Here is a 144,179-nt window from a genome sequence, read left to right on the forward strand (position 1 = left end):
CCTGTATTTCCAAATGTGACGGACCTGTGTTGGAAAGTCAGAGAGGTCGGTCTGAACAATATCTGAGCACTCTGTTATCGCCCCGGACTGCTTTCTTCCTGGTCACGTCAGCCAAATCACCAATACGACAGTATATCAAGGATTATAACAAGGTAGATGGCTAAATTTGAATGCTTTTAGTACCTTTAAAGAAGACTCCTTATTATGAATTTTTTAGTCAGTCGGAGCATTATATAGAAAAAAAAATTACTGAGAAGAATTATCTGAATATATTTCTTAGAGCAGTTATATGTATTTTTATATGTTCAAGTTTTTATATATATATATATATATATATATATATATATATATATATATATATATATATATATATATATATATATATATAATATATATATATATATATATTTATATATATATATATGTATATAAAATATATATTATATATTTATATATACATATATGTATATTTATATATATATATATATATATATATATATATAAATATATATATATATATATATATATATATATATATATATATATATATATATGCATGTATATAATTTATATTCTTATACGGACAACTCTCCTATAGAGGGACCGTGACTGTCGAGGTAATAGGACTGTGTTTGTTTCTTTGAAGGGAAATGACGAGGACGTCAGGGTCGTCACTTTTGCGCCCAGTTGCAATCACCTTCTGCCCGCCAGTAACCCGACAAAGGCTGTGGAATTGGTGACCATAAAAGGGGGAAGGAATAAGGAGGAAATACTACTTAGGAGAGACTGAGCAAATATGTACAGGTAAATATGTATAGATAAAAGCCACAAGTTAGCGTAAATGCAGAAAGATAGGAAAATAATTGGAAGGTGGAATTCAGGACTATTTGTGGACTGAGGGAAAAGAAAACGAGTTGATATTATTATTATTATTATTATTATTATTATTATTATTATTATTATTATTATTATTATTATTATTATTATTATTATTATTATTAAGCATGCTTCAAAGATGAATTTTGCAAACCTGAAATGAATATGCCCATATGTAAAAGGTAAAATAGAAATATAAGACATTAACAGAAAAGCTTCTAATAAAAAAAGGAGTAGATCTAGATATATGAAGAAATAACACACAAATTTTAATATCTAAGGAAATAAAAAGTAGAACATTTAATTATCTACATATATGAATAAAAATGGGTAAAATGGTAAAAAATAAAAACAAGAGAGCTGATATAAAAGATACAAAGAGTATCTCGCAAACTGGGTTTGAGAAATCTACATCACTGCCGAAGAAAACACAACTTATCATTACAGAAAATTAAAGAAAGCATTAAAAGAAAAGAAAATGAACGTTGCAGCAAGAAAATTGGAGTAGCAACAAGGAGAAAGGCACTATGAGGATACCATGGCTTGTCCATGTAAGGTGAAAGCACCTAACAAAACAGAAAGGAAGAGAGAGAGGAAACTAGACAAGAGGAAATTAAATACTAAATAAAATCTTGTTCTTTAAAGGAATGTAGTTACTTAAAACAGAAAAAACAAGGTTACATGATGGGAAGAAACATTCATGGGACTTCTGTATCCATTTATCTATTTATCTACCAATAAAGCGACTCAATATCTTTATCTCTCTGGTTCATAGTGAGTCTTTTGGGATAAGCTTTCTAGACTCTTAACCCTTCTCCCTAGTTATCACCTCCCTCAACCAACTAACTACCATGCCCCTGATTCACTGCTAATGACAAGAGAAGCTTAAAGAGTTTTAAACATATATTTCCTTAATTGATACTGTTGGGTCGAGAATGGAACTCGGTATTTTTCGCTGACGGGAGGGGCTTTATTTATACGAAACGCTGAAGGACATTGATATTTTTTATTGTAGGATTTTTTTCGGGTTAGACAGTTTGCTTGGAGACATTCTGGGCGAAGGTAAATGGAAACAGCACCTAGGTATTCAGCAAGTCAGTGCTGACGAAGGCCTAGCGTCAGTATGGCGTCCCAAGGAGACAAGGAGGCTTCGTAACCTGGGCAATGTGCTGGTTATGCTGCCTGAAGTCGTCAAGATCCGGCGAGTGCGTTCGTTCATGCGCCCTGATGGGCGTGCCATGTGCATTCGGGTCGCTTCAGCCGTAAGTCGTTTCGGCCGTAAGCACGTTTACGTGCAAAATGGGTGCCGTGTTTAGTACCAGCCCCTTGGGGATATATGTAAAACATAAAATAATAACGGTAAATACCATAAACAAAACGGTAAATACCATAAACATAACTTCTTACATTGTTTTGGATATTACGGCCCAAGTGACTTATGGCCGAAACGACCAGGACCGTGTCATGTGAAGTGTGAATATTCCATTTTGAAAACAGGCTAAACATTGAGGGCCTAGGTGGCTTTGTGTCAGGATCCGCCTGGTTGGAGGACTTTTGAGTACTGCCTGTGAGGTGAGCTGGAACTTCATTTCCAAGAAAGCCTGATTTATTTTACTGATTTACTTTTATCTGCTATGTCTTTGATTTTTATTGATGATTTTACCATGTTTAATTATGTGCATTTCCTTTCGGGTTGGTAACGTGGGAAAACATCCAACATTTATTTTTCTCTGTAACTATTTTTAAAAGTTGTATTTCCCTTTTGTTCTTCAGATGTATCGTGAATAGCGGCCAATATAAATGGAGGGGAATGCGACTTATCATGACTTTGGTCATACTGACTTATTTTAACTTAAATGATGAGACTTACTTAGTGGAAGTTAATAGTGCTATGATATCTTACTTGGTTATTTTGAGGGTACCATTTCTGGGACATTGATATTCCCATTTCATTTTTATTTCATTTCAAACCACTTGCCATGTTAGATTAATGAATACATTATATTTTTTGGTAGTCGTGTGTATGCTATTCTTCCTTAGTTCAGATATTGACCTGGATGACGAGAGACACAGAGAGAGAGAGAGAGAGAGAGAGAGAGAGAGAGAGAGAGAAAATGTGCTGACTCAGTACTGGCCGTTGCTACCGGAGAATCTTAGAGACATAAGATGATATGCCATTGTTCTTAAAATAGGTGTAGAAGGAGGTTATGACCCTATCTGACTTTGTTAATAGGGGATAATATATATAAACATACATGCATACATATATATATATATATATATATATATATATATATATATATATATATATATATATATATATATATATATATATATATACATATACATATATATGTGTGTGTTTTCTTCTGCAGTGATATAAATTTCTCAAACCCAGTTTACGAGATACTTTTTGTATCTTTTATATTAGTTGATTTTTTTATTTTTTACCATTTTACCCATTTTTATTTATATATGTAGGTAATTATTGGTCTATTTTTTATTTGTTTTCATATTAAAATATGTGTGTTATTTCTACATATATCCAGGTCTACTTTTTTTTTATTAGAAGCTTTTCTGTTCATGTCTTATATTTCTATTTTATCTTATACATATGGGCATAGTCGTTTCAGGTTTGCAAAATTCATCTTTGAAGCATGCTTAATAATAATAATAATAATAATAATAATAATAATAATAATAATAATAATAACTCTTTTTCTTTTCCATCAGTCCACAAACAGTCACGAATTCCACCTTCCAGTTATTCTCCTATCTTTCTGCGTTTACGCCATCTTGCCCCTTTTATCTAAACATATGTGCTTTTTTATCCATTCATTCTCTCCTAAGTAATATTTCTTCTTTATTCCATCCCCGTTTTATAGTCACCAATTCCACAACCTTTGTTGGGTTTCTGGCGGGCAGATTTTTGCCACTGGGAGCAAAAGTGACGACCCTGACGTCCTCGTTATTTCCCTTCAAAGAAACAAACAGCCCAATTACCTCGACAGTCGCGGTCCCTTTATAGGAGAGTTGTCCGTATAAGAATGCAAATTATGTTCATGTTATTTTCAGGTTATTGCTTTACCGTTGTGCCTAATACTGTAATACTGTAACGCCGGAATGTTTTCTCTCGTATTGACTTTATAGATTCTTGGAATATGCAGTATGTGCATTTTCTCAGAGAGAGAGAGAGAGAGAGAGAGAGAGAGAGAGAGAGAGAGAGAGAGAGTGAAAATAGAGTAATTGATTTTAAGAAATTTAATCTCTTTATCGGTACCTTCGTCACGTTAAACGATGGGTTTTGTTTACCTATCTAGATTAGACGCGAAATTTTAGTCGTATTTTTACAAGAAGTTGATTGCTATTAAGACTCAAAATTCATTGTCACTAAGTTAGAGTAATATAATAATGAGGAATCTTCAGAAGCTTTGTGCTTACTTAAAGAGCAGCAGTCGGAGGAATACAGATTTCTGCCTTATTGATATTTAATGAGACTGCCTTGCAAAACTTTCTCATTTTCAAAAACAGTTTCCCCTTTTTAAGCAGGATAAGCATGTATTGATTTTGATCAATATTATTCGATCATAATTTGATGACAGTAGGCCAAGTAATTTTTCAAGCTATCCTTCCATTTGCTGTACTGAATTCACTCTGTTTAACTATTTTACTAGATACCTAGAATTGAATATGTTGACATTATACTTCTGACAATTTCTTGTTGGGCATGTTGATGACATAATATGGGACACCGTTGAGTGATTGGTATGTGGGTTATTGGTGAAAATCCTGTAACTGAATGATACCTGAATTCCAGTTCTTTTGGTACATTTGCATTTTTATATTCCACGCAGTCTTATTTATTTTATCTTATGTATTTCATGTCGTCAAACAGGATCCTTTTGCGGAGCGTTATGAAAGACAGAAGTGTCATTCAATATAACCTCTCTTTATCAATATGGTTTTGTGTGGTCACTATCATTGTGTGTCATGTATGGTTTTATATTCATCGCTGTGCCAAATGTAATGATATTAATAATGCTTTCGTCTCCAGCTATCCAAGTATCCATGTTGTTAATTAACTGTTAAAAGTTTCTATTGTGTCTGAATGTAATTTTCCAATCATTCTATATTTATGTAATCCCCAACTTTTTATCTATTCATATTTCGTTATTTATCTTTCAGTTTTACCTGACCATTATTTTATCTTTACATCTTAACCCTTTTATGGTCATTCATTCACAGCCTTTATAGCATTACGGAAAAGCGGGTGCCATTACAATTGGAAGCGCTAAAGTTATGACCCCCCAGCGGCCTCGTTTTTCCCCTGAAAAGGGACAACACAACTCGATTGCTTCCCCGGTTATGGACCATTTTATAGGAGAGTGAAGGTTTTCCCAATCATTACATTCGGAGGCTCTGCTATGCGCCTGGCGCATCTTCTGAGAGAGAGAGAGAGAGAGAGAGAGAGAGAGAGAGAGAGAGAGAGAGAGAGGAGGGGGGAGGTTGGCGAATTGCAAAGTGAAAAGTTATATCAGTCCTTGAAAATTTTTTTGTTTCAAAAGTTATATCAAAATGAAGGTTAGTGTTGTTTATGAACGCTGATGATGGAGACTCAGCCTGAAATAAAAAGAAAGTTATACATACTACATTCTAAAGATATAATGGTTTGAGATCATTAGGTTATTTGCTTCAGATCCAGACATCGAACTGTAAAGCGGAATCTGCAGTAAGTAATTAAACATGTATACCTAAATTCCTTTCGAGAACCTGAAGGTTGGTTGTCCTCAATAACATTATTAAGCAAACCCCAAATAAATTTTGTTAGTAATACTTTAAGATCACTTGAGGGATTCTAGTTTATTATTTTAATTAAGATTTCTTGCTATTACCTTGTGCACACTTTGATTTTTTTTAATAGAGAATAGGGTCAGTTTATGCAGAAATATGCCACAATAAAAATTTCTAATAGAATAAAACATCGTCTGTACTGCTTCTACTTCAACATACACTGTATTTGAACTTCGAAATTTAGTGTGGATATTTTTTAACGGTTTCTTGGTTTGACTTAGTTAAAGTCCATATACGACATTAACCAATTTTATTCTAATGGTATAAGCCGCAGGCATTGTGTTTTAGATAATAAACATATTGATGATTCTTGTCCTTCCTGAGGACGTAATATCAGCGGTTAATATTTTTTGTACATAGATGCTTCGCCTCCACCCCAGAATATGTTCAAGTATCGACAGAGTAGCCATTTATATGGAGTTTATTAAGAGAAATGTTTTTGTACAATTTTGCTTACTATTTTCAAGCTTAATCAATGTGTCTAAATCATGAAATTTGCTTCTTGTTAGTGAGATATGATAATGATCATTGTAACCAAAGTCGTAAAAAAAAAGACATCCGGTATACTCTCATAATTATACAAAACACACACACACACACACATACATATATATATATATATATATATATATATATATATATATATATATATATATATATATATATATATATATATATATATATATATATATATATATATATGTATATGTATATATATATATATATATATATATATATATATATATATATATATATATATATATATATATTGCAACAGATGGAACCTTTTTCCAAGCAACCTCACCCGTTTTTACATCTGTAATGTAACTGAGAAAGAAATAAAATTAATTTCAATTGTTTTAATTTCTAGAACTGTGGGTTTCCAGTCGCCCCTTCATAAACTCTCTCCTTCATTCCCCAAAATGGTTAAGCCCTTTAACCCCTCTCTCTCTGTTCAAATGACTGCCTAAGGCCTTGTTTCCAGGTGACCTTCGTACCTTCTTGGCAGCGTCAGACAACGGGCAAAGAGGAGCCAAAAAAAGAGAAAGTTGACGCCATCCACCATAGCAAACCCTCCACGAGGTTTACTGGGTGCCATGTGGTCTATATAGAAAACATGATGAAGATTGATCTTTTGCGCCATCTACCTGGATGCCAGGGCGCAATCTCCGATTAATAGACGATGCAATAACAATTGACAGAGAGAAGCGCACAGAAAACCACCAAGGACAGATGTCCTTGCCTGACCCTCAAACTCTCCACGTGTTCGACCCCGAGGTTCAAACCAGTATACTTTTGTAGTGGTATTTCCCTTAATTCCCTCCTCCATCGTCAATGCCCTATTGAACGAAGACATTGTCATCTTGACGAAGGTAATGTACCAGAATAAGGTTTCTTAGTCAGTCATGATTCCTTTTATTTCTCTGTCTGATTTTAATTTCTTTTCCACCACGTGATCACCTTCAGTAATTTGTGTTGGAGCTTTCATTGTTAACGTAATTATGCATTTAGTGTTGAACTGAGTTATTTGGCACCATCTGTGCATCCCCTCAGTTCCCTTTGAGCAGCTTATTATTCTTGCAAGTAGTCGTCTTGCATTTATTGCAGATAGGCCTCAACTGTGGAATCACTCAGCTCTATCCCATGTGCAGTACCCCTTCTACCCACTCTGTGATGTTGCCTGTTATGAAACCATCATCGGCGTAGAATATTTACCCTGTGTAGGATTCGTTCATTTAGCAGGCCCTTATTATTACCTGCCCAGTAATTCGTCATTCTTCTGATTTGTGTTTGTTATGTAAATATAATTAGTTAAGAGAACCCTTGAGTTTACGTAATCTTCCCTCACATGAAGAGGGCCTTAAGCCACAGTATTTCCCTTGCTTTGTTTGTCTATGAAGCTTCCCTAATATTGAGTCAGATGTGTAATAAATACAGCAGATTTCTTGATAATGTAAAGAACTCCCTGTGTTCATCCGTTGCCGCCCAGAATCAAGTAAGTATCCAAGGACATTCGTAGAATAATATATATATATATATATATATATATATATATATATATATATATATATATATATATATATATATATATATATATATATATATATATATGTGTGTGTGTGTGTGTGTGTGTGTGTGTGTGTGTGCTTGTTTGTCAACGTTTTGTGTTCGTTAACATATGTAGGTGTGCGTGTTTTCTAGTGTGAGTGTGTTTATACAAAAATATATATATATATATATATATATATATATATATATATATATATATATATATATATATATATATATATATATATATATATATATATATATATATATATATATATATATATATATCAACAAGCAGGAATCCAAAGAAGACGACAGTCAACAAAACAGCTGCATATTTATTGTCAGAAGCGTTTCGTGTTACTTGAACACATCATCGGCTTGTAAAATTTAAAAATGCATATTAACTCTCTTAATTCAAAATAAAAGCTAAATTAAAAACAGTAGTTACATTCTTTTAAAATTACAAAAATAAAGCAAAGAATTTTTTAGGCCAACCTGATCACAAGAAAGGGAAAGACGAGTGAGACCACAAGCTCACGCATGCCCAGAGAACACTTAGGCCAAGTGCAAAGGAGAAGAAGACACGTTGGAGTCTAGAAGAGGTGCATGACGTTTAATAAACAAAGACTCAAGGGTCGTTAAGTAGATTGTTTTGTGGTTCCAGTTATGGAAAAATGTTTTTTATCAATATTAATCTTGCATTTAACGGCATGATTTCTAATACTAGAAAATTCGGGGTTAGTAATTCGTGAGCCAGTTCTGTAGCTCAAACCTAAGTGGCTGTAATAACAGACCTGCAACATTCTCTTTGATGAGCCAACATAGTTATGAAATTAAACGAAAAGATAAAAATACCGATTGCCTGTAATATATTGTTACTGATGTCACCTGAAATGCTTTAGAAATGTTATCAACTAACTTATGTCTTGGCTTATTGTTTTCGCTTAATTTTCATAACTATGCAAAGTAAGTTTTTTTTATTCATTTCCTATCGAATTTATCTCTTATTTGTTATCTAGGGCTCTCTCTCTCTCTCTCTCTCTCTCTCTCTCTCTCTCTCTCTCTCTCTCTCTCTCTCTCTCTCACTTTTTCCCTCTTTCTCCTACCTAATACCCCATCTACTCTGTCTCTGTTTTTTTTTTTTATAACTAACTCCTCCTTCCCCAAGCATGAAGTCTTAGTTTATACGCCGATATGCATGTTTTTCCCTCTAGGTAACACATACTTTGAAGTTTGAACAAAAAGATGCTTGTCTAGTCTCAAAAAAGATACTGTAAAATAAAACAGAAAAATAACATTTGAAAATATTTGGCATGGCCCTTGTTACCTCAGCCTCCGTAAATATTAAAGTCAGGAAGTTGCAACTATTTTTATTTCTGTGGAACCTTTTTCTGTTACTTCCGTAGTTAGATCATTTTCCCATGTTATTGTTTTTTAGAGCCAGTCTCTCTCTCTCTCTCTCTCTCTCTCTCTCTCTCTCTCTCTCTCTCTCTCTCTCTCTCGTGTTGTAAGTATTTACTATATTTTTTTGTCGACAAATTTGCCCTTTAAGTTGATACTCTATATTTAGCTTTAGAATCTATTTGTTTAATTAATAGTGAGGTACAAACATGGTCTTCGTTTGTTATACGGTCGATGAGGAGACTTGACTATCTATCAGTCCTGCTGGACGAAAGGGTTTAGATAGTTGCTGTTGGCTAGACCAGCAATGTGCTAACACGGGCTGCTGCTCTTAGAGGAGCCAGTAAATAAATTTATTGTCAAGTGCTGAAGGGCCTCTAGAAGATAAACAGCTTGAAGGTTTTGGGTTAGAGATCAGGGAGAGTCAAGTAAATGAGTGTCGGTTTGTTGATGAATTTTTCTGTCTCGGTCAGCCCCCGGAGAGAGAGACAATGAGTTTCCAGGGGAGTTTTTGAAGGTTGAACTGGTGCTGTTGACGATTCTGTTGCTGCGGACTGTGCTGGAAAATAAATTTTAACTTTCATTGTTGCTGCTTCTCGCATCTGCATCAATGTGCCTCGCTGTCGAACTTCTCATTGCTGGTATGCAAGCAGTTACCTTGCCCAGGTAATTCCTTGGGTGCAGTTGCTCTCAGGTTCCAGCTTCTTTTAGACTTGTGTGTCTTAGTGGGCAGCGCCCTTGCCTTTCAATTGAAAGACCTGGGTTCGATCCTGATGTGAGTCAGAAATTTATTTCTGTTCCACACGTGATTGTATGTTGTTGATTATATATATATATATATATATATATATATATATATATATATATATATATATATTGTATATATATATATATATATATTATATATATATATACATTAATTACAACCTTGTAAATAACCTATACCGTTGGGGTGTCGATAATCTAAATGGCATCTTCCCATTAACTTCAGAGAAATGTCTGGTGCTTAATCTTATAAATTCAGGATGTTTCCTTTATTCTCAGAAAATATTTCTCCTTAGTCATGGAATTTCTTGGGAATATCAGTAATACCTTTAAATCTTCTCTATTCCGTAATTTTAGTCATTTACTTTATGTTATCCTTATCTTCCTATTTCTTCCCACTTGCCATTTTATTTCTGATAGTCCTTTGATATTTATTCGATTTTTCCGATCTGATTGCGACATTTCATTTCATTCTGTCATCCATCTTCCCTTTTCTCTCCAAGCCTTCCTTATTCATCCCCCAAGATATTTGGATTAAAACGCTACCAACTGGTTGATGCTTAATGTATATAGACTCCGTCACATTGGAGTATTGGTATCCATAAAACTAATCTTTAAAGAAAGTTCTTTTCCTCTTTTAATATTTATGAAAGTTAGAATATAATTTTTCCGACCCGTTAGAAAATACATTAAAAGGTCTAGCTGTATCACTGTGTATCCAGATTTCAGCGATTTCTTTCCCTTCCCCTGCTCGCACGAAAAAAGAAACACACTGGGTATTTTGGTTCATGAAATCATTTTACGCAGTCAAATGCTAAAAAGAAACCAGACGATTGTCATTGCCGTAACTGAAGCGGAAATAATTCTTCACTATGAAAAAACCTGCAATAATGGCATTCTCAGAGCCTCCTCAATATGCAAACGTCTCCACTTTATACTGATATTTGAAATCTCCAGGTTTTTCAGGAATAAAAATTGATAAAATTTCAAGGCTTGTGCGGTAAAAGAATCAAGTAAACTGTCCTTGGATCCGCTTCTTTTTCTTGCTTCTTGCTGAAAATTTTCACTCATATTTGTATCTCTTGCAAGGGTAGAATCATTCTTCTTACTTTCAGGTGAGTGCTGTTTACGCGCATGTCACCCGAAAGTAGTTCACCTTATAAGGGCCATCCTTTCTTTGCTGTGAAGTAAGCTATATTTTTCTGTGTTGTACAGAATAATAGACGATTGCACAAAATCGTCTATTATTTTCAGATTTTATGCGAACATCGAAGTTCGCGATGTTTGTTTCTGTTTGAACGGTTGTGTGGCAATCAGTAATTAGTGATTGTGTTTTGGAACATACTTTATGCCACATGGGTTATTAACGCTAAACTCATATAATCGCTATCACTAAAACGGAGCCTAAACTATTTGCTAATGCAGTAAAACACACACACATACACACACACACACATATATATATATATATATATATATATATATATATATATATATATATATATATATATATATATATATGTGTGTGTGTGTGTGTGTGTGTGTGTGTGTGTGTGTGTGTATGTATATATATATATATATATATATATATATATATATATATATATATATATATATATATATATATATATATATATATATATATATATATATATATATATATATATATATGTATATATATATATATATATATATATATATATATATATATATATATATATATATATATATATACATCACTAATGAAGACATGCTAGTTTCAAGTTATTTTTATAGTTTTCCAATAATGATTTATATTTCTGTTAATTCATGGAAATACAAACAGTAAGACTAATACAACGCGAAAATGTGAAGTTGAAATTAACATCATATACCTAGTTAAGTTTAAATTTTATCTGCTATATTTTATAATACGTATGATGAATGTGACAACGAATTTCAAATTTTCGAAGATACTCTGGCTGGATAGACGGACTTCTGGGATGTTCTTGAAACAGGGAAATCTCATTACAAGTTCTTCCCCTGATGTTACCGCCGGTATCATCACAACAATTCCTGCTGCAGTTGGTTTTGCTTCTACAGCTAATATATTGAGCAAAGATCAAAGCAGTATCTTTCTTAGTAGATCCTACTTTTTCAAGGTTCATTTTTGTAATGAAATGCATGGGCAGTAGGAAGGAAAATGCTTACACTTACTTAAGTTTTCCTAGTTTAATAGTTTCTCATTTTCCTGTCTCTCTGCAATTTCCATTTTCCTTTGCCTAAAACAATATTTCAGTATATTTCCACGTTTTTTCATCATCTGATAATAATTAAGAAAGAAAGGTTATTCCGTTTGGACCAAATAGCTTCGCGATAACTATTCCAACCACAAAACTCTTTCGGTTACCTGAAGGGGAAACTTTATCAGTTGCTGTCTTATTTAAACGGGTTTCATGTCACTAACACCAAAACTGCTCCAAAATGGTCGCAAAACTGGATTATTATGGAATCCTGAAATTAAGTTACCAGCACTGTCACGGGGAAAAATGAAAAAGATTTCGCGTGAAGATTTTTGGACACCGAGAAAAGATAGGACAAAGAGGATAAAACCGATTGCTTATGGACTGGAAGTGGCTTTACCCTCTAACATTTGTCTCGTCTATTTCCTTTTGTGTTTGTGTTCATTCACTAAACTTATAGAGGGTCATTTTTGATAATCCACTTTTAGCAAATATTTTTATCTTTCGTTACATTTCCTGCTTTCATGATTATTTGTTAACCTCTCTCTCTCTCTCTCTCTCTCTCTCTCTCTCTCTCTCTCTCTCTCTCTCTCTCTCTCTCTCTCTCCGACACCCTAAAGATTGACTTTCTATATCCTGTTTTTGTTAGCCAGCTCACACCTCTGCAATTCTGTGATGCTTTTGATAACTGACTTTCCATTCTCCAAGTCTGAAGTTCTCACGGCAATATCCTTTGAGTTGAACTGTAGGTCACAGGCACTTGAAATTCTTTAGGGATGGGTTGCTAGTCTCACCTTAAAAAAAAAAAAGATTACTGGAAAACAAAGTTGAACGCTTTTGCAATATTGCTGGAACGGATCCGGTTATCACAGTCTTCTCCTTCACTTACGAAGTTCTTTTATTTGTTATTTTCCTGTGGCCTGTAATAAAGTATTATCTCTCTCTCTCTCTCTCTCTCTCTCTCTCTCTCTCTCTCTCTCTCTCTCTCTCTCTCTCTCTCTCTCTCTCGTTTATTTTATATTAACAAGTCATTTCAATGGATAGTATGCTCCTCTACTGTTAAATATGTTATTGGCACTAACCTTCAAAGATTTTTAGTAATGTTTTGTTCCAAATAGTTTTGCCTATGGCCGTAGTTTACAATTCCCACGTGCAGTAAAGTTTAATTTTTATATATATATATATATATATATATATATATATATATATATATATATATATATATATATATATATATACAGTATATATACTGTATATATTCATATACACATAAGACATATTTGTGTGTGCGTGTGTGTATGTGACGTTATAGACGTTTAAACATAGGATTTTTCTAATACTGCTTTCGTTGACAGAATGGGAAGGCATGGAAAAAAAACTTTTATATACATTTATATACATTCGATTAGTGCAAGTACCATGTTAGCCTTGAACAGAATTGTCTGGTTTAAATTGACCTAACCATTATACAGAATGTTTTAGGCACTTTCATACAAAACATGAAGAACGCAAACAGCAACTTGTAACATTTGTATTCTTTTCGGCGAGATGATAAACAATCGCAAATTCCTGGCGACGTAATTCACCTTCTAAAAAGGCGTAGGACCAAAGGAAAATCCTGCCAGCCATAAAAAGGATCTTTCAGTTTCCTTCTGACTTCACACTTACAAATTGCAAGATGTTGATCCGTTAATGTTCTGGCATTTAGTTGCATATTTCGACCGTAAAAAGACCATAGAGAGAGAGAGAGAGAGAGAGAGAGAGAGAGAGAGAGAGAGAGGGAGCTTATCGATGACATTCATACGCAGTATCATTTAATTCAAACTAAAGGTCATGATACTTTAGTATTAGCATTTACGACTTTGAATTATTATAATGCACATAAGGTAAAATGAGAAAGCGAAAGTTATCAGAACCACGGGAAAATGATCGGTTAGAGAATCTACGGTAGGAAAAAATGTGAAGTAGGGAATACTAAAGTAGAAAATGGGGTACTTAAGTTGAGGAAATCAGTCTTTATTTAATTAAAATCAAGCAATCGAATCTTGGACTACACAGTACAAAAAATTTACATAATTAAATTGGAAATTTTCAACTCGCTAATGAGAGAATAAACTCTATCGTTGATCCAGGCGTAAAGATTATTTAGTAAAAAAAACTTGAGGGCAGGACAGGTACTTTGAAATAGTGAAAAGGTTGTATCAGAAAGAAATAGATTCACGAAGTAAGAAAATAAATATAAAGTTTGAAATCCTCCCATCCTTGGATATTTCGGAGATTCTGACAGCTAGTTATTAAATGTAAATAAATACATTACTGGAATGGCCGTATAGTCAGAATATCAAAATGAGAAACAGTTTTGCAGTAGATAGAGAAACCAGTAAAGCAAGATTAAATGACAGTGAACAGAAGCAATGGCGAGCGTTTAGGAGGATAAGCATCGTTCTATTCTTATAGAAGGGACGTGAGTTAGGAAAAAATTAGTGGTCAGTAACAAGGATAGTTGTCTTTTATAAGAATAGATTATATGTAAGAAAAAGGTGAATATAAAAGGAATGTCTTGATTCAGCTATTAGTTGAATTCTATTAGCAAATAAAAAAAATTTCTTTCCTTTTATCAGACCAAAATCATCGGCCATCATCTGCGCAAAATTTTTTCAGTTTAGAGTATTGCCTAGGTATACCTAGGATGACCCAAGTTTTCTTCAATTTAACAATATATCCGAATATGTATCAATAAAGTAATTCTGAAGGCCATGGATGTAAAGTGAAACACCAAAAAGGCTCTCTAGATAAAAGTCTAAGCGATAGCTCCGTTTTATCGAATTATTTTCATATATGAAATTCTCTATAAATATGTATCATTTTCCTGTACTGGGGAGCCAAAACAGAAATGCCTACACTGAGGCAGAGATCATACCCCTTTTTGTGATGTCGCTCTGGAACGCCCCTCTGTGAGACTGATGGGATTCCACCTCTGAGAAGGTATAGGATCAAGTTTCCACGGCCAGCCTGGAGTCGATATACTCTTTTTTTTTTTTTTCCCCAAAATAGAGATAGTTCCTCTTTTTGAATCTACGAAGGTAGTTTCAGACGGAGAGGATAAATACGATTACCACCTTACGTATTACATCTTCGCTGTCTCTCCATAACTGGTTTGTACAGCAGTTACTGATATTGGAGTTGTTACAGTAACAGTGTTGCTAGGAAAGGAAACCTCTTGTAAAGATACAGGGAAAGCTCATCATTGTTTTCAACTGGTGGATCTGAATCATTCTCTGGAGATGAGTTGTAACTCAATAGTGATTGCTTAAAATGAAAAGTTAAGAAAAATGTAATTAAAAATATACGCACATTTACTGAACTTCTCCTTTTAGAAAATGTAAAAATAAGAGTTTGAATCTAAAAGCATGGTGCTAACAATTACTTTTCAAAGTTTATAACTATGGTATTTTACATCTCAAAAATTAGACTGAAAATGAAAATAATTCATATGGGAAATCCCACTCTGATTTCTTTGTATAAATCTACATTACTATCTCCAAAAAATTACTAATATAATGTGCGACAGACTCCAAACTATTAAAGTGACACAGGTAATTACACCATAACGTTAATTTAGGTCCCATTCGTAACTATTATTGAGAATTTCACAAAACATACCTGGGATTCGATATGGTATTTTGGAGAATTGTTTATTTGTGCTTGTGAATGATAAATCCACCACATGTCTTGTAATTGCTTTAATACTAGTCGAGATGAAAAACCAGAACATAAGCTCATAGTCTCATATAAAATGCAAAATTAACCTTGACTTTACGATAAACAGTGATTAATGAGTGAGGGGTTCATAGAAAGGATTATAATAATAATAATTATAATAATAATAATAATAATAATAATAATAATAATAATAATAATAATGTCCTGGTACTTGATGAATTATCATCCAGTTGGAAAAAATAATTTATTTTTCTATTGTGTTGTGTGTGGTTAATAATGTGAAATATTAAATGTAACCCGAAGTTTTATTTAAGGGTTTAAGGGTCTCTTCCTAATATCACCAAAACTTTATCGGATACATATTTTCCAGCAAAAAATCTGTTTAAAGCAGCCCGGTGAATGTGAGAGAAGGCTGAAAATATCTATCAAAGAGATTACATGAAAGGCTGTTAATTGGTATCAAAGAGACTGGTATACGGTCAACGAAATGGTTATCATAGAGATTACAAAATAGGTCATGCAGTGATAATCAAAGAAATTAAAAAAATATGGTACATAGAATGATCACCTATTTGAACTAGGTTGAGTTTAAGGGTTTCAAGACTTTTAAAAATCTAAGGAGAAAATAAATGAAAATTATAATATGGCACAGGTGGACCGACTTTGCACTTTCTGTTGTTTTTTTATACTCACAGATGAAAACTGGGCACTACCAGATTCTTCGAAAACATAAACTGTGAGACCAAAACATGAATTAACTTTCAACAAACTATTGAGTGATGCATGCTAACAAGACATATTAAAGAAAATCTATCATAATATCAAAACATGATCAGAAGACACAATAAGAGCACCAACCCAAACCATGAATACTTCAAAACATGGTAGGGTACTTAATTACTCTAACTAGGGAACTAAACCAAAAAGAAAGGATTCAACCTTCTATCGAATGCTGCAGTAGCAAAGCTAAATTTTTGAGGGAATAGAAAATTCTCAAAGGAAGAAAAATTTGCCTCACCACACACACGCCTTAAGAAAAGAGTATAGATTTGGAAGATAGCGATGATGACTGCGCGCCATGGTTAAGAGTTACAGTTCTGGCTAACGTTTTTTAGAAAACCGGCGTGGAGTGAGCATTCTCATTTCTAAGGAACTGTTTAGAAACCAGAGGGCTATGTCCTTCCGTCGTCCTATCTTATCAATAGGAAAAAGACATGTACACATACGCATATATATAAATACACACACACACATATACATATATATATACATACAGTATAATAATATATATATATATATATATGTATATATATAAACTTAAAATCACGATGACACATAATGAACACATGCAAATGTACCACAGGGAATTTAGTTCTTCATTGGATGGGTCGATATCATACTCGCCAAGCACTCTCCTGGGCCCACGTTCGATTCTCCGGCCGGTCACTGAGGAATCAGAGGAATTTATTTCTGGTGTTAGAAATTCATTTCTCGGTATAATGTGGTTCGGATTCCTCAATAAGCTGTAGGTCTCGTTGCTAGGTAACCAATTGGTCCTTAGCCAAGTAAAATAAATCTAATCCTTTGGGCCAGCCCTAGGAGAGCTGTTAATCAGCTCAGTGGTCTGGTTAAACTAGGGTATACTCAACTTAACCACAGGGTAATGGAACACTTGTTATGAATCCTGACCGGTTGAGGACTCAACCGATCTTTATTCATAAAGAGTGTTTCATTTCCCTGTGGTACCTTTGCGTGTATACATCACGTGTCACCGTTGGAAAAGTAAGATAAAATGGTAGTCTTTTTTTCGTTTTTCGTAGCTCCCAACACTTAACTTTTCTATATATATGTTTTTATTGCTGATGTTTTTCTTCGCAGGTCTGCATCAGACATAGTGACGGTCACTGGGTAGTTACTATTTAATACTGTCCAAACTTATTACGATCCATCTATTTTCTGGCGATTTATATTGAAGACATTTACACATACACACCTATATATATAAACACGCGCGCGCCCACGCATAAACACGTACGCACACGCACACACATACATATATATTTTATAAATATGTATATATATGTGTGTGTGTCTGTGTGAGAGTGTGTGTATGGTGAATGTCTTCAATATAAATCACCAGAAGATAGGTGGATCGTAACAAGTTTGGTCAGTATTAAATAGTAAATACCTAGTGGCCGTCACTATGTATGATGGAGACTGCGAAGAAAAATGTCTGCAATAAAAATGTGAAAAACGTTAGTGAGGGGAGCCATAAAAAAATTAAAAAACCCTTCCGTTCATCTTACTTTTCACACGAACATAACGTATCAAACATTTTCCGTTTCAAATTCTGAAGTCGAAAACAGTGTGAATAAAAGTAAAAATTCTTTTCAAACAATGACATTTTTTAGCACAATATGGCTTCTATTTCTAAACCTGAAGTTACCAATAAAAGTGATCGTTATTTTTTCCTGCCACTGATCTTTTTGTTTGATTTTTACTAACGTAAAAATATTGGTAAGTAGCATTTTCCGAAGTCGCGTTTTTGTATTTGATAATAACTAATTTATACAATTTTAGGGGGAGGAGAGAGAGAGAGAGAGAGAGAGAGAGAGAGAGAGAACGGCTTAGAATTATGAGACAACAAGGAAATAATTTCAGTTTATCTTCTCTTTAAAATATACACATAACTCCATCTGTCTTTCAGTTATACCCAGAGAGAAAATTCCATCGGTTCCCTACACCAGTTTCACTACTTTTCAGTTAGAATCTTATAAATCCGAGTCCTTTTTGAGATATATTATAATCTCTCCTTTTCTATATGAGACAATCATTAGTTAATAGTTTGAATTATTATACAAAAGCTGTGCATGTTGCCGTTTTGTCTGATTGTTTCCCAATCGACGCAAGGCTGTCAAAAAATGAAGATTTTTTTTTGCATTTTCCTAGAACACCAACAGCGTAACTTTCAAGTATATACTATATATTGCTATGTTTAGTTATTTTCAAATATAGTTACTCCCCGAGAGCTCGTCTATGCAGTGAGATCTTACAAGTTTCATTATAAAGAGAATGAATACCTTCTATGAATTGTTTTTCTTCCCGTTTGTCATTCAACGGGTGGCATTCAATAAATGTCGAATATTTTAATCTTATCCGTTGTAAAAGGTCGATTTGCCACTGAAGTATATACAAATGTTACTTTACTGCTGGTGATACAGTTAATATTACAGGTTTTTATAGAGCGCAATAAATATTGACCTCTTTGTTTCAAAAACATTGGACCGCCGTTTCTTATTCATTTTTATATATTAGTTTCCTATTCAGTCCAAATGTCATAAGAGGGGAATTTGATATTATAATGCAAAATATTTTCTGTTTGGGTAATAAATGGCATTTTGGTGTGAAAACATCCATTATGAAGTTCAGTCTCTGGAAATCACATTTAACGTTTTAACAATATAATTTATTGATGAAAGCTATTGAGGAGCGAATCAAAAGTGTTTTTTGATAATGAATGTCATTGGAATGTGGCTTCCGAATTTGTTCATAAAATAATTATTCAACAACACTGCTCACGGCGTTTTGACCTTAAACGGCTATGTGAATAGGTGTGCATAAACAGGAAGTGATATGAATTCATTAAAAAAAAGAAACTCTTCAGCAAAACTAAATTATTCGTGAACGTAAGGGTCAGAGAACATAGAGATCGTTGTCGTATTTTCATCTCTATGCAAAAGCTCATTAAAGCCTGAATTAATGATAATAATATTATGAAAAATTTTATTATTATTATTATTATTATTATTATTATTATTATTATTATTATTATTATTATCATTATTATTATTATTATTATTCTTTTACCAAGTCAGTCATGTTCCCACATAGCAGAAGACCCACCCTTATAAAACGTAAGAAATAATTTTCTGTAACCATGGGGTGTATCTATGCATGTAAATGGCCAGTGGAATGGAAATTTTTTGTTGCAAACATTATTTTATTATTATTAATATCGTGACTAAATATCCTAACGCAAGCCACGAACGCTATATATATATATATATATATATATATATATATATATATATATATATATATATATATATATATATATATATATATATATATATATATATGTGTGTGTGTGTGTGTGTGTGTGTGTGTGTGTATATATATATATATATATATATATATATATATATATATATATATATATATATGTATGATATATATATTAATATATAATTAATATATATATGTATATGTATTAATAAAAATAAAGTACGTGTTTAATATATCACTAGTTATTCATAAATTACCAAATCCTACAAAAAAAAAAAATCACAGTATTCCACACCGAATTGAAATGTTCCCTAGAAAGTACGAAAACCTCTGAAAAATTCAATTAGCATATAATCTATTTTTTAATTTACTATGCTTTTTTACTGGCCTGGAACATCTTCCTTTATATATATATTTATATATATATACTGCATATAGGACACGTAGGGCTCACCGAATCTAACAGCCGAATTATTCTCAACTCTTAACAATACGTGTTCGTACACGAACACTAGATCACCCACATTTTAATCTACTAATATTCAAGAAATGTAAGAAAAGCATGCAAACATAAAGAAAATAAACAGACTGCCCCAACCCACCAAAAAAATAACATAGATAACACAGAGGGCTAGAGAGATAGATAGATATTATAAGTAGGCATCAGTTCCGTTTTTTTCTTTATATTCTTAAATAGAAAAAATATATATTGGGTATCATTAATTAAACATAACTTCACAGAAATTTAATTTCATGATTTTTGGCCAAGGCATAATGGTTACATGACTTTCTTATCACGGAGAGATGGGTATTTTCTGGATTTTTTTCATATATAATTACGGTTCTTTGGATTTCTATTGGACACGCTTTTTGGCATCTGATTCTTTAATCACTTACATGACTTATGCTTTCCTCAAAGCTCGACAAGTCATTTTTCTTTAGATCAGTCATCAGTTTTTCGTTGTCGGGGATGTTTTTAGCATTCGTCGCCCAGAGCAGTCATCTCAGAGTGCAACCGTTCACCATCACCACTGTTCATTTGTCTTGTTATTAATCTAAATTATTGCCATTTATTGTGCCCGGCAGCAAATTCCTGAGATATATGCTAGTATTGCACCAGCCCCGGTTTTTTTTGCCATGCCCCTAAGGGTAGGTTGGCCTAGGATGGGTTGGGTTAGATTACGTTAGATCGGGGCTTCGAGGATATTATGGTTGTGGGAAGCATAATGAGATTATTTTCAAAAAATTCTATGGTTAGTTGTTAAGATATGTCGTCCCGCTTTTGTCAGGGATAGGTCTCGGTACTTGGTTACCTCTTGGGAAAATGCCACCCGGCAATGAGGGTGGAACTTTCCTGTTCCCTGTATGTGTTAGCATAACATCTGACTAATGAAGGGTTAATTAGAAACGTAGAAAACTGTGACATGTATTTTTCGGTACTGGAATATTTTTGAAATTTCACTTCATACTTGGGACCATCACCAATAAAAAGGTTAAGTATATCTTAGTTTAACCAGACCACTGAGCTGATTAACAGTTCTCCTGGGGCTGGCCCGAAGGATTAGATTTATTTTACGTGGCTTAGAACCAATTGGTTACCTAGCAACGGGACCTCCAGCTTATTGTGGAATCCGAACCACATTATGACGAGAAATTAATTTCTATCACCAGAAATAAATTTCTCTAATTCTTCAATGGCCGCGAGGAGAGTCGAACGCTGGGCCAACAGGTTACCTCTTGGGAAAATGCCACCCGGCAATGAGGGTGGAACTTTCCTGTTCCCTTTATGTGTTAGCAAAACATCTGACTAATGAAGGGTTAATTAGGAGCGTAGAAAACTGTGACACGTATTTCTCGGTACTGGAATATTTTTTGAAATTTCACTTCATACTTGGGACCAACACCAATAAAAAGGTTAAGTATATCTTAGTTTAACCAGACCACTGAGCTGATTAACAGCTCTCCTAAGGCTGGCCCGAAGGATTAGATTTATTTTACGTGGCTAAGAACCAATTGGTTACCTAGCAACGGGACCTACAGCTTATTGTGGAATCTGAACCACATTACAGCGAGTAATGAATTTCTATCACCAGAAATAAATTCCTCTTATTCTTCATTGGTCGGTCGGAGATTCGAACACGTGGCCAGTAGAGTACTAGCTGAGAACGGAACCCACTCACCCAACGAGGAACTAACAAACATGTCCATCATTCAGTTATGAAATTACAGTAACACCATTATGAATACCAATAGGTTTGACACATCATCTAACACCTTCAGCACGGTATATATGTGTTGTTCAATACTGGACATGGGACCCAGTGTAGTAAGACTGACGATTCAAGAACTCAAGAACAAGCTTTTCCCCTCATACACATAATTCTCTTATTGAGAGAGGGAGAGACTCGCATGCCCCTTGATTATCGAAAGCTTTATCTGCGTGGCCACCTGAGGAGACTTTTTCTTATTATTAGTGTTGCTATTGTTATATATTCTGTTATTGGTGTTCTTATTGTTGTCATTTACTTGTTTTTGTGTTTACACTTTTTTATTTTTTACTCCCGAAAAGAATCATGAAAACTTTCAACAAAGTCTGGCGATGAAAACACCAGTGGTTTTAAAAGAGATTTTTGAACAAGCTGAGTTTCCTGTCGCTCCTGACAACATTTCACAAACTCTAGTAAAAGTTTTAAGCCTTAAACCTGAGGTTTTTACGAGTCCAGTGATTCTGGAATAAAAAAAATATTACCTCGAATTAAGCAAACTTCTTTATGCACACACGTATTCGTGGGAGCAGCAAGGGGGAAATTAAGAGGTGTTAAATATTACAAAAAAATGGTTTCGTAATGGAAACTAAACTAAATTTTAGGATTTATTTATACATTTTCTATGAGCTGATACTTTGAACAAAAACACATACGATTATATTCATTATCTTAGTTTTCGTAGAATATTTGAAATGTGTATATTGCAACAGCTATGACGCCTGACTAAACCGACACAATCTCGGATGTATCTGTGTTACTGCACAAGCTAGTTCCTCATTGGACTGGTTGGTATCGTTCTCGGATAGCACTCTGCTGAGTCCGCGTTCGATTCGCCGACCGGCCAATGAAGAATTAGAGAAATTTATTTCTGGTGATAGAAATTCATTTCTCGTTATAATGTGGTTCGGATTCCACAATAAGCTGTAGGTCTCGTTGCTAGGTAACCAACTGGTTCTTAGCCACGTAAAATAAATCTAATCCTTCGAACCACCCCTAGGAGAGCTGTTAATCAGCTCAGTGGTCTGGTTAAACTAAGATATACTTAACTGCACAAGCTGTTGTTCATATGATTAACAAGTAAAAAATGCGCCGAAGTTTCTTCGTCGCAATCGAGTTTTCTGTACATCGTATAATCAAGACCACCAAAATTAATCTATCTTTCGTTGGTCATGGTATAATGCTGTATGAGCCGCGGCCCATGAAAATTTAACCACGGCCCGGTGGTGGCCTGGCCTATATCGTTGCCAGGTGCACGATTTGGCTAACTTTAACCTTAAATAAAATAAAAACTACTGAGGCTAGAGAGCTGCAATTTGGTATGTTTGATGATTGGAGGGTGGGTGATCAACATACCAATTTGCAGTCCTCTAGCCTCAGTAGTTTTTAAGATCTGAGGGAGGGCGGACAGAAAAAAGTACGGACGGACAGACAAACCTCGCACAATAGTTTTCTTTCCAGAAAACTAAAAATGGAAGATTTCTTGTTCTTATGTCAAAAATAGAATATTCGGACTCTAAACTGGCAAATTTTCCTTTATCTAAAACCAGCGTAAGATTTCTAAAAACCTCTGCAGGCAATTTTAATAGGCATCTACAGATAAGAGGTTTTCTGTTTTGTTCTATAAGTGAGGTTAGTTGTTAAACTGAATGGCGATAATCTAGGAAATAAAAGAAAGGTATATTCTGTTTTCAAAGATCTTTAGACTTTCTTTTTTGCCCGGAAATATCTTTCTCCAGCCGTCTACTGTACCCGGCACACTCCTGCGGACTCCTTTGGTGAAAAGAATAGAGAGCTATAATAAACAAGTAAAAAATGTCCCATCTTCGCGGCAACCGAGTTTTCTGTACAGCGCACATTGCTGTATGAAACTCTCAGCCACGGCCCGGTGGTGGCCTGTGTTGTTGGCACCTATAGCCGTGCCAGACGCAGGGTCATGGCTAACTTTAACCGTAAATAGAATAAAAACTACTGAGGCTAGAGGGCTTTAATTTGGTATGTTTGATGATTGGAGGATGGATGATCAACACACCAATTTGCAACCCTCTAGCCTCAGTAGTTTTTAAGATCTGAGGGCAGACAGAAAAAGTTCGGACCAGACTTATAGTCACCTCAATAGTTTTTCTTTTTTTACAGAAAACTAAAATCCGTACTTTTTCGTTGAATCAGAGTGTTCAGTGACATCCTGTAATTACTTTCTTGCATTGTTCTTATTTGTTGTTTATTTGATTTTGGATATTTGCGACTGCAGTAAATTGTTAGGTTCACATAAAATGTACAATGTATCATGTAGACATTATAGTATCCCACTACGAAAAAATTGACATTGTATAATGTAAATGTGGAGAAATTGATATACCGCAAGACAGACAAATTGGCAAAGACAAAGATATTTTTAAGAAATATCCACCATCATGTATAAAACTGAATGACTACTTGAACAAAGAGCTTAACAGTGGTTCCCTTTTTTAACGTTAATTTGCAAAACATTAGCCTCAATATTTGTAGTATTTTACCGCATAAGCTGATTAATTAATTTCATACTTAATTCAGTTGTTTGATGTATGAAATGCAATTGCATTCGTACACCAGTATTTAAGCATATTTATCCTTTTAAGCTATTGTAACAATCGTAATTCTATATTAAAAACAATAATAAATAAAGCAACAACATCAAAAATTGCCTTTCGTCAGTCAGCACAAGCATATTATACATCCTTATACTGTAGTGTCGTCTCAATTTTAAAATTCGAATTTTAAAGAACATTATATAGAACTAATTACATTCAACTTTAGGAAGCTTTACTACAGAATTTAATTGAATCGATAATTAAATTGAAACTCTTTGAAAATGTTTGTTTATATCTCCAGCACTTTTTTCATATAGGAAATATCACTACAGAACAGTTATTATATCGCTTTAAAATTTAGATAATGGGATTAATGTTTTTTATAATAAGTTTGGCTTTATCCCTCGGCGAGATTTGAAATGTTAACACAAGCATCCTAGTGGAATACGATTCTTTCCCCCTCAACTCTCTCTCTCTCTCTCTCTCTCTCTCTCTCTCTCTCTCTCTCTCTCTCTCTCTCTCTCTCTCTCCTCGTAAAAGAAATTCCATTATGAGACAAAATTCTCCTCCGAATTAGAACATAAAGTCACGAGATAATTTATGTAAGAAAAGTATTTTCATTATGTATAGTCCTTAAAACAACATGCATCAACAAGCAACAAGCCCACTTCTTTTCTTGTGCATTTTTACATATTTGCAGTTGAAAATGCGCTGCAAATACGCAAAATGGCTTCTTAGAGTTCGTATCCCCATTTCCATTTCTTCCTCTGCGTACGATAATTTACGATTTTTTTTTATTTTAATCATGTATATATACGTATGTATGTATCTATATTTTTGCTTCATGAATACTGGAAAAGCTGTCGAATATTATGACCCTTATTGTATAGGCTGAAAGAAAATCATAAAAAAGTATATGAAGAGCATCCTAATACAAAATTATTGAAACTCGTATGGAAGATTGAAACCTATATAAAATAAAATTTAAATACAATTATAAGGTTGCATCGAATTCGGATTTTTGTGTCCATCTGTGCCTGTTCTCGTGTCTGCATTAGAGATGATTGTTTCATTGTACGGTAACAATTTACATGAAACATACTATGTAGATGAAGGATTCTACTTAAACTTACTGACCCGAAATAAAATTATTTAAAATCATCAGTTTCAGCTCAGCGCCAGATAGGAGACGAATTTGGTGTCATTTGAGTGTTCCATTTTAATTATAAAGTTAGCAAAACCTTCTTAAAATAATGAATGTTTTAAGTTTAGTTCAGTTTTATTTTGTTATTCGAAGATGCTGAATTGAACTAAGTAAATATTCTAACATTTTAACTTATCAAGATACTCGTGTTGCAGCAAGTGATTCAGTGATCTGCTATCGTAACCGTGTCACAAGGGGTGAGAGAGAGAGAGAGAGAGAGAGAGAGAGAGAGAGAGAGAGAGAGAGAGAGAGCTGAAATAACATAGCTTAACGGTCGCACGCAGAGTTTCAGCTTTCAATAGTAATGTGAAAGTTCCAAAATTCCTGGAAGTGGTTTTTAAGGAACTGTAATACATATGACGTCAACTGTTACCAAATCATTATATAAACCCGTATCTGAACTCATGGCCAAGACTAAAGCCCGCAAAGTCACCGTCAGTACTCGTAGATGTGCTGTTGCATTTATATCTGTCATAGACCACTGGAAAAAAGCCTCCTTCAATAGAAAGGTTATCCTTTAAATCAACAAAAATGTCAAGATTTAGGACACGTAACTCATGGTCAGATGTTTCTAGTCATAGCTGCATCAGAATACCTCAAAACTACGGGCCCAGTAAGACCAACCTGTTTTATCCTGAACCATGGACAAGGTATTATTGCAGTAATTAATAACTAAAATATATAAGTCAGTAACATCTCTCATTTCGACCTATAAATAAACACAATCATAGCTCTCATTATGAGCCAACGCCAATTTGATGTTAATAAACAATGATTATATCTCACTAGTATACTCGTACATCAAAGCAGAAGTATTTCAGAACTAATACGGAAATCGATGTAAAACCGTGCGAGGTTGCTGGGTAGTTTTTATGTTGAACGATTTGCTTTTCTGAAAACATCGTTATGGTCTTTATACTTTAAGGTATTTAATAAATTACGAACATCTTATACATGTAATAAATATGAAAATTTTGTTTACACTGACTTCGGCTTCTTTGGTGTGCTCCAGTCAAAATATTAATCTCATCTATGACCATGAATATTTTATACGCTAAAAATTAAAAATTTCAAAGCATATGTATCATCCTCTAAGGAAGAAAACAATATATACATGATTTTTTGATTCGTATTCCTAGGCCTTGGGTCATTAGACTTATCATATTCATTAAATCGGTTGTTAGGGTTTGTATGCAAAATTGTCTCTACTTAATTCCTTGCTCATTTCCATTTCTTCCTCTACTGTACGCACGATAATTTACGAAATTTATTTTTTATTTCAATTATATGTGTATATACAGTATACACACACACACACACACACACACACACACACACATATATATATATATATATATATATATATATATATATATATATATATATATATATATATATATATATATATATATATATATATATATATATAAAGTCTTGTTGACTTGGGTCAGCAGTGGAGAACTATGTGCCGCCTTCTTCTTCTTCTTCTTCTTCTTCTTCTTCTTCTTCTTCTTCTTCTTCTTCTTCTTCTTCTTCTTCTTCCATTATTTTGGCAGCGCATCAGGCGCCATATATCATAACATGGCACTCGCAATTCTGTAATTACCATAGTTCTGCAGTTATGGAAAGTATAACGTCCCGAGGCACCGAGAGAACTTTGTGTATAAACCTGACATGAAGTCAGTTTTATACTCTTTGCTGCGAAGTTTACGGAGCCGTAAGTCATGTCTGGCGAGAACCGAGAGAGCGTCGCTTTATCACGAGATTATCTCCAGCAAGGGTTTACTGGTATCGTCCTTTCCTGTTCCTCAGAATGGGCAACAAAAGTGACAGCTTGCCGTTGGAGATTCATCGTTGCCTTGGTTGCAGTGCTAAATGTTGCTTCGTAACTTCTGCCAAAAATTGTTTTGAAGATTCATACGGATATATTTCGCCGCGTAACATTGAATTCCTGATTATTTTGAGATGTTGATTCATTTCCTGGTGAAATATTTATTTTACTTCGATTTTATTTTTTTTTTTTCTTTATTTTCAAATAGTAGCACTTTGTTCGTGGATGTAATTGTTTGTAGTGATCATATAAAAATATTGCGTACTTCAAGCTAGTGGTCTATTCACTCTGTTCGGTACCATTATCTTTTAACATGATCAACCAAGAATATCGATAAGCAGCTTACCTTATAATTGAAGTATTGCTATAGCAAAAATGCAAAAGAATTACAGGGTGCTGGCCATTGTTGCAGTAAATATAACGTTGATTGAAATAGTTTCCTAATACTCTAAAAAAAAAAAAAGAATATTTGTATTATCCCCAGGGTACGTACATTAACAAAAGATACCTCAGAAAGTTACCACTATTTGTAGAACATAAGGCATTAAATCGAACGTTGTATAAAAAAATTCAGCCCATACATAAGAAATGCTATAGACACTACAGTCATCAGTAAAACAAATTCTGTCAGTTACTCCATCCTTGAAAATACCAGACAATCGAGTTTGGCTTCATGATATATATATATATATATATATATATATATATATATATATATATATATATATATATATATATATATATATATATATCATATTGAATTTATTAAGAGCTAGAATTCAGATGAATGATTATGTAGTACCGTAGTGAAACCAATGAGCCAAAATAAGCTGACTTGTGTGATGCCCTCGCCCTCAGTACCGCCAGATGAAATTATTATTATTATTATTATTATTATTATTATTATTATTATTATTATTATTATTATTATTATCTTCTTTTTTGGGTCTATCACAGTCATCCTATTCGACTGGGTGGTTTTTATAGTGTGGGGTTCCGGGATGCATCCTGCCTCCTTAGAAGTCCATCACTTTTCTCACTATGTGCGCTGTTTCTAGTAGAACACTTTTCTGCATGAGTCCTGGAGCTAATTCGGCATCTAATTTTTCCAGATTCCTTCTCAGGGATCTTGGGATCGTGCCTAGTGTTCCTGTGATTATGAGTACAATTTCCACTGGAATATTCCATATCCTTCTTATTTCGATTTTCAGGTCTTGATACTTATCACTTTGTTCTCTTTCTTTCTCATCTACTCTGGTGTCCCATGGTATTGCGATATCAATGAGTGATACTTTCTTCTTGATTTTGTCAATCAGCGTCACGTCTGGTCTATTGGCACGTATCACCCTGTCTGTTCTCATACCATAGTCCCAGAGGATCTTTGCCTGATCGTTTTCTATCACTCCCTCAGGTCGGCGTTCGTACCACCTATTACTGCAAGCTAGCTGGTGTTTCTTGCACAGGCTCCAGTGGAGGGCTTTTGCTATTGAATCATGCCTCTTTTTGCACTGGTTCTGTGCAAGCGCCGGACATTCCCTTGCTATGTGGTTTGTGGTCTCGTCTTTCATATTGCACTTCCTGCAGTTATTATTATTATTATTATTATTATTATTATTATTATTATTATTATTATTATTATTATTCAGAACATGAACCCTATTCATATGGAACAAGCCCACAGGGGCCGCTGACTTAAAATTCAAGCTTCCAAAGAATGTGGCGTTCAGTTCGAAAAAAGTAGCAGAAGGTAATGGTAAATACAGAAAGAGGCGGACAGTTATTGGAAGAAAAGATAATTTTACAAATTAATAAATAAATTAATAAAAATTATCAAAATACAAGGAGAACTGTGTTAGGGCAGTAACCTAATGCATTGCATCTTCGCTTGAACCTCTGAAGTTCCAGTTGCGCGACATAATCTAGGAGGCTGTTCCACAGTCCATCGGTGTGAGCAATAAAGGACCTCTGGAACTGAGAAGTTCGACAGCGAGGCACATTTATTGCATACTGCTGCCGCTTTTCAGCGAATCTGGTTGCTATCGCCAGGAAAAGGGGATCAGGGATCAATTGTGAATGTGAAAGATCTCTGTTAAAGAGATGTCTGTTAACAGAGAAGAGTTTCGACTACAGACCACAAGGTAGCAAGGTAAACTTTCTAAATCCATAGAATTTTAAATAATGTGCCATGTTAATGCAAGGGGAATCCATAATTTTTTTTTCTTAACAACTTGGCAATGAAAATATGACCGAATAAGATAGACAAGTTATGCTGATGAATACTGGTTGAACAGAATTTACACGAGTTGTTGCTTGGTTTTAAGATGAAGGCTCTTAGTTAACAAAGGAGAGCAGAATGGTCTGGCTTCCTCTTACTTCCTTTGCTGTGTATCATTTTTCCTCTTCTACTTTCATGTATTCTTTTCTCACACATCCCACAGACAGCTAATATACGTGACCATACTTTAGGAAGTTAAAAAGGACAGTAATAACCGGTGACATAACGTTGTCAGTGTAATGTTTATGCTCCCGTGCTCTATTTAAGCCTAGGAGAGCCTTCCTCCAAACCCTTAAGACGAGGAAATCAAAGCTGTAAGACGGATGTTTCAGTTCTTGCTTTCATTATTATTTTCATAGTTTCTTTTCATTGTTTAAGCGATATTTATGTCGTGTTTCACAGTGATAATAGAACCATTTGACTCTCAGATAAAATCAGATGTTTGCTCTTAAATTTTACGTTATTCGTGGATAGATTTAATAGTAGATAATGGCAGCTATTAGGGCGGTGATTCACCAAGAATTCGTACATATCTACACTTGTCAATATACTTACATATCAAAACCTCATCTGAATGCGCTGCGTAATAGCGTATGAGTTTGTTTGTGTTTTCCTGTCAGGGAACAGTAGTCGAGTGTACTTGTCGCTTAATTTGCAAAAGTGGTTCCATTACATACGACTCTAAATGTAGGATTTGAAATACCATTATACATTCCATGAAACGAGTCAGTCTCATTTATCGGTCTTGATCAAGAATTCGTTATATATACATAGAGTGCCCGAGTGACATGTAAATGTTGTATCCTTTTTGTCACAGTTCCTCCTTCAGCAATTAATATTTTATTTGTAACTACTATAAGATTTAAATCAGTAGTTAGTCAGTTAATGTAGGAAATATTACACAAATATATATATATATATATATATATATATATATATATATATATATATATATATATATATATATATATATATATATATATTGCAAAGGGGATACCCTTCCCAAGTCAACTCACCTTTCAAGAAACTTGCTTTTAAAAGAACTTAAAGTAAAATCATTTTATCTCACTGCTGACACTAACAGTCGGTTGTGGAGAAATTGCTTCTTCTCTAAATCTCTAGTTGTTATTCCCTTGGTGGCCATTTTTCTTCCTTCCCTGAACTTGTGACTGGTTAAGCCCTTTTCCAGGTTACTAAGCCACCCTTGGAGATAATCCCTGCTTGTCCGATGGCAGAAGTGAAAGTTGGACGGACCGTATAGCGCACAAGCAACCCACAAGGTCAAAGCCATTACCATATGGTCAACAGAGCTACCCACGAGATCAAAGATAGCGTGCCAAAAGCCATATGTCTCACAATAGAAAATAGGCGACACCTTGGAGAATGGGAAAATTAATCCAGCAGAAGGCATAAAAGGGGCTGCCGCTACACCATTTGCACTCAAGAGAGACACACCCAAACGCAGATCCGACACACACACTGCCTTTTGACCTCTGCTCCTTCAGAGCCTGTTCCCCCAATGTGGCTGCCTATCCAGTCCAGTATCTTTCCAGTGCCAATTTCCCAAATTCCCTTTGTTGGTACATCTACGAGGACTCATCTCTCTGCAATAAGGTAAAGTGGCAGAAATCTGTAATTTATCAGTCATGTAGTCCTTCTCCCTTGTGCTAATTTTCCGTTTTCCAAACGCAATTCTCCTATAGACCTGACTTTGTTATTGTGTTCTTAAGTGATTTTAATGGTGTTTTATAGCCGAGGAATCTTGGCCCATTAACGCACCCTCGAACCTGTATTTACGCTGATTCCGCCAAGTGATCATATGCATTCTCCATTGCAGACAGAGTTTTCTTGCTGCAGATCCTTTGCTTTTATTGTGCTTTATTGCCGTGGTCAACCCACTGCCATTTAACACTCGGTGCCATTGAATTGGAATTCCTGGCACCTTCAGTTATCACCTTTCCATCATAATTTTTGCTCTGGCACGACCCCTTTTACCTGCCTTAATTATCCCCATCTTTTGATTTTGTTATTGTAAATATATGTGATTTTAATTAACCTAGGAGTTTATCTCAATTTCCCCTTTCTAGTAAAGCCCTCTGCTCATTACCTTTCTTCTTGTGTTCTACTTGTCCAGGTTTTTAGTTAGATCAGCGTCATCCCTTGTAGTAAGTTACTTCCTCCTAGATTAGAACATATATATACATTACATAAATATATATATATATATATATATATATATATATATATATATATATATATATATATATATATATATATATATATATATATATATATATATATATATATATATGATATGTATGTATGTATGTGTGTGTGTTAACGAACATACACAACCGTTAGAGGCTCCATATACCCACTCTGGCTACGTCATTTGGCTAAAAATCACAATAGACTCTCAGGGGACATTGTCTCGATGAAAGTTAAAGGGTAAATACCTAATGGATCACTTTTACTTATTTAGAGAAGATTGGTTTGATACGCACTTTATAAATAAAAAAGCCCCAAATTAAAGCGGCGAATAATGCTAACTCCACTCACCTGACACCACCTGTCCTGTCTTTATCAAATAAGTAAATCCTAAAAATATCCCACTGATTGCCTTCCCGAGGACGTTAAATAAAGTTGAGCAAATAAGAATATCAAATAATTCCTCATCTCTAATAATACCCGGGCATGAGATACAAGGCTTTGGCATAGGGGTTGAGCCCCATCCTCCTCCCGAGTCAGGTTTGCTTTGAGCTACTTTCCAACCGGAGGAAAACATTTTTTTCTTTTCATATTTGCATCGCAAAAACCAATCTTTAGATAACATTCTTGATATTAGTAAGGTTTACTGACTGACTTTAGTCATCCACATTCCTTATTGGGCAGTGTTTGTCTTAGGTTATTTTACAAGTAATAATTTCGTCCATTTTTGTTGGCAGCCGGTAGAAAGAGACCCGTTTCACAATAAATTATTTTTTTCATCACTAATATGTAACACTTCTTGAGACACCACACACACAGGTGATTTCTGATGGCCAGGTAAGGTATGGTCTCGCAGTTAATGTGTGGATGTTTAGGGACGCTTCAATATCCATTCTTGATTGTCTTTATTAACAGAGGTCTTCGGGTAATAATACACGGCTGTTTGCATCGTGTCTCGTTCGTTGTTGCCTGTAAAAATCTGTAGGAGGAAGTCTGGTCTATATTTTGGAGACTAACTTGGATCCAGATAGTCCTTTTTTTTTGTGATGGTTAAATGGTTCTTCTAAATTTTTAGATTTTTATTTTAGAGTAAATTACATATGTTTACTTCATTCTGTATAACAACAAACTGACACCATTTACCTTATTGTCTTTTTAAAGAATTGCGGTGGTTTTAGGATGATACTGAATATCATATTGGATTCCCCCTGTCTCCCTTTGTGTCTTACTGCATGCAATTGATGCACTGCATCAGAGGTAAATGTTTGTGATCATAAATAGAGTGATTTATGGTAAAAAAAAAAAAACTTCAACTTTTCTATTTCTGGTGTATGAATAAATCAGAAAAGTTTTATAAATTTTAGTTAAATAACAGGCCTGTTCTCGGTTAGTCTTTTGTGGTAAGGTTGCTGATCCCATTCCCACCTCCATCCGTATCCTGACTCCCATAAATATTTTTATATATATTGACAGCCTCCGAAGATATGTACTGGCCAAACCCATTCTTGCTTAATTTTGCTAATCATGTGTCTGTATTCATATATGCGTTATAACACTACTTTGTTTCACTTCATTGTTTTATGTAAAGAGTTTATGAGTTGACTTACTGACTTCGTGGATTTTAAACCTGACAACGTTTTCCTTTTCAGTAACTTATCTGCTTTGCTTGCGTTACCAAAAGTCCCAGCAGAAATCCTGAGAGATTACTCAGTTTTAAAAAATAAATATTTAGACATATTTCACATGATTATTGTTTAATAAAATGATGAAAATAAAATTTTTCGTTGTTGTTTTTAACTTTCATCACAATGTCCAGCTGACAAGACAGAGCAGACGAATCTTTTGTGAGGAAACAGGCCTAAAATAAAGATATGTCAGTGAGATGTAAAAGTTAAAAGTTACAGAAATAAATTTTTGTATGTTTCAGTTTGAATATATCTTAGCGCGAATGATTTTCGGCGTAAATGATCCAATATCGAAAGCATTCAAGTTTTGCAGTTTCGAAAAGTTGCCGATCATAACTTATATATATATATATATATATATATATATATATATATATATATATATATATATATATATATATATATATATATATATATATATATAATTTCACACATCATTCTTCAAACCATAGACTAATACGTTAAGTATTTTTTTAAGTTGTCAGTCACTATGCTTATCAGTGTTATACGTAAAGCTCGTAAGTTTAGTTTGACTCTCATTTGTGCTTGTGGAATTGATTTAGTAAATATTTCGAAGTGTTCGTGTCCACTTAATCCAAGTTTGCTTCATGTTCTATGTGACTGTTTCATGTTTATGTGTATATTTTAGTTCCTTTCCCATTTTGAACGATGTCCTGCATCTTGTTTACAAAACAACTTAACAAAAGTTCCTCAAAATATTTAATATTTTTCAGTAAAATTACTTTTTTTCTGTGTTTGATGTTAATGAATGATTATTGTGATATAACTCAAGGTCTCTCCATTGTCTGTTTAACGATATTTATGAAATTACGCCCTGTTTTAATTTTTAGCCTAGTGTCAACTTAACAGTTCCTTTGTTTCTTTTACCAGACATTCATGGTAAAATACATTTTAAGATTTTTCATTTTCGAGTGAAATGCGTTATTACTGTGCATGTTACTCTAAATAATAATTTATAATAAAAATTCTTAATATATTTTCTTTACAGTACTAACAAAAAATAGTGTTGTATCCAAAGATTTCAAAGGTTACCAATAGATGCTTTAGCAAAACCCGAGTTGGAATAGCTATATTATTAACGTTCTTATTTTGATTTATTTCAGTAACATTTGCGATAAAAATTAACGTCCTTTGAAATTATAGAAAAAGGGAAAATATTTCTAAACTATATTGTTATATAGGCCTATCACTTTGATAAAATTTAACTTGTTTTACGTACATTCGAAAGTTAAACCCCTCGCTTAAAGCAACGTAGCTGTTAGTTACTATCTTTTTTTAGACCGTTAAATATTATTGATACCTTGTGTATTCTTTGAATAGAGGTTTATAATATAATATAGCTGAAACAGAACGTTATAGGTATAATAATTCTAGTCCTGCTTTCCTGTAACGATTTCACAATGTTTTGGTGCTTTCCTTTTTAGTATCGTTTCCCACTTAGAATTTCGTCAGTGTCTCCAACATAAACAAAAATTGTCGAAGACGACTTTAAATGCTAAGAAAAATCTAACTTTTTTTGCGGAATAATTGTTTTATTCAATCCAGGTCTCTGCATAGTTTATATAATTTTTTTTTGTTGTATTGTGATGATGAGCAGCTATTTACAGCGAACGAGATTTCAGTTAAAGTTTCGTTCTATGGAAGCATGCATCTGATTAAAACTAAAACCTAGAAATGACAAATATGATGACTACGGTATCTAAATCTACAAAATACATAACGAGAAATGATCGGTAATAGTGTTCAAATCTCTCATAACATTATTGGAACCAGAGTCACGTGATGTGATTGAAGTTTTTTCGCCCCGTCGCCAGCCATACTGTGTAATTGTGGAATTGATAATTGTGCTTCGTTATACCATTACCGAGTGTAAGTCTCGTCCAGGTGCATTGGAAGTTCATGGATACATATTCTAAAGCGGTATGTAAACGTAACCGGGAAATAGGTGTTGCGATTACAAAAGTGTAGCAGAGTTTTACAAAACTTCCAACTGGTTATGTTAACCTGCAGCATACCTTAAGTGTTAATTGTGGCCGTCGCGAAAAAAACGAAAACTGTGTTGTTCAGGAGTCTTACTGAAATTAGGCATATTTAAGTAACTGTCCATTGAAATTCCAGATTAGCCTAGGGTAGCCTACAGTAGGTTCATAGCCTACAGTAGATTCACAGGCATAGGCATAAATCTACAGTGCTCCATTCTAAGGTTAGGCTACCCTACCAGTGCTAGGTAGTTTTTACACGGTAATATAAAGTAGGAAGGGTGTCTTGAGGAATATACTGTACTTTGAAAGGAACCTCGGTCAGTATTTTCAGTGTTATGAGTTCAGCAGGACCGAAGTAACTATGGAAACACGGAGGGCCAGGGTAGACTGACTGTGGCATTGGTGAAAGAGGAAGGGTGTGATGAGTGGCAAAATGTTGCGAAAACGTGGTCTGTGATGCTAGCTGGAACCATAGTAGTTTTAGCAGTACTAGTACATATTTAATCTGATCCTCAGCTGTGGCATGATATGAAATATATGACATGATACTTGATTTAATGCGACATTTAAGTGTAGCATAGACATAAATCGACCATAGTACAGTTGTCAACTTAATACTAGGAGGCTGTCATTTTATTATGGAAGTGTATCATATAGGTGAGAAATTCATGATGAACGATATGTCCACGTCAGTCAGGGTCAGTGTAACATAATAAAAGTTATCATAAATGTTTTAAGAGTTTCTCAAAAGATGGCTAATTAAGTACTGATATTGCATTTCATGTTTTTAAAGGAAACAATGAATTTGAATTAGTGCATTAATCAGTGACGTAGCTGGAATTCCATCGTTGTTGGGGGGGGGGGGGGTTGCTAGTTGGGGCCAAGATATTTTTGGGGTCAAAGAAAACTACACAAAACTAATGTACTAATTCTGTAATTAGCAAAATATACTATTCTCGAATGTATATATCCATGTGAATGGAGGAAAATAGTATTAGTAATTAGTAAACCTGTGTTGGAAATGATAGAGCTCAATTTTCAATTAATTTTCAACTCTTACTATAATGTCATGTAAATTTCATCACATTATATTTGACACTAGCATAATTTATATTATCAAGTTTTAATTTTCAGCTATAGTATAATATCCTTGTCATGTGAAATATATCAAAATAGTGCATATCATCAGTAACACAAAAGACTTATGACCCTTAAAAATCTCCTCAAAATTTCAACCTATCCCATTCCATCTTCTTCTCCTCTCCCTGGAAATAAACTCTTAAGCAGCAGTAGCAAATTGCATTGCACTTATTCAAAACTGTAACTACAGGTTTAATCAATTCATACATAAGTTGATAACATTAAGTTGGATCAAAATATCGTGAACGAACATGTCATTTGTGTTAAAAACCTATAACTATATCCGTTCATTTCTCAGCTCTATATCAGTTGTAAAGGTAACAAGAACCAAAATAATGTCATTATATATATAGCCCAACTGTAAATAAGCTAAAAATATTTCAAATACTTTCTCAGCTAAAACATTCCAGTGACATGTAAATGGATCAAGAGAGAATATTAACACCATTAGAATGGATCAAATCCAATCAAAATAATATCATCAGCAGCACGTGCAAATTATGTTAAAAAAGGTTAACTTCTCATCTGTATACAAGTACAAGCCATACATGTAACAGGGACCAGCCTAAGGTGAATGATTAAGAATGTGCCAAAACTGTAAATTAACTATTAGTATTTTTCCTTATTTTAAACGTTGTGGTTAAAAGTTGCTATCGACAGTCGTAGGACATGATTGCTAGGGCAAGAAAAGCTGCTTTTGACCACCAAAGGGTTAAAGTTCAGCTACAAAGGGAATTTGAAAGGGGGGGGGTTGCCGGGCGCATATTGCCGAAGTCTGGAAGAAAATAAGCCTCTCGGATATTAGAACCAATGAGAGTGATTTGGAGCGGTGATGTTGTGAGATTCCGCCCTCCTAGTGTGTTGATTTAAAAATTTATTATGAAATATCAGCAAAGGAAAACTTGTTGGTATCCGAGGCTGCAATGGTAATATGTAAAAAATAAGCAATGCAAAAGTTTTGCATAGTTTAGGATATCTGCACAACAAAACGTGTGCATAGCAAAAGTTGCAATAGATATGTGTGCTAAAAGGTAAATTTTATGTTTTCTGGTATATTTTTCTTTGATTAGAATGAATTTGCTACTCATTTCTGTTGGATATTATTAACAGATATGACTTTTTTTTTTTTTTTTTTTTTTTTTTTTTTTTTTTTTACATAGGATTTCCCTAGCCTAACCAAACCCAACCACCTAACCTAAAATAAAGATCTATATTTCCTGTCTCACGCCATGTGTACTTCCGAACATGACTCTTACCATCTGTATTATAGCCTAACCTGACTTTAAACAGGTAAATTTCAAAAGCATTGAGTGAAAACTTCAAACAAGCATAGAAAATATATATGTATATAAGCAGTAAAGAAGAAATCAACTTGCAGTGGAAATATATATGATCAACAAAGCAAAATTTGTGCATGCTGCAGGGTGCAATGATTCCAATGAAAATTCAATTAAAGTAACAAAAATTATCCAAAGGAATATTAACATTTTCCCTGTTCGTTGAATTATATATGTAAGATTTTATGATGAGAGAAAGAGGAAAGTACTAGAAAAGCTGGTTAGGCTGTCAGAAGTGATGTATAAGGGAACATGGACAACAGTAAAATAGATAGCCCGTGGCAAAACAGAAATGTTTTAAGTTAGAGCCGGTTTACATCAAGGATCGGCATTTTGCCCATTTCTGCTTGTAATGGTTATAGGTGTCCTGAATACAGGAATCAGTGCTATATGTACAGTAAGTTATCTGGTGAATATAGCAGAGATTACCAGATAATGGCAGAGACTGAAGAAGAAGTGCAAAGAAGGATAAGAGAACGGCAGGAATCTCTTGAATAGGATAGCATGAATATAATTTGGGTAAAACAGAGGTCATCATGTCCGGTATGCAGGGAAGGGATAGGTTATTTACACTTGATAGAAGAGGCCTTGGTTAGAAACAGGCAGAGAATTTCAAATGGTTAGGATCTACTTAAGATAGGAGGGAGGGTATGAAGCTGAGGTTGAAGGTAGGATAAAAGTAGCTTAGGGGAAATGGATGTAGTTAGTAATGGTAATGTGTGACAGAAGAATACTAAATACACAGAAGGCAAAGATCTATTCTACCGTAGTCAGGCTAGTGATGATGAATGGTTCAGAGACATTAAGGAGAGAGAAACGGAAGCTGGAGTGAACAAAGCTGAGATCTCACTTCATGAGAGGCTGGAAAATGAATAAATTATGCTACGGGGGTTGGGGGGGAAGGTGTTAAAGATTACTGGTATGATGAGAGTCGGGACTGAGATGGTATTAGCATGTGGTAGGGATGAATACCGAGGAATGAGTGAAGAGGATTTGAGTGGAACCTGTTAAGGGTAAAAGGTCAATTTGTAGGCAGAGGATTAGATTGCTGGATAAAGTAAAGATGGATTTGGAAAAGAAACTTTTAGCAGGGGAAGATACTTTCATTCAAGGTAGTTGGAGAGGGGACATGAAGGAACCAACCCTTTAGCTTAGGGGTAGTGGTGTGAAAGACAACAACGGTAAAGACTTTTAGAAATTTTCATTAGCCCATGCATATATAACCTAAGTAATTGTATAACCTAGTTACTATGTGCACCTGACTATTTTTCTGATAAATAATGTAAATTCTTTTTCTTTCAGGCAAGGCCTTTGCTTCAGGGGCTACGGTCATGTCAGTACATCCATAAAGACAATTCAGTACAACTCAGAAGTTATTTAAAAATGTAAGACAGTTCTTTATTTATCTCAATAACACCAAAGAAACCTCCGAAATCTTAGCAGTAGTTATACACCACCTCATGTTACAAAGTATACTTACCATTCCATGACGCTAAACCCAAATATAGTATTTCAGCTAATAAATCCAACCTTCTAACTTAGAAATAAGAATTGCCCTTCCACAAAGCAACACAATTGTGGGGGCCAGTTGCAAGTGATTTGTTTTGAATTCATGGCAAAGTGGTGGTTTTGACTCCCCAAAATAAGATAAACATTTTCGTCAGAGAAGTTCTTAGAAACCACGTTGCTTAATGTGCTCTTGTATACTATGCTTTTACCATAAATTAAAATCACAAATCAATGAGTTAGTTATAGGATTATATCTGTAGATTAACAAAATCAATAAACTAGGTTAAGCACTTGGTGGTATATTAGACACACAAAATCAGTAAGCTAACTTTATCATAATGGTAAAATTGCCAACTGAGCAACTTTTGGAATGAGAAAGATATCAGGATCAAGCACACTTCAGACTAGTCTGGCAATGCAGTGGTTTTCATAAAAAGAAAAAGCTGTAAGACATTTTAAGAAATCAGAATTTAGTGTTTAAATTATTTTTTGTCAAGGAGACTTGGGTTCTATTGAATCAAATTTATAGATGTAGGGAGATGTATCTAAATGACTGTACTGAAACTACTGGACCTCAGCCTCAAAACTGGAAAATGGATGTACAATACAGCAGGAATCAACTCATATATATTGAAATATATAAGTTTGTGAATCTTGAACATTAATTTTTGAAATTAATTTTACCTCTCTATTATGATGGCTGCATTCCTACATCAGGAGGGAGGACGATAGAGTGAAAAGTAAATGAAAAATAATAGGATCGTGTAGTTTGAGCCGTCTGTTCACCTATCCCTTTTGGGTGGTTTGAATATCTATAGTTTTCCATTCAGTTTTTTCTCCGTCGTCGACCTGCGGGGACACAGAGAGTGTTTACATGATTTTGTTTATTAGATCATTATCTGAATTTGGGTTGGGTTCTCGTGTGTTTTATATTTTTCATTATATAGGATATCATCCAAAGAGGAGAAGACAAGTCGTTTCCAGTCTGTAAGGTAAGAGGGTGCATACACAGCTTTACTCTTCAGTTTACGACAGTCAGATGTGTTAAATGTAGGAACAACGATCGCTAGATCAGTGTATTGGTTGGTCAGATGAAATAACGAATATTTATTTAAAGAATAAACAAATATGAGAAGCAGATAAGAGTAGGAAATGACAGAAAAAGATTCTTCTAAGTCTAAGACAGGAGGTGAGGTTAGGAATAAGTTTCTCATTTTTCACAATCTTTCAAATAGAAGCTATTGCTGCACTCCCTGTTTTCCTAGTAATGTTTCTCCTTCAAAATTTTCTCCTCTCAAAGCTCCCCATATTGTTCAGGATATGAGATGTGGCAATTAGAAGCGATGTAGCTATACAGTAATTATAGTCTTAGGGTTATTTGCTGCTTTACCGGCCCAATTCAACTTTTTTTGGGTTTCACCCTTGCATCAGAAGAAGTGCCAATGCCCTCCCTCCCTGTTAGCCATAACCTAGCCACACCCTGTGAAGCTCCTTCTACTGTTGGAGGTACAGGGAAGCAGGGTATGTCTGGTAGTGGAAGGGGTTTGTTCCCGTTGTCTTCTTCCTCTGGCCAACCTGGTGCGCACCACGTACAGGTTGGCACTCAGTCACCGAAAGTTAAAGCACGACAAGAGCAAGCAAATTTTGGTAAAATTAGTTTAGTAACATTCTTGTTGTAGAAAAAGGTATGTTCAAGGATTAAAATAAACAAGACTGATGAAATATTAAATAAAATAATGCTAAAGATGATTAAATTACAAATAAGGGAATTCATTGTCAGTTTCTGAACAGTGTAGTATGCCTGCAACTGTGTTTGTGGAATAAGTGCTTAAGAACCAGGCAGGAGATAGATACGCTAGGTAAGGTTAAGTGCACTCACTCAATATCCGATTTTGTACCCGTAGGCTTTGCTGGAGGCTGCATACTCCTAGTGATCCCTATCTCTGTTCTTCCTGTAGTCTTCCCTTGCAAGATGATTCATTATTCACTCAGAGGTGTTCGCCTGACATCATACACTCGCTTGACAGCAGGCACTCGCCTGGCAGCAGGTATTCACCTGAAGTAGGTGCTCATCTGGAAGCAGGTGCTAGCCTTGCATTGGAAGCTCTCTTGCCAGTAGGCGCTCACCTGCCATCGGACACGAGCTTGACAGCAGGCAATTGCCTGACGCCAAACACTTCCCTACCATTAGACTTCACCTGGCACCAGGCGCATTTTTCTCAGTCTCCCAGGCAGTCTGGCTATGCTGGTTTGTCTTCACGTTTTTTATCAGACGTGAGGGATTTTCATGCAAGTAACTGCGATTGGGTGTGTGAGTGTGAACGCATTTGTTTTCCACATTCTCCTTCCTTTCTCAGGTGTTCTCAACAACTTTTGATGCCTTCTCCATAAGACAGTGCTAGTTTCTCCAGCTTTCCAGAGAAATAAGAGCTACTATTGTAGTTCCTGCTCTTCTCAGATGTCATGCTTCCAGTCTCAGTTCCCTTCTTTCTTGACTTGGGCTACACCTGAGCATTCTAGATGTTTTCTTCAACCACGTTGTACATCGTGGACGCCTCGGGATGCTTGCCAGTCTCGGCACAGGATTCGAAGTATTCTTGAGCCTCTTTTAGGCATTTTCAAGTATCTTGTAGTCGTTCTCGAGTCTCTTTTGAGGCATTCCCGGTTGCTTTTTCAGCGCTGAGGTTCAGCATTTTCTTTGATTGCTACTGTCTCGGTAGCAGAGCAGTCTGGAGGATCTTCCCCACAGCCAAGTTTTTTGAGGTTGGCTCCTTTGGGATTTTCAGTTTTGCCTACTGCTACCTCGATGTCAGTGCAGGATGGTGTGAATAGTCAGGAAGGCTTTGTTTACTGTGCAGATGGTATGAAACAGGTTATTTTTGCTTCCATTTAATTCCTTTTTAGAGTAGTTGAAACTCCCTTCATCTCTGGAAACAGGGGGTTCTGCTACCACCACCCCTGCTTCCCAAGGATTTCCCTTTATGAGCATGCAGTTTGCAAATTTGACTGATGCTGATGAAGAGCAGGTAGTATCTTCAGCTGTTCAAAGGTTGATTAAGGTTTGTGCTAGCAAATTTTCTGACTTCTTTGAGGAACCAATAGTTCAGGATTCGAGGTCCCTCAGGATTGCTAGGCTGGAACCCAAGGCATATCCCCAACTGTCTCCAAAATGGGCTAAGTTGGCGCTGAACAGATTTGACTTAGTGGCTAAGTTGCTCCATCAGAAAGTTTCTTCTAAAAGTTCTTCCCCTCTTTATGAGAAAGAGGAGAGTGATGTCTTATAATATTAGGCAGTTACCCTCTATCGGAAATGGCTATAGCAGCAATAGATGAATAGCAAGCGAGATTGTTTCCACTCTTCCGCAAATTTTTTGGCTACTTAGATAGAGCAGTTCCTTGCATGCCTTTACTAAGGTGGTTGTCAAGTGTAGGGTACAATTGTGTTCTTTTTGGCTAACTCTGTATCTTCGACAAAGAAAGTTGGCATCACACATCACCCCTTACATTCTTTGCTGGAAGCCTAGGCAGCAGCTGCTACTTTAACCAGTTTCCCTCTGGAGTTTCTCATCTTCACAACAAGAAGTTCCAGATCTTGCAAGAGGAAGTAGCCTCTCTTGAGCTTAAAGGAGCTGTGAAAATAGTCTCGGATTGAATGGTATCAGTGGACATGATGGATGCTTACTTCCATGTACCTATTCACCCAGTTTCAACGAAATATTTGCAGTTTGTTTTTCAGGGCAGGATGTACCAGTTTTGGGTGACATACTTTCATCTGAGCTCAGCTCCTCAAGTTTTAGAAGAGTCCTATCGCAGTTGGGCAAGTGGGCTCACATGTTAGGTATTCAGATGCTTCTTTACCTGGACAATTGGCTGATTCTAGCGTCCGGTTTAGAGGAGAGCCTCAGGGCAAGAGATATTCTTTTAAATTGACAAGTATGTTGGGAACACTGATAATTGTTTAAAATTCCAATCTTATACCAACTCAGAACCATTGTTACCTGGGGATGCTTCTGGACACCAAGAATTTCTTGGTTTCTCTGAAGGAGAAATGCATAGACACCTTTCTCTTAATTCTAGAAGAATTTCTATACTTCACAACCTTGCCGGCCAAGAAATGGTTGTCCCTGTTAGGGCACATAGCATCACTAGAGAAGTTGGTTCCGGTTGCCAGGCTGAAAATGAGGCCAATATTTTCCTTTCTCAAGAGGCACTGGAACTAGGAAGTGCAGCCGGAATCCATTCAAATTCAGGTTTCGAGGGAGGTAGAGGACCTTCTGAGATGGTGAAACCATCAACCTCGACTTTTGCTAGGATTGTTTTTCCAGTTGAAGAGCCCAGACCTCATGTTATATTCTTATGCATCATCAGAAAGTTGAGGAGCGGTTGCAGCAAACTGGCATTTAGCAGGGGTTTGGTCCGCAGAGGAACAAGGACTCCATACCATTCACTTAGAGATGTTAGCAGTGTGGAAGGCCCTGCTCGCATTTGAGGATCTACTACTAGGTAAAAATGTAGCGCATTTCAGACAATTCAACAGCACTGGCATAGCTGACCAATCAATGAGACACAGAGTCAGAAGCTTTGTTCTGCCTTACAAGTTGCATTCTCACTTGGTCAGAGGAAAGGAAGATCCTTCTGTTACCCAAGTTTGTGCCAGGAAAAATGAACATTGTGGCAGACCAGCTGAGCAGAAAGGACCAGATTCTGTCTTCCAAATGTACCTTGCATCTACTGCTAGGCAAAAAATGTATTACTTTTCAGGCAATTCAACAGCACTGGCACAGCTGAGCAATCAATGAGGCACAGAGTCAGAAGCTTTGTTCCTCCTGACAAGTCACATTCTCACTCGATCAGAGGAACGGAAGATCCTTCTGTTACCCAAGTTTGTGTCAGGGAAAATGAACTTTGTGGCAGACCAACTGAGCAGGAAGTACCAGATTCTCTCTTCCGAATAGACCTTGCACCCACAAGTCTACAAGGACCTGTTGAAGGTATGGGGCACTCCTCTAATGGACCTGTTCACTACCAAGTCCAACAATTGCCTGCAAGTGTACCGCTCTCCAGTTCAGGATCCTTGGGCATAGGCAATTGACACAGTCCTTATATACTGGTCTTATCTAGACCTCTATGCTTTTCTCCCCTTTACTATGATAGAAAGAGTACTAGCAAAATTATGTATAGCTGTGAATTCACGCATGACTTAGTGACCCCTTGGTGGCCACCCAGAGAATGGTTTCCAGACCCTCTACCTGTTAGTAGATAGCCCAAGGCAGTTTCCACCAAGGAAAGGCCTTCTCAAACAGCCAGGAGATATAAGGTTTCATCACAACCTCCTCATGCTTCAGCTGACCACATTACTTACACTACAATAGACATTTTTCAGTCCCAGCCATTAAAGGGTATCTATCCAGGTTAGCTGTTGTATTGAGGCATACTGGCCTAGATATTTCATCTAACATGGATATTAAGGAGGCCATCCACTCTTTCCAGTTGATGTTCATAAGTCTCCAAACTAACCCCTGGGCTGGAATTTAGATGTGGTGCTTAAATATTTATGCATGGCCCCTATTTGAGCCCTTGAGCACATCCTCCCTTAAGGATTTGACAGTGAAGACTGTTTTTGTTAGCCTTGGCTTTACTACCAGTGGAGCAGTCTTTTCTTTTCTACTCCTTTTCAGGGCCAAGAATGTTTTTAAGTTCATCCTCTGCCTTGCTCTTTCTTGATCCCCATTCTGTCCTCTTTGATACCAGATGGGGAAGAAACTTCCTTCTGTCCAGTCAGAGCTCTTTTTATATTTGCAAAGGACTAGGAGGCAAAATGTCAACCATATTTTTTGCAGCCCTTGGAAACCTGACTTACCCTTGTCTGTTCAAGGCTCTGGTCAGAAGAGCTCATGCAAATCTAGACTTGACTCTTTTACCTTCAGCTTAAAGTAAGATTCCACGATGTGCGAGCAGTAGCGACCACTTTCTTTCTCTGGAGAAAGTTGTCAGTGTGGTGCAGTGGAGGCGTAACTTTGTATTTACTTTGCACTATCTGCAAGATGTAGAAATCCAATATGAATTGTGCACTCTTTCGCCCCTCATTACAGCAGGGGAACTCATATCCTGAACAGTCAGGGTAGTTGTACTCTAACCTTTCCTATTTAGTTAGGAAATTGAATTTTGGAGAGTAAGAAGGTACTTATGTTTTATTAGGTGAGAGCCTTCATTCTTTCACCGTCGTTGCTCTGCTGGCCTAGGCACAAGGCCTTATGTCCCACTTGCATCAGAGTGTGAGTGGCATTGCTAGCAAGGAACCACCAGCATTGTTCAGAGGTCTTGCTACCTAATGAATTAGTCCTCGCTTGGCTACAGTAGCAGAAGGTGGCTGCTAATCAATATTTGGTAAGAAGTGTCTTATTCCTGGTGGGATTTTATGGTTTTCTTGGGGGTTATTAAATTTGTCCTCGCACCTTTCCCACCTCCTTTGCTCTAAGTGGGAATTAGCTATCATAATAAGAGAGGTAAGATCCACTTCAAAAATTGAATTTTTTATAATAAAATTTATTTTTTAAATATTTACTTCTCTATTATGTATCACACCCCATCCCCACCTCCCCACTCATGTGGACAGAAGAAAAAAACTGAATGGAAAACTATAGATGCTTAAACACCCGAAAGGGGTGGGAGAATAGACTGTCAAACTAAACTATCCTATCAATTTTTTGTTTACTTTTCTCACTACCGTCCTCCTGCCTGACCAGGGAAATACAGCTATCATAATAGAGAGGTAAGTATTTAAAAATAAATTTAACACATACAACTTACCTGTTAGTTACATATAGCTTTAGTCTTTGACGTCACGGCAAAATTTCAAAAACGTTTGCGGCAGCGCCAGTCCGAAAATATCGGGTGATCGCCCTTACCTGCCCTCTGTCGGGTACTAGGAACTATTCAACATGCTTCAGAATAATTTTGCCGTCACGCCGGCGACATTGTTGTCGGTACTCGAGCGAAATTTCTTTGTATCTGCCTACATCGAGCTGTTTTCACTTGGTGAAGTACTCTTTGTTGGTTTGCGGCTTTGCCAGTTATTTTTGTCACCTATTTAGTCAGGTTTTCTGATAATTATGTCAGATTCTGGGTCTTATACCTTTAGGGTATGCAGCAAAGGCTGTAAGACGAGGTTGGTCAAGGCTAGTCTTGATCCTCATTCAATTTTGTGTGGCTTGTAGAGGTCAGGAATGTTCATATGAGAGGAAGTGTGATGAATGTGTCAGTATGACTGAAAAGATTGGAAGGCTCTATCTAAATATGTAAAGAAGCTTGAGAAAGATAGAGCCAGGAAAGCTTTAGCTAGAAGTTCTTCTTCTCTCTCTCAGAAACCGGAATCTCCCTTAGCTATGCAGGAAACTTCTATTAATATCCCCGTGGCTACTAATATTCCTATTCCTGACTCTGATATCCCTGAACCCGTTACCGTGTCTGAGTATCAAGTCCAGATGGACGCCAGATTTAACCTTATTGTGGGCGCCATGGAGGATATTGGCGTTAATGTGAAATCCCTTCATGAGCGTATGGATTCTTTCCAAGATATTGTGAATAATTTAAGTGCAGTGCAAAGTGTTAGTGTGGTGGAGGAGGTGGTTGCTCGGCCTACTCGTTCTCCTAGACCTAAGCCTCTGTCAAGCTCCCCTGCTCCTGGGAGAAGACATGCTGAAAGTCAAGGGAGGCGAGTGGGGTCTGCTCACGACCAGCCGCCCCCTCGAACAGTCCTGTTGTTTCCCAGGCTGTTTCAGAGCGCCGTTGGAAAAGGCGACTCAAGGAAGTGTCTTTCTTCAAGCTCCAGTGATTCGCCTCGCAGAGGCTGGAGATTTCCGACGAGTCTAGACCATTGAAGAGGTCCAGGAATCTTTCGCCTTCAGCGGTTCAGAAGAAGAAGCCATTTCGCTTATCACAGCCTTCCTGTAGTTTTGGGAGAGTCCGGAGAGATTTTCGTCGTCAGAAGAGTCTTCTCCCAGGCGCAAGGCTCATGTGCGCAAGAGGTATAAGACTTCCCATTCGGTGTTGCCCAGCGTTCCGGTGTTTCTCCTTTGGTTTCACGTAAGCCTATTGTGGCTTCTGCGCCTCTTCCTCATCACGATCCTGGCTCTACTGATCATCGTTCCCCAGTTGGATCCTCGTCTACTCATGACTTTCTTTGAGCGATGCACAAGAAAAAATTGGAAGCATTCTTGGCGGGCTCGGAAGGCCTGGTTCTTCTCCAGCTAAGCCTTCTGAAGTGTATTTGATGCCTCCTCCTTCGTCTCGAGCTCTCGGGCGCCCAGTACGAAAGCTCCTCCTCGATCTGTGTCTCTTGATCCTCCTTTGGTTCAGGATCAGGATCAGGCAAATTCGCCTAGTCAGGCTCAGGCGCTCCTCAAGATTTAGCGCTCTCTCAGGCTCAAGCGCCTCAGGTAGCGCCAGGTGAGGCGCCATCCCAGGCTCCTTTTGTGGCGCCAGTTCAGGCTCCTCTTGTGGCGCCAGTTCAGGCTCCTCTTGTGGCGCCAGTTCAGGCTCCTCTTGTGGCGCCAGTTCAGGCTCCTCTTGTGGCGCCTACTCAGGCTCAGGCTCCTCCTCAAGCTCTTATTCAGGCTCCTACTCCTCCTTCACAAGATGTGTATGTGCAAGCGGAAGGTTTTTCTCCTATTTCGTCTGAGGAAGAAGTTGTGGAAGAGTTTCCTGTAGACAACCAGACTCCTCTCTCTCGGATTATAAGAAGCTTCTTCGCTTCTTTATTGATAATTTTCCTGAGGATTTTGCACCTGCGGCTCCGGCTTCCCCTCTCTCTCAGTACGCAAGAGACTCGAAGCCTCCTACCTCTTCCTTTATGAAGTTAGTGCTTTCTATTTCAGCCAAAAAGGCATTAAAGAAAATGAACTCCTGGTTGGAAGACAAACGTGATCAGGGGAAAACCACTTTCTGCTTCCCTCCTTCCAAGCTTTCTACTAAGACGAAGGCTTGCTACGACACTGGGGAAGTTTTCTCTCTGGGAGCTTCTGCCTCCTCTCAGGAGACTTCTCCAGTCTCGTTGACTCTACTCGTCGTTCTGCGATGAACTCGGCTCGGATTTTCTTCTCTCCTTCAGAGTTGGACCACCTTTTGAAGAACGTTTTTCAGTTTTGGAAGTCATCAGTTTTATGGACTGGACTATTGGCGCTTTGGGTAGGAAGGTAAAGTCTTTTGGTCTTTCCGAAGCGCATTTCGATGATTTCTCTTCTGTTATGTCCTGCTTAGATAAAGGGATTCGTGACGGTGCGTCTGAGTTAGCCTCCATCTTCACGTTAGGAGTTCTTAGAAGCGACAACTTTGGTGCTCTTTTGTCGCTCGTGGAGTTTCTAGGACTCAAAGATCGGCTCTTCTTTTCGCACCTCTGGATAAAAGTACCTTTTCCCTCAAGAACTTGTGGCCGAAGTGTCGAAATCCCTTACTCAGAAGTCCACACAGGACCTTTTGGCGCAATCCACTCGGAAACCAAAAGCTCCTCAACCTTCTCTGCCAGCGCAAACTCGTCCTCTAGTTAATCAAGATAGGCCCTTTCGTGGCAGGCCCCTCACCCGCACAGTATCTCGTTTCGGGGCAAAGCAAGATTTGTCTCCAAGACTATCAAACCCTCAAGTAAAAGTGATCTGCATGTCCTCCATGCACTAGTAGGAGCCAGACTTCAGCAGTTCTGGCAAATTTGGGAGGAGATCGGAGCGGACCAGTGGACCACGTCCGTGCTAAAGGAAGGATATTCTATCCCCTTCCTCAAGAGGCCCCCTCTTGCAACAGAACCTTTAGCTTTGACAGCATATTCCAGCAACTTAGAAAAATGCTCGGTTCTGAGTGCGGAAGTAGACTCCATGCTTTTAAAAGGAGCGATAGAGATCGTGGAAGAAGTCAACTCTCCAGGCTTTTACAACCGCCTTTTTCTTGTTCCAAAGGCCTCAGGCGGCTGGAGACCAGTCCTGGACGTGAGTTCTCTCAACCTTTTCGTGGAAAACCAGTTTCTCGATGGAGCACGACGCAATCCGTCCTCAATTCTCTTCGTCCGGGGATTGGATGGTCTCAATAGATCTGCAGGACGCTTACTTTCACATTCGATCCATCCCGCGTCCAGGAAGTTTCTTCGCCGTTTTCCAGGAGAAGACTTATCAGTTCAGGACTCTGTGCTTCGGTCTGTCCACAGCCCTCAAGTATTCACAAGAGTTATGTCCACTGTTGCCAAAGCTCTTCATCTCAGAGGAATAAAGATCTCTCTCTATCTCGACGATTGGCTCCTTCGTTCCCAGTCTCAGCCTCAGTGCTTGGAGGATTTGCAAGTAACTCTCGACTTGACACAGAAGCTAGGACTTCTAATCAATTGGAAGAAGTCTCACCTATCTCCCTCACAATCCAGGATCTATTTAGGAATGAGACTGGAAACAGTTCCTTTTCTGGCTTTTCCGTCAGATCAAAGAATCTCGGACTGTCTCGCAAAAAGTCCAGAACTTTCTGGATATGGATACCTGTTCGCAAAGGCTTGGATGAGCCTCCTGGGAACTCTGGCGTCAATAGAAAAGTTTGTCTCCTGGGGAGACTTCACATGAGCCCCTTCAATTCTACCTCAGGGAGCAATGGAACAGGAAAACGCTTCCAGACTCCTTTTCCTTTCCAATCTCGGACCTTATCAAAGAGGATCTAAGGTGGTGGTTAGATCGAAGAAAATTAGAGAAAGGTCTCTCTCTATTTCCGTCGAACCCGAACCACGAACTGTTTGCAGACTCGTCAGAAGTAGGATGGGGAGCGACGTTGGGTGTAAAAGAAATTTCAGGTTTGTGGAATGCGACACAAAAGAATGGCACGTCAACAAGAAGGAGTTGAAAGCAATCCACCTGAGTCTCGTACACTTCCTACCATTCGTACAGGGACAAACAGTTCTGGTTCATTCAGACAGCACCACAGCGTTGTCTTACATAAAAAAACAGGGGGGCACTCATTCTTACTCCTCAGCGAGGTAGCAAGAGACCTCCTTTTGTGGGCAGAGAAGCACAAGATTCTGCTCCTAACAAGATTCATTCAGGGAGCCCTCAACGTGAGAGCGGACTCCTTGAGCAGGAAGCACCAGGTTCTGTCCACAGAGTGGATTTTGCAGAACGAAGAAGTGTGCAAGTCGCTGTGGAGACTTTGGGGTCAACCTCTGGTAGACCTGTTCGCGACGAACAAATCGAACAGGCTCCCAATCTTCTGCTCTCCTGTCCCAGACCAAGCAGCCTTCCAGACGGACGCAATGCTACTGAATTGGTCGGGTCTGGACCTTTACGCCTTCCATCCGCCGTTCAAGATGTTAGGTGCGGTGTTGAGGAAATTTCAGCACCACTCCAACACCAGGATGACTTTGATAGCCCCCTTCTGGCCTTCCAGGGATTGGTTCCCAGTTCTCATGGATCTCTTGATCGACTTCCCGAGGAGCCTTCCAAACAGAGTAGATTTACTCAGACAGCCCCACTTCAGGAGATTTCACGAAAACCTGTCAAGTCTGCGGCTAACTGCGTTCAGACTATCGAACGTCTACTCAGAAGCAAAGGATTTTCGAAGCGGCTCAATCCATCGCTAGAGCCAGAAGACCATCTTCGATCAAGGTCTATGAGTCCAAGTGGAATATGTTTCGTTCATGGTGCAAAGATCATGACATTTCCTCTTCCAGAACCTCGGTGACGCAGATTGCGGATTTTCTTTTGTTCCTCAGGAATAAGAACCTTTCTGTATCCACAATTAAAGGTTATCGTAGCATGCTGGCTACTGTTTTTTCGTCACAGAGGTTTGGATATCTCTAATAACCAAGATATAACGGACCTTATTAAATCCTTCGGTACCTCTAAGAGGTCAGATGCTAAAAAGTTGTTTCGTGGAATCTTGATGTAGTCCTGAAGTGGCTTATGTCTGAGAAATTTGAACCTATGGATTCTGCTTCTTTAAGAGATCTTACGAGGAAAACCCTCTTTTTAGTTTTGTTAGCTACAGCTAAGAGAATCAGTGAGATCCACGCCTTGGATAAGAGAGTAGGTTTCTCTGCTTCAAAAGCAATTTGTTCTTTCAAACTGTTTTTATGGCCAAGAACGAGACCCCTTCGCACCCGTGGCCTCGCTCTTTTGAGATTCGAGTCTGTCGGAATTGGTAGGTAAGGAGCAGGAGAGGTTCCTCTGCCCAGTCAGAGCCTTGAAATATTATTTGCGAAGGACTAAAGATATTAGGGTCCTTCAGATTCCTTATGGTGTTCGGTCAGGAACCCTCTTAGACCGATGTCCAAGAATGCCATGTCCTTTTTATTAGAGATCTGATTTCTGAAGCTCACTCCAATATTTCAGAGAATGATTTGAAAATGTGTAAAGTGAAGGCTCACGAAGTGAGGCTATCTCTACTTCTCTCGCTTATAAAAGGAACCTCTCCCTTCAAGATATTGTGCAAGCAACCTACTGGAGATGTAAGTCTGTATTTGCTTTGCATTATCTCTCAAGTGCAGACAGTGTTTGATGAGTGCAGCACGTTAGGGCCCTTTTTGTTGTATCTGGCACGGTAATGGGTAAAGGGGTAAAGGAGGATTAACCTACCTTTACTTACTTGTTTTTGGAGTGTGAAGGTTTTTACGGTTGTCTGTGAGGGTAAGTGTTGGATAGTTTTACCCCACAGTTGGTTTTGGTTTTTATGGTTATGCTTTTTCTTTGGTGTTGGGTGACCCCCTTTTGTAATTCATGATGTTTGTGCTGCGCCCTGAGCAGGGGCATACTTGTGGTATTGTCACGGCCATGTCCTAGGTGACTGATACCCAGCTTAAGCAATCTGCGACCAGGTCATTATACCAGCGGTTGCTCTAAGGATAGCAGGTTACTGAGGCAGTAACTGTGGAATCAGCTACCTTAGCAGGTGAGGAACTAAGAAATTTTCTACATTAATAACCTTAATGTTTCCAACAACTCTTTTAGCTGTCATTGCCCCACCTCCTAAAGGTGTCAATCAGCTATATGTAACTAACAGGTAAGTTGTATGTGTTAAAATGACATTTTTATTCTAAAATAATGTTTAACACATACTTACCTATTAGTTACATATCGAAAGCCCACCCTCCTCCCCACACGGGGACAGGTAGGCAAATTATTCTGAAGCATGTTGGAATAGTTCCTAGTCCCCGACAGAGGGCAGGTAAGGGCGATCACCGATATTCGGACTGGCGCTGCCATAACGTTTTGAAATTTTGCCGTGACGTCAAAGACTAAAGCTATATGTAACTAACAGGTAAGTATGTGTTAAACATTATTTTTAGAATAAAATGTCATTTTAACACATACTTACCTATTAGTTACATATCGAAACCCACCCTCCCCCACGGGGACAGGTAGGCAAATTATTCTGAAGCATGTTGGAATAGTTCTAGTACCCGACAGAGGGCAGGTAAGGCGATCACCCGATATTCGGACTGGCGCTGCAATGCGTTTTGAAATTTTGCCGTGGCGTCAAAGACTAAAGCTATATGTAACTAACAGGTAAGTATGTGTTAAACATTATTTTAGAATAAAAATGTCATTTTATAACAAAAATTTCTATTTTTGATCTACTTTGATAACTTGAAGAAAACACATTATCATGTCACTTGTTGTGGTGTTTTGTGAAGCAAAAACATCAGGCCCACCAAAAGTGCTTAGATTTATCAGACATGAGTAAAAGCTGTCCTTTTAATTGTAAAGGCTGTTTAATACATAATGCTGATTATTACTTCATAATATTAGATATGTTTGTTTATTAGTAGTATACAGTACACCTATTATATCAGTATTAATTTCTTCCTATTGTAATATCTTTAAGGTCGGGAGTTGCTTAGTTTTACAAACGAGAAAACTTTAGAAAGTGGGGATATCTGATCAGACAATGAGGACCGAAATCACTAAGTAACATCATAAATTTACATGAACTCTATTTCAGTAATTTGCTCACCATAGATCTGCAGTTTCTTTTAGGGGTGTAGTGCCGTCAGTGCACCTCATGCGGTGCACTGTAGTTATTACTTAAGGTTCTTTGCAGTATCCCTTTGGCCCCTAGCTGTAAGCCCTTTCATTCCTTTTACTGTACATCCGCTCACATTCTCTTTCTTCCATATTACTTTCCACCTTCTCCTGTTAATTGCTTCATAGTGCAACTGCAACGTTTTCCTCCTGTTATGCCTTTCAGACCTTTTTACTGTCAATTTCCGTTTCAGTGCTGAATAACTTCATAGGTCCCAGTGCTTGTCCTTTGGCCTAAACTCTATATTTGCTCTATTAGATCTGCAATTTCCCAGATAAGTTTTAGAAATGTTGTAACATTAAATGGACAATGTCATGCTCTCTGAGATCATGAGATATCCAAATGAATTTTTGTAAAAGGAAGTATTGGCTGAATGAGATTACAGGTTGCACTGAAAAAGCCATGCCTTGTATGTTGTGCTGATTTATTTATAAATGGACTTCTTTCAAAGGCCAAAATTCACAGACTAACAGTGCCATCTCTGACATTTAAAAGTAAAATTTTGACTTCCGGCAATGTGCAGGAAGGGTTGTAGTTTAATTTCTACCCAAGGACAAACTGTGTCCAGTTTGTCATAATTTTTCATTGTGGATAAATCAGCTACAGTAAAGGGTGTTGTGGTATGTTAGTGTTATTTATGGTATCTAGAAAGGAACATCCTTTTGAATTAGTGGAGGTCTGTCTCTCGTATATTTTTTCATCTTGAACTGTTAGTCCACATATAATAACTGCGATATTAAACTTGGTTGAGTAAAGATTTCTTGAGCCATTTTGCACTATAGTTTGCACGCATGTGTACCATTGTACTTGTGAGCATCTGAAGGATGAAACTCCTTATTGCTATTTCGAGGTCAATTAGTTCCTAACAAGCAAGATTTAAAGTGAAATGAGATATGACTTGAAAATTTTAAACCCATGAATTCAAATTTAAAACCTAAATTTTAATTAAAATTCAAAATTTCTCATTTATATTCAAGAAAAGTTTGTTTTGCATAATAGATAGGCCAACTGATAAGTGGGCGCAAGAAATTTTTTTAGTGAGATTCTAATTTCCGGGCGAGTTATTTGTCTTTCGACTGAGTTCCATAAATTCACTGAATGTGGAGAACAGTAAAAATGATCCCTGATCAATCTTATGCTTAAGTTGTTCCAGTTCAGCTTCCTCCTAGTCCTTTTTATCCAGTTGCCCAGATAAATGGAGCAGTACTTGTGGCTGTCAGCAGAAGGTTCTACAATGTTAAACTCATATGCTGATGGCTTAAGGTCGCCATCTGGCATCTTGAGGCAGGATGAGAGCTCGGTTTGTTTCTTTTAGGAAGAAGGCGCACCTTAACAGAGTTATTTATCCTCAAATAATTCTCAAAACTGTGCGTCCCACTCTGAAGGCTCTTTTGACTCTCTTGACCTAATAAGGATGTCTGACCAACAAAGGAGTTGCTTCTACAGAAATTGAAATTTAACATCGTCTTTCTAGTCAAGTTGGCTAACTAGCCAAGAATATGCTTGCACAAATAATTACATTTAATAATATTGTTCTTCGTGGTCGGTCAGTAACCAGCTTGTGTCCTCAACACCAGTGGTTACATTAACATCGTCCCAGTCAGTCCACCTGTGACCAATATGGCCAATTTCATCGCCTCTACCTGTCCTTTCAACTTGATTGTTTCTCATCAATACCATAGGTTCCCTCTGATGATGTGTACCTACCACATTTCTGTTCATAACTAAGTTAACATGGAGAGCACTGAATAACCCACAGATTGTTGAGGAAAATGCCTATTAATAGGTTGATACCCATTTTGATTGAAGTTGGGATATTACCAACCCAACGAAATAAGCTGCTTTTTGCAGCATAAAATCTCAGACACTGAGAAGGCTTGTAATTGCACTGACCCTTCTTGAAATGGTGTGAAAGAGGAATGGTCTTTCCTTTAGAGCTTGTATCCACACATGAGGGCACTGAAGATTCTGAAATATCTTGGGTCTGGTATCATTCCAGTTTAAATTTTTAGCTAACTGTAGCTTCAAGCAAATTATGTATGCTGACTGATGTATAATTTGTGAGCAGGTTTTGCTAACAATTTTGTTTGCAGTGTCTTTAGAGAGGTTTTCGTATGGTATTTGCTGGTAGGTCAAGATAAATTTCAGGTTCCTGGTTATACTTGTTACTGGTAATGGTAAGGAAAATGATCTTGGTTGGCCCTGTTCCTAAGTGAATGGTAGGTCCCTTCTTCTGTATTTAACCCGTTTTTCTAAAGATCTAAAACAGACACTTAGGCGAGAATATTCAAAAGTACTGTATTACTATACTTGAAGGTTCAGCCTGCAGTGAACTCTGCCCTGTCAAGACTTTGTAATGTCACAAGAGACAGTTATTTCCTGCCTTTCAAGGTAAAAGCTCAGGAAGCTTTTTATTTCATGTTCTGAAGTTTGATGACTTACTTTGGCTGATGTGTTGTGGCAATAAGACATTGGTTCAAACAGGATTTACTTTGTTTCTTATCCATTACTGGGCTGTTTTGGTTTTAAAGTTGACATGGAAAGTCAGTGGATCCTTAGTTCTCTTTAATATTCACAGTGTTGATATATGATACATTTTGCACTGGGAAGACACTTATAAGAGAAGAAGAAGCCTGATGAAGCTTTGTAGAGAAGATTGTGTTTAAAAGACTAAGAATTTTAGTTCTGTGGTATCTTGAAAATAGGTAGGTTACATGTCCTGTAGTCGTCTTAGGTATCTGATTATTTTCAGTTTAGATGTAATGAGAGGCTGGCACCTTATGTGAATAAGGGTACAGTATTCATAATGAACATTATAGTCAAAATTTAAAGCCAAATTATATCTATGGAATGTAAGTGTTGTTAAGGTTTGGTTAGATATTTGGAAAAATAACTGAAAGGATTGTATGTTTATGAAACTTGGAGGATTTATTTCAACTTATTAGTTCAAGATCATTATAGTGTATTTATATGTGATTTACAGTGTGAAATAACGACTCTGTTAATAAGGGTATGTATATCAACGTCAGTGTGGGTATTATTAGGTGAACTTCATCAGCCTTAATGGCATATGATTTAGATTAAAATAATCATGATCAGATGTTTCAGATTGATTTTTTATACAAATGATGAAAAATAGTATGGTAGTATATGTGGTTAGGAGTAAAGAGTTTTCCACATACTTAGTATAGCATCCAAATCTTATAAAAATTTGGAAAAAATATGGAAATATTGAAGGATAGCCTCTTTATTTCAGACTAAAAACTGAATTGGTGATGAAATATGTTCCCTTCCCTTATCTGAAAGTGAAGGTAAGGCTACTCAGAAATTCAAATTTTATATACTGTAACTAACTTACCAAGTAATTACATAGCTATTAGTTCACTTTACACAGCAGCTTGAATTCAAAATTTTGCAGGTAACACTTCGCATGTCTGCGTAGGTGACCAGTTCGCCCACTAGTGGGAATATTAGGAACAACTTTAGCAGATAACCTCAATCTGTTCCTGCCGTGCTTGGGTGAACAACGAGCACGGCGGCAGCTGTATTAATTATTTTTCTGATATATATCTGGATTTTGGTGGTGTACCCATCCACTGGAACACGTATTAGTAACCTTCATGAAATCTCAGGATGAGTTTTTTCTTTGTTTTTGCTATTGATTTATTATTAAAACTTTTGTCTAAAAGTCTTTTGTTTACATCTAAGTTTTTGAGCCACCGATAATAAGTAATCCTCGTATGTGTTACACCATTCCTTTAGGCTAAATCTTTTGTATTCTGTTTTGTTTACTGGGTCTAGATTACTTGCAAGCTTTTGGTATAATTTTGCCTAAAATTAATTTTCGAACGGTGTTTTCCCAGCTTAGACAATCGCAAGCTGCCGATATAATTGCATTAAAAGTAATTCTTTAATGGTTCATCGTTCTTTTAGGATAAGCCAGGCAAAACTTTTCTTGCCTTGGCTACTTGCGTGCTGCTGATGTACTTTTGCCCTCAAATGTAATTCTTGCATCTTACGCAGATTACTTGCAAGCCTTCAGTATAATTTTGCCTTAATATTAATTTTCAAATGGTGTTTTCCGGGTATAGGCACTCACTAGCCGCCGATTATTTGCCTTAACGTAATTCTTGAATGTTTCGCCGTTCTGTTAGGCTAACCCAAGCAAACTTTTTTCTTTTGCCTAAGTTATTTGCGAGCAACCAATAAATTTGCCCTAAAAGTAATTCTTGCATCTTACGCCATTCCTTTAGTCCAAATTTTTACATCAGTGGGGTTACAGGCCGTAGACTGTTCGCAAGCCGTCGTTGTATAATTGCCTTAAAATTAATTGTTGGGTGTTTTGTCATTCCTTTAGGCCAAAGATTTGTATTTTATGTGTGTTTACCGAACCTAGTAGACTTGCTAGCCGTCAGTAAATAATCTTAACCCCCACATTTTCCCTTGCAGAGAATTGAAAGTGTAAGGGCAGAAAATAGTAAGGAGAGAAGGGTGCTTATTTTGCAGCTCATAGATTTTATAGCAAGCTTCCTCTTGAGCTGAGGCAGTTTGAGGATTTTGAAGTCTTTCAAACAAACTTTAAATTTTTTTGTTTATCAGTGTGTGATATGGAATATCACACAGTAAATGTGGAACATGTAGTGTGATGATGCATGCTCAGGGTAATACATCTGATGAATAAACTTTTTATTTTGATATTGGAGGCCCTGCAAACACTTCGGAAGTGCTGCGAGACCTACTGTAGATAAGTGTTGACAATTAACAAGTTATAACACTTTTCATTGGCCAAGAATCAGGCCCAGTATTTGTGTAAAGTACTCGCTTCCTCAGTACATTTATGAAATTGTACCTTTTTTTCTGAGAAGTTTCTCGTTTCTCCTGTGCAAGGATAACATGCATCTAGGTTGATGCGCAGACTGTGCACGTTCCACACTTCCAGTAACCAGCACCAGCCACTGGCGCCCATTTCAGCCTGACGCCAGGCCCACCGTCTAGTGCCAGCTCATGCTCTGAGCAGCCAAAGGCTCCCAAAAGCACCCGAGTGCCCACGGATGACTCCTATCATCTGGCGCCAACTACTGCTTTGTGCAGCCAAGGAGCCCATAAGTGCCCAAATTCCCAAGTGTGCCCACGGGGGCCAACTGTAGTAGTCAGCCAGGCATGTACAAAGCTGACATACCCTTTTTCTCTCCTTCTACAAGCATTAACTGTTTATCCACTGGCTTCTGCACCTGGCTCCTTAGCTTCCTTTCCCATACCATCGCCAGTCTTGTGTCTGGGTTAACAGAAAATTAACCTTGCAAGTGAGTGTTTTGCAGTGGAGGTGATTATCCAGCCCACTAGTTCTCCTAGACCTAAGTCACTGTCATATTCCCCTAGACCTGGGAGGAGTCGTACTGAAAGTCCACTGGAGGCTGGTGGGAAGTCCCCGGGCAGTTGCCCCCTCTGTCGAACCTGTTGCACAGTCCCAGGTATCGACAGACAGCCACTGAAAAGGCGTCGTGGTGGGAGTGTAGTAGAGGAGGTGGTTGCTCGTCCTGCTGACTCTCCTAGACGAAGGTCCGTGTCAGAATCCCCTAAACCTGGGAGGAGGCATACTGGAAGTCCAAGGGACCTGTCGTACATTCCCACGTATCAGCAAACAGCCACTGGAAAGGCATCTTGAAGGATGTGTAGTGTTAGATAGCCACAGGAAAGGTGTCTTGATAGATGTCTAGTGTTATCATCTCTCATGGAATTGATGTCTTTCTGAGCACTTGGCACTCCTACTAGTGTCTGGGGCCAGTTCCTGTTCTCTGAGTGCCTATTCCTGGATGCCTGACACCAGTTCCCAGGTGCTCAGTGCTCTTTTTAGTACCTGGCGCCAACCTTCAGAGCTCCTATCATCTGCTCTCATGCGCACGGCGCCAGCCTTCTAGTTTGTGTGTCAATTCCTCTTTAGTACCTGGCGCCCGTCTTTGCTAAGAACACTGTTGTTCTTTCTTGAGCTCCAGTCTCCGATTGAATGGCTGGTTCCGGCTTTTAAAGTGGCCGGCATCAGTCTCTGATCAAGGCACCAACTCTTCAGTATCAGACTCCCGACTCTAAGCACCATACAGGCCGCTCAACAACATTTTGGCTCCCTTCAGTCGGTCCCACCTTTGCCTAGCGTTCAAGACGAGTCGACATTGCTCCCTTTTTATTGACAGTTAGTGTCTCAGAGTCCTGTCCTTTGCAGACGGACTTTCGTGTCCCAAATTTTGAGCTTATTGAAGGAATCTCCCTCCTTTGGCATTTTTTCTTCGTCCTCCAAGAAGTCTCTCAGGGAGTTGGGAATTTCACTTTTGTTGAAAAGGGAGCAAGACAAGTGTCTTTGGACTTAGCTCCCTCTGGTGCTTCGACAGAACAAGACGACCTTGTCGGAGATCTTGTCAAGATTTTGAAGTAAAAGGTTTTTTCTTGACTAGCAGCAGGAGCACAGGCTAAGAAGATAGAAGACTCCCAAGTGTTTACTGAGAGACATCGCCTCGGATTGTCTTAGTCATGTCCTGTACGGACAAGGACAGTTGAGAGGGGTTTTAGAGCTTTCCACTCTTTTTCTGGAATTTCAAGAAAAGAGAACTCTGGTGCTCCTTTTCTACTGTGAGAGTGACACAGTCGCAATCAGCCCTGTTATTTTTGCCTACAGACCTGTATCACCTCTTTCTTAGAACACAGTCTCCATTGCAAGTCAGTTTCTTGGATGTCAGTCTCAACTCTCAGAATTTTCAGGATTTCCGTCTGCCTCGAGAATCTCTGCTTGTTTCAGATGGTCCGCAAATATTGCCCCTTTTTTTGTCTTTCTTGGAACATTAGTGGTTGAGTGTACTGTTCTGAGAATCTCTGTTGTCTCAAGATGTTGTCAAGTTAGACAAACTTCATATGAGTCAGACCTGCAATGGTGGCTGTTCATGGAACATTAGTGGTTGAACTCCCTTCTTCCTCCAAGCCCAGACCTAGTCTTTTGCTTTTCACCTCGGATCTTGGTTAGGAACCCACAAGTTAGACAAACTTTCTGAGTTCAGACCCGGATGATGGATCCTTCTCACATATGTTAGAGAACTGTAAGCATTTCTCCCTTCAGTGTTTCTTGACCTTAGTTTACACCTGGACCTAGTTCTCTTGCGAGATTTCGTTTCTAAGCGTATGTATGTAGAGGAGAAAACCCTCATTTTCTCTCCAAGCAAGAGAACTTTCTACTGTTAACAGATCAAGATTGGAAGTTTCATTCAACTGTTAACAGATCGGATTAAATTTCATTCAAGTCGTCTAAAGTTCTTGTAGACGAACTGAGAGCAGGTACTTCCTTACATCCCCTGGTCTGGCAGGAACTGTGGAGTCTATTGGGCAGACCATCTATGTCCCTATTTGCCACCTCAAGGAACCTTCAAAGCTTCAGAAATCACCAGTACAAGGCTTTTCTGCTTGTCTTATTGCTTAAACTAGTGTGGTTGCTTAGGTCATTCTTCTAGCCCATCTGCCATTCTAAGTGGCCAGTGTCTACCCCCTCTTCTGGGGGACACCTATGGCCCATTTTCGGATACCCCTTCTGTACCTGAAGAGATCTACATCTTTTGTACTCCATCAGTAAGGGTACTGATCTATGCTTAACTAAGTGCTTAAACACGGGCCTAGCTTTTGACGACCTTATTTGGTCCTTGATGAGTCCTAGCGAGGAAGGAATCCGGTTTTCTGGAGCCTGGATGTATTCTGAATGATGACGAGTCCCTTGTTTGATCCCCTGCATTCCTCTTCTTGGCAACCTTACACAGAAGACACCCTTCCGAGTGACCTCTGTCTTCGAGTAGGATGCACTAGTGAGATCCAAGTCATCATTTAGAGAAGGTATTTTCACAGGGAGATGCTTTTTTCCTCTTTTACCCTGGGATTTTTAGCCATAAGAAGGATCTTTTCAAGCTCTAGATCTGTCTCTTCTCCTTTAGGAAGTTAACTGACATCATTGACTGAAGAAGAGTTTTTACTTGAACAGAATCAGACTAAGATCACATCCTGAAAGGGCTTATTTTTTGAATGCTTAAGGAAACATTGTGCCTTTTCAGTGAAAGTCAAGGACATTAGAACAGCCTCTTCCTCCTTAGCTTTCAGGCTCATTTGTCCTTTGCTTCTATTCTACTTAGTCCTACTGGAATTATATTTGTCCTCCGCGTCTCTACTTCCATTCCACATAGCCCTACTGGAAGTATAGTTGTCCTCCGCTTCTCTCTCTCTTTTCAGGTGATCCCGATCATCTAGCTCCCCTGTCATCTAGTTTGCTGGGTGACAGCTACAGTCTGGCGTCAGCTTCTGTCTTGCGCCAGCTATGGAGCTTCCAGGGCCACAAGCTTCTGGCTCGTCTGGCTCCCAGCTCGCCTGGCGCCAGCTCCCACAAACTAGCCCGCGAGCACCTGCTAGCTCTCATGGGCGCCCGCTAGCTCCCATGACTGCCTGCTAGCTACCACGGGCGCCCGCTAGCTCCCACGGATGCCCACTAGCTCCCACGGATGCGCCTGCTAGCTCCCACGAGTGCCTGCTAGCTCCCACAAGTGCCCACCAGTCCCAAGCTGTTATCTGAACTGGCGCTCAGCGCTTCTGGCAATAGCTATAGCCTGACACCAGATCATTCTCCGAGCATTCAAGCCCTCTCCAGGTCTGTGGGAGAACAGGGAGGTCTCTGTCCTTTTGGAGTTTTTCAGAGGACCATCCTCTATGTATGGTGATATGGCAAGATCCGTTTCATTCACCGACTAGAACATAGAACATGGACTTCTAACTTGGGACACACTCAAAATTAAGAGAGCAGTGTGCCTTCTTTTAAGAAAAGCTAAAGACGTCATGGTAGCCTCTACCTCTTTAGCTTGCATACATTTTATGCCTCGTACATCCATTCTGCCTTCGAACTACTGGGAGTGTAATCATTCTTCATGTCTCACTATTTTTAAAGAAAGTTAAACATTGTTGAATCTTTTAGTGCCTTGAGACCATTTCTAGTGACTGGCACGGTATCACAGAAGGAAGCATAGGATTGTTTTTTCCTAATGTCTCTTCACCTTGTAATAAGGTGTCGAGCTTTTTGTGGAGCCAGGGGGTACATTGTACCTGAAGCACCCAACACCCTCAGTGGATGGGTTGTGGTTTTATCCAAGTGTAGGTGACAATGTTGTCTGGTTTTTATTTTGGTGCTATGCCCAGGGCAAGAGCGAGCACCTATCATGCTTTGTTAGCAACGGAGTACCTCCTTCACAACAAAGTTCCCACTAAGTAGGAGGCGACCCTTGGCTACACTGCCACACCACTATGAGTTAAGATGAGTACCTACCAGAGACAGTATCCCAGTAGCTCTCTTAACCGATAGGTAATGACAAGCATTGGTTTTCAATGCTAGCAGTTTTTTCTATTTGTCAAATTCATTAGATAGTGTTTTTGGAGTAGAATATGCCCATGTATCCTACCTCTTATCAATGTGGGGATCAGCTATGCAATTAATTGGTTAGTTACTTGTATAAAAATGACATTTTTATAATAAAATAGAGGTTTATATAGACTTACCAAGTAATTACATGATCGGAGCCCACCCTCCTCCCCGCTGAAGGACATAAGGCATGCATGAACAGATTGAGGTTATATGGTAAAGTTGTTCCTAATATTCCCGCTAGTGGGTAGAACTGGTCACCTACACAGACGTGCGAAGTGTTACCTGCGAAATTTTGAATTCAAGCTGCCATGTAAAGTGAACTAATAGCTATGTAATGACTTGGTAAGTATATATAAAACTTTATTTTATTATAAAAATGTCATGTTTTGATTTTTAAAAAATAGTAGTGTATCTGAGGAGTTTAACTATACATAACAGTATAATTTTTTACTTCATGAACTGTAAACCAATAATGTCTGTAGAATTGCTTTTGAGGCTGATTACAAACTCGCAAGATTTCTTAGAGCTTTCAAGTGTAATGCCTCAAATAGCCATTCTTAAAATGTAATAAGACAGTTTATTTCAGTCATATCTTCAAAATTGTAGTACGTACTTGAAATGCTCTGCTCCTAACCTCTAGATTGGTAGACACTTGTGTTTAGTGTACAGTACTTCAGAGAGAGACTACTTCAATCTTAAACTTGTATCACTGGGATTTATGAATTTGGTCAAAATTAGCCAGGACATCCTAACACTTTCCACCCCATTCTCCCCATACTTTCATAAAATGATTGTCAAATATGATTATGGTACATCTAACTTGAAGGGTGACGGAATTCAAGCAGTACAAGAGCTGCTCATCCTAATTTGAACAGCAGATTTGGAACAGACAACAGCCCTAATTTCGAGAGAAGAATCCCATCCATAGCTTTAGAGTAAAAGCTACTAATGAGTTTAGGTACTTTGTGTGGTATGCTTTCGGAATTCTAAAACATGTCACCGGAGCCATTTTAAATCTGTCTTAAATTACTGGTTGAACTATAATAATCCTGTAGTTCTTAGTTCTAATATTTTAAATGAATCTTACCTCTCAATTATGATAGCTGTATTTCCAGCATCAGGCGGGAGGATGATAGTGTAAAAAGTAAAAAAATTAATTGGATAGTTTAGTTTGAGCCGTCTATTGACCAATTCCTTTTGGGTGGTATGAGCATCTATAGTTTTTCATTCAGTTTTTTCTCTGTTGTCAGTCTGCGTGGATGGACTGGAGAGTTTACATGATTTCGTTGATTTGATCATTATCCGAATTTGGTTTGGCGTTTCTTTTTTTATTTTTGTCATTATGTAGGACGTCATCCAAAGAGGAGAAAGGCAAGTCATTTCGAGTCTGTAAGGTAAGAGGGTGTAATACCCGGCTTTACTCTTCAGTTTACAATGGTTACAACCAGTGTGTTAAATTTAGGAACAAGGATTGCTCTTTCAACGATTGCTGTGTTCGGTGTATTGTTGGGTCAGGTGAAATAATGAATATTTATTTACAGTAAAAGCAGATGTGAGAAGCATAGAAGAATATGAAAAGACAAAAAGAAAAGATTCTTCTAACTCTAGGACAGGAAGTGAGGTTTGGAGTAAGTTTCTCATTTTACACAACCTTCCAAATAGCAGCTGTTCCTGTTCTCCCTGTTTTTCTAGTAATGCTTGTCCTTCAAATGTTTCTTCTCTTCTCAAAGCTTCCCATATTATTCAGGATATGAGGTTTGGCAGATTAGAAGCTGATCTAGCTAGTCGTGAGGCTGCGTTTGAAAAGTTTATGGAGGTGACCTCCTCAACACTTGCTGCTTTACGGGCCCAATTTAGTTGTCCTTTTTCAGGATTGCGCCTTGCGACAGAGGAAGTGCAAACGCCCTCCCTCCATGTTAGCCATACCCTAGCCATGCCTGTGATGCTCCTCCTACTGTTGGAGGTACAGGGAAGCGGGGTATGTCTGGAAGTGGAAGTGGTATTTGCCTCGTGTCTTCTTCCTCTGGCAAACCTGGCACATTTCACATACAGGTTGGCACTCGGTCACCAAAAGAAAAGCATGGCAAGATCAAGTGAATTTCGGTAAAAATTAGTAACATCTCTAAATTTTGGGGCTTCTTATTGCAGAAAAGGGTAATGTTCAAGGATTAAAATAAACAGACTGATGACATATTAAATAAAGTAATGCCAAAGATGATTAAAATTGTTTTCGTGGTGTAGGGAATGACCCACTGGGCAGTTTATATAATGTAACAAAGTATGAGCAGAAAACCTTCTGAGGAGTAAAATTATTTCAAGTTAAATAGCTCTGCACCTAACACAAACAATCCCTGTACAGGGTAGTGCTGTCAGTGCACCTTACGCAATGCACTGTAGGCATTACAGGCAGTCCCCGGTTACCAGCGGACTTGGTTAACGACATTTTGGTTTTCCTCGCTATGTCAAATGTATTCATAAAAAATATGGTCTTTTTACGGTGTGATGTTCCAGTTGCTGACACCTAAGCTGGATCCATAATATATGTTGCAGCCCTATACTGGGGATAACAGCACAATGTTCTGGTTAATTGTACATATACAGGGTATATAACAAAATGTATTTTTACGAATAGAACTTACCTGGCAGTTATATATAAGAGCTTAATCCCTGTCGAAGTTGGCAGATTTTTCAAAAGAAAGGCAACAGCTAATGGTAGGTGTCCGATAGGTGGTTAACAAAGTTTATAGGGTGGTAGCTGGAATCATTCCGTTTTCAGTTCCTCAGATCATTGTCTGCCGGTTGGACCGACAACATCGTTGTTGGTTCTCCGTCGGGTTTTTTCGCTCGCTTCCCTAGGTCGCTGTGTTGGACCATTTTATTGGTGACATATTTTGACCTTTGGATTGGCAATCGCTTTTGTGGCTTGTTTGGATTTATTCTTTTGACTGTTCTTGGATAAGATGTCTGATCCTAAGTTTTTTGGAGTATGTGTGAATGAAGAATGTAAGGTTAGGTTGATGGAAAGCTTGGTGGACCCTCACACTGTTTGTTTAGGGTGCAGGGGTTTTGAGTGTGCCTTGGATAAAAGATGTAAAGAATGCGAGGATTTGGATGAAAAGAAATGGATGGAAATGCGCTTGTGTGCGTAAATTAGAGATAGATAAGTTAAGGAGGGGTTCTAAATCTAAATCTAGGTCTGTGAAGTGATGTTAGCCTAGACATTTCTTTTAACCCTTCTATTCCTAAATCACCCTTATCAGTAGATCCTTCTCAAGAGGTGGTAACCAGTGCTCCTTCTACAGGAACTGTATCTGCTGTTATGGACCCTCAGTTGCCAGTGAAAAGGATGGAAGGCTGAGATGAAAGAATTAAAGGATCAACTTGAAGCCTTGAAAAAGGTAAGAGTACAAGTGAAGTTTGTGATAATGATTGTGCTAGTGCAGTGGAGGTGGCGACTGATCGACCCTGTCATGCCCCTAGATCTAGACCTCTACCAAGCTCCCAGGACCAAGGGAGAAGGTAGGTATGTCGACGATCGTAATGGGGGTGAGAATGGGACGTATCCTCGGTCAGCCGTCGCCTCAAGCAGTCCTGTTGCTTTTTCCCAGGCTGCTTATGACCGCCACAGGAAAGGCCGTGTCGGAAGAGCTTGCGTCTTCTCCTAGCCCCTCTCCTAGACGTAGATGGCAGTTTGAGGATTTGAGACCGACCAAAAGAAGATGGTTGCAGCAAGAGGATCAACCCCAGGACTCGCTCTCCCCTTTGGTGCGTGGAGCTCCCTGGCATTTTTGCTTCTGACGACGACCGAAACGCTTTCTCCAGCAAAAAGGTCAAGACCTTTTGCAGGAATGCTCTCCTCTCGCTGTTCGGAGGAGGGAGAGTTCTCTTCTTTCTGCTTCCGGAGAATTCTCGAGGAATCCTTCTCCTGCTCCCAGCTTGTCTCGACAACCTTCTCCTCGGATCCTCAGTAATGATGCAGCTGCTGAATATGGGCTTTAAATCATTTATGACCCGTCATGCAAGGCCAATTGGCTTCTCTCGTTCAGGCCTTTAGTCGTCCTCCCCGCAGTCGGTCAGACGAAGATAGGACTCCAAGTTACCAGTGAAGAGATCTAGAGGGGAGTCCCCTGCTGAAGTTTCTCCTAGGGATAAGAGAGAACTGGATCCCTCTCCCGTTCGAGTCAACAGTAGGGGCGCTCTTCTGGCCTGGAACATAAGAATCTTTTCGTTTCCCCAAGCAAAAACCTCAGGGTTCTTCTCTTGAGGCTCGACTCTGCTCCTCTCAACGCCTTAAACGACAGGAATTTTCTTCCTCTCGGAGGGAACATTCTTCCTTTGTTCAGCAAGATTACGACTTGGTTCTCCAGGAGGAAAGAACGCAGTGGATTTCCTCGACGCCAGGTTTCGCAATCGCCTCTCGACGCCAGGGTTCCAATTCTCGGCGCCAGGGCGTATCCAATGCTCGACGCCAGGACGTACTGTTTCCAGATATTTGATACCAGGACGCATCCAGCTCTCGACATCGGGATTCTTCAGGGCTGTTTGTCAGGACGCAACCAGCTCTCGCCGCCAGGATTGTAACCAACTCTCGCCGCCAGGATTTTTTTTGGCGATGTTTCCACGTCCTCCCCGGTACAATACAGCGGGAAGAGAAAGAGACAGAGTTGGAAGGAATGCATGATTTGGAAGACGTTTCAGAAGACGAAGATAAACCTTCTAATGCGGCTGATGACTATAAGGTTCTTTCTCGCTCTCTTTTGGAGCTGTATGGTGAGGAGTTTAAGCCTGCTGCTCCTCGTTCTCCTCAGTCCCAGTTTAACAGGAAGAAATCGAGGAAGCAGTCAGCCTTTATTAAAATGAAGCTTTCCATTTCTGAATTTAAGAAGGCTCTGACCAGGATTGATAACTGGCTTCAAGGAGCGTTAGGCAAGCAGTAAAGTCCTCCTTCTCGTTTCCTCCAACTAGGCTTGCTTCGAAGGCGGGTATGTGGTATGACACTGGAGAAGCTCTTGGCCTGGGAGTACCTGCCTCCTCCCAGGGGGACTTCTCTGGTTTAGTAGACTCTTCTAGAAGACATGCCCTTAACTCAGCTAAGGTGATGTGGTCTATGAAGAACTAGACCATCTCATTAAAGGAATTTTTAGGTCTTTTGAAGTGTTCAGTTTTTAGACTGGTCTGTTGGAATTCTATCCAAGAAGATGGAAACCATGCAGGCTACAGGAATTGAAGACCTTTCCAGTATTATGGCCTGTATGGATAAGGCTCTGAGGGATGGAGCAAATGAGATGACTTCTCTTTTCACTGCAGGGATTTTGAAGAAGAGGGCTTTGTTATGTTCCTTCACGTCAAAATCTACTACAGTCGACAGAAGGCGGAGCTCTTACGGAAGATCTCTGAGCATTTGTTTCCGGAGTCCTTGGTCAGGATATTTCTCTGACTCTGGCACAAAAGCTACGTAAGATTTACTTTCTCGCTCGGCTAGGAGGTTTCCTTCGGTAATTCCTCCAGCTGCCAAAAAGGAGAGAAAAGAGAGTTCAACAGCCCTTTGGGGCAGAGTTCCTTCTAGAGCTGATTTCAGAGGAAAAAGACAAGAAACAGGGGTAGAACTAACAGAAGGACGTTTAGAACACGCTCTAGAAATTGAGAAACAAGTCCTCCAGACAACAGTAGGAGCAAGGCTGTCTCTATTTTGGCAGGCTTTGGGAAGTTTTATTTGGACAACTGGTCTCTCTCAGTCATCAGGAAGGGTACAAGATCCCCTTCTCGAGGAAACCGCCACTTTCAACAAAGCCACTAGCCCTAGTGGCTCAGTACTCTGAACGCATTGAAACGAAGGGCACTCCTGAATCTAGTAGACCAGATGTTGGAGAAAGAGCGATAGAACCAGTTTTGGAACTAGGATCCCCAGGGTTCTACAATCGTCTGTTTTTAGTGCCCAAGAGTTCGGGGGATGGAGACCGGTCCTGGATGTCAGCGCATTGAAACGGTTTGTGAGAAGACCAAGTTTACCATGGAGACGTCTCAGTCTGTGCTGGCAGCAGTCCGTCCAGGGGACTGGATGGTATCCTGGACCTGCAGGACGCTTACTTTCATATTCCCATCCACCCGACTTCAAGGAAGTTTTGAGGTTTGTGATCCAGGACAAATGCTTCCAGTTCAAAGCTCTTTTTTGTTTCGGCCTCAGCACAGCTCCTCAAGTGTTCACCAGAGTAATGTCAAATGTGGCAGGATGGCTTCATCAAGAAGGGATAAGAGTATCCCTGTACCTCAGACGACTGGCTGATAAGGTCCCAGTCGAAGAACAGGTGTCTGGAGGACTTACACAAGACGTTTATGATTGCTCAGGATCTGGGTCTCATTATCAACAAAGAGAAGTCTCAGATCGAATTGAGTCAGACGATTCTTTATTTGGGGATAGTTCTGGACTCAGCTCGTTTTCAGGCTTCTCCCTCACAAGAAAGACAAATCAAGTGCCTCGAGAAGGTTCAGTATTTCCTGGGGAGGCAGAAGTGCTCGGCGAGGAGTGGATGAGTTTGTTGGGCACCCTCTCCTCCCTCGAGAAATTTGTCTCTCTGGGAAGTTGCACCTCAGACCTCTTCAACACTTCCTTTCAAGAATCTGGGACAGGAAGAATCAGGAGGACTCATTTTCCTTCCACATTCCAGCAGAGATCAAGAAACATCTGAGTTGGTGGCTGGACCCTTTCGATCTTAGGGGAAGGAATCTCCCTTGCAGAAAGAACCCAGACCTAGTGTTGTTCTCAGATGCTTTGGAGTCGGGAAGAGGGAGCAACACTGGGGAACAAGGAAGTTTCAGGCTCTTGGGAAGAGGGACAAATCGGATGGCACATCAACAGGAAAGAGTTGATGGCCATCTGGTTAGGTTTAAAAGCCTTCAAGGAATCTGTCGCGGGGAAAGTAATAGAAGTGAATTGACAACACCAGTGGCTCTTGCGTATATCAGCAAACAAGGAGGGACTCATTCTTTACCTCTTTACGAAACAGCAAGAGAGCTCCTTCTGTGGACAAAAGACCACAGGGTGGAGCTTTTGACGAGATTCGTGCAGGGGCAGAAGAATGTAAGAGCAGACATGCTCAGCAGAAGAGGCAAGTTCTGCCCAATTTTGAATGGACTCTCAATCTTCAAGTTTGCCAGAAACTGTGGAGTTTATGGGGAGGCCTTCAACAGACCTCTTCGCCTCCAGCCAGAACAAGAGAATTGAACTACTGCTCTCTAGTCCCGGACAGAGAAGCAATAGGCAGTCAGACGCCTTCTTGATGGACTGGACGGGGATGGACACTTATCACGTTCCCTCCGTTCAAAATAATCAATCTAGTAGTCAAGAAATTCGCCCTCCTAGATTTCAGGAGAATGGTCCTGGTAGCCCCCTTTTGGCCAGTAAAGAGAGTGGTTCTTCAGAGGTGGTGGAGATGTTAGTGGACTTTCCTGAGAAGTCTTCCCCAAGTCCAAGGCTTCTCAGACAGCCCCACTTGAGAGGTATCATCAAAACCAATCGCTCTTCAACTGACTGCATTCAGACTATCGAGAAGCTTGTCAGAGCAGAGGATTTTCAATCATAGCTGCAAGAGCTATCGCCAGAGCAGGAGGGTCTCTTCACAGAGAGTTTACCAATCAAAGTGGGAAACCTTTAGATCTTGGTGTGGCAGCATGGGGAAGGTTTCCTCAACCACTACCTCTGTGAGCCAAATAGCTGATTTTCTCTTGTCCCTCAGGCAAGATTCTAAGCTGGGGAGTATCCACCATAAAGGATACAGAAGCTTGTTGGTAGGTCTTTAGGCACAAGGTTTTGATTTTGTCTCAAGATAGAGATTTTCTGGTTTTAAAGTCTTTGCAACAATGAAGCAGACTTTGAGACCCCAGTCCTGGAATTTGGATGTGAAAGCAAAAGTTCTTGTGCAGCAGGAAGTTTGAACCCATCTCTCAAGCAACCCTGAGAGACGTAACAAAGAAAACTCTTTTCCTTCTCGCTCTTGCTACAGCGAAAAGGGTTAGCGAGATTCAGGCTTTCAGAAACAAGTAGGCTTCAATCATTAATGGAGCAATATGCGCATTTACTTTTTTTGACTTTTTGCTAAGAATGAGAACCCTTCCAAAGGGGACGAAAGGTTCCTAACCTCACTGATTTAGTGGGCCAAGAGGAGGAGAGACTACTCTTCCAGTTAGAGCCCTCAAGGCTTATATTTCCAGGACAAAGGACAAGAGGTTCTTCCAGTTCCTTGACTGGTGTTCAGTGAAGGATCCTCAAAAGCCCTCTGAAGAATGCGTTATCATTCTTTTTGAGGAGACAATAAGAGAAGCTCACCTTTTATGTGAAGACAAAAGAACTTTGGTTTGTTGAAGGTGAAGGCTCGGTTAATAGAAATAAGAGCCATTGCAACTTCTCTGGCTTATAGAAAGAATATGTCAGTTAAACAAATTATGGAGGCCACTTTTTGGAGAAGTGACTCTGTTTTTCTTCTCATCTCACCTCAGAGGTAAGAGTAGATTATGAGAAATGTTACGCCTTGGGCCCATATGTAGCTACAGCTTCAAAAAATTGGTTTTAAAGGAGTGACTGCCTCCCCTCAACACTTAACTTTTGTTTGGGATACCTGTAATTGGGTTGGTGTATTTTCATATATTGTCTGAGGAAGCTTCCTGACAGGAACAAAAAACCCCAGTCTAACTAGATAGGTGTATATCTAGTCTGCAAGGTTAGGTGGTTAGATTGAGTAAGGTTACAGGTAATAGAAGGGGAATTGGAAGTACAGAAGTCTAGTACGTTGTTGGTCTCACCCAGAGTTTGACAGACTCGATTGAGTTGTTTCAGTATAACAGGTCTTCACCTGACTGGCGCACCTAAAGGAAAGCATGGCTCAAGAGGCAGGAATTTTTGAAGTCAGCTACCTTAGCAGGTAAGGAATCAAGGTGTTTACCTATGACTTTTAGTTGTTTCCCAACAATGTTGGCTGTCTTTCACCCTCCTCCAAATGTGTGAATCAGCATATTATATATATATAACTGCCAGGTAAGTTCTATTCGTGAAAAAATGAAGTTTTTATGATAAAACAAAGTTTTATGAATAAAACCTGGCAGTTATTATTTATTATTTTAAATCCCACCCTCCACAAACCTCAGGAGACAGGTCGGGCAAGAGATGATCTGAGGAACTGAAAACAGGAATGATTCCAGCTACGACAACCTATAAGGGTTGTTAACCATATCGGACATTTTGGTTTACCATTCGGTCAAATGTTTCATAAAAATAGTTTTTAAAAAATCTGCCATGGTTCGACAGGGATTAAGCTATCCATATATATAACTGCCAGGTAAAAGTATTCATAAAAGTTTTGTTTTATCATAAAACTTCATTTTACTGTAGTACAGTATTTATTGTGCTGTACTTTAATACAGTATACTGTACAGTCAACCCCTGAGGTTCACGGGGGATAGGGACCACAACCCCTGCGAATACTTGACACCCTTCTAAAAATTATTATAACTGCCTATTTTGATAGTTTCAACACCAAAAACTCCCTCTAAAAATGCTTATATCTGCCTATTTTAATAGTTTTATCATGAAAAATGTATTTAGTCACAAAAATATTATGAAAATGAAGTAATTGGTGAATAATTATCTACAAGAAATTCTGCTAATTGGCGAATTTTCTGTGAATAATGTGGATATACGTTCCACAGAAAAATCCACGAATAGCTGAAGCCGTGAATCTAGAATTGTGAATAGGCGGGGATTGACTGTACATTGCTGTCCTGTACAGTACTCATTTTAATATTTTCATTACAGACTAATGTAGTATATTCCTACTATACAGAATTCATTAGTAACTACAGTAAGTAATACCCTGCACATAGAGAACAAGCTCTCCGTTGGGTGAGCCGGTAGAGCTGCGGACTGTCACTTGATGGGCCAGAGTTCAATTCCGTAGGAAAGCCGGTTTGATGAAGAGTTAGAGGAATTTATTTCTGGTGATAGAAATTCATTTCTTGCTATAATGTGGTAAAGGATTCCACAATAGCTGTAGGTCCCGTTGCTAAGTAACCAATTGGTTCTTAGCCACGTAAAATAAGTCTAATCCTTCGGGCCAGCCCTAGGAGAGCTGTTAATCAGCTCGGTGGTCTGATAAAACTAAGGTATACTTAACTTTTAACATAGAGAACAGTTGGATTACAGTACAGTAACACAACATGGAATGTAGGTATGTACTGTACAAGACACCCAAATGATTAAAGGTAAGGCTTTCATCACTTTATCTTATTCACAGTACAGTACTGTGCCATACAGTACTACAGTACACCAAATCCTACATACAATATACTGTAGTTTTAGTTACTGTGCATAATGGAATTACAGAGCTGTTAACCGGTCTAAGGCGTCATTATCAACACTATGGTGCAGTAACAAGGATTGTGGCAGCCGTAGACTTCGATGTTTGCTTTATAGTGATTTTTGGTTACGGCATGATGACGCCAGGAACAGAACCCCACCGGTAACCGGGGACTGCCTGTAATTAAGATTCTTTGCAGCATCCCTTCAGCCCTAGCTGCAACCCCTTTCATTCCTTTTATTGTGCCTCCATTCATATTCTTTCTTCCATCTTACTATCCACCCACTTCTAACAATGTTTCTTAGTACAGTTGCGAGGTTTTCTTCCTTATATGTACACCTTTTAAACCTATTATACTCGGTATTCCTTTCAGCGCTGAATGACTTCACAGGTCCCATCACTTGGCCTTCAGCCTAAATTGTATACTTTAATCTATCTACAAGGAACAGTGTAGTGTATCCAGCAACTGTGTTTGTAGAGTGAGTGCTTAGGAACCAGGAAGGAGGTAGATATGCTAGGTAAGGATAAGTGCACTCTCTCAGTATCCGATTCTGTATCCCCTAGGCCTTGCTAGAGGCTGCTTACTCCTAGCGATCCCTATGTAGGATCTTTCTGTAGTCTTCCTTTGCAAGAGGATTCAGTATTCTCTTGGAGGCACTCTCCTGGCAACAAAAGCTCATGTGCCAGTAAGCGCCTGCCTGCCATTGGACACATGCTTGACCGCAGGTGCTTGCCTGATGCCGAACACTTCTCTAGTGCTAGACTTTCACCTGGCACCAGATGCTCGCTTTCTTCTCGGTCTCCCAGGCTATCTGACTAGGCCATTTCATCTTCACATTCTTTGTCTGATGTAAGGGAGTTTCGTGTGAGTAGTGGTGATCGGGTGTGTGAATGTATTTGCTCTCCACATTCTCCTTCCTTTCTCAGGCATAGTTATCAATTTTTGACGCTAGTTTTCCTGCTTGCCAGAGAATTAGGAGCGTCTATTGGCGAGGCATAAGTTGCAGACACCTTATTGTAGTTCCTGCTCTTCTCAGAGATCGCTCTTCCAGTCTTGGTTCCCTTCTTTGTCGACTTGGGCTACTTCCGAGCATGAGTGTGTCACCTCACCGACTTATGGCAGGGGATCTGTTTCAGCACTGTGCCAGAAGTTGGATTTTCTCCTTTAACAGCGCTTATGGCACTGTAACTTGATGTTTGGTGCCATAACTTGATGCTGCATCAAGTTACAGCGCCATTAACTTGATGCCTATTCTTGCTGTTTTGATGGCACTGTAAAATGCCGGTAACAGTGCTGAAAAAGTGCTGTAAGATCGAATCTGCCATAAGTCACTGTCACTTAAGTCGGTGATGCACTGCTTATGCATTTTCTTCAACCACTGTTTATGCATTTTCTTCAACTGCTTTCAACTTAGTGGATGCCTCAGGCTGCTTTCCAGTCTGAGGCAGGTTTCGAAGTACCATACTCTTGGGCCTCTTTTAGACGTTCTCGGTCACCTTTTCAGCACCAAGGGTCAGCTTATTCACCTGTTAGTCAAGCAGATCAGTTCTTCTTTGATTGCTACCATCTCAGTAGCAGAGCAGACTGGAGTATCTTCTCCTTGGCCAAGTTTATTGAGGTAGGCTCCTTTGGAAAATTCAGTTTTGCCTCCAGCTACCTCAATGTCAGTGCAGGATGGTGTGAATAGTCAGGAAGGTTTTGTTTTTGGTGCAGATGATTCTTTGGAACAGGTCTTTGCTTCCATTTAAGATCTTTTTAAGGTCTGTACAATTTCCTGATTTCTTTGAAGAACCAGTTGTTCAGGATTCGAGGTCCCTTAGGACTGTTAGGCTGGAACCTAAGGCAGATCCACCTTTTGTCTCCAAAATGGGCTAAGTTGGCACTGAACAAGTTTGAGTGGCTAAGTTGCTCCATAGAAGTTTCTTCAAAAAGTTCTTCCCCTTTTCTTCCCCTGTTTGGTGATTTTTTTTTTTGGAGGGGGGGCTGCTTAGATAGAGCAGTTTCAGACTTCCTTGGGGAGTCTGTGCACGCCTTGACTAATGCAGTTGTCAGGCGTAGGGAACAGTTGTTTTCTTTTTGACTTCCTCTCTCTCTTCGACCCAGAAGGTTGACGTTATCACACATCACCCCTTATATTCTCTGCTTGATACCTCAGCATTAGGTATGATAATGCAAGAGGATGTGGAATTGGAACCAGATCTTTGTTGTGTCGCTTTCAAACATTTAGGCATACACAACCATGGCAGGAGCCACTTCTGCAGTTAACGCAAAGTTTCAAGGTTCCCCACAGGCAAACGGGTAAGTCATCAGGGCCCTTCCAGCCCTTTTGGGCTTTCAGGTAGGACACTAAGCATCCTAGAAAATCCAGCTCCTGATAAGTAATGATGCATGAAGCCCTCAGTCCCCAAAAGGAGGGAGGTTGAGCCTCTTTCATTCAGCTTGGCAGGATCTGGAGGCAGATCCCTGGGTGGTGGAGGTATTGAAAGAGGGATACAGCATCCCCTTTCTTTCCCAGCCTCCTGTAGCCAGCTCACCTCTGGAGTTTCCCTCTTATCTCCACAATGAGAAATTCCAGATCTTGTGGGTGAAAGTAGACTTTCTTGGGCTAAAAGCAGCTGTGGAAATAGTCCTTGACCCATTACCTGTTTCTGGTACCAAAGGCTTCGGGAGGATGGAGACCGGTACTGGATGTCTCCCAGTTGAACCATTTCATTCGCCTGACTGTTCACCAGGGAGTCTGCCAGTTCAGTTTTAGCAGCAATTCAGCAAGGAGACTGGATGGTATCAGTGGTCATGATGGGGGCTTGGTTCCATGTACCGTTCATCCAAATTCAAGGAGATATTTGCCATTTGTTTTTCAGAGCAAGGTGAACCAGTTTCCAGCAATGTACTTTGCTCTAAGCTTGGCTCCTCAAGTTTTAACAAGTCCAATCACAGTTGGGCAAGTGGGCTCACCTGTTAGGCATTTGGATGCTTCTCTACCTGGATGATTGGCAGATTCTAGCATCCAGTTTTAGAAGGGAGGCTCAGGGCAAGAGATACCCTTTTTAAAGGTGACAAGTATGTTGGGAATACTGATAAATGTTTTAAATTCCAATCCAACACCAGCTTGAACCTTTCTTATGTGGGAATACTGCTGGATACCAAGAATTTCCTGGTTTCTCCAAAGGAGAAATTCGTAGACAACTTTCTTTTAATTCTAGAAGAGGTTCTATCCTTCACGACCTTGCCAGCCAAGAAATGATTGTCCCTGGTAGGGCACATGGCATCACCAGAGAATTTGGTTCCAGGGCCCAGGCTGAAAATGAGGCCAATTCAATTATTTCTCAAGAGGCACTGGAACTGGAAGTTAAGCTGGAATCCATTCAAATTCATGTCTCAAGGGAGTTAGAGGACCCTTTGAGATGGTGGAACCATTGACTTTGGTTTTTGCAGGGAGTGTCTCTCAAGTTGAAGAGCCCAACTTCACGTTATATTCCAACACATTGTCAGAAGGTAGAGGAGCAGTTGCAGCAGACAGGCATGTAGCAGGGGTTTGGTCCGCAGAGGAATGAGAACTCCATATCATTTAGTTAGAGAATTTGGCAGTGTAGAAGGCCCTCTAGCATTAGAGGATCTAGTACTGGGCAAAAAGGTAGCACACTTTTCAGACAATTCAACAGTGCTGGCATATCTGAACAATCAAGGGGGCAAAAAGTCAGAAGCTTTGTTATGCCTTTCAAGTTGCTTTCTCACTTGTCAGAGGAAAGGAAGATCCTTCTGTTACCCTATTTTGTGCCAGGAAAAATGAGCATTGGTGGTAGACCAACTGAGCAGGAAGGACCAGATTTTGTCATGTAAATGCAAGGACCTGTGGAAGCTGTGGGGCACTTCTTTCATGAACCTGTTTTCAACCAAGTTCAACAGTCGCCTGCCAGTATACTGCTCTCCAGTTCAGGATCCTCAGGCATAGGCAGTCGATGCAATGCATTTAGACTGGTCTTATCTAGACCTCTTTGATTTTTCCCTGTTGGCTATGGTACAAAGGTTACTAGCAAAATTCCATACAGCTGTGAATTCATGCACGACTTTAGTGACCCCCTTGGTAGCCACGAAGAGAATGGTTCCTAGACCCCTACTACTGTTAGTAGATCGCCCAAGGCGTCTTCCACCTTGGAAAGGTCTTCTCAAACAGCCAGGAGGTATGAAGTTTCACCAAAACCTCCACATGCTTCAGCTGACCACTTGGAGAGACTGTCTCTTACCAGCATAGTGTTTTTCAAAGAAATGCAGGTCTATCCTTAATTCCAGAAGTGCGTCAACTAATGCACTGCATCAAAGAAAGTGGGCAGTATATATGGCTTGGTGCTCTGCTAGAAGGCTTTCCTGCACCTGTACCTCTGTGAATAGCATTATTAAATTCTTAATTTACTTACGCTACAGCAGACATTTTTCAGTCCCTGCCATTAAAGGGTATCAATCCATGTTAGCTGCTGTATTGAAGCATGCTGGCTTTGATATTTTGTCTAGCATGGATTAAAAAGGCCATCTACTCCCTCTGAATTGATATTCCTAAGTCTCCAAATAAACCCCTGAGCTGGAATCTGGATGTGGTACTTATTCAATGGCCCCATTATGAGCCCTTGAGTACAACCTCCCTTAAGGGTTTGACAGTGCAGACTGTTTTTGTTAGCCTTGGCCTCAGCAAAGAGTATTGAGATTCAGGCTTTCTCATACCATGTAGGGTTTACTACCCAAGGAGCAGTCCTTTCTTTTCTACCCCTTTTCAGGGACAAGAGTGACTTTAAGTCGCTTCTTCTGCCTTGGTCTTTGGTGATCCCCAGTCTGCCCTCTTTGATACCAGATAGGGAAGGACCTTCCCTATGTCCTGTCAGAGTGCTCTCTATATTTTGCAAAGGACTAGGGAATTTAGACAAAATGTCAACAACCTTTTTGTAGCCTAAGGAAATCTCACTTGCCCTTGTCAAAGAATGGCAAGTCTTGTCTGTTCAAGGCTCTGGTCAGAGAAGGACAAGCAAATTCAGACTACTTTTTTTACCTCTGCTTGAAGCAAGATTTCACGATGTGCGAGCAGTAGCGACAGCTTTCAGTTTTCATAATCTTTTTGTGGGAGAAAGTTGTCAATGCGCTTCATATTTGCCTTGTACCATCTGCGAAATGTGGAAATCCAATATGAATTGTGTAGAGCTCCATCACCTCTCATTATGGCAGGGGAACTCATATTCTGAACAATTAGGGTAGCTGTACTCTTTCCTATTTAGTTAGGAAATTGTAGTTTTGGGGAGTATGAAGGTACCTATGTTGTAGTAGGTAAGGACTTCAGTCTTTTATCGTTGTTGCTCTGCTGGCCTAGACACCAGGCCTTGTGTCCCATACATCAGAGTGTGAGTGGTATCCCTAGCAAGGAACCTCCAGCATAGTTCAGAGGTCTTGCTACCTAATGAATTAGTCCTTGCTTGGCGGCAGTACAGGAGATGGATGCTAATCATTAGGTAAGTAGTGACTTATTTTGATGGAATTTTATGGTTGTCTTGGTTATTAAATTTGTCCTCACACCCTTCCCACCTCCTTTGCTCAGTGCGGGAATCAGCTATAGTAATAGAAAGGTAAAATTCATTTAAAAAACGGAAATATTTATAAAATTTTTTCAAATACCTCTATTATGTATCACCTCCCACCACCCCCCTCATGCAGATAGAAGAAAAAACTGAATGGAAAAACTATGGATGCTCAAACCACCTGACAGGGATGGGTCAATATACAGTTCAAAGTAAACTATGCTATTAATTTTTTTACTTTTCACACTATCATCCTCCTGCCAGGCACAGGAAATACAGCTATCATAACAGATAAGTATTTAAAAAATAAATTTTATAAAAATTTCTATAATATGGTCACTTTATATCACGAAATATATGTGAAATTTCTCCATGGTGTATATAAGAGTTAGTTATTTTCATGTTCTTGAAGTTTAGAGGCAAACTTTTAAAAGAAAGTTCAAATGTAAGTCTACATGAAGTTAGCATATCCTAGATCTTGGATGATTACATGAAGTTAGCATATCCTAGATCTTGGATGATTTAGAACTGTCTTGATCCAGATTAGTAATCATGGGCAAAATTCACCTGCAGGGATGCCCATTGTTCAATCTGGATGGGTTGAGAGTTAGTGGAAAGTTTATGGAAGAGTGAGAAAAATTGAATAATAACGAAGTAATGATGGTAATGATCCGAGAAGGCAAACTGATCGACATTAACTAAGGCCATTATCCATTTAAATGCTATTTGTTGAAATTGTTTTGGTATGGCTGGTCTATTCAGGTTGAGGGTTCGCAAAACTGATTGCTCAAAAATTTTTTAGGCAACACAAAGTATTAAAAGAGGGTGGAAGTCATCATATCTTGATTTTCATTAAAATTTTAAGGACCGTTCAGTTGTGTGTGGAGGACTGAATTTGAAAGTGAACATTTATATAAACTTGAAGTGATTTGATATCTTATTCTGCTGCTCAAACTGAAGCTTATTGTCCATTTTTAATATATATTAGAGGTTTTCTTACAATTGTAAATTGCACTGGTATCGGAACTGCCTATATGTATAGACCCCAGATACGTACAGGAGGGCTGGACAAATTTTGAGACAGTATCACATCACCAATACTAATTCAAAACTAGCAAGGCAGGTATTTAATGAGCATTCAATTGGATTCCTTTGAGAATCGTAGAACTACAAATAAATGTTTTTGTTGGCTGTACCGTGTTCGCTTTATTTTGCTTGTTAGCGGAGAAAATTTATATGAAATATTAAGAATGGACATAATGACTTCGAATGAAAAAAAATGTTACTGCAAATACTTTTATTTAATAGTTTATTTTCAAAGAAGGGATGTAATGACTTCAAGTGAAAAAAATGTTACTGCAGATGCTTTTATGTAACAGCTTATTTTCATAATTTTCTCTCTCTCTCTCTTTCAGGGTATTTATTAAACAGTCCCTACATTTATAAATCATTCCAGCATGAAGGAAATACTTTTTAGGAGGGAAACAGAATTGCAGAACTATGCAGTATAATCTGATGGAAGCCCAAAAACTTCTATTTAAGAATTTATACGTGAACTGGATTTATTGATAACGAGACTGAAGAAAGGTGTTTACAACTATAGTTTGTGAACCTATCACTTCTTGCGTCTCTGTACAGAAAAATCAGTTCACTAATGTAACCAGTTCAGATTTTTTGACAGTGGACGAAAAAAGCCTTTTGTTTAGCATAACCGACAGAAAAAAATTAATTGAATTTGAAACCTTGACATTTTCTCTTATTTGAATTTTACCAGATTTTGAGAAGTCTTTGCACGTTTATATCCAGGCCTATGTAATACTTTAATCCTACTCCTTTTTCTTTTGGAGAGGTTGGGTGAAGAGGGTGTTAAAGTAACTCCTGGCTTCTCACCAATTCTTGATGGGATGAAGTTGCAAGTCCCATATCATTTCTAGCAGTTTTTTTACCCTCCACAGTCAATTTATTGTAAGGTACCTGTTGTTATTTCATAAAAAATAACTTACTATTACTGAGACTTGTGTAGAATTTCAGAAAGATATCAGGATAAGACACTACAGATTTCTACAATGGCAAAGACCTCCTCATTGCCCCAGGATACCTCAAGCTTGATGAAAGTTACTGTATATGCTTGATTTTACAACCAAAAGACCTCAGTTTTTAACGATTTAATTAACCTGTTTCTCATCCTTTCAGGTGATCAACAGCTTACAAGTTCTTGGAAGAAGTGATGATGGATTTTAAAGTATACAGGCTAGTCCAGAGAGGTTTTGTAGCACTTTAACAAAAGAAGGTATTTATGAACATGAAACAAGAGTATGGGGATATGTGTTATTTGGTGGGACAATTTTTTTCAGATAGGGCCAAAACTTTTAGAGGTTTTAGTTGTTAAAAAAATTGAGAAAATGCTATTCAAAGTTTTGGACCAGGGTTTGAGGAATAAAAATAGCAAAATTGAACCATATGGATTATTTTATTGCCAGTAGCTCATAGCATATTTGTAAAATAAAAGCTACTTGGATTAAATGATAGTCACTCCAATAAGAAATGAGCAATGGAGATAGATCATTTCAATATTCATAACTTAGGAAAAAATCTAGGTACTGTATTTTGAAGTTTTCATGTTTTTTTTAGATTTGTACATTTGTTCTCCTCCATTTCCCCAGCAATTGTGGGCCAGTTCTAGTTCATTAAATAAAATGTATTAGTATATGAAGTGACTGACAAGAAAATTTTCTTAAGTTACTGAAAGCAGTTAATGACTGAGTCAACTGGCAGAGTACTTGGAGGCTCAAGATAAATCAAAAGATGGGGACCTCTGGTGCTAATTATTTCACCAAATTAGTAAACAAAAATAAAGATAAGACTATTTACAAGCAGTAAAAATAAAGATGACAATATTTAATTTACAGGTACTTGTAGTGTAGGTTTGGCTCTTTTACCACCTGAGTGTTCAGTCCAAAGTTAAGGAAGCCGTCATCTTTGGGCATCAGCCTATACCCAGTAAGGTGGTTGTATTCTTCAAACTTCCTTTGTTAGGCCTCACAAGCTTCTTTAGTATGATGTTTTCACTCCATTAGTCTTCCACCAGCAGATGTCTAAGGGCAGTGGCATTCCTGATGGACGGAAGGTTATGAATGCTTAGACAAGATTCTGTACATACTAAATGCCATAAAAACTGCAATTATGAACAATACTGTAATGATATTAAAGCAAGAAACAGCTTTTTTTTTTAAACTAGATTTGCATTAAATTCAGTGATTACATATACTGTAGCTGTTGCTCAGTAGTTCATTATTTTTAATATATGTACTGTAGCTGTTGCTCAATAGTTCAGTATTGTATTGTAACATGTAAATAGGTCAATAACTTGTCCTTGATAAACGACTAAAGGTGTTCAAAACTAATCTTAAAAAATCTGTGTATCATGTGTGTCCTTCTTAGTAAAAGATGCCTAGGTATAGGATGCTAAGGGCCTAGATATAACTAAGTTTTATTGTAGTACAATGCAAGCCAAAAAATCTCTATTTGACATGGTCTAACTTCTTCCTCGTCTCCTCAGGTCAACATCTACATCAACAGCTTTGAAGTATTACAGTAATGGGACAAGTCGAGTAGACTTGGGATCCTACAAAAGAATCTTCCACAAAAGAGGACAACACAACATTTTTATCAGATATGCATTATGAGCCAAAAATGAAGTATGAAAACTATCCTATTACCATCAGTGTTGGAAAGTCATACTTTGTTAGAGGATTTATAATTGCACCTCCTTTGATAAAATTAGGATCACAGCAGATGTCACAGTTGCACTACTAGGAGCAGATTTCCTGAAAGCCCACGACATGCTGGTAGACGTAGCAAGACAGCAGCTGATTCAGAGAGAAGGATCACTCCAAGAACAGCAGCAAACCCCACATCAGGACCAGAGATCCGTAGCCTCCTTCAGGAATTTCCTGAAGTGTTCAGGACCTAATAAGCCCTGCAAAACACCACATCGTCACTGGGGTCACCCCAGTCCACACCCACTTCAGATGTTTGGCCCCAGACAAACTAGCCTACACCAAACAAGTATTCCATGACATGGAACAGGCAGGAATCTACCAGAAAGCCTCCAGCCTGTGGGCAACCCCACTCCACATGGTACCTAAAGCAGACAGTATATGGCACCCCTGTGGCAACTACCGACAGCTCAATGTCAAAACAATACCAGACAGCTATCCCCTGCCTAACATTTGCTGACAACAAACCAGCTAGATGGCGCCAAAATATTCACAAAAACTGACCTGCTGGAGGTGTACTACCAACGTCCCAGTAGCAAAGGAGGATATAGAAAAAACAGCTATAATAAACCCGTTCAGGACATGAAGAACTACAGCTGTTTCGGCCTTCGAGATGCTGGTGCAACCTTCTAATGCCTCATGGATGAGATACTGGGAGAATTGCCCTGCTGTGTTGTTTACAGTCTTGTCAGGTTGGGTGGGTGGCGCCTATGTATTTTTCCGAATATGCGAACCTCCCTCTGAAGATGCTGATATTACTGGAAGAATGAGTAGGCACTGCCAGGCGACATCTGGCAACCCACTCCTCTCTCCATGAGATGGGCAGAAGCTCCCAGTAGCTGCCGGTTAATTATAGTGGATTATTTACCAGATTTTTTCGTCCGCATGGCCTCTTGAGTTGGCTGTTATCTAGCCCCTATTTAGTGCTTTTTTTCTTATAATGAGCCACAATAAGTTCTTTTCAAGTGAGAAAATAAATCGGATAATCATTCTGCATAAGGTGGAAACTGCAACTAAGGATATTGCTGATGATGTCGGCGTTAGTGAGCCATCTTTGAACGTTTTTACCCACCGCTGCACAGTTCACTCACTAAACGCCAACAACATCAGCAATATCCCTAGTTGCAGTTTCCACCATACGCAGAGTGATTATCTGACTTATTTTCTCACCTGACAAGAGCTTATTGCAGCTCATTATAAGAAAAAAAGCACTAAATAGGGGCTAAATAACAGCAAACTCACAAGTCCATGCGGACGAAAAAATTTGGTAAATAATTCACTATAATTAACTGGCAGCTACTGGGAACTTACTACTCTCAGGGAGAGAGGAGTGGGTTGCCAGATGTCGCCTGGCAGTGCCTACTCATTCTTCCAGTAATATCATCATCTTCAGAGGGAGGTTCGCATATTCAGAAAAATACATAGGCGCCACCCACTCAACTTGCCGAGACTGTATGTTGATATCCTGATATTCAGCCCCAACTATAAACAGCATATAAAGGACATAAGGCAAGTCCTTGAGAAAATGGGCTAGTATTGTGGGAAGATAAATGTGAATGGGTGAAAAGTACAGTAAAATTTCTTGACCATCAAATAAGCCCTGAAGGCGTCAAAACCCCTCACAGCAAAGGTCCAAGCTATCACCAATTTCCCAAGGCCAAACACCATCAAAGTGATCCAAGAATTTGATGGCATGATTAACTATTACCACCGATTCATACTCAACCTAGCTGAAATCATGTACCCTTTATATGAATGCCCAAAGGGAAAACCAAAATCTTCATGATAGTTTGAGAAACAAGAGAAAGCTTTTCAATTAGCCAAAGAAGCCATGAGTTTCTTCTATCCCATAGGTCCCTAACCCCGATAACACAGCGATGGGCGCAGTACTTGAGAATACAGACAAAAGTCATCAGCCGTTGGCATTCTTTAGCAAAAAGCTATCTCCAGTGGAGCAGAAATACTCCTCATTTAAAAGAGAGTTACTGGCAGTCCACCACGCTATTCAATATTTCCAACACATGCTCGAGGGATGGCAGTTTGAGGTTCAAACGAATCGTCAACCCTTGGTCCACGCCTTCACCAAGAACGGAGACTGTTGGTCGGCATTGCAGCAGTGTCACCTGTCTCCAATATCTGAGTTCTCCTGCACCATCAGGTACCTGAATGGCTCCTCCAACAACGTCGCATACACCCTTTCCAGAAATACCATCAAAGCCATCCAGATTGGGATATCATATCCTGAGATGGCAGCAGCCCAGAAGGATGACGTGGACCTACAGCAACTTCGGCAGACAATGGAGAGCCAACCATCGCCTGCAAAATGGGTACCAGACACCCTCTCCTCTACTTACTGTTGGCCTTAAGGAGGAAGGCTTTCAGTCTCGTCCATGACCTGCCACACCCGTCCAGCTGTTCCACCGCCCACATCCTGTCAGAATGATACGTCTTGTGGGCCATGAAGTTGGACATCAAGAAATGGGCTTGAGAACGTCACCCCTGCCAAAATATCCAAGGTCACAAAGCAAACAGAGTCATCAAATCATGCAGCGTAGAGACAAGTGCTACCTGTTGTCAGTGGATGGAAGAACTGTTCACATGGGTCTTGACAGACAGGCTGAAACCGGCATACATCCCAGACGATGGTACATCTCCTAGAGTGTCTCTTGTTGCTGAGGGAGGGGGGGGGGAGTACTGTAGGATCCCACTTGGGGCCCCCCGCCGTCCAAAACAACAAACTTGACCTACCACAAAATATTGTTTACCAGGAAAACACAAATCACAGATGGACAGCTGAAGCAGTGATTTTCATGTATTTGCAGGAACTACAATATCTCATTTGTAAATGTAAACACATCAAGCTTTCAAACCATATGTAATGGAGAACTTTCCTATTTTGTACAAAGAATTGTTAATTAAGTGCTTTCCAGGTGTGAGAAGATGCACCTGACCATAAAATTATGCCTGTCTTGTTCTGATGTTAGATGCTACCTTTCTTTTCATGGAAGTCCATATCTTGCCAGAAATTTGTGACTAAATAAATTAGAAAGTATCCATACGCTGCCTCTTACTCACCTCGTCTCCACAGTTGAAAGGGCTTTAGTGTAAAGACAGGGCTGCAGGAGCGTGTGGTCTTGTAGGGATGATGATGCTAAAACATCCTGAAGTACACCACCAGAACTCCAACACCAATAAAGGGTTCTGACTAGACAAAATATCTGCTTTAAGTATATATATTTGCCTAGACATACACTGTGTAGTGTCAAAAAGTAGGAAAGCTAATGGTCACACAACACTCCTGAAGATACACCTTGAAGAGACTCAGTAACCACTAAGTGAAGTAACTCAAGGTGGGCCCGCGTCTTGAGGAGTGTTAGTCGTCAAGTTGCTGATCTTTGGCATGATGAATTTGAAGTACTGTTTGAGATAAGGCAGTTAGTCTGGTCACCCTACTTGAACATATGAAATTTGGGCCATAGGGTTCAGTGCTGGAGGAGGGGAGGCCATTCACACTTTGGTAGAAGGCCCAAAGTTCTAAAATAGTCTAGTTCTTGTACAAGACTCAAATACCTCCTAAGAGAAGGAAGACCACTGGCAAGTGGGGCTGAGTAGTACTGTATAGTCCTTGGCCAAAAATATGGAGACCTGCATTTCACTCACTAACTTGTGACAGGCAATTGCCAGTCAAGACCACCTCTACAAACAGACCAATCTGTGTGAAAATCTCATCTCTTGCTTTTCCTAAAGGTAAAAGCAGAGATGACACTCATCCTAGAAGAATGCCTGCTATCATAACAGGAGAAGATGAATCCTCCTTGGTAACAAAACATAATTATGAGTCATCAAGGCACTGCCACTGTTGCGATTTAAGAATGAAAATATAGGGCTTTACACCACCTTAAGGACTGTCCAGGACAAAGCTGAGAGGATGAAATAAAACATGAAAAGTGCAGTGGCAAGACTCCACCCAACTGGTCGTGTGGTTCTCAATCTGAGTAGTACAGAATCTATGAAGTTAGAAGAAAGTCCTACAAATTAGCCCAGCAATCTCAAGACCAATGGAAACCCCAAAAACGGTGATTGGGTTCTATGAAAATTACTCCATTCTCCCCAAATCTTCTCTTCACTAATTAAACACTGAAATTAATTTTATATTTTGATTCCTCTGTTGTTGCATTTATTGTCTCCTGACAATTTTTATTGCCTTACAATGGTAAGTTTTGGCAAAAGGCATGTTCTACACAATACAAAACAGAGGAAAGGTATGAAAAATAAGTTTAACATTTAGATATAAAGCTTCAAAAAACAATGGTATTGGAGCACAGTACAGTACTTGAAATAAATTTTGAGGGCACTCTTCAACTTGGTAGGAATGAAAACCATGATACAATGAAGGCTACTTCACAATTTAACTTACAGTAAATGAAAGACATGTGGAATCCAACAGGTTGACATACTGACACTGGAACAGGCTATGGACCTTGATGTTCTTCAAAATAAAAAAGTGGCACTAAGAGCGACAATGGAAATTCATTACTTTAGTAAAGCTTATTCAAAATGGCCAAACAGGGAAATTTTTCCCCCACACAGATATATACTGCTAAAGCACTTTGGCTGGAAAATAAAGATTACTAATTTTAGTCACAAGATCTAAAAGACAAAGGTCCTTAAAGGATTGCTTTCCTGATATGTAAACACAATTCCAAACATCAAACAAATTATCTATATCAGGACATTATGCAGCATTAGAAACCATTACCTAGCTTCTTAGCAAAAACAACTACTTTATTGCTATACTCAGAAAGGGAGAACAAGAAGTAACCAGTAAAAACAACAGTAGGAACACAAGATACTACTAAAAATGGACACAAACACAGGGGACAGCTGAAATGAAACCTGGCAATACATAGCAACACTGGTCATAAGCAACCTGTAACTGATGAAGACAGGCAATTATGGAGTCTCTAATCATCCAAGATGATACCAAATATTAGGTGTTTTGGCTAAACTGAATAACAGAATCAACACCATTAAAACTGTTTAAGTTCCTCAGTCTTGGCTGTTCTCAATGTATGGCAAAAAGCACACCAAGAGAGTCTAGTTGGCTTAATGTAGATCTTCACAAACTGGGGTGTAACACTGCCACAACTGTCCAAATATATTAAGGTTCAAGGGATGATGTGGTGCTTGCTGATCACGTTCAGTTCAGCCCTGGACAGCAGGAAACTAGCAACATTCTAGTCCATGGGCAGAAGGACCACATTTCTCACATAAAATTATACAGCTTTTCACTGATGCTTTCATACTGGCCTATGCAGAAAACCTGGGTATTGTAATTACTGGTCAAAAGCCTAACACGCATAATGATACATGACCCTACTAACCTGACAAATGTTCTCACTTTACCATCTCAAAAGATAACAAGCAATAGCATGGAGAATGGGTCACCTAGAGTGCAGACCATCCACAGGATGGTAGCGTTGTGACAGTATTACAGAGACTAAAGTGGGAGCTGGATCACTGATAAAACTTAAAACCTTTGATTCAACTCAACTTTGAAAAACAGTTTCTGCCCTTATATATAACTCGACATGTCTGTAGGAGATGCTTGGTTTTCTACAGGCAAATATAGACAGGGCTACGACATGATTCTTCTAAGACAGCGACTATCTACTTATAATATTACCAAAATCGATAGAAATGAGTTTCAATTACCAAAACAAACCATCATAGGGTGGATATTAGTCCTGAAATATTCAAAACAAATATTTGAATATAATACTTCTCTGAAGTGCATGGCACTTCAAAGCAGTATTACATTCTCTCTTGAACTTATGAGACTCGGCATCAATATTAGTTAGGAAGACCATTCTGCAATATTAGCAAAAGGAATGAAAACTTCTTGGTTAGGCACAGTCAGATTAGACAAAACATGCTGGTGGTCTTCAAAGGAGCAGCACCCATTACTGTTGACAAAACACAACATATGGAACATATATAAGGGATAAAAAATGTTCAAACCATTTCACAGTTTCATTCAGTACAGTATTAAACTGATGAAATTCTAGGCAAAAAGGAATCCTATTCAAGACCACACACGGAAGTGAAAGAGTGAGTGTGCGTGTAACACTCCCCCTTCTGGATGATTAAAACATAGAAATGTTTTAAATGCAGTCTGTTTTCTACTACATTTATACCATACTTTCTCTCCATTGTATTATTTGAATGTGAAAAAATCAAATAACTTTAAGGTTTGATTACATTTGATGCCAGGGATACAAACTTTGAAAGCCAAGCTCTAAAAAATGCAAATTGTTGAAATATTTCAGCTTTTGTGCATGAAAATGTCTTTTATGATATTGTAGCCCCCCATGGGGTAGGCCTACCTGACAAATCAACTTACTCCTCACAAGAACAACCATGTGGTCGCCATGCGGCTGAGAGAAACAGATTCTTGTGATCATGTTTTATGTAAATATCTTCCAGCACTGTTGTTGCCACCCTTCATGTATTGTTATCATTCTGTACATTATTATGCCAGCTATTCAACCATGTTTATCTGTTTTATATTCAGATGTTTTACATCTATGCATCTGTCATTTTGCATCTGTGAAGAAACACAATGCCCAGAGCTGATCCCCTTCCTCGATCTGTCAAGAAGTCGGGACTACTTTGTGGCTTGCACAAGCTGTTGATCTTTGTGAATTCTGAATGAATAAATTAGTAAGCTTCTGACCTGCACTTTCGTTTGTACCACGCTCCCACCGGTGACACTGGAGAGATGACCGGTTACGCCAACACAAACAACCCCCACACCATCAGTGAAAGCCTCGCAGCTGCCTCCATCCAATTGCTGCCCTTCACACCCCACCACCCAGAAGCATGGTATTTTAGGGCAGAAAAGATTTTCTGCACAAAGATCACCTTGGCAACGAAGAAAGCAGACGCTGTCCTCGAATTCCTGCCGGACAATGTCTGAGCGGATAGCAGGATGGCTCAAGGAACTAGAGGCCCCTGCCACCTACAACATCCTGAAGGACCAGCTGAAGTCATCCTTCGGTATGTCACCCTCCCAGAGAGTGAAGATGATCCTCAATCATGTGGGGACCCAGATAGGCAACGAATGGCCGCCGCACGTATACTGTACAAACAGCTACGGCGACTCATCACCCTGCCAGCCAAGGGTGGCCAAGCCGAGTTGTCCTTGGACCTCGTGAGGGAGGCACTCCTCACCAAACTTCTCCACCAGACAGTAACAGCCACGCCCACAAGAGTTCCTGGTCATGGTTGACGAGGTACACACAGCACAAGGAGCAGCAGACCTACCACAGCCAGCATCAGCAACATGTTGCACCAAACAGTTGTTGGAAAGTAAAGAGGACAGTGATGCAGACGAACCAACCGCCTCCATTTGCAAGAGACGTTTCCCCAGACAAGATGCCAGAGGGAAGCCCCCACAGAAGAGACAAGAACCTCCAGAGGGCATATGCTTCTTTCACTGGAGGTTCGAGAACAAGGCGAGAAAGTGCGACAAAGACTGCCTATTCTCAAACAACATGTAGTAGGGTTGTACAGGCGACCCACCCTTACTAACGTCAGTGGGGAGCAGACAGGTTGCCCCATAAGAGAAATCGCACCTGCTCACCACCGACTTTCTTCCATGTATGAAAGAAGAACGGAAACTTGCCTCTTCCTAAAAGATGAAAGGTCTAATGTGGAGTTCCCAGTGGGTGCTGGAGCCTGCAGATCTTTAATCCCAGCCAGACCGGGTGAGCAAATTAACCCAGCCAACACCCCCAAACCTACAACTATCGACAGCCAGCAGAGTGCCACTGACAGTGTATGGAAGGCAGGAGATGAAAGTTACCTTCGACAGGAAAGACTACAACTGGTCTTTCATAGCAGCAGACGTGACAATGGTATTGTTAGTGGCGGATTTCCTAACAGAGCAAAATCTACTGGTCGACATCGCAGAAAAACAACTGGTTACCAGAGCAACACAGAATTCATCTTCCGCAGAAGCTAAGTAGACGTACAACAGCAAAAGCAGCATCAAGCAAAAAGAAACCCACCACCTGAAATGACAGAATTGCCACGAGAAAACAGAAGGTTCCCCAATCCATTCAAGATTCAGACATCTGGCTCCGGAAAAACTAACCTATGCAAAAATGGTATTCAAAGAAATGGAAGAAGCTGGAATGTGCCAGAAAGCTTCCAGCCCACTGGCATCACCCCTACACATGGTACCAAAAGCAAACAGAACATGGCACTCCTGCAGAGATTACCAACAGCTGAATGTGAAAATGAAACCAGATAGATACCCATTACCAAATATAGCAGATATAACAAAATAAATGAGTGGAGCAAAAATATTCACTAAGACTGATTTGCTAAAAGGGTATTTTCAAGTGCCAGCAGCAAAAGAAGACATCGAGAAGAAGGCAATCATCACCCCATTCGGCACCTACACATTCAACTACAGCTATTTCAGCCTCCATAACTTGGGCAACAATCCAAAGGTTAATGGACGAAATATTCGGGGACCTCCCATTCTGTGTAATATATATGGACGACATATTAATCTTCAGCCCAAACCTCAAACAGCATCTCAAAGACGTGAGAACAGTGTTTAAGAAACTGAAAGAGAACGGTCTAATAGAGCGTAAAGAAAAGTGCGAATGGGCCAAGAACATGACCGAGTTTCTGGGACACGAAGTTAACCCAGACGGCATCAAACCTCTGCCGGAAAAAGTGAAAGCAAGGACAAATTTCCCAAAACCAACAACAGTGAAATCAGTGCAAGAATTCTCTGGACTAATAAACTATTACCACAGGTTCATTCCAAACATGGCAAAAAAACAGAGCTCTATAAATCAGTGTCTCAAAGGAAATACATAACAATTGCACTGGGCAGAACAACAAAATAATGCATTTAAATTAGCAAAAGAAGCAATAAAGTCTGCAACCACACTAATATTTCTTTTATCCCACAGATCCCTCACACTAACAACCAACACAAGCAACATGGCAATGGGCTCATCGGAGACCATGGCAGAACCCTGTCAAGAAACTGTGTCAACAACATCCAGCTTGGGATATCCTATCCCACGATCGCAAAGGCACAGAAGAACGATGAGGGACTGCAGCGACTGTGGCGGATAAACCCCACCCTAAAATGGAGCGACCTGTCAGTTGATGGTGGAATGGTAACCATCACCTGTGAGACGAGTACCGGACAACCACGCCCTTACTTGCCAGAGGGACTGAGAAGGAAAGCTTTTGGCCTCGCCCACAACCCATCTCACCAATCAGGCCGATCAACAGCCCGAACAGCAGTAGAGAGGTAAATCTGGTGGGGCACGAGGAAGGACATCAAGACGTGGGCAAGAGAGTGCATCCCGTGCCAGACATCAAAAGTCACAAAGCACACACAGAGCGGGATAGAAGAGTTCAGAACAACAATTTGCTGACTCGCCCACATACAAGTCAACATAGTGGGACCCCTACCCTGCCTCAGAGGGTACAAGTACCTGTTTACAATCATAGACAGGAACACAACATGGCCACAAGCAATAACGATTTAGCAACAGACGGCAGAGATCTGTGTCAAATCCCTTGTTGATTGGGTCAGTGCATGGAATTCCCCAGATAATCACCGGTGACAGGGGTGCCAACTTTACTTCTGCCCTATGGTACTCCCTAGCCAACAGTCTAAGGATGAAAATCATACACACAACGGCCTACAACCCTCAAGCAAAGGGATAATTGAGAGATTGCACAGATTGCTGAAAGCCTCTCTCACTGCCAGATGCCAAGGCAGAAGTTGGAGAAGAGAATTGCCATGGGTCCTGCTGGGACTCAGAACAACACCGCACAAAGTATTCAACTCATCTCCAGCATAAGTCCTGTACCGCCAAGCATTAACGTTGCCAGCAAACGTTTTTCAAGAAAATACAAGCCCAACAACAATATCCAACACCAGAAAGGCAACAGAGAAAATTGTTACCAGCCAAAACGACCTACCAGGCAAACAAAAAAATGTATGTCCCAGAAGACTTAGAGCGTAAAATAAGCATTCATCTGGGTCGATGCTCACAGAACCCCCCCTCTCCCCAGCATACTCTGGCCCACACAGAATACTCCAAAGACAACCAAAAGCCTTCCAGATGATGGTCAATGGGAGGACATGGGTCTCAACTGACCTGGTTGAAACCAGCATACAAACCAGCCACCAGCCCACAGACGTCGGCCTCTCCTGTCGGGGGGGGGGGTTGTACTGTTGCCCCCACATGGTAGGCCTACCTGACAAATCAACTTTCTCTGCATGAGAACAAGCACGTACCTCACTCACAATATCACCATTTTAGACTTTCTAAAAAGAAAAATATGTAGCTTATACAGAAAACAGTACCTCAGCCACAATACAGAACAAACCACAAACAAATCCTGACGACATTTCTATCTACTACATTTGATAATGAAATGACTTCTACAAAGTTTTTCTATAAAGAAACACTGTTCCTCCACTATACTGTACCATAACCATAAACAATTTCTCCAAGAGCTACAAATGCCACCTATGCAAATACTTATCAGTTTTCATATTGTGAAGTAGGTCATTCACAACGTGGCTCCGGTCTATACATGCATAAACAATAAACACAAGCCATTTGCAGTTGAAAAAAGGTCAATATGGAGCAGGAACTTTCATGTAGCATTAGAAACTGTTCCCAGTTTTATGCATACTTAATCCCTTTTACCATTTTGTGAAGGGGCTGCCAGTACTTCAGCAGCATGACACAGAAATATGACATTTTTATGATAAAGTTTTTATATACGTGCCAAGTAATTACACAGCTATTGGTTCCCTAATCTACAACAGCTTAAAAATTCTAAATTCACCTGGCGGAGCTACTATCGTTAGTGTGTAGGTGACAAGGCCTCACCCACTATCCGGGACTCAAGGAGACAGTTTAGCACAGAGCTCAGTTCATTTCATGCTCTAATGTCCATGCAAAGGGAGGAGGGTGGGCTCTGATCATGTAATTACTTGGTAAGTATATATAAAACTTTATTTTATCGTAAAAAGTCATTTTTATACAAGTAACTTACCAAGTAATTACATAGCTGATTTCACATTGTTAGGAGGTGCGAAAGAGCATGGACATATTCTACTCCCAAGCATTAAGTAATGAATTTGAAATAGAAAGGTTGCTAACACTGAATAAATGTTTGCTGTTTCCTTACCTGTTAAGAGAGCTGCTGCAGGTAGGTACTGCCTCTGGTCGGTTCTCCTCTCAACTTGCAGTGGACATGGCAGTGTAGCCAAGGGTCGCCCCTACATTAGTGGGAACTTTGCAGTGGAGGAAGTTCACCGTATGCTGACAAAGTTTTAAAAGATGCCCTTGCCCTGGGCGAAGACCAGAATGCAAAATAACAACACTATCACCTACACCACAGAATTAAAACCATAACCCAACCATTACATATAAACGAACCTCGTGGGTACTCCAGATACAATGTACCCCCAGGCTTCCCATTGACTCAAATCCTTAAGTCAAGGCGAGTCAATAGCAAAGGAACAGAGAGTTTCCCTATGCTTCCTCTCCCAGCACTATGCCAGCCACCGATAAAGGTCCTAAAGTGTTACAATTTTCAAACACGATCTCTATGTCCTTGAGGTAGTGTGAGGTGAATATGGACTTGCATCTCCAGAACGTCGACTGTAAGATTGTAGAAAGAGACAAGTTGAATATGGACTTGCATCTCCAGAACGTTGACTGTAAGTTTGTAAAAAGAGAAAAGTTATGTCTAAAAGCAAGGGAAGTTGCGACTGCCCTACTTTCGTGAGCCTTAACCTTAAAGTAACAGAAGGCTTCTTCCTGGATCTGAGAGTGGCTTCTAATATTAACTCTCTCAGCAAAAAGGATATGGCATCTTTGGAGAGCAGGTAAACTGGGTTTCTTAGAGCACCAGAGGTTGCTCGAAGGTCCTCTAATCTTTTCTGTCCTATGAAGGTAGTACCTCAGACACCTCATTGGACAGAGAGTCTTTCTTCTTCCTTAGGTCCTGAGGTATCCATAAGGCTCTTGATGACGAAGGATCTAAACAAGGGTTTAGAAGGGTCCTCGTTCCTTGCGAGGAAACCAAGAGAAAGACAGCAGACTGCATCCCTTGTGCAAAACCTATTCTCTTGTCTGTTGCCTGTAACTCGCTAATACGTTTGGCAGTAGCGAGAGCCACTAAAAAAGTCTTTTTTGTGAGAGTCCTGAGGGAAGCAGAACGGAGAGGTTCAAATTGAGGACCTGAAAGCCATTTCAGTACGTCTAAGTTCCAAGAGACGGAAGAACTTTCTTTCTTGGACGTATCGAAGGATTTGATCAAGTCATTGATATCTTGATCAGAAGACAGATCCATTCCTTTGTGCTTAAAGACTGAGCTGAGCATCGACCTATACCCTTTGATGGTAGAGGTCGATAGCTTCCTAGCGGACTTTAGGAATATCAAAAAGTCGGCTTTTTGACTTATAGATGTCTCAGAAGAAGAGAAGTTATAGCGGCTGCACCACCTTCTGAAGACTGCCCATTTTGATTGATAGAGCTTTGTACAAGCAGCCTGTCTCAAAAAACCTTTTGTTCTGACGAGGCGCTTGACAGTCTCAAGCCTGTCAGGGCGTGAGTCGTGGGAGCTGGCTGCTCGGAAGAAATCTGGCGCTTAGAACACTTATAGTGCTCAAGACTGTCTCTCAATGAATGAAGACGATGAGCAGGAGAATAAGGCTGGACTTGAAAACTACAGGAAGGTTGTGGGCTAGCCTCCCTGTACCTCTTGACAGCCAGGGAAGAGGTGTCGCCAAGATCCACATCTCTTGAGCAGGTGCGAAGAAACAGAGTAGCGATATGGGAGCTTCTTGCGCTGACTGAAAGTTTCCAAATCTGAAGAAAGCTGATGCACTAGAACGCCTTTCCAATGGCGTTTAGTCGAAGCCTGGGAGCGAATGACAGGCTCGACAGAGGGCGGGCGACTGCCCATGGGCAAACCCCACTAGCCTCCCTTGGACCTCCAGTATGTCTTCTCCCTGGTGAGGGGGAGCAGGACAGTGACCTTCGTCTAGGAGCACTGGTGGGACGGACAGCCACCCCTCAACATTCACAGAACTCTCACTTCTCACTGCACTGTTATTACTCACATTTTTCTCCATTAGAGATCTAATAGCTGATCCCATTTCCATAATTGCATTAGATAATACACTAAACTTCTGATAGAACCTTGATTCGAGGCTGGCAATGGCACTATGAGTGGAATCATAGGAACCTGGAACAGGAGTAGATGGTAAAGTAGGAGGACTTAGGATAGTAGGAGGAGGAGGAATTGGAAAAAGTAAGTATACCTTAGTTTTACCAGACCACTGAGCTGATTAACAGCTCTCCTAGGGCTGGCCCGAGGAATGGTAGTTCTATCATCCCCTACATACAAAGGAATGGAATCTGTACTGGCCCTATTCTCAGCCCTAATGGCTGCTTTCCTCTTCCTATCTCTTTCTAATTTTCCTAGACGAGATTTCATGGTTTTCCATTTCTTATTCTCCCAATCCTGACACTAAGCAAGTATTATCCTTACTGCATTCTTGCCCCCAACATTTAGTGCATTTTGTATGATTCTGAAGTCAGACCTTAATTTAGGCCATCCAGGTTAAAAGTGTCAGGTTGTAACAGCAAGGTGACAGAGACTCCTTTGTTATTATTTAGTAGTTTCACCCTACCACGGAGGTAACTTATTTAGGTCTCGAAGTGCTGTCCTGAAGTATATGTCCTTACAATAAAGTTTATATTTTATTCATCGAACTGACTTCATACCTTGGAGAGGTAAGAGCAACTTGCAGCACACTGACTCCTACTAACTAGTCTGTGACTAGCTAACTGTGACAGCATTAAGTGAAAGATGGAGCCTCAACTGTCTAACCAAAGTTTGAAACATCCAAGCTACATACACTTTTAGAGATAGCACAAAGACCTACATTGTGACAAACTAACTCATTTGCTCTTGATCATTCCCTGCCTGCTTTCTTGGTCTCAACTTGAAAAAGTAGTGGATCTTCCCTCAATGCCAAATATTTGTTCTCTTAAGGAATTGTGAACTCAACTCCACTAAGTGCAGATGCATGGATATGCTACCTTCTGTCTACACAGACAGTGGGAGAATAAGAATGGTTGAGAGGATGCTATCTATTTTCTGTTTAATATAATGCATTGCACTTTACTAAGTAAAATAAGTAAATAATAAATCACGCAAAGAAAGGACCTCCTACAAGGAACAACTACCGAGATATATGAATGCTGGAACACAAGAGAGATTCAACAATCCCCACAACAGCCTTGAAGTTTTGTACAACATGCCAGAAATATGTTATGAAAATGATCTCGTTTTCAGGTGCTGACAAAGCACTGCAAGAAAATATATATAAAAAATGAATTCCTTAAATGCATAAAATACACACATTTTTAACCATTAATGTCAAATTTTGGTGCCTTTATTTTGATCAGTAAAAAGAAAAAGCACAAGTAAAAAGCAGTAGGTTTGCACCCATATGAACATGTGGAAAATAAGAAAAGATGGGGGTAGAAAGAGAAAACTAAAAAAAAGTGTCAAAAATGCAACATATTCTAATAAAAGAAAATCAAATTTCATACAAAAAAACTTATTATGTGGGTTATTTTACAAAGGCCTTTATTGTGGAGCACAAGGTGCAGGGAGAATCCAAATAAGGCAAGGGAAGGATTGTCATTGCTAAATGAAACACCAGTGAGGTGGCCACAAGTGGAGGCATCTGCAATGCATGAGTCTTTCCAGAGACAGCAGATGACCAGGCATAATTTGTACATGCCAATTCTTTTTACATTCTTAAGCAGGGACAGAACTTCTGCTGATGACACTTCCTACTCAGGGTACTGCAGTGTTGACCCAAAAGGATTCCTTTATTTTGTATTTTCGGTGTTATGTTTACAAAAAATTTTATATTTTACACCTACACAATGTATATATGTAAAGACTTCTGTGCTACAACTTACATCTCTTGATTATGTATAAATCAATTTTCTTCCAAATATTTGGATTTATGGATCAGCATTTATAGACACTGCTCTAGTTCTCACTTTCTCCTCACTACCTAAGTAACCTAAGTAAGAAGTGTCTCTGCTCAAATATTTTAGTAAGATGACACCTGCAACCTTGATCATGTCAATAACCTTAACTGTAAAATTCACTTAAGAATTTGGTGATGTACACAAATAACTTTACATCCAAAGATTTAATACAATTTTATATTTTGACAGCCTAAAACTAAAATATCTGTGGTCATGGACAAATACAACAGATACAAATATCAAGAGTGAAAATTAGAATGACACTACTGTATTAACATTGGAGTACTCAGTCTCTCTGCAGGAATAATACATCAAAAGCACCTATATAGTGTAATGTGTGAAGGGGCTCTGGTATATCACGCAATGTACACAAGACTCCCAGCAAAGTGTGTCAAATTGTGTATGGATACTTTTAAGCATGTATTATGTATAGGAAGGCTCCAGAAATGTATAGAAAGTGAAATGACGTTTCGGAGAAGCAAGACACAGCATGTACAGGGGTGCATCAGCAATGGAAGATAAAGGTGCCGAAGCACCTTTATCTTCCATTGCTGATGCACCCCTGTACATGCTGTGGTCTCCATTATATTCTTGGTGCCAAAAGTGTAATTATCAGAACTGCTTTTGCCAATTAGATGGTGAGTAAAACTACTACTATAGTGCATCAAGCATACACTTTGCACCTTCCAAGCTGCATAGTAAATTAGCAAGTGTTTGTATGTTAAAGCTTGTACAAGAGATAAGACATGTCCCTGAATTAGTAGGCTGTCTAAAAGTTCAAAAATAGGGAAGTTTGGTGAGAATGTAAAGGTAAGTGTGAGATACAGAAACAACTTCTAACCTAGTCAGACTGATTCGTAAAAATCCACAACCCTTGTTACAATTGCTAAAAAACAGCAATTATCACTACTTCAGATTATTGTAGACTTTAGCCAAAGAATACACTACAACTCCTTGTTACCTAATTCAAAAATTCCCACAGATTGTAATGGCTATAATAGTATAGCTAAAGGGCAACTAGATGTCAAAATTTTCAGAATTATTTTTGTGCCATTAGAGTTTTCATTAACATTTTTCTTACTTTATTGTGGCATGAGCTAATAAAAATAGACCATAGTTATCTTCCGTAGCTAAATAAAGTTAAGGAACTTGATAAGACGTGAGCACAAAGCTGAAATACAGAGGCCTTCATGTACAATGAAATCTATGTACGTTTGGTAATACGTTTTGCCCTCATTCAAATTTTCTAAATTCACTTCTAACAGAACTACAGCTTACAGAAATTCGATAAAAATTGCATGACGTTAACTTGAAATAAGTATGACTTCTACCTTAAACTACTAAATAAAATCTCCATGTCATGACACAGCAGAATCAAGTTGCAAAATTTACAAAACCTAAAAATTTGAGCTAATGAAAAGGAATTTCTCGAACCAATTACTTTTATAAAGCCAAATCAATTAAATGAATTTGTTCCCAAGTCAAAACAGACTCTTCCATTAAAATCGTATCCGAGATAACTACAGCGATCAAAATGATTCTTATAACGTGACTTACACTGTACATGGCTAATTATATGCTTCCATACTGAGTCATTCATAGAGTAAGCATACCTTTAACAAAAATCCTTGCCTATAATACTTGGCCTTTACTTTGAGTCAATTCTCTTTATCACTTCCCACATTGCTGTTCAACTGCTTTAGCCCTCATTACAATTCACATCTTTCAAGATGTGAAAATCAATCCCTTGCCCACAACCTTACTAAGAGCAGTTAAGTAAATAGCTCTATCCTAACAGCCAGGAAGTCCAGTACAATATGAATTTCCCTTTCATAGCAAAAGTCTGGAAAATATTTTGTGCTCTAAAGAAAAGCATCAGCTAGTTTCAAAGTGGCTTGAAACCTTTAAGAAACATTACAGTATGCCTATCAATGTAGCAACAAGATAAATAACAAGACTAACTTCCTTTAAAGAGACATTTCGAACTTAAAGTTTACTTATTGATCCATTTAACTAAAAGACCACTATTAACAAACTTAAATTATCACTGAAGTCATACATTTGAGTACAGTATACTGAATAATCCCCTCACCAAAAAATGCCATCACCAGTAGTACCAAAGACCCAGTAAAGAGACATTTGGCATTTCAGTATACTTATAGATTCATTTACCTAGGTACAATTGCCAATAGCAAAAAACTCCCCCTTGAAAGTAACAATTTGAATTTCAATTTAATTAATAAATCATAATCTTGAACTATGCAGAGATGCCATGACAATAATGTTCCTCACAAGATAATCAGCAGCACTTATGATATTGACTTTTAATCAACTTACGTTCAGTGTTTACCATACAGTAATACACTATCGTCATGATGATCTGCCTACGAATTTAAGTTTAATTACGAAAAGTTCTCCATCAGTTTTCAAATTTGAGATGCAAAAATAATACTCTAAATTCTGAAATATTCCCCAACCTGGAATGTAAATATGTACATATTTCGAGCTGTGATATCTTCATGGTATTGAACAAAACCTATACGTAACTTAAGTTTTAAGTAAAGGTACCAATTGCTTACTTAATATAACAACAGTGCAATACCTACAAGCTATTAGGAATTCAATTCTAAAGTATCTGATGTAATTCAGTAACTCAAACAAATTATAGACTGGGGCTAGGTGGAGTGTATGGGAACCTTATCTCCTAGTTCTACTATGATGGAAAGTAATTTAACAATCTTTAAGATTTATTGAGCAAAACTATAAGATATCTATTTACCTCTTTGTGAATTCTGATGACTTACAGATTTTATTCCAAACACTATTTCAACTATACTGACTACTCTCAAGAAATTCCATAAAATGAATACAGTAACAGATTTTTTCTAACAAAACTTTTAATCATATGTGAACCTCTAGAACATGAATAACATTTTTTCTAACAAACAACTTTTAATCATATGTGAAATCATATGTGAACCTCTAGAAACACTGAAAAATAATTATTTACCTGACAAGTGATCTCAACTAAATTGCAGACAATTTAGCATTAAATGCACCAGACTACCTGACATAAAAGTCAAAATATAGCCATGACTATCTACTAGGCAATGTCAGACCAAGAAATTTAAGTAAAACACTGTAAACCTGATATACTTTATGTATCGTGACTACAGTAATACAGAGCTCCTGAATAGCCTATACTAACCTGACAAGAAATGAATGTGACAATGAGCATCTTGAATCATTTTAGCTACCTGATGGCCAATATCAAACCAGAAGCAGGTTTAGACAGTAACTTGTACAATGTATCCTAGATCACAGTGAACTGCCTCATATGATCAAGACTTTGTATCAGTAGGGACTGTTATGACCATGATAGACTAAAACTTGCATTAATACAATAAGATTAATGCTATCCTTGTTTCAATAGCCACAAAAGGTATGATTATACCTCGTTTCAATAGCCACAAAAGGTATGATTATAATCTCTAAATACAAAAGTATTACTCTATCCAACATTTATGCTCACCTGGCACACCAATCGAAAAGATAATAATCTGATGAATAAAAATGTTGTCCTCTTTTGAAGTTAATGCTCTTCCGAGGTGAGACTGATGCCTATTCAACTTGCCCCACTTTTACTCATAAGCTGTAAATGTTGACTTTTTCCTGTAGAAATTGATTAGTTGTCAGTGCAATAACATCAAACAGATCTATCGACTTAAAAAGTAAAAGATAATAAGATATAAATAGGCCCCAGACATCTTATATCTAGGCCACTTTTACTAAGAGGGGCATAGCTGGGATAGGGTCTTTTCAAGAACATATGAACAGTATGTTCTTAAAAGATTTAATATTAAGGTAATTAAAAAGTGGACTTCAATGCATATTTTGCAAAAAAAAAAAAAAAAAAGGACAATCTTCTTAATGGACATTTCAATTAGCAACTTGCATATATTTGTATACTGATTAATTATTATTATTATTATTATTATTATTATTGTTGTTGTTGTTGTTGTTGATGATGTCGTCGTTGGATACAATACCCATTTATACAGTATGGTATTTAACAAAGGAAAAGTGCCCAAAGAAAAAAAGACCACAACTTACCATGAGCTGACAACCCACATGATTAAAAAGCTGAACCCACATGCCAAATGCCTCAAAGTTGAAATCTGTATCTTGATTAAACGGTAAATATATTTTTATTATTATTACCACTGCTACTTGAGACTTGCTATAACATTTACAGTGCTAAGATAAATTCAACCATTTTATGTAATCTGGTGAATTTTTTCTAGTACCAAAAATGTTCCCCCTCTCCCTTTCTGATTTCTATTAAATACTTCAAGTACTCTCCCTAGTTCACTCAATCGTTTTCAGAAGACAGCCACTGACTACTTTCTTGCTTTCTCACAATATTTGTCAAATACTAAAAAATTTCATATACTACAATAGAGCTGGCCATAAATAATGGATAAATGTCACTGAAAACTATACTAGTCTTATAAAACTTGAATACTTCATAATTCCAAGATTTCTTACACAATAGTTATGAATAAATGAGTCTACTTCCCTTGCTCATTTCACTATATCTTAGGAATATTTTAAGGATTATAAGAATATTTTAAGAGCACTGATAGCCCACAAACTTCAAATCCACTTTACTCATCCTGTCTTAGACTCTAGTCCAGAAATTTGTACTGCATTTTTTTAAAGTTCTGTAAAACCAAAACCTTCAATAATTTCAGGCTCATACGAACAACTATTTTTATCTCACCCAAAAAATACATGTCCCCAGAAACCTGATTTTATGTTGAAAATAATACACATACCTTTAAAAGACTTACATAACTTTGGATTATTTACATCAAAATGCTTCAGTACTTCAACTTGCAATCTGTAAATTACCTGAAAGACAGGAAACAGATTAATTAAATAATGGAATATTGAGGTTGTCTTGCTTTCAACATCAAAATTAGGACATAATTAGCAATAATCAGGCTTTAAGTATCCTTATACATAGGACTTTATTACTAAGAGAGTCAGGGATGGGTCTTTGCCTTTGGAGAAATATGGAGTGCTTGACTGAGGATAAAGCATAACTCTCGGAAGTTCCATTCATTCCTAGTAACAATAACATCATACCCAAGGGTTCAGCTAATCGTGGATGTCTTTCCAAATAAACTAAAAAGTATCTCCTAAAGAAATTAAGCTTCAATTCCTCTAGTAAAATTCTATGAAGTAAGCCTTCCTCACAAGGACTAGTAAATAAGAGAGGTCATCTTTAATGTGGTATCCCTTCCTCTGTATTGACTAATTTTTCAAAAGATTCATCATTTCTCTGCATTTTCTATCACAATCTCACGAGGTCATTCCCTTTGTATGGATTAAGGAGTGGAAACAACCTAATTCACTATCAGAGCACCAGTCTAATCTCTCAAAACATTGCAGCATATTCCTTGTCAAAAAGGACATGAAATTGGAATTGTTAGAAGGCAGTGAAGTTAAGCAAAGTGTGTCTCCATTAACAGAATATTTCCTGGACACTCAAGATAATTTTGAACCACATTCAAGAACCAAGATACTGTATACCCTTCTTGGCCAAAAGCTATAGCTTCAGCAATAATAGGCTATCAAATTGATGAACATGATAAAAGTTTCTTCAGCTTTATGCCTTGACCATAAAGGACTAAAAATACTTTTACCTTTCTTTCAGTGAATACTACCCAGTAGTTTAGCAGAGCATCATTTGGTAATAACCACTTAACCTCCAAAGTTTAATTACTTAGACCCACTAAATAGATGCATTTGTATTGAATAACACATTCTAAAGCCTACTTTCAGTGCTGATTTGCACTGTCATGAGTTAAGGGGAAGTGTTGCTATAACACAGACAAGGTCTTTCATGGCATCATGAATATTTTGCTCTAAAAACTCTAGGCCATGCTATTCCAGACATTTTAGAAGGTTTTGTATGCAATACAGTAGTAGAGAGCTACAATCACACTCAAACAAACATATTAGGAATAGAACATGCCAAGTTAATTATCCTAACTAAAACCAGTCAGACTTAAGCAGGAAGCCTGAAACCTACACAAAGCTAGCAGGATATATGCAATGAAACCCTCTCTGATATATACTCCAAAATGTTCACGGAACCACTTCATACAGTACTCAGTATACAATTCTACCTTTTGTTGAAAGTATAACTGATAATTTTAAACCATGGCTCAACCACCACGCCACTACAGGTTAAGATGAGCACCAACCAGAGGCAGTATTCACCTGCAGTGGCTCTCTTACCAGGTAAGGAAACAACAAACATTGTATCAATGCTGGCAAACATTACATTTTTGTAATAAAATACAGTTTTATATATACTTACCAAATAATTACATAGCTATTAGTTTCTATTATATGGCAGCTAGAATTTTGAAATTCGCGGTAGTGCTACTTTTGTTTTGGCTAGGCGAGTGACCCTGCCCACTTTCGGGGTAAGAGAGGAACCAGCTTAGCAAATGATCTCAATGCGCCTATGCCTTCCAACCATGCGAGGGGAGGAGGGAAAGCTTTGATCATGTAATTACTTGGTAAGTATATATAAAACTTTATTTTATTATAAAAATGTCATTTTTATATAAGCTACTTACCAAGTAATTACATAGCTGAATCCCACATTATAGGAGGTGGGATGCATGGATTATCTATCCTAATACATTAAAATTAGTAATGTAAAAGAAATAGAAGAATTGCTAGCATTAGGATTAGGTAAAATGCTTGCTAGTTCCTCACCTGTTGAGAGAGCTGCTACAGGAAAGTACTGCCTCTGGATGGCACTCATCTAAACGCATAGAAGCGTGGCGGTGTAGCCAGGAGTCGCCTGCTACATTAGCAAGATTCCTTTGTTGCAAAGTAGTGTCTGATTGCACACAAAGAATAACAAAGATGCCCCTGCCCTGGGCACAGTACCAAAAATCAAAACCAGAGAATGAAAAAAACAAACGTTAAAGCATACCATTACCCAACCATTTATGGATAAAAAAAAAACCTGGCGAGCACTCCAAATACAGTACCAAGTACCCCGAGGCTCCCCTGCAACTCGACAACATGAATCAAGGCGAAAAAATAGGAAGGATGAGGGAAGACTTCCTACACTCCTTCTCCCAACGCCATACCAGCAATTGAAATAGGACCCAAGGTACTGCAATTTTCATAGACAGTTTCAATGTCACACAAATAATGACCTGCAAACACCGATTCACCTTTCCAAAACATTGTTTGTATAATAGAGGAAATAGACAAATCACGCATAAAAGCCAGGGACGTGGCAACTGCCCTCACTTCATGTGCTTTAACTTTCACTAAGGGCAACGTATCCTCGTCAATTTGCCAGTGCGCCTCTGGAATTAGATCCTTAATAAAAAACGGCAAGGCATTTTTCGAGAGTGGGCGAGAAGGATCCTTTTCTGAGCATCAAGGTTGCTCAATGGCCCAAGGATCTTTTCTGTTCTCATTAAATAGAATTTCAGTGCCCTTATGGGGCAAAGGGTTCTCTCTATGTCCTCTGGGCCTAGAATATCTATTAAACTTTTAATAATGAATGAGCGAGGCCAGGGGTTGGCAGGGGACTCATTCTTAGCTAAGAATCCTAAGGTAAATGAGCAAATTGCATTACCTTGGGAGAATCCAATCTTTTTATAAAAAGCTTGAAGCTCGCTTACTCTCTTGGCAGTCGCTAACACTACTAGGAATAGAGTCTTCCTACTAAGGTCCCTTAGGGAGACAGATTGCATAAGTTCAAAACATGGTTGCAACAGCCACTTCAGTACCACATTCTAAATTCCAGGCTACTAGCTTATCTTCTTTCTGTCTGGTCGTGTCGAACGACTTGATGAGATCAGAAAGATCATAATTAGTATTGAGATCTAAACCCCTATGCCTAAACACAGAGCTCAACACTGCTCTGTAGCCTTTAATGGTTGAGGTAGAAAGGCTCCTGGTAGACTTCAAATATAGTAGGAAATCACCTATTTCTGCTACAGATGTCTTAGAAGATGAGATGTTGTTTCTTCTGCACCAGTCACGGAAGACTGTCCATTTGGCTTGCTAAACTTTGCTCTAGGAATGTTGTCTACATTGAGCAATAGCGTCTGCAACTGCCTTTGAAAATCCTTTTGCTCAAACCAATCTGTATACAGTCTGAATGCGGCTAGAGCCAGAGTGGACAGTCCTTTATGGAACCTTCTGAAATGTGGTTGTCTGAGTAGACTGGGTTTTTGAGGCAATAGCCTTGGAAAATCCATGAGAAGTTCCAGCAAGTCCGGGAACCATTCCCGGGCTGGCCAGAATGGGGCTACTAACGTCATCTTTACATTCTGACGATTCCGGAACTTGTTTAATACTTCTCTCACAATCTTGAATGGGGGGAAGGCATCAAGGTCCAAGTTCGACCAATCTAAAAGCATCACGTCCATCGCCCAAGCTTGTGGATCTGGAGCTGGCAAACAATACAGGGGAGACGATGGTTCTTTGCGGTCGCAAATAGATCTAGAACTGGCCTTCCCCACAGTTTCCACAGCTCTATGCAAAAGAGAGGGTCGAGAGTCCACTCCATGGGGAGAACTTGTTTTTGACGGCTGACTTCATCTGCTAATACGTTGAATTTTCCTTGAATAAATCTGGTTAGGCTCTGAGTTTGATTTTGATCCGCCCAAATGGGTAGGGCTCTTCCTGAATTGCCGTCAATTCTTTCACGCTGATGTGCCATCTGTTCCGAAGTCCACAGGCCTGAAGCTTCTTTGTCTCCCAGGAGGGCTCCCCAATCTAGGTCTGATGCGTCTGAATAAAACACTAGGTCGGGGTTCTGAGGGAGGAGTGACTTCCCTTGAGAAAGCTTGTCTCTTGAATTCCACCAAGCAAGATCCTCTTTTATTTCCCTCGTTATTGGAAAAAGGAAGAATCTGGGGGTTTCTTTCTGTTCCAGTTGATTTTCAGAAATAACTGTAAGTTTCTCATGTGGAGCCTTCCCAGGAACACAAACTGCCTCCATGGACGAGAGAGTCCCCAACAGGTTCATCCAACTGTCCGCAGAGCAGGACTGAAGGGCGAGAAATTTGTTTATCTTCTGAAGGCAGGAGTTTATCCTTTGGGGGTGGGGGGAGGGAAAAACCCGAAAGCTCCGAGAGTTTATCCTTATCCCCAAATAAACTATCTCCTGAGGAGTCAGTTGAGATTTTTATTAATTTATAAAGAGGCCAAAATCCTGGGCGAGAAGGGTCTTGTGAAGGTCCTCTGCACATTTTTCCTTTGACTGGGAGCGAATAAGCCAATCGTTGAGATATTGACCACCATCAGATGTAACCATTTCGCCAATGGGGCTAGAACACGCGTGAATACCTGTGGGGTCGTCGCCAGACCGAAGCAAAGGGCTCTGAACTGGTACACTTTGTGCTGGAACACAAACCTTAAAAACTTCGAGTCCCAATGAATTGGGACATGGAAGTAGGTATCTTTCATGTCTATCGAGATCATCCAGTCTTCCAGACGAATGGATGCAAGGACAGACTAGGACATCTCCATCTTGAATTTTGTCAAGTTCAGGGCACTTACATCCAGAACTGGCCTCCAGCCCCCACGAGGCTTTGGGAACTACAACCAGCCGATTGTAGAACCCCAGAGCAGAGGTGTCCTCAACTAGTTCGACTGCCTTTTTTTCAGGAGAGCTGTCGCTTCTTGGGAGAGGGCTGAAAACTTCTCGAAGTTTGACGAGTAGGTTGTCAATAATAAATACAGGCTTGTTGCTTAAGGGAGGTTTCTTCAGAATTGGGATTGAATAGCCTTCTCTTAATACTTGAACAATCCAACTCCCGGCTCCTCTCGCTTCCCAATGCTCCCAAAAGTGGAAGAGTCTTGCCCCCACAGGTGTGCAGACGACTAGATCCTCACTTACGTGTAGGTGGTTTGTTGGAGCCCTTCTTGATTGCTCTGGGGGTGAAATGGGCATTTCCGCAAGGTCGGGGGAAGCCTCTGTCTGCCTCTACCCTGAAAGGGCTGGGGTTGAACAGGAGAAACTGTCCTAGAGGAGAAGGCCGGAGACTCTCTAGGTCGTCTCGCTGGTTGTGGGAGGAGGTCCTGCATAGACTTCTTCTGCAAATCAGAAGCAATCTGCAGCACAGTTGCTTGAGGGAAAAGGTGCTTCTTATCAAGAGGAGAGAAGAGGAACGTGGACTTCTGGGAAGGAGTAATTCCCTTCATTGTGTAGGAACACCAAAGCTCCCTTTTCCCATCGCAAATAGCAAGGATAGTTCAAACAACCGTCTCTAATACCCTTATCTAGGCAAGAAATGACTCCCAAAAATCCGAAGAAAAGCCTTCCGAGATATGAGGGCAATCCTTCAATTTACAAGCAAGAGCTCCTACTGCCCAGTCGAGAAAGCTGAGAACTTCCAAGAATTTGAATAAGTGCTTGACAAGATGGTCCAATTCTGAGGACGAGAACAAAATCTTGGCTGAATCGAACACCGACTATCTGGAGGAGTCAATTAACCTAGAGAAATCTCCTTGGGAGGAGGCAGAAACTCCCATGGATGGAGCCTCTCCGGTCACATATTCAACAATCTAGATGGAGGACAACTAAGAGAGGCTCTTCCCTGCTCCCTCTTGCTCGTGAGCCAGTTTTCCACCTTATGGAGAGCTTTCTTAGCTGAAGAGGACAGCACCATTTTAGGAAGTCTTGAGGAAGTCGTCTGATTATCCATCAGACACGTCAAAGCCAATTTACGCTGGATCGACTGAACAGGATCCAAAACAGAGGGAATCTGTTGCACTGCAGATGACGAAGGCAAAGATGTAACTGGGAGCGAGACTGCAACTGCTGGAGGAGGAAAAGGTAGAACAGAGGTAGACACAGGTGTTGCCGAAGAAACACACGAAATTGGGCACTTGGAAGCAGAATTAGACTTGGTCACCAACAAAGCGTCTTGCTGCAAGAGGGGAACAGGCGCCAATGGGGGCTCGGGAGCCGATGGGCACTCGGGACTGATGAGCACTCAGGAGCCGACGAGCACTCGGGAGCTGATGACGGGAGCACGTGTGCCAGCGGCCGCTCCGAAGCCAAAGTGCGCTCAGGAGACGATGGTCACACAAAAGATGAAGGGCGCTCGGAGAGCGCCACACCAGGAGGACCAAGTTCAACTGGAGAAGGAAGTTCTGGTGCCACTGGGTAATGCAATGGCACCAAAGACGACTTCTCCGTCAACAAAGATTCAGGTAAAGCAGATTGTACAGGTGATACAAGAACAGGAGTTGGGCGCATGGGCGCTGGAGAGTGTTCCAACATCACTATCTGTCGAGGCAAGTCCTCCGAGCCAAAGATGGGCGCTTAGAAGATGAAGTTCTCGATGCAGAAGAGCGCTTCCGAGAAGTAGCGGGCTTAGAAGGCTGAAATTGTCCCACTAACTCTGGATGATCCTGGGAGAAACGTTCCGGACTGTCCTAGAAGCTACAGGAAGGAAGACATTCTGAAGTTTCTTTAACCTTCTTATTAGGAACAGCAGTAGGTTGAGGAGCACCCGGGGCGAGTCTCTTCAGGTGATGAGATTCACCCTGAAAACGCCATTGGCGCCTAGGACTGGAGTCACTGCTGGAAATACTAGATGAAAGATGATCCACTTCCATAGAGGCACCTTTCCCACAGCACTCTGTCGTAACCTGGGAATCGGCAATAGGTACGACTGTGGGCAGACCTCACCAACCTCCTTTTGGCTGCCAGTTTGGCTCCTCCCATGTTTAGGGGAGTTTGTCAGGGACCATGGCCTAGGAGAATCGGCGGGACAGACAGCCACCTCCTCCACTATCACCTTTTACATTCACTTTGTCCATTAGGACTTTAACAGAAGCACCAATTTTCTCCATCGTATCGAGTAAACCAAACTTAAGATTAATTCTTGACTCAAGGCTGGTAATGAGGTCAGGATCGAGAGTAAGGGAATCAGGGTGCGGATCAGGTGGAACAAAGGATAAAGACTCAGAATTATCAGACAAAGATTTTGCAGACACCTGACTAGCTAAAGTCTTCTTGCTACTAGCTCTAGCCGCTGCTTTCCTCTTTTTATCCGTCTAATTTCGTCAAATGACTACTCAAAGTCTTCCACATTTTAGGATCCCAAGAAACACATTCATTACAGGTCAAATCAGGGGAACATATGTGACTCCTGCAAGAAGTACAAAGGGTATGAGGGTCATAGCAGGCTTTAGTCCGTCTCGTATTGAAGCCTTTACTGCAATACCTAACACTTGGAGAGCCCGAATCGGACATGCGAACAAGTCAAGTCAAAGAAATTCTAAATAATCATCAAAATCGGTAATACTGGTCTTCAGTGGAAACCTGACACTATCTAATTGTGCTGAAAAGGCTACCATAAAGAGAATACTGTACTTCACCAATGGTTCCAAGATCAAAGGAGAAGAGAAATTCCAAAAAACCGCTGCTGCCAACCACTGTAACCACAGCCATCAGCCAGCTTAAACATATTGAGATCATTTGCTGAGCTGGTTCCCCTCTTACATCTAAAGTGGGCGGGGTCACCCTCCTAGCCAAAACAAAAGTAGCGCTCCCACAAGTTTCAAAATTCTAGCTGTCAGTTAACAGAAACTAATTGCTATGTGATTACTTGTTATGTAGCTTATATAAAATTTCTATTTCAAAGTCATTACCATTCCTTAATGTTTTGAAGTAGAATATGTCCCTGCATCCCACCTCTTTTCAATGTGGATTCAGCTATGTAATTACTTGGTAAGTTACTTACATGAAAATGATATTTTCATAATAAAATTAAGTTTTCATATATACTTACCAAGTACAGTAATTACAGAATCAGAGCCTGCCCTCCTCCCATTTCATAGAGAAGTGCACAAACAAATTGAGGTTGTCTACCAAGTTGTTCCCAGTGTTCCCAATAGTGGGTGGGGCTAGTCACCTGCACAAAAAACAAAACAATTGAAGTGCTACCACGAATTTTTAAAAAAGGCTTCCACGCAAGTTAAAAACTATTGCTATGTAATTATTTGGCAAGTTACTTATATGAAATCACTAATTGTCCTTTACTAAAACGAACTGATCTAGTCTAGTGTTCAAGAAAATATCTTTTGCACAACAATTCTAACTCCTTCATAAGTGCTAAATGGCCTAAGTTTCCCTAGTGCTTGACTTGAAAGCCCAAAGCTCATAAATTAAGTAAAATCAATTACAAAAGGACCTGAAATTAAGAGTCTCCCGGAAGACGACTGAGTTATGTCTTAACCTCCAAACCTTGTCATAAAGTCACTCTGTGCCAATGCAGTATAAACTATCCATTACACATGTGAATGTTAGTTTATAGTTTCCGTCATTTTCTGAGGTAAACTAACATTCTTGCCCTATTCTAGTTAAAAATGCCATTATTTCTCCCTGATGAAATACATAGCCCATGGCTGAAGCTTGGGTATTTTAAATTCATACTAGTGATGCCAATACAACTACATCTCCAGTGAGCATTACTACACATGTGCATACTGATTCTACAGTCACAGTGGAAGACCTTAAAAGAACAGTGCTTCTAAGAAATAATACAAAAGAAAATAATAAACATGTTGAGTATTTTCCCACACAAGTGCTTCACGAGATATTTAGAAGGGTCAACAATTAGGAACTTATTGCCTTCAAAAAGCAAGCATTCTGACTGAAACCTGATGACTTCAATGATTTCAGCAACTATGAATAAGCTTACATAAGAAGATTGATTTTGTGTACTTTTTAGCCACAGTCAGGAATACTAAAGAGGGTTAAAGTTATGGTATACCCTAGGACATTATTAAGTGGAAGCAATGGCCAGGCCACATGTTCCAAATGCTAATAAACTAAACTACATGTTTTATATTCAGTATTTGCTTTAAACTGCTCACTGCTCATTTTAGGCATTTATTTAGAATTCTTTGTTTATATAATTCACAAAAATGTGCACTTAATATGTTTTTCATCAATTTTGGCAGAATGCATGCTTATAAATTCCTACCAAGTACTATAGAGCTTTATGGCACATTTAATTTTTTTTCTTTAATCTACAGTAGCATTTCACAGTTAAAATGACTTACTTATTTTTTAATGAGTGCTTTGAACATTTCTGACATTCTTTCATGAGTAAATGAGAAGTTTAAACATATATTAAGCCCACCCTTCTACGCTATAGTTATGGGAGACTACAGTGCAAAGCTGGGTTTTGTGTGGAGGGTAAAACAAAATGAGTGATTTGCAATGATGTACTGAATCTAACCTAACATAATTCTGGTCCTTACCTAGACAGAGTATAGGCAACAACCCCCCTCACCTAACTTCACAGACTGCACTGTAAATAAAAACAAATAAGATTGCAACATAACCTAAGTCACTTCAAAATAAAATATATACAGTTGCAACCTAACTTACCCTTGGGCACCACGTCCTTACCATGACAAGAGTTTTTTTTTCCCCTGGGGTCACCCACCTACCTAAACTGGGGCACTGAATATTAAAATACATAACAGAGTTACAACTTGACCTCACCTAACCTAAGATGCAAGGTCCTAACTAAGCCCCACACCAACACAGCCTGTTACCAGGTCCTTAATTACCCATTGCATGTGATTTTGTAAGGTGTCAAAGAAACGAGCAGGTAAAGGTTACTGCCACTTTATTACAGATCCAGGCAGCTTATATTGCGGCCGACTGACGCCGGGCCGTGAGAGACAATGGAATTGACTGTGACCTGAGGTCGAAACAATAAACAATAATATGCAGTGAACGAGTACAAATTACAATACAAAACATACAGAGCTACAATATGGATACAGTCTTGATGCCTGTGAATGAAGAAACATGTGATACACAATGTGTGACATTCGTATAAATACCATAAAGTAAAAATGATTAAAATGCGTGACCTGGCACGTTTTAGGCGTGACTAATTGAGCTTGAAGAAAACGGGAAGTCACCAAAGAAAACAAGCTCAGCGGAGACTTAATTAATGGCGCCGAAACACTATCCTGGCGCCGAATTGGTGACTTTACAAATACTCCCCCAAGACGAGGGGCGTCTGATTAATCCCTGTACCTGGTGGGACGCTGAAGGTGCGGCTCCTTGAAGATAACTGAGGGCCTCCCGCCTGTGAGGCTGCTGTTTGGCGGTCCCTTCCTGGGGCGGCGCCCGCGGGGTGAGGGCGTGCTGGAGTGCGTTTGGGCGGAAGGGGCGCTGCGTCGCTGCCGGGACTCTCCGACAGGAAGGCGGGCTTTAGCCGGTCTATGGAAACCCAGTCGTTCTTGCCTGGGAGTGCCAGCCGAACGCCTTGCTGTTCCGCTCCAGCACGCGGAAGGGTCCCCTGTAGGGCTTAGTTAGTGGTGGACGGACGGCGCCGACTCTGACGAAGACGTGGGTGGCGGATGACAGCTGTGGCGGCATGAAGGTGGTTGCTCTGTCGATGTATGAGCGCCTGCGCGAACTTGCCGCCACGCCGCGGAGCCTCTGCAGAGATGGGAGTGGCGATCATCCGTCACGAGCTCTCCCGGCACCACGAGGGGTTCTACAGGTTTGTTCAGCTGCGGATGGGGTGCCGTCGGCTCTGGGGCGGTCCTCAACCCGAGGAGGACCCACGGCAGCTGATGTTTCCAGTCCTCGGCGGTGCAGCGGGCCATGAGGGATGACACAGGACCTGTGGAACCGTTCAACCAGGCCGTTGGCCGCTGGGTTGTACGCTGTGGTGGTGTGGTGCGTAGTTCCCAGCAGTTGAGCCAGGGCAGACCACAACCGGAGAGGAAAGGTGGGCCCCTGTCGGTTGTGATGTGGTCCGGACGCCGGCGGCTAACCCAACTGGAGAGCAGGGCCTCGGCGCACGCGCTGGCGGTGGCTTCTTGCATGGGCGTGGCCGGGCCACCTCGTCGAACGGTCTACCACCGTGAGGGGAGGTATCTGATCCGCCTGATGGGGAAGGGCCCGACGACGTCGATGTGGATGTGGCAAGCGGGCGCCCCTGGCTGTGGGAACTCGCCTACCCCGACTGTGATGACCCACTTTACTGGTCTGGCACTGCAGGCACTGTTTTGCCCAGGCTGTGGCGTCCTTTTGCACCCGTGCCAGACGAACTTTTTGAAAGCAGTTTGGCCGTGGTCCTGCCGGAGGGGGGTGTGAGAGGCCGTGAATGATGTCGAATACCTGGCAGCGGCGTGAGGCTGGAACCAAAGGGCGGGCTGGCCTGTGCTGATGTCACAGAGCAGGCTGGGGCCTCCGGGGCGAGGGTCACGTCCCGCCACTTGAGGGATGTGATGGCGGTGCGGTATGCTGGGGTTTCTGGGTCAGCGGCCTGTTCTCTGGCAAGGTCCTGGTAATCTACACCAAGCTGCACTGCGTTCAACTCGACTCTGGAGAGGGCGTCACTACGGGATTTTTCTTGCGGGAGGTACCTGACGGAACAGGTAAATTCGGCTATGGCTGAGAGGTGGCGCTGCTGTCTGGAAGACCATGCGTCCCCCTGCTTCGTGAAGGCGTGAACCAGTGGCTGGTGGTCTGTGAAGATTGTGAAGGGCATCCCCTCCAGGAGGAACTTGAAGTGCCGAACTGCGCGGTACATCGCGCAGAGTTCCCTGTCGAAGGTGCTGTAGCGGGACTCTGTGGGACTGAACTTTTGCTGAAGAAGGCGATGGGCCTGGGGCGCCGTTGATGATTTGCTCCAGAACAGCACCGCAGGCAACGTTACTGGCGTCTGTCGTCAGCTGGAGGGGAGCCTTGGGATCCTGGTGTGCCAAGGCGGTTGCCTTGGTGAGGGCGGCCTTCGTCAGGGAAAAGGCCTGCTGCTGGCTGGGTCCCCAAGACAGGGACTTCGGTTGACCTTTAGGACTTCCGTCAGGGGGGTGGTGTGCGCGATCCCGGGATGAACCGCCTGTAGAAGTTTACCATCCCAAGGCGAACTCCTGGACGGCCTTGATGGATGTGGGTGTCGGGAACTTAGCTACGGCTGCCACTTTCGATGTAAGAGGGCGGACGCCTGTCGGAGACACCTCGTGACCCAGGAATTCTGCTTTCTGGACGCCGAAGGTACACTTGTCAAAACGGACGACGCAGGCCGTTTTCTTGGAGGCGCTGAGGACTGCTTTGATGTGCCTCTGGTGTTCGCTGTGAGACCTGGAAAATATGAGAATGTCGTCGACATAGCAGACGCAGAATTTTAGGTCCCCAGGATGCTGTCCATGAGCCGCTGGAAGGTGGCCCGGCGTTCCCCTCAGCCCGATAAGGTGGAGAAGGCGAACACATAGGACCCGGAGGGCGTGATGATGGCTGTCTTTGGTATGTCCTCTGGTGCAACAGGTACCTGGAAATAAGATTTAAGAAGGTCCAATTTAGTGAATATTTTGGCCCCGTGAAAGGAGGCCATGAGGGTCTTGCATATTGGGCAGAGGGGTAGTGGTCGGGCTCCGTTGCAATGTTGAGCCGCCTGAGTCGGTTTGAGGGTCTCAGGAGCCGTCCGGTTTCTGCACCATGGAGGGGGAGGCCCATGGACTGGAGGCTTTCCTGCAGATGCCCATCTGTTCCATCTCTCCGACGGTGCTTTTTTAGCCTCCTGAAGGCGCTGAGGGGGAAGCCTGCGAACCCGCAAATGTCGGGGCCCTTTAGTCACTATATGGTGGTATATGCCGTGCTTGGCTGGGGCCCCGGGACTTGGCGGCTCGGGCTTAAACACCTCAGGGAACTCCGACAGAAGGTGTGCATACTGGTGGGGGCGGGCGCTGATGGTGGGTCTGGGTCCCGCCGTTAACGGGAGACCGGCAGGAGTCTGTATCGAGGAGGCGCTTGCGCCCCACGTCGACTAGCAGGCCGAAGTGCGCCAGAAAATCGGCCCCAGGAGTGGGGTCCTACGTCCGCGACGATGAAGTCCCAGGAGTAACTCTGGCCAAGGATGGAGATCGACAGGAGCCTGGTGCCGTAGGAGAGATGGGGTTCGTTGGCGGCCGTCAAGAAAGCGGCCGGGTCTGGTGTCTGGTTGCGGTCCTCTCTGGATGCTGGGAAGACCGACTTAAAGGCTCCTGTGTCGACCAGCATCATCCTGCCGGAGACGGTGTCGCGGACGAAAAACCTACTGTTTTTGAGGCCCTGGGTTCTTCGCCTGCCATGGCGGCCTGTCCTGCTGGTAAAACGCCACCCCCGTTTTTTGAACGGTTGAACGAGCAGGGCGGCAGGCAGTTTCGGGCGTCCTTTCCGAACCACTTGTGGTAGCGACAGAAGCCCGGGACCACCGTCTGCTGTGGTTCGGTGGACGTCTGTTGGCGATGGCGTTGACGGGCTGCTCACGTCCTCTTCAGGCTGGACGGAGCTGACCGGCTGTGTGGCCGGTTTTAGCCGCTGTGAAGCCTTGACGGAGTCTGTGAGGTGTTGTGCCGCCTCTGAGGTCCTCGACAGGCATGGTGTAGGGGTGAGCGATCTGATTTGCGTATTTCGGGAGGAGTTGGCGAAGGAAGATTTCCCCAGATGAAGCTTATCTCCTGCCGCTTGTTTGTGCCACCCAAGACTGGTATTGACAGGAGATCTACGACCATGCCCCAAGCGTCTCTTGATTGAGGTCGTGGCGTGGATTATTGGCAAGGTCGATAGCAAGGGCGGCCCGCCGGCGATGGGCAAGGAGCAAGCTTCGAGGAGGAACTTTTTGTGGTGCTGTATGTGAGGGTGTGTGTTTGGTACTTTCGCGAGATGAGTTTGTTGTACCACGTCCTCCGGAAGGGCGTTGAGCACTGTGTCGGCCTGTAGGATTTCGTCCGTGAGGTCCGCGATTCTGAAGTGGCTCTCCACCCTGCGCAGCCACATCGATGGGTTCCGTTGCGTAAACGGCGGCAGCTTTACGGTGAGGGGGCCCACGATTGTGTTGCCCGGCCGTCGTGTGTTGGGCGCTGGTGTGGAGTTGCGGGAGGGCCTCGATATGGGGCGGGCGGCTGTGATGGGAGGTAGGTAAACCTCGGAGTCCGCGGGGTCCGCGTTTAACTGCATGAAGGAGGGGATATGCGTCCATGCTCGCTCCTTTGACCCCTTACTGGAGTGGGGTACTCGCGTCAGTACGCACTTTCGCGCGCGCCGTGTGGTTCCGCTAGTGACGCTGGTGGGGTACGCCGACGAGAGTCAGCACGCTCAAACGCTGGTTACAGCGCCGTGTTTAGGCCGCTAAGAGCGTTTTGGAGAAATCCTGGAGCCAAGACTGAGTCGCCGTGTGAGTCCGCTAATGGCTCCGGATACCGGGGTCACCACTGTAAGGTGTCAAAGAAACGAGCAGGTAAAGGTTACTGCCACTTTATTACAGATCCAGGCAAAGCTTATATTGCGGCCGACTGACGCCAAGCCGTGAGAGACAATGGAATTGACTGTGACCTGAGGTCGAAACAATAAACAATAATATGCAGTGAACGAGTACAAATTACAATACAAAACATACAGAGCTACAATATAGATACAGTCTTGATGCCTGTGAATGAAGAAACATGTGATACACAATGTGTGACATTCGTATAAATACCATAAAGTAAAAATGATTAAAATGCGTGACCTGGCACGTTTTAGGCGTGACTAATTGAGCTTGAAAGAAAACGGGAAGTCACCAAAGAAAACAAGCTCAGCGGAGACTTAATTAATGGCGCCGCCGAAACACTATCCTGGCGCCAATTGGTGACTTTACAATTTCAATTCAAAAACCTTCAATGAACCCCAATCTGAACTTGCCAGATTATCACCGACATGTTAAAATACATTCTTGTGATTTAATTTACTTTCATCCACCCAAAACCCCACTTTCTCACTGTGGTCCCCTGTAATTGCAGGATGTAGAAAGTATGAGTATCTTTAAATTAATAATGTTAATAAAAAGAATGTTGGAAACATTCAAAATGCAATAAAAAATCAAATCAGTTAAAAAAATCCAAGGAACAAGAGCTATATACATGCTTTTACCACAGAAGCCATAACAAAGAACTGAAACCAGTTTTTACAAGCAATGACTGAACTCCAAAAACCCACTTAATTGGTGAAACTTACAATGCAAGAACCAATCAGGTTTCTGCATGATCCATGTGCCTGTCATTTCCTGGTGAAAATAACAAAGGACATTCCAGAAGTGCTAGCTATCCTTACCCAAAATGCATTATATGATAAATAATATCCAATCAGGTCCTACAATCATGTGACCATGAAAAACTATGAACTGAATAAATTAAAGCTAGTAAAAAATTTGTTGGTAAATATCATTGTATCAGTAAATTTATGGTTTGTTTTGGTAAGTTTTTCATATTAAATACATTACGGAGATAGTACAGGTTTACTTTAATACCACAATCTCTCCCACGAGGAGTGTATTTATCACTAGACTCATGCGAATGAATGCAAGATCAAACAAGAAATGGTAAATATATTAACAGTATATTTACAATATATTTTAATATAATTTTTGAAATAAGTGTATAAAGGAGACTTACAAGCACAAAGTAACAACTCCAATATCGAGCTGTGGAATCAAAGTAAAACAGGCTACGCCTACAATTCTAATATGTAACTACCATGTAGTTTTCAAAACTAACCCTTTCACATTTTATTCAGTAGAAATTTTATTCTCGGGCTATGACACTCAAGAGGAATTTCAAGTCTTCATTTCCACAAAAACTATCACTAACCTTGCATCCCAATTCAAGTGCCCAGCATGAGCAGGGTAGCTGCCCTGGGAGTAGGGCAGGATATACTCCAGCCTACACATCTTGCCACAAGCCACACTCTAGGCCAACAAAGGCTAATCTAGCATTTTAATGCTAAATTTCTTAAAACATGTCTACTATCCTTATCTGACCACAGTATGGCACTTTAAAGAACAAGAAAGTTCGGTATAAACGCAACTTGGCATTTGGGGGTAGGATATGGTAGCCTTATAAGCAAATAGGTAAAATTTTATAAATTACCAATATAAAAAATACCATGTAACCTAGGGTATTTACCGGTTAAAATTTTGCCGTATTAGCTACGGAGGGGGGGGGGAGGGCGGTATTGTCTTACCTAATAAGTCGTAATTTGATGAGCTCTTTTCAAAAATGTAGGTTACAATTTCACATCATGTACTGGCAACTTACAAAATTATACCAACAAATGTGATAGCCTTCGGCTTTGGAATTCTCAGTTACGCCCTACTGTATTTTACATTTTTTTGCTGGTTACGTTTATATGCCACTTTAATCTACGTATGAATGACCCTCAAAGGTATATGTATGAGACTTACTTTACCTATAACGAATTGTCCATTACGCAACAAAACAAGCTTAGCAGAGGTTGTAACGGGACACTGGAGTCGTTAGCTTGAACTGAAGTCTGATACTGACTGACACAGTGACACTGACTAAGGTAAAAAAATTATAGTGTAACCAATTGGGACCGACCGAATATCCCAGCAGAAGTTCTGAAAGTCTATACTTCAGAAATGAGGTCACTGCACGAACTATATGGATTCTTTAACAATTAAGTTCAGCATTTAGATTTTTTTTAGGATAAATAATGCACAAAACATGGTGTATCCTTTAAGGAAGTGTTATGCTAATCGAGTAAAGACTGATCCTAATAAGTCTATTAAAGGGAACCAAAATCACCAAACAATGAACACAGTGTACAGTGAAAGTATACGAGTAATTTACGGCTAAAGTTATTAAATCTAAACTACATTAAAAACAAAATTGTACAAAAGTGGGGAAATTACATTAAAAGAAATATGATTTTTTCACAGTTTCTTGTAAGTGTCATATCTTTATTATAGGTCAATTTCCCTACAAAAAGATTCGTCTAATTAGTATTGACAGCTGGGAATTTTCACGAAAGTGTTATTTTCTTCATTAGAATCTGAATAAACAACAAAATATGTACGTTTTTATATTTAGACAATTATTATGTGATTTATATCCGTAAATGCTAGATGCATCGACAATAATATCGTGATTTGTCAAAAACTCAGTAATATCTGAGCATTTCTGCTACATAACGTTTTGGCAACTGAAACAAAGCAGACGAATTACCGTAAAGGCGGGATTCCACCGGGGCAACATTGGCGACATGTAGCATGCAACTTGACTGGCTTTCAACAAGTATGTTGCATGCGGCTTTCATCCTGGAGACATGTCGCCTGTGGCAAGGCAACATCGTTGTTGCTTGTAGCATGCTACATGCTATGTTGACTGTTGAATGCCACAAAACCTTTTCAACCAATTCAACAAAAACTAAGCCAGTTGTCATCACGATGTCCCAGCAGACGGTCGTTGCTGCTGCATATCTAGTAAAAAAAAACTAAACGAAAGCACCGATGGTGGAAGAGAGAACTATTTATGGGCGGTAGCATTGCTCAAAATGAGTTTTTTGAAAAGTTACTGTCTGATGACCAATACCTGTTCAAGAACTTCTCAAGAGTTTGAGGATTTTAATTACCTTCTCGATAAAGTTTGTCTCAGAATCAGAAGAATGATATATATGAATTATATATATATATATATATATATATATATATATATATATATATATATATATATATATATATATATATATATATATATATAACAATGAGGGTAAAGTCAAAAGTTCAGGAAAAATTCAGTATACTCTTTATTTAAGGAAATTCAAACATCATTTTTCTACATATCTACCATCTAACTCTATACACTTTTCAAGGCGCTGTTTCCACCTCTGCAGCCCTTCTTTGTAGAAATTTGGGGCCTTTCTATTAAACTATGTTGAAACTGCATGTTTAGCAGCATCCAAAGATTCAAACCGGACTCCTCTTAAGTGTTCCTTGAGTTTTGGGAACATGAAAAAATCTGAAAGAGCAAGATCAGGACTATAAGGAGGATGTGGAAGAGTTTCCCACCTAAATTTCCGTAGGACTTCTCTTGCAACCCTTGATGAATGTGCTGGAGCGTTATCATGATGGAACAAAATTCTGCGGTGCAACTTTCCTCGACGTTTTTAGCCAATGCAGTTTTCAGTTTTTGCAAAACACCTTTGTAGTAGTTCCCGGTGATTGTTTTTGTCCTTCAAGGAAATCAATCAAAATCACTCCTTTGGAGTCCCAAAACACTGTTGCCATAACCTTCTGGGCAGATCTCGCCACTTTGAACTTCACTGGTGCAGCTGAACCTCTTGGTAACCATTGCTTTGATTGAAAATTTTACTTTCTGGGTCATATTGATGGATCCAAGTTTCATCTCCAGTAACAATCCGGTCAAAAACTCTGATTCATTTGATTCAATCTTCGTTAAAACTGCAAGAGAAAGTTCAGCTCTTTGATGCAGTTGGAAGCAACGCTTTTGGGACCCAACGTGCTGAAAGTTTACTCAAACCAAGATTTTCATTTAAAATTGAAAATGCGGAACCATGGGAGATCCCAGTTTCATTAGCTATCATATCGATAGTAATCCGACGATCTTCATCCACTAGATTCTGCACCAAAGCCACAATTCTTTCATTTTTGCAGTCGATGGTCTTCCCTCTCTTGGGTTGTCTTTGAGGTCCTCCCGACCATCTTAAATCCTTTATCCAATCATAAACAACTGATTTAGATGGAGAATAATCTCCATAAACTTGTTGCAAAGCTTCAATAATTTTTCTGGTTTCCAGTCAAGCTTGGTCAGGAACTTTATGTTAGCTCTCATCTCAAAATTTTTATTTTCCATGGGTTCAAGAAGTTACTTTTCTGAAGCAGATGTTAACACCACGGTAGCAAGAGGATGACTGAGGTAACAAGTCTATATGGTCACTACATCACAGATAATTGTTTACCAAGTATTTGGGTTGTTTCATTCCTGTGTAAATACATCATTCAACAATTTTTCCTGGAACTTTTTGACTTACCCTCGTATATATATATATATATATATATATATATAAATATATATATATATATATGATAAATATATATATATATATATATATAATATTTTATATATATATTATATATATATATATATATATATATATATAAATTCGATTCACTTCAAATCTGAAAATCATCTTCCGTATCATACTGATAAGACTATGTCTTAACATGAGTATTTTATATAAAAAAAAACACACACACACACACAAATACGAGTAGTTCCCATGGAGCACACTCAACAAGTGCCGCCAGAAACTATGTAAATTCGAAGAATAACTGCAGTCATAAATAAAATTCCTGGATATGTCTGGATACCGCCAGGAATAGCATGGAAGGAAGGTTCGATATATCCCTCCTTCTCGCTGAATTTTCCATGGACTGTCATTTTCTTTATTCGGTGTTATTTACACTTCGCTTTATCGTAAGCTACATCGCCTCTAAAAGAATACGTGATTATATTGTAAATCAACTCGAGTCACTTTCCGTATACTTTACAAACAATCTTATTCATTTACATTTGGCAAATGATATATTTTTGTAAGGTAACAAAACGAAACAGACACAAATGTTGCAAAATATGATACTAATGTGGTTTATGTTTCATTTCGTACATGTTATTGGAAGTTTTCCTTAATGATATATCGATCCGATATGTCGTCCATCTCTGAAATCTTTGAAATATGCGCTACAGACTATTATACCTGTAGATGATCAAGATGGGTTTCCAATACTCTCTTTTTCAATGTCACCACATGAAAAATATGGCTCCTTTCCAAAAGCGAACGACTGCGGATTAGAACAATGACTGTACGAGTGTTCTTCCTTTTCAGTTTTCAAAGTCGATAAAAACATGACCCAACTCTTCAAAAAACAAAATGTTAAAATGAACTGGAAACAAGTGTATTATAGATACTTTTTCTTAAGATTACTTGTTACATTTACATTCATTTTAAAGTAGTCACATATACGACAATCACAAATTTTTTTACATAATGTGAAGGAAATAAAAGGCATTAATATAGTGCATTTTAAGCCCTTCAGAGAATAGTAAAATGTGAACTGTAATATCAAGAGTCGTGCATGTGAATATAAAAAAGGCATAGCACTTATGTATACCTTCCTGACTTCTATGCAGGAAGTACCACCAAGAGAATAACTCAAAGATGAGTGTATTTAAAGTTGTAGACTCCTTGACATAAACGTTAAATGACAAGGGCATTGTAAGTTTTTGACCAATATTCCGGCTTTTCTTGTCATTGAACGTAGCCAGGGGAAACAATTTTTAGGTTATCAAACAGAAACAGTACAATTTGACAATAAAAAAACTTGTTGTTTGAGGGTGAATATCGAAAATAATTTACAATCACGTGGAATCGGATATGAAAAAATCTCAATTCATGGAGTCTAAAACCAACCACCACTGATCTGATTAACTTTCTCTACACCTTCTGAAATTAGCAAATTTTCTTGCTAAAAATAAACTGGTTAATTCTCAAAAAGGACATTCTTCAGAAACTGAGGAATCCGAACACAGAGCATTATATTAAAAATGAAAATTTTCTTAAAGAAACAGAACTTATTTTCTTTACACATTTTATATAATTTTCTTTTCGGTTTTTATTCTGATAATTCGTTTGTTGTTGATTAATACTTGCATTCTTGTTCTTTTATTTTAACATATCAACTTTCTTGAAGCTTTTATTTTGCTCCAAATTACAAATTTCTTACTGAAATCTATTTCCAATTTACAAATCCAAGGCCTTATAGTCAAGGAAGTCACAAGATGTTTTCAGAGTCTTCATTTGCATTCTAAGAGGGCACCACCTTGGAAGGTGATAGCAGACCTTCCTATCAACAAACAATAAGAAAATCTTTTCCTTGCTACTTTGCTTTTGGTTTTCAAATTTATGAAAAACTGAAGAAGATAAGGTATTTGTAAGCAAAAGAATAAAATGTATCTTGATATTATATTACTTTCAGAAATCATTTATAAGAGACTGCAATCATGGTCAATCATTTCCCACTAATGATAAACGTCATTCACAAAGGTAAGTAAAACTGGCTTTATTCATCATGATTATATAGCCGATTAACTAAAGAATGTCTTTTTGAAACAGTTTTGAAAACTCAAATTAAACAAAATATAAAAAAGTTCACACACTAATTTGTTGAACATGGTACAGACAATACCTTTATATGAGTTAATTTGAAGTCAGGCTTATATACAAATTCAATGAAAAACGTAATTACAATTGAATAATTTATATATGTTCGACAGAGAGGATTACATTTACCTAGGGAAATCACCAGTTTATTACTACCGTTACCATACCATAGCAAAACATTTTAATATTTATTAAGACAAGTAAGACCTTTACCTTAAAGAGCTGAAATACTCAAAAATTATGTACAATTTTTTAGCAGATTGTGCTGAAAAACAAAATGTTATTTTGTTAAAAATCAACTGAATGAGACTAATGTCCAGTCTATGCTTCAGGACGATAAAAGCAATATCTCCTCATTTTAAATTTCCAACGATTCACCAACATGGTCAACGTGATGCCCTCCAGTAAGAAAACTATGCAAATAGTAGCATCAATAGATTTTCCTTGCTTTCTCTGGAGACTGAAAGATATGGCAACAAGTCATCAGTACCCTTGCGCAGTATGCTGTCATTATACCAAAACAAATTTTACACAATGCGGAGGCATGATTCAGACGATAATTAAATAGCGGACATTTTTTATATCCAGTAATTTGCAGTCCTCACGTATGGCACAAATTAGATTTATGATAATGGAGTCCATTTTCTACAACGAAACAGGAAGTTTTCCAGAACAATTTGGCAAATAAGATTTTAATATCCATAAAGAGAACCGTCATTAAACATTAATTCCAAACTGTAACGGCAAAATAAATAATATCCATCAGATATGCATGTAAAGACATGCATCTGCCATTAAATAAACAAGAATATATATATGTTGAATAATCAGGATATATTGATATTTTTAAACATTTAAAACGATCCAGAATGGGTTGGCGTTCATCTCCACCTGGCAAAACGATTTTTACATCATCAAAGATAATTTTCAACTTAATAGCACTGATGGAAATTTATTATATTTATAAAACAACTTATCTATCCTTTTTAATGACATGCTATATTATATAGGGTTAACATATATGCTTCAGGTTTTAAGTTTTTTTTTTTATGTGAAAGCAATTTTGGGAAGCCTACTGAAATTCAAATCACAATTCAAATTATACTGAAAAAAAAAACTTCATCATCAGATGTTCGCTGAAATGTTTTATTGCCATATGGATCAATCATTCTAACTGTCAAATGAAAAATTTAGTATAATTGCCAGAATTAAAGTGGACGTTAATACTGAAGCATCTCTGATAACCATTAACTAAAATAATGTCCGAAATTAAAACTAAGGCGTATAGTGTATCATTAATTACAAGTTTATTTCTATTCAAAGGTTATATTATTCTATATCTCAACAGCAACATATCTCTAAATAACTAATTAAAATGCGAGTAATTCTGTTTCTTAAGCAACATCATCTAGTGAGGATACCTTCTCATTTCCTTTCCAAAATCACTTAATATCTAAGAAGCTCTAACAGTGTATTAGTAGACATGAGAATAAAAATCAATGCCTTACAATACACATTTTAGAGTTTGTGTCATTTTGTGCATGTATTTATAATTTCAATGTAAATCAGCCAAAATAAGCTTTCAAATAATTTAGAGTCACATTGTGATATTGAAATACAATATACCTCCGTTGACGGCAAGAAAGAGATGAAAGACCAGTAAAAAAGCAATACCTGGCAATACTCGAGCGTGTTAACTAATGGTGGAAGCCAAAAAAATACAGTTGCAATGAATCGTAACTTGATTAGAATGAGGGAAAATGCATCACAAGTTATTGGAGAAAATGGAAGAGGAGAGAGGAAAACTAAACCAGGAGGTCGAAGGGAACAGAACGTGTGACCATTTATTTTGATCTGCTAGTATTGTGTATAAAAATGTATGATGATACCAGGAAATAATGTAGGATGAACGACAGTTGGAACCTGATCTATTTGACTCAGATTAGAATATTCTGGGAAACAAGCCACTGATGAATTTCCACCTCATAATTATGCACTGCAAAATGACTGTTTGAGATAATTAGCCGATAGCGAGGTGGAATAGTAATAAGCTAAATTAATGTTCAAAAGAACCATGATTAAAATGAAATTTATCTCTCCGAATGATTATACAGTAAGCAAAAATAAAAGCAAAGATATTTGAATCTTATATATCTTTTATTCATCTTGTAATAAATATAAAACTTTACTGAAATCGATAATTTAGGACATCCAGGGTAAAAATAAAGGTTCAAAAACAATATCAACTATTTCGATGATCGATGTCATGGATGTCCAAAAGACATTTTGTCCTTGGCCCCTAACACGTGTTTCTATCGAGTGAACCCGGAAATTTAAAGGTAGAGAACAGGTTTGACTAAAATCTCTTCAACGAAGCATGAAATGTTATGATGACAAAGAGTGACAGGAACATAAACAGATGTACACTTTCCTTTAACGTACATTCCAGCATACTGCACTGAAATCTCTTCATCCATGGAGGATTTGCAATGACATAGTAAGCATAACGCACACACTGATGGACAGAGATATCAACAGACAGACAGAGAATCTACCTTCTTGCTCATCTGTGCATGGTGGAATACCTATGCAAGATGTTTGACTAAATCCCTTCATGCGTATAAGAGGTTGTGATGGAAAGGTAACTGTAACAAACCCACTGACGAACATTCAAACACATCTTGTGCAATATAGTGTACCTTTGTACCTGGTTCAACTGAAATTTCTTCAACTGTGCAGTGAGAAATTAGAGACAAATGGACGATCACCTTCATGCTCAACAGTTTGAAACAATGGTCTTGCATTAAATACTAAATTTGAAATCTCTTGACTGTGTAAGCTAAGATGAAATGGCTCAGATAAACATAAATATCGCACTGCTGGGCAGACTGACAGATGATCAAACCACCAAGTCCAAGATCACCTTGAATTTCTATCTCTGTACCATAACCAAAAAAAAATCCCTTCCACTGTAAGACAAAAACACCAAAGAACAGACAGATGGATGATCTCTCTTCACGTTATGAATATCTATACATAATGGTAAAGACCTTTGCATCAACTTTACCTGAAACCCCTTCAGCTGCCGTAATGTCATAAGAGAGCAAAGAAAGAGATAAAACTGAAAAATGAATGGCCTCTCTTCATGCATGATTGAACGTTATTAAGGTAGGCCTATTGAGGTACCATTTTTGACAGAATTCCCTTCAACCATGTACTTTTGTGATGATAAAGTATGAAAAATACACTGCAAACATGACTGAAGGACCATGTCCTTCATACATAACATATCTATATGATATGAACATTTGTTCAATTTATGATGAAATCCCTTCAACTATGAATTTTAGGAAATGCGATGATAGGGTTGTGTAATAATAACAATAATACATAGTGGACAGACAGAGGATGCTCTCCCTCAAAGATATCTATGTACACATTCTGCTTTGTAACAAGTTTGACTAGAATTGGCATGGTAGGTAAAACAAACACTGATGGACAGACAGATGGACTAATTCCACTGAGCTAGCACATCGATGCATGGTGGTCGACTCCTGCACTAAGTTTGACATAAATACTTTGCCTTTGTACGAAGTTTGACTTTAATGCCTTCTATCATACAGTCCTCATGATCGGTGTGAGAGGCACACCCCAACAGATACATCAACAACCAGAGAAAAATTAGTTCTTTGAATATGTGGTTGGGGACTAAATGAGTGCTATTTACACCAGCACAAGGGCAACTATGGTTATTAGAGACTGTATGACCGCCTAAAGAACCTATTCAAGGCCATACAAAGTCAAAGTCAGTCTTTTTTCTTTCCATACTGTGAGTATAGGTAAAAAAATTCTAACACGATGACAGTCACTGGACAGTTATGGGGTCATTACTAAAAACAATTGGGGATGGTCAAAAGCTTACTACCGTAACTAGCGCTGTTTTCTCGATTTCTTCATTTATTTCTCAGAGGGCAGAGTTTATTTTTCTAAATAAAAAAAAACATACCAAGGACTTCAATGTTATACGGCGCCATTCGCTGTACTATGAAATATAATTATGTTCAGTTCATTATAATCAACTCTCTAATAACAACGGCTGGGAACCTATAGTTTTCCCTCCATTTGTGCGTCTTGTCATTCACACCTCCTACAAGGTTGGAGGATTTCAGTCAAATTTGGTACAAAAGCAATCCATCTTGTATAAATGTGCATGAAGACAGACCGGCCGTCAGTGTTCATTTGCCTCGTTTCGAGGTTTGTGTCAGTTACCATTCGGAAAGAAGGAATCCTCACACGAAAGACTGCAGACGTTGCACCAAACCTCTCTCTCTCTCTCTCTCTCTCTCTCTCTCTCTCTCTCTCTCTCTCTCTCTCTCTCTCTCTCTCTCTCTCTCTCATTTCTGGGGACCTGACAAAGTTATCTACCTTTGTAGTACTCATAATGGCGTTTTCGTTAATCAGAAAGCTCTTAGAAGTCGGAAGCGTATACTCTCACAATGCTGATCATTATCAACATTTCCTGCAGTCAGCCATATCTTCAAATTATAAGACCTTCGAATTTACAAATGTAATGCTTCGATTCGTATGAAATTTACAGTTGAATGAAAGCCCACATAATCCTCATCAATATCAGACCCAAAAAGGCGACGGTCAATGTTCTATTCATTCATGTTTTGTGCTTTATTCTTTTCATTCATGAAACCATGCATTAATTAGCAGTACTTTCTGCATTCCTCCTTATGCGACAATCAACTATATTGATTAATATCTTCCGGGTTGCCACACTATTCTTTGATGTTCATAAACGCATTATGTCTATTATTCAGGCAGAATAACGAATCACAATTTTTAAATTATAATGTACTTACATACAATAGCGTGTTTTCTCTCTCTCCCTCTCTCATATAAAAAATATTCGCCAATCAATAAAACTAAAACTATTTGCTTTTTACCTAACAAAGGAACAAGCTGAAAGGATAAAAGTATCTTCCGATGAATGTATACTTTTAAAACATTCTGACGGAAGAAGTGATCTTAATTACCATTACTTATAAGTGAGTGCCTTGAAAAATAAGTCGAGAATATCATATACCGAAGTAATTCCCTGTCCTGAATTCTTTTTTTCATAGTATCTTACATAGAATAATCTCATTTATTTTTTACTGCAATTGACAAAAGTGACTTATAGCAAAGGAATCTGTTGCTTCACATTTTTCAACGAGAATCTGAAAAGTCATCACTATGCATGGCAAACAAGTTCACGGAGGTTCATTCTTGATTCATAAGGTAAATGATGAAATGTGTCAGTGACTGCTGCTTGGTTTGTTTCTATATACTCCGTATGAAAGGAAACGGTAAAATATGCATATACATATACATACACACATATATATATGGTGCATGTGTGTATATATATATATAATATATATATATATATATATGAAATTTTATCACACCGTGATTTTATACAATCATGAAGCTACAAATGTCGCTTAATATCGAAATTCACGTCCTACCTCGGTATATCTCCGTTGGAGAATTGTCGCCGAAGTAGATTTATATAAGTGATAAATGAATTGGAATCGTGGGGACACGAACCCGCGACGAAAGCCTATTCAGCGACTCCAGTTGACGTAAACCATTGAGCCATCAAGAGAGGGTAATAGATAATAAGTCTTTTGCCGAGATGTCGTACTGCTTTTACCCGTCGTGAGCGGGGAAAGTGTACTAGCCTCGACAATGACCCACCTCCGCCATGACAGTTCATTGGTACGTTTGGAACACGCAGCTCTTGTTATGAAATTTTTATCACACCTCTCTTGATGGCTCAATGGTTTACGTCAACTGGAGTCGCTGAATAGGCTTTCGTCGCGGGTTCGTGTCCCCACGATTCCAATTCATTTATCACTTATATAAATTCCCCTTCGCTGGACAATTCTCCAACGGAGATATACCGAGGTAGACTTATTTCAATATTAAGCGACATTTGTAGCTTCATGAAATATATATATATAATATATATATATATATATATATATTATATATATATATATATATATATATATATATATATATATATGAATATATATATATAAATATATATATATATATATGTAGTACACACACACACATATATAATATATATATATATATATATATATATATATATATATATATAGATATTATATATATATATATATATATATATATATATATATATATGCTTATGTATGTCACTACTCCGTCCGTGACAATATATTTAGCCAAGGCAACAGGAAAAATAAAAAGGAGTAAAAGCGCTTTCGTGTTCTTTCAACACATTTTCAAGGTACAATGTGTTGAAAGAACACGAAAGCGTTTGTAGCTCCTTCTTTATTTTCCTATGAATTGGCTAAATATATTATATTTATATATATATATATATATATATATATATATATATATATATATATATATATATATATATATATATATATATATATACGGGAGAAATCTGAAACTAAAGGGAGATTTTGACCTAGACGACAAATGATGGGATTTACTGAAAAACTGTCTGGAGGTTGTTAAGGGTGTGTGGTGCGGACAGGAGTTACTATTTTAATGGCATCTTGTCTTCCTAGAAGAAAATAATGCAAAAAGTCAATAGACAGATTTAGGAACAAATATTTGGGACAAGAAATTAAGCCATAAATGGTGTGGGAAGTCGCTCATGTTGCCTACTGATACGGTGTTCATCAGGGATTGTGAAGAGACGCTGAATGAATTCTCTCTCAAGCAAACGTACGTTCTCTCTCTCTCTCTCTCTCTCTCTCTCTCTCTCTCTCTCTCTCTCTCTTACACGTACTCACACACACACACGGACCCATACACACTTTCTACCAGGTCAGTTCGAAAATGTTCCCAAAAGGAGAAAGTTGAAAGTGCATGTGAGCAAGAGTTAAACCTGTATCAATGGAAAACAAGAAACCAGGGTAATACATATAAGAATGGACTGTGAAAGAATGTAGGTGGGTGAATTTTATAAAAATTTGGGTAATAAATGTAATGGATGATGGTGGGGTGAGAGCAGAGGCGAGAAGCGGAATAGGTGAGGCAAGGTAAGTAGCAGAATGAATGCAAAAGATTTAGGAGAGGAGTTGCCTATGGAGCCCAAACTGGCATATATGAAAGGGGTCTTTGGCTAACTCTTCTTTATGTAAGTGGGGTGTGGATAATGAAAACGAATGGAATACAAACTGACAGTCTTGAGATACACTGTTTGCATAGCACATGTGATGTGAGAATTGAAATTAAAGCAGTGTTTTTGGTTGGTTTGATAATGTGCTGAAGTGTGTTATTTTCTAGAAGAGGAAAACCTACAAAATTAATGACGGATGGCGTGGATTAGCATTGAATGGCAAAGCCTCAATATCAAGAAGCAAAAGAAAGCACGCACGTTAAGCAGTTAGGAGTGTGTGTGATGTGTGTGTGTGTGTGTGTGTGTGTGTGTGTGTGTGTGTGTGTGTGTGTGTGTGTGTGTGTGTATGTGTGGGGATGATTACTAGCTGCTGATGAGCCCTCTGAGTAAGTATGAGAAACAGCTATGTTGCATAACTTTTCAGCACATGGTATTTATCACAGAACAGCAGCAAAAGAATGAATGTGGTAATGATTATTACCTTGTATTTCCTCTAGATCCACGCCCTGCTGAAGAATTGTTTTGCTGTGTAATGTCATGACAGAGCTTTAGGCCTGAAAGAATACTTAGGCTTAGTGAGCTGGATCAGACATCTATGTGGCATCTCACCTTCAAACTCTACATAAAGAGATTTTATGTCGTGGGCGGTTGCTAATGGTGTTAGCTAGTGACACAGAGGTGTCTAGATTTGATTTCAAACCTACCTGAGGGCAAAAATTACTCTCATTAACTGCTATCACAATATCATACGAACACGAACTATACAGTATGTAAATCTGTAAAGGCTCGCGAAGCTGACCTTTGAAAAGTTGGGTCAGCTATTCGCAGGGTCCATTTTGACTATACACAGCATATAAGAAAAGTGCTGAACCGTTCGCATACCACAGGAAGTCGAAGAAGGCTCCTTGGTGACAAGACACGGGCTGGCAAATGCGTTTTCAGCAAAGAACGTTCTAGAAGCTGAACCAGTTACAAAATCCGGTTTTGAAGGATGCATGTCGATAGTGACGCCTTGAAATACAGAGGTGTGTCTTGCCGAACTTTGACCTCGAATGATGTCATACAAAAGTACGTTCGTTCATGCGTTACATAATGAATATAATGGGAGGAACCGTTGTTCGAATCGGACTTGTGAGATCCGATTCATGTGTGTCTGAAGATGTGAGTGATTTTTCACATGGAGACTGTCCCAGAGGACTTGTGGAGTGAGTAAGAATTCATATACGTTTTTAGACTTTGTTTTTCAGAACTGTGAATACACGGTATCTCCTGTGACAGTGGAAGATGTATTTCAGCAATTTTTTACATTTTATGAGTTTTAATGTGACGTTTGTTCTTTCACAGGTATTTCTGTTCCACTCCATTCCCATTCCTTATTCCTCTCTCCCTCCTACAAGGATGAGAGTGGTATGACATTTGAGATGACCTGTTTTTTCTGATTGACCTGTTCATGATTTGACAGATAAGTTATTTTCTGTATTTGGGGGTTTATGATTTTGGAACCTTATTTCCTTAGAAGATTTTCTGATAGTTATGTGAAACATTGGATTTCATTCTTCGTAATTTTTAAGAAGTTATTTTTCGTTGATTTTTGTCAATAAAGGGTTTTAGTTTTGTACTTAGTATCTCATTCCAGTAGTCCTCAGATTTTAGTTAGGGAAGATATAACTTATGATATCGGCTCACGTTACACATAATGTCTCGGGATAAGCGAGATCAAACCTCTGTTCATAAAACAGAGACTTAAATCAAGTATAGGCTCAGAAATGGCCTTTACATGCATCAAAATCTTTAAGTGAGAAAATGGGCAAAGATGGTAGCTAGCAGAACATTTACAAAGGTATAAATATTATTTTGATATATAACACATAATAAAAAGTAGCCAGCGTTGTTATACACACTGCTTGACTTTAAAAAACCATATTACATTCATAAAGAGAAATTTTGGGGATAGACAGATTCCTTTACTGGAAGCAGCACAAAATGAGCTTTACCCAGCATGGACTGTTAGATTCCGCAATAAAGATTTCTATTCCCCATATACTATTGTCCTCTGTCAGGGCAAAAAAGACACGTTGTCGGCCCAATTAGTCTCTGAAACTGGCACATAATTCATTTACACACAAAACAATAAAGAAATATTTCATTGAAACAAATTTGTTTAGGTTGGTCGAATATTTTGTATATTATTCCATTGATAATAAATTATTTATGAAACTCATGCAATGTTTCACTTCTGTAACATCCGTAACAGTGGACCGAAATCTCTTGTTCATGTCTGTGCATTTTTCCTTTCAGGATATTTGCTCTGTCTTTGACAGTTATATCACAGATATTCTGTTTTGATAACGTTACATTAGAACATTGTGTCAGGCTTTATAAATTTTTCATATTTCTGGTCTTCCTTTGCACTCAGAGGTACCCAGTTTAAAACATCCACCAAATACTACAGACTTATATTTAATTCTAACAGTTCTGCCTTTTCTTCTGTGAAGATCGATACCACACAGTTTTCGAGTTTTGTTCTACCTGTGAACAAAGTGTGGAATGATTTTCATAATCATTTAGATTAATTAGGATGCAAATGATTTATTGTTGACGAAGCTCACACGAATCTCGTTTCAAATTTTAATTGTTTTATACTATATGCCTGTCTTTGTTATTTATTTTGTATAGTTTATTCTTGATATCTCTATGTCTTCTCTGCACCAGGCTGCTTTCGCAGCTGGAGAAGCCAAAGTCATTTTCATTTTGCATCTAAAACTAGTTTTATTTCACTTGCCAGTACATCAAGATGTATTATCTTAAACATTCATTTACTTTCCATGAGTTGGCGGGGGCGGGGGAGGGGGGAATCTAATAAGAGACTGGTATTAGGCTATTTCTTGTGCTTAAAAAAAAAAGTATACCTTAGTTTAACCAGACCACTGAGCTGATTAACAGCTCTCCTAGTGCTGGCACGAAGGATTAGACTTATTTTACGTGGCTAAGAACCAACTGGTTACCTAGCAACGGGACCTACAGCTTATTGTGGAATCCGAACCACATTATACCGAGAAATGAATTTCTATCACCAGAAAAATTCCTCTAATTCTTCGTTGGCCGGCCGGAGAATCGAACGCTGGGCCAGCAAAGTGCTAGCCGAGAGCGATACCGACCCGACCAACGAGGAACTTAATTCTTGTGCTGATTCCCTTCTTTCAACAAGGTAAAGGTCATACTCCCATCTTCTTCCCTAAATAAGTTTCTTCTTTACTAAGTAAATTAATCCACATAATTTCATTTTTATAAAATTATTTTTATTCTTCCTTCAAGTATTCGCTACCTACTGTATCCTCCTCCTCTTCCATTTTTCAGTGTACCATTGTCCCTACTTTCACTTCAATTCTTTCCCTGCCACTGAACTAATTCTACTCTTTCTAATCTTCTTCACTCCCCAACCTTTTCCCACTTTCCTCTCAAGCTGTTTTCTCTTTGTCTGGTTTTGCCCTTTTTCTCATGTACGTCTTCTTTAGTTTCTTCCCTACATCCTTTTATTTCTCCGATTATTCTCATCTTCCTGCTTGTCCTCATTCCATATATACTCTTCTATTTTCTCCCCTTAGTAAACCAACGAAATCCGTAATGACTATGATTAAAGAATAATTTTTTCTTAATGTTAAAGAACCAAACATTCTTGGTACGCCATTATTTACTCAAGCCAAAAAAAGAAATTCTATTCCATTTGACATATACTTACCATAAAATCATTTAATTTCAATGACTCCATTGGGAATAAAGCTATACGAGTATCTCTTTCTCCGTCCAAGATCTTACCATTTGTACCAGAACACCTTTAAATCACATTTATGATTTGCGTTAAGAGTGTATCCGATATTGGTTTCTGGGGAGCCGATTCCATAAAGAGAGAGGAAATAAATCAAACGACGCCGTGGGATCGGATTTTGAAGTTCATATTTGATGGGATTTCCTCTTTTTTTTCGTTTAACTTAAACAAACGATAACTGAATTCCAGTGTCAGGTTTTCCCGTGAGTTTCTATGCTTGCTGAGATAATGAATGCAATCTATATATATATATATATATATATATATATATATATATATATATATATATATATATATATATATATATATATATATATATATATATATATATATATATATATATATATATATATATATATATATATACATATATATTATATATACATATATATATATATATATATATATATATATATAATATATATATATATATATATATATATATATATATATATATATATAAATATATATATATACATACTTGCTAATATATATATTACAAAATAAACCAGACACAGACTTGCTAAGAGGAAAACTGAGAGACTAACCCAACTAAAAAAGTTTCTACTCAAGCATATTACTGTTCTTTGAACTCTAGGAATCATACTATTTCATTGCTACAAATAACATTTGTTGGGTAACCAGTATATCAGAATTTACTATTACATCACTGGAAATTCTCTAGGAACCCGTTTAAACAAGCTGTGGGACAAATATATCGTCCTTCTCCTAATTATCAAGCAGGTATGGAAGCTCAAAGATGTTAAAATTTAGTGGCCTGCCGTCTAGATAGTGTAGAGAGTGAGCTAGTATAGTGAGTGTTGGGGTAAATTTTAATTTGAAAGACATGCATACAGTTTTCTCGTCAGGGATAACAGGCTAATTTTTCAAGCGTTTTGCTTCGTTGATGGTATACGTCCTTCTGACATATATGCAGTTCGTTTATTTATCACGTCAAAGTTTTGATGGCATATGTGGTTGATGGCATATCACCCGTCAAAGTTCGTTGATGGCATATCACCCGTCAAAGTTTCGTTGAATACCATTATCTCTGAAGAACTGCAGTGCTTACAAGTATGATGTGAGTCTTCTTTACAATCAAACTTATTCCATTTTTTTATTTCTTTTTTGCCTCATCCAAAATTATGACATTCTTCCTGAGGAAGGAAGAAGGGTGCTCCAACCACCTCACCTATCGTTGTATTGGTCTCTTATCATAATTCTTGAAACTGAAATCTCTTCTCCATCCAACTCCATGACCTCCATAACGCTACTTCAAAATGATCTCATACGCCATTTCTCATAAACTCTACAGGTTTTGATATTGTCTGGCATATAACCTGCTATCGAAACTCCTTAATTGCGGCATCATGCGTCTCCATCAATTTATCTATTCTTATATTTTTATTGAATAAGTCGGCTCCTGTTGTATGTGAAAGTATGACATTTGTCTTTTCCCAGACACATTTCCATTTTTTTCCGCTGATGATTTCATTCAAATTTTTTTGTAATAGTTCATATGAAGAATGATTTACTACATTTATTCTCTTTCTTTAACTTTCTATGATTTTAATAACTGCATTACTTTTTCAGGTCTGTAATATTCAGACTGAAGAATTAAGAGTTGTGGTTAGGAACAGTTTGAACTAATTGACTTGAAGCGCTTGTTCTTCGTTTAAATACACATTATAGCAATAGCAACAGTTATGCTGTGAAGATCCTACAGTGTTTCAAGAACACTATATCCTTTATAATGAAGTGTTATTAAAATTTGTACTTTGCAATGTAACTTTAAATTCAACTTAATCTAATGATGACAAACATGTCTGGCATTACAGTGCCTTAATATCACTCACCCTTTACTCTATGAAGGCTCGAGAAAGCGAGTATGGATGTAAGTCAGGCTCCCCTGGACTATCAAGTTATGTCAAGCTGCTAGAAAGCCAGGGAAAGTTGGCAGACCAAGCGTCGTTTTAAGAATGATCGAGCATAAATCGTTATATATGGGTGCTTTTCTGGTTAAAAGCTGATTGGGAAGCGTCGCAGATTTGTGTGTTTTTTTAGCTAGCTTACACCACCCAGATAAAACTAACGCTTTTCGTTACATTTTCATTTCTCATGTCGAGATAAAACTGAAAGCAATATTAACTGTTTTCGTTCCATTTTACCCCCAAAACAACACTTGTGCTGCCGTAACAACGTACTTCATAAATGTCCTTGTTTGTTTAACAAGTCTCTGATGGGTTCAACGTATATGCATTTTCTAAACATAATCTACTACCAGTGTGCTTCTTTGAATGCATTTGTATTATGTATATATATTAAAGGCAGTGAATCTAAAATTATCCAAAGTTTGTCTTTGCTTTTACCTAATATATTCTATCATCAAGATATGAATAATCTTCGATGTTATATCAATATACTTGGATGAAAAAGAGAATGCTATTTGTGAATTATAAGTGTTTTTCCTAAATAAATTAACTTAGTTTTAACAACTATTCTTAGTAGATGACATGCTTTAAAAATAAAATAATTATTTTTATTGTTGTTATAACGCAACCCAGAAAAATATACTTGAAAATAGAAACATTTAATAATATTAAAAATAGATGGTGATTAATTAATTTAGAAAACTGCAAACCAATTTTTTTTAACATTATATAAAAGAAAATAAATTTAAAAAGAGAAGTAATCCGTTTTAGGGTTATATATAAGAAAATAAATTTAAAAACGAATTAATCCAATTTAGGGATGTAAAAATAATACAAACATATATATATATATATATATATATACATATATTTTTCTACTTGTATATGTAATTTATATATATATATATATATATATATATATATATATATATATATATATATATATATATATATATATATATATATATATATATATATATATATATTTTCTAGTTGGGTATATGTAATTTCTGTGAAATAATGTTGCAAATTCAAATCTCAAAAGATAATATAACAGTGTAACGTCGGGTCGCAAAGAATTCGTAACAGAGTATGAAGTTTGAAGGAGATCAGTGGAGAGTCAAAAACTTATAAATTAAATTAAAGGAAACTAAAGAAAGAAATACATTAGAGAAGAGAAAATTGCAGTCTTATCTAAACATCTAAACAGGTTAACTGACAACCTGCGTTGAGGGAAATTTCTTTAGCATGACCAGGAAGTTCTCTCCTCTCCCCTCTCTCTCTCTCTCTCTCTCTCTCTCTCTCTCATGTATTTTGACATGAATCATGTTCGCGCTGTCTCTTGATTTTCAGATCTTTTTCTACTCCTCGGAACCACAAAAATTATTTTGCCCTATTGGAACAATTACGGTATTAAAACATTCTATTTGATAATACGACTAAAATCTATATAAAATGGCCATCTATGCGTGGAAGTTCCTAGCTGAAAAGAGAGTAATACAACACACCATTTGCATGTCTAGGAATGCGCAGCTGTAACGACCACAAATAATTTTGATAACAGACAACGTATTTTCTGTCTCAGGAGCGACAGAAATGGGAATCCCAGTCTTGACTCCATGAATATTTTAGCCATTTTGGCATTCAGATAAAAAGGTTGATAATTGTAACTGGAGACTTTGGTGCAACGTTGACTACTTATGCAAAGTGTCTTTTGGGGAAGTCAACTTTCAAGTTAGTGTTTGTCTTTCCCCTACCAGATAAGACGTTCTCTTTTTATTTCTTCATTCCCATCGTCCCTTTCAGGAAAATGGTCTTGAATGGAGGCTAAAGATTTCCTCTGTCATTTCGTATTTACTCTGACTCTGAGCTCATTTACGAAAATTGCCAGAGATAACATGCCCATTGCTTCAAAAACAACAAGGAACAATATCTTGGCTTTATGACAGGTGTCCATTGGAAAGTAAAGGAATAGATAACCATCCAGGTGCTTTTAATTAGCCTTATGATTGTGACTCATATTTCAGTATATATTTATCCAATATGTCTAAACATACTTTTGTATTTGACGGAAAAGTACAAAATTAACCTCTACCCAAAAAACAAACTAACAATTGGATTGATAAGAAAATCGTAGAAAAATGTAGACTGGTGAATTTTTGAAATACGCAAGAGCGGTTAATTAGCTTAAAACCCCAAGATCTGCTGGATCTGAATGGTAAGGCTACAGAAACATTAGGGATAATCTAAGAAGTATACTGTATGTTAATGGGGCTGCTGACCTGGTGGTGAGGACCCTAGCCTGGCACGTGGCACAAAGTCTACAGCCCTCTTTTGTGAAAATCAATAATCCGATTTGCATTCCCATAAGATGGATAGGCATAATGTAAATCAGTCTGCTTTTATGGAGATGTTATAAAATCTCCTACAGTAGAGCTGCAAACAAATCAGTCGAAAAGTTAGTGTTTGATTCAACACGGAACTATTCAAATACAGATTGCCTTTTGGCATTAGTTTCATCTTTTCATCTATTTAATGATTAATGAATAGACAACTATGCATTCTAAAATAACGATTCTCCTTTCCATTTCCTTCCTGAGATTAGCTGCTTTACAATACGAAATTATTTTTCCTGCCATCTTCAAATTACATTACTTCCTTAATTTTTTATTGGTTTTTTGAGAGGAAGTGACAATGATGCTTTCTCAACCCTATTCGCTTTCTTAATGAGAAAGCTAAAGTGACACGCAGTACGTTAGAATATTTATTTAACCACTGCTAATCCGTCAAAGTAAATCAAGCTGATGTAGATGGGAAGCAGCAAAGGTGGCAAAAGTTAACCACCTTTAACATTAACAATTTTATGTCTCTGGATTTAGATAACATCAAAAGGTTAAGGAGAATATTGTAGTATAAAAATACAGTCAAATCCACTGATATTCTTTTTGAACAAAGTAATATATATATATATGTATATATATATATTATATATATATATATATATATATATATATATATATATATATATATATATATATATATATATACATATATATATACTATATATATATAATATAATATATATAGTATATATATATGATATATAATAACAGCATATATATAATATATATATATAAATATATATCATATATACTGTCATATAAAATTTAAGATGTAAAATGAAGAACCAGCTGATGGCATTGAAATAAATAACACACACATATATATCTAATATATAAATTTGGAGTGCTGCCTTTTCTGACTTATAGTCCTTTGTGTTATCAGAGGACTATAAGTTGAAAGGGCTTGCAACACTCCATTGTTTCTATTGTTTTCTCCACTTTCCCGAAAAAGACATTTTGTCATTTAATATATATATATTATATATACATATATATGAAATATATATATATATATATATATATATATATATATTAATATATATAAAATGGATCAACAGCACACCAGGCACACACACATATGCCATTTTGTTATATATATATATATATATATATATATATATATATATTATTAATACATATATACACACACAAGATATGTATGTAATTATAATAACAACATTGCCCTCCTAACTCATAAAATCCTTCATACATAAGCTGTCATTACAAAGCTTTAAGATTTAAATGAAGTACCAACTGATGGCATTGCAGTTATTGCCATAACACACACGCATGTATCTAATATATTAATTTCTTTGGCTGCCTTTCTGCCTGTGTTGTGTGTGTGTGTGTGTATGTGTGTGTGTGTGTGTTTGTGTGTGTGTGTGTGTGTTCCCATTCCTCCCACCTCCCTACCCCCCAAAAACCAGTTTAAGCAGGGATGTCCCTCAACACTTCCCCCCCTCTCCCCGGTACCTCAACTCCCTCATGGAAAAATGATAATCCTTCCCCCTTCCTCCTCCCCTCCCCTCCTCCTTTCCCATCCTCTCCCTCCCCTCCCTCTTCCCTCATCATTTTTCCCTTTGCCATGTTTTACGATGAAATAAAATGTGTTGAGATTGAGTACTATTAACAAAATGTTTATAGATTTGTAAGGACATAATTTATTTTCATAAAAGTAGTGCGCAGATTTTTCAAATCAAAATATAATTTGCTTGACCTTTAGAATTTATGAAAAGTTCAATTAACCTCATGTGGTGACTATGAACCACCTGCATTCCGTTTAGGAGCTGCAGATGGCTTCACAGGATCCTGGAGCCTTTCAGAATTTACAAAGACGTTATAATCCAATGGACATTTCTCCATGAATGTTTCAGGAGCTAAAGACTGCTTCAAAGGATCCTGGAGTTTTGAAGTCATTGTCTTTCAAGAATAATATATTTTAATAACTGTCCACAAATTTTCAACATTAAGTGACCCAACGGTATATAATAACGGATTTTTGGCTGAGTTTTGTTATTTTCGTTTTGAAATGGACTCAGCGGGTAATTCTACAGTAGAACAACAGCAGGCACTACTGGTGATGGTCCGGAACTGCCAATGGCATCAGCATTGATTCAAAACCCATCAACAGCTGCTCCTGCACCTACACAAACATATGACCGGAAGGTAAATGGGGCTGGTGCTGCCTGTAGACTTTTGCTGACTATTAGTAGTGGGGTTAATTTGGCTGTGGGTATGGATATGATACGGATATGGGTATGGGTATGGGAATGTTATGGTATGGGTATGGAATGGGTGTGGACATGGGTAAAGGTATAGGTATGGTACAGATATGGGTAAGGGTATTGTACAGATATGGGTATGGATATCGGTACCGGTATCAATACTGGTATGGTATGGGTATGGGTATGGGTATGGGTTATGGTACAGTTATAGGAACGAGCAAACGCGAGCCATACCGAGCATCTGCTAGTGTGTGTGTGTATATATATATATATATCCTCTTTTCCCTTATCCATATATACGAGATTATATATATATATATATATATATTTATATATATATATATATATATATATATACTGTATATATATATATATATATATATATATATATATATATATATATATATATATATATATATATGAAATATTTATATATAGAATAGATACATATATATTATATTTATATATATACATATTTATATATGTGTGTGTGTGTCTGTGTGTGTGCATGTAGGTAAGTTTTCTGGTTGTTGGTTTTTGGGGAGAAGAAAGATCCGTTTTCTCCCTTATCTTTTGAACAGCAAAATTAACGAGAATCATATAAATAACGCAGATGGCAAGTATAAATCCTGTAAAAACTGCCACTATTCAGCTAAACGGACCATTAAACCGATCTGATGAGTAAAGTGAATCTACAGTATATCCCCCATAAGACACTTCATTGCTCTCACATTTTTCGCATATCCTTCCTTTCCACCATCTTGGCAAATCATATTTTTTACCACCAGTAGAGAGAGAGAGAGAGAGAGAGAGAGAGAGAGAGAGAGAGAGAGAGAGTCATGAGTTTTCCTTTCTTACGAAAAGATAGCGAATCTCAGTCTTGTTAATATGTAAGACGATTTTAGCAGAAAAGGCAGATGCCGGTATTTATAGCATGCCAATATGTCTTAGTTCCCACCTCTCTCTCTCTCTCTCTCTCTCTCTCTCTCTCTCTCTCTCTCTCAAAAAGTTTAAATTAATTTTATACTTTTGTGGTATATGTCAATAAATATTCTGAACTTTGTCCGATTATGTATGCGCATGTTTATTTTGCTTGATCACATGCCGTGACTACTCTATTTCAATCTGATTTGTTAATCTTCTTTTGGTAATGAAACGCAGAAATATTTTGAAGAATTTTGTTTCAATTTATTTTATGGATAAATCAACACTGTGGCTGCTTGTCTGATATCATTAGCATTATATATGTTGTACCTTTTAGTGAGCCCATTTTCTAACTATTTCATAAAACATTAATTTTTAAAATAATGAATGAATGAATGAATGATTTTAAGTTATCAGGCGTCGTCGTGACTTCGATGGTCATTGTTAATTAAAGGACGGAAAGTACATATTTCCTTTTGAGAAATATGATGCCAGAATTACTCACTTCTAAAAATATTATTCAGAGTAGAGGTGGATGGACAAGTGGTTGGTAGACAGGGAACGCTCCCGGGCCTAGAAAATTTCATTCGAGTTCCGCATCACCTGGTTACTGCGACTACGTTGCTCATTGCGCCATAGGTGGGCGTGAGGTTACCACACCCCTACACAAACAGAAATGAAAGAATAGTGTCTAAGACGGTCATTAGAATCGCGTAAATGAAAGAAAATGGATGAAATGTTCCTTATTTTGTTATGACTGGCATTAAATTTGATGACTTTATTTCGGATTATTTTTTTACAAGATTTCGCGTCGTGAACTATTAGTTTCATAGTAAGGTTTTTCTTATCACCTTTAGGTTGTTCAAAAGCATATTTTGTTACCAATCCTTTCGTCTTATTAGAGCCAATATGAACCTCACAGAAATACCGTTCGAAATATTGGAATATTTTAAGGTTTAGCATTGTCAATATGGATTCCGGCATTTTACTAAAAGTTGCCTGAATTCCCCTCGAATGTAAATCATTTAAAGATTCTCTTCTCGTTTCATGAAAAAGAAAGCTGAGATGGGCAAGATATTTCGAGGACCATCACAAACTGTCTTGTTTTCAAGAAAAAATATATAAATGTCTGGGGACCCAAGTATGGAAGTAGTGGGAGAGAATAGGATAAAAATAATTATATTATCTAACAATTGCTTCAAACTAACTGTAAATAATGCAATTGCGGAAATGAGAATGATTTTCGTAGAACACCAAAGTCAATTGATAATGGCTAAGCCCAGTCGAAATTTTATTTTTTGGATCTGGCTAA

The 144,179-nt window shown here is 38.7% G+C and overlaps 2 long non-coding RNA genes across 6 annotated transcripts; one reads left to right on the forward strand and one right to left on the reverse strand.

The window, feature by feature from the left end:
• Positions 1 to 35,796: 35,796 nt before the first annotated feature.
• On the forward strand, positions 35,797 to 83,163 carry LOC136840637 (uncharacterized). Of its 4 annotated transcripts, XR_010853688.1 has the most exons (6): positions 35,797 to 35,933; positions 39,775 to 39,857; positions 57,278 to 57,332; positions 81,550 to 81,646; positions 82,266 to 82,356; positions 82,916 to 83,163. It is a non-coding gene; the product is annotated as an uncharacterized lncRNA (long non-coding RNA). The 4 variants fall into 4 exon arrangements; XR_010853686.1 differs by lacking the exon at positions 82,916 to 83,163 and having other exon boundaries at positions 35,797 to 35,882; positions 82,266 to 82,292; XR_010853685.1 differs by lacking the exons at positions 57,278 to 57,332; positions 82,916 to 83,163 and having other exon boundaries at positions 82,266 to 82,292.
• On the reverse strand, positions 81,808 to 119,842 carry LOC136840636 (uncharacterized). Of its 2 annotated transcripts, none has more exons than XR_010853683.1 (5): positions 119,584 to 119,842; positions 111,139 to 111,261; positions 103,117 to 103,192; positions 101,811 to 101,950; positions 81,808 to 82,469 (listed from the first exon to the last, which is right to left on the reverse strand). It is a non-coding gene; the product is annotated as an uncharacterized lncRNA (long non-coding RNA). The 2 variants fall into 2 exon arrangements; XR_010853684.1 differs by having other exon boundaries at positions 119,589 to 119,839.
• Between the last annotated feature and the right edge of the window lie 24,337 nt (positions 119,843 to 144,179).

Source organism: Macrobrachium rosenbergii, chromosome 8 (assembly GCF_040412425.1).
Source record: "Macrobrachium rosenbergii isolate ZJJX-2024 chromosome 8, ASM4041242v1, whole genome shotgun sequence".
NCBI classification, from domain to species: domain Eukaryota; kingdom Metazoa; phylum Arthropoda; class Malacostraca; order Decapoda; family Palaemonidae; genus Macrobrachium; species Macrobrachium rosenbergii.